Raw genomic sequence first — 124,816 nt, forward strand, 5'->3', positions numbered from 1 at the left:
CTAACCTCCAAAAATAACACCTACAAAGTATATTTAATGGCATTTTCACAGTACAAATAATGTATACATATATATTTAGAACTAAGAGGCCAAGGTTTCATTATCTACTTCTAATGACCAGTTAATAAGATTATATTAATGTGAGAATGAATGAATCTGTAGAGATGTTGGCCAATAGTACTGGGCTTGAAGATAGCTCCAGATTTCTAAACAGCTCTGTACATCTTTACTTATCTCATCTCTGCTATAGCCCTGGGGATTTTCAGAAAAACAGCATGTAATGTCAACTCTGTACTTAAACCGTAAGTTTCAAACCCTTGGGAACTATCAAGTTATCAGTCTTTACTACTGAAAACATAACACGATTTAAGTAGAGCTACTTTAAATGGTTCAGATTACATTTAGGTAATATTTTGAGTGAGATGAAGACAGAAAGATTTTCACCCAAATGACTAGTTTAAATTGCCTACATTTGCGTCCCAGATTGTTTTTTGTGAAGTCAACCAAGTGTATAAAAAAGCTTCCTTTCCAAAAAGGAAAAGGCCTTTATATTGCTGAGGTCTGGACAAGTGCTAACTGAATATTCTTTCTTCCCAAAAGTAAAACAATCAGAACATTATTTGTAGTCCTTTAAAATTCTTCATAGAGTTTTTTAACAAAGTCAACCAGATAGAGCTTTATGATCCAGTAAGTGTTCTTTTCATTCATTTCATTTATAATACATAATGGAGATTATGTATGAAAGAAGAAATACTTGGAGGCAATAATGTGTACAACTTTGTACGTTTATGCTTATAAGCTAACTGTCTTTTTGAATCTTTAGTATAGATTTAATTGCCAAAGCCAATTCAATTACCCATGGAAGCATTTGTGTTTCGTCTTGGAAACTTGCTTACCCTTTAGCCTCACAGTTTGGACTGGTTCTCAGGGTTTACGTAGCCTCTTCTGCTTTTCTAATTGTGTAGTGAAAAGAGAGACATGTTGAGCCCCAAAAGGACATTCATTTCAAAATGCTCAAATAATTTCCCTGCTTCTGTCAGAAAAGGAGGAGGAGAAAAAGGAAGAGGAAGAAAGGGAGGGTAGGAAATGAGAATGAAGCCAATTGAATGTTAGTTTTGGAAAGAAAAGCCTATACCACATGCCCATGAGAGACTTTAATGTCTTTTAACTAAAGCAGTGTTCCAAGGCAAAATTTAGAATAGTGTGCCTCCCATTCTGCAGGCTCTAAACCAAATAACTGTATAAAAATATCTTGTGATAATACTTTAATGATTTAGTAATAAGCTTCATTTCAATTATTTTCAAGTACCACAAGAGAAAAATAAAGGCTAACCTTTAGGCCTTTCCATGTAAAGCTCCAGTCTGTACTGGAATGAAAAAATTAGAATTTTCCTGTACCCTGGAATACCATGAGAAGGCCAGCGATACAGAAAGATAGAAAAAGTTTCTTTGCCATGACACATCATCACAGTTAGAAAGACGTTGACAAAGTGTGAACACTATGTTGTCCTGGAGAAAACACTGGCCCTGATTAAAATTATTAAATTTTCCCATAGTAATTATCTTAGAAAGCTGTGTTTTTGTGTGACCTATATATCTGTATATAGTGATCCATAGACTATATGACTACATACTTTTGGGTAACTGGAAACCACCAACATCATTTATTATGAGGCCATATAAAAAGTATAAAATGATGAGTTCAAAATAAAGTGTTTCATATTAGGCATAGCTGTATATTACATAGTTTAAGAAAGTGAGTTATTTATAGTCAGAGGCCTCCTTTTACCATCTTTTCTTCCATTGCAGTTTGAACTGCAACTGGTAGATGGCGCTAACAGGGTGTGATTTGTTGTCTGGGATGAAAATGTTCTAGTCTTTCCTCAAAATTTCAAAAGCATGTTCCATATTTGCAGTATCTGTTGAGGGAAGGTTCTTCAGTGTTGCACATATCAAGAATCAGTTTTCCAAGTAATTCTCAGAAATGTCATTGTTGTATTTTGTGAAGTGCTTTTGGTTGACTGTTGTTGCAAATAATTAAGATGTCTAAATCTGAAGTTTCTGATTTCCAACACTTCTCCAACACTTAGGCATATTTTCCAATTTTTCTTTTTTTTTTTCTTTTTGTTTTTCGCCCCAATATCTGCATCTTAATAGTGGATCATATAGGCCATAGAGGGTTTTTAGGAAATAAGGTCTTTATTTCTTGTCTGTAGCTATAACTGTAAACTGTTCCAATTCAACTTTTAAATTCCATAACATCTAAACCTTTAAAATCATGCAGGGCCAAATAATTATAAATTATGTTGTACAGTATTCATTTTTATCACCTTTCAGCCACATAACTGGTTAAATCTGTATTGTTCACTTGTTTGACAGTTCAATGAATAATTTTAAAATATAAGAGCAAGGATTATGAGTTTGTAGGAAAAGCAAGTAATTCGGGGGCGGGGGCAGGGGGGAAGAAGAACAAAACAAGGAAATACACCTTTCGGGTCCAGTTTCCTTAGCAGTAGAGTGTTAGAATCAGCCATTTTCAAGGTTCAGTCAACACAAGTTCAAAACATCTGACCACTGGAAAAATAGGGATTTTCCACATCTACATATTATGGGTTATTTCATAACAACAACAATAACAAAACACTCTTACAAGTTTATTTCCTAGATTTGCTTTGTTACTAGAAATTAAAATGTAGTTATCTGAAGGAGCTATTCACTGTTATTTTATATTCTATATTTAAAATACATATTTTAAAGTAATGTACATATATAATAATTGGCAAAATGTCTTTGTCTAAAGGATTGCAAAATTAACAGGGCTTGCTTGTCACCTAAGGATGTCCATTTCCTAATGGTTATACTAAAAAAAATCCCATAAAGACCCTCTTAAATATATAGTTTTTGACATTCCATGTTAAAAGCAGATAAGGAATTTTTTTTCTTTTTTTGTTTAAGTGTTGGCTTCAAAGATTTTGTTTTTTGGGGGGGGTGAATTTTAATAAAATTGAAGTATAGTTGATTTATAATGTTGTTTGTTTCAGATATATAGCACAGCAATTTAGTTATATATATGGTGTATATATGTATATATATATATGCATATCTTTTTTCAGAGGCTTTTGCCTTATAGGTTATTATAAAATATTGAGTATAGATCCCTGTGCTATGCAGTAGGTCCTTGCTGGTTACCTATTTTATTTAAATAAGGAATAATCTTGAAGATGACAACTCTTTTCTCTGTGAGGATCACATAGTATTTAATAATAGGCCATGTATAAATGGGGCACTCAAGAATCCTTCTAAATTTGGGACATTAAAATCTATAATTTTAATATAACATTTTAACATTTTTTATTTTAAAAGTAGTTTAACATCTTAATTTTTAAAATTCAATTCCAGGAGATCTCTAAGTATTTATTTCTTGCCAAAAATATGAAAATACAAAAAGGGACAATGTAAACGTATTTTTATCATCTAAACTAAATAATGTTATTAAAATATTTTCATTCTTTCTGTAGATTACCTTTATTTCCAACTTTAACCCAAATGCTCAAAATGTATTATTCCATGTATAGGTGCAACTGAGTTAAATATGTCATCCTTAACATCTGCTACGTTGAAAGAAATGTTTTGTAGTGTGAAATGGTTCATATTCACTGCTAAGAATCATATGAAAGTTAAAATTATGGAAAATACTTAATGGAAAAGATAACTGGAAATATGTCACTGAATAAATGAAATTAAAAGGGGAAAATGCAGTCATTTAGAAACTGCAAGTAACTATCATTGTCAGGAAAAGAGCTTGTTATTACTATATGCATGTAGTTACAGTTAGGTTATAGCTAGATTGTTACTTTGCCAATCACAGGCTGCTGCTGCTACTGCTATAGCAGTCGTGCCCGACTCTGTGCGACCCCATAGATGGCAGCCCACCAGGCACCACCATCCCTGGGATTCTTCAGGCAAGAACGCTGGAATGGGTTGCCATTTCTTCTCCAATTCATGAAAGTGAAAAGTGAAAGTGAAGTTGCTCAGTCGTGTCCAACTCTCAGCGACCCCATGGACTGCAGCCTGCCAGGCTCCTCCGTCCATGGGATTTTCCAGGCAAGAGTACTGGAGTGGGGTGCCATTGCCTTCTCCGAATCATAGGCTGGTCTATGTTAAATACCTCCAATTTAGAAGATAATCTTGTACATATGGTCTATTAAAATAAAAGGCTTTTATTTTCACCTAATTGATTCAGGGAAATCTTTTTTGCGATTCAGTGTATGAAACACAATATTAAAATATAAAAAAAATTTTAAATGTTATGCAAAATGTCAAAATGTCTTTGAAACAAACTTATGTACTAAGATATTATATATTCAGATATTCAAAATTGAAAATCCCAAACTGTTGACTAGAATTTAACAAGAAGTAGAAATTCTCCTTAGTACTTCTAAGTGCCTGACTATATACCTTCAACTAGATCAATATTGGTAGTACTGGTGGTTTTCGTTGCTAAGTCGTGTCTGGCTCTTGTGACCCCATGGACTGTAGTCTTCCAGGCTCCTCTGTCCATGGGATTTCCCAGGCAAGACTACTGGAGTGGGATGTTCTTTTCTTCTCTAGCGGAACTTCCCAACCCAGGGATCAAAGCCAGGTCTCCTGCATCGCAAATGGATTCTTTACCACTGAGCCACCAGGGAAGTCTGTTTTTCTTCATCCATTCAGTCCTTCTTAAAATCAACTCAGTCTTTATGAGTGTCTTAATTTAAAATACACACTGATAAAAAAAATTATTAAATAAAGTAATAGTAAATTAAATAATTTAATCTATTTTTGTGATAATATCCACGCATGCATGCTAAGTCTCCAGTCGTGTCCGACTCTTTGCAGCACCGTGGACTGTAGCCCGCTAGGCTCCTCTGTCCACAGGATTCCCAGGCAAGAATACTGGAGTGGGTTGCCATGCCCTCCTCCAGGGGATGTTCCCAACCCAGGGGTCGAACCTCGTCTCTTATGTCTCCTGCATTGGTAAGCAGGTTCTTTACCACTAGCACCACCTGGGAAGCACCGGGTGATATTATCTGTGATAATATAGAGAGTTTAAAATATCATGTAGTAGTTATTATAGATGTGAAATTGACTTTGTATGATTAGCAATAAAATGCCTCTTATTTCTCCGTGCCTGAGACTGGACTCAAAAATATCCTAATTATTAATAAATGAAAGTTTCTCTATAGATATTTCTACACAGAAGTTATGACATATATTAGGTATTAGATAAATACTAGATATAAGTATAGATATCTATAACTATATACATTTGTCTCTATATAGAGAAAATGTATATCTAAGTGTGTTTATATATATATACATATATATGTATATATATAAAGATCTCTGCATATACATATACATGAAATTAAAAGATGCTTGCTCCTTGGAAGAAAAGTTATGACCAACCTAGACAGCATATTAAAAAGCAGAGAGATTACTTTGCCAACAAAGGTCCATCTAGTCAAACCTATGGTTTTTCCAGTGGTCATGTATGGATGTGAGAGTTGGACTATAAAGAAAGCTGAGCGCTGAAGAACTGATGCTTTTGAACTGTGGTGTTGGAGAAGACTCTTGAGAGTCCCTTGAACTACAAGGAGATCCAACCAGTCCATCCTAAGGGAGATCAGTCCTGAATAATTATCAGAAGGACTGATGCTGAAGCTGAAACTCCAATACTTTGGCCACCTGATGCAAAGAACTGACTCACTGGAAAAGACCCCAATGCTGGGAAAGATTGAGGGCAGGAGGAGAAGGGGATGACAGAGGATGAGATGGTTGGATGGCATCACAGACTCAATGGACATGAGTTTGAGTAAACTCTGGGAGTTGGTGATGGACAGGGAGGCCTGGCGTGCTGCAATTCATAGGGTTGCAGAGTCGGACATGACTGAGCAACTGAACTGAACTGATATACATATCTATTTGTTTATATAGATAGGTAGAAAGACAGAGGGGGCAGACAATCTTTCATTTCTTTTAAAAATTAGGGTATAAGTTACCCATGTTTTGAAAGTAAAAAACCTTCCCCTACCTTACCCTAAGACATCTAACTGGAGAAATCATTAAATCTCTAGCGGTAATTAAGTAATAAAACTTATTCTGTAACATCTTCAAGAAAAGGACAAAAGGAAAAACTTCAGCATACACAGTTTAATTCCAGATAATTGCCAATTTAAGAAATTTATGATCCTTATATTCTCATTAGCTTGCAAATTTGAATACATCCTTATAGTGCTTAATGGATATTTATTGAGCAAATGAATAAAAACCAGTGTTGTCAGGGCTGGTTGCATTTCTAACCTGACCCACAGTATTTGTTTAGCCTATATATTGTACATAGAGAATAACCTTGTACCAAATCACAAAAAATATTAAACACAAGGAGAACTCAGTCACAATCCTGTCCTGAGATGCCACAGTCACACCCCAGCCATGCAACTGAAATGGGTGTGTGTGTTAATCATGTCCAACTCTTTGCAACCCCATGGACTGTATAGCCCACCAGGCTCTTCTGTCCATGGAATTCTCTAGGCGAGAATACTGGAGTGGGTTGCCATAGTTGCAATATTTTGCATTTCATGAACCGTTTGTGGTTCCAAGTGTGGGACAAGGGGTCTGAAAGGACCAAGGAAGTGGCAATACGGCTTGGAAGGAAAGCTGTCTTAGGAGACTGTGTAAAAGGCTCTCCATTTATATCTCCTTGTGATTCCTTTCTCTTTTTCCCTGTTTGTCTTCCCCATTAATAATGTAGAGATATACAAACACAGAGCAATAATAGTTGTAAAATGTGCAGGAAACTTGAGATTCCTGTGGAGGAGCCTGTGTACTCAGAGCCACTCAAATGGGCAGTGAATCTGATCACTTCCTTACAGCCCTTGAAGCATCCCCTCTGAAGGAGAATGACATCTGTATTCTCAGGAGGGGTGGAAAGCAAGGGTATGCTTTCCTCGCCATCATGGTCTTTTCATGGTCAATCCTGACATGTAAAATCCTGCCCTTACTCAGAATTGAGGTGAAGAAATGTAACCAGCCCAGAAGTCAGATGAAGTGAGAAATGTGCCTAGCCCAGAATTTATATGAAGTAGGAAACACGACAAGGACAAAAGGGAAAACAATACAGGCATTGTAGTTCGCGTGTGTATGTTTGTGTAAGTGTATTAGATAGTCTAGGTAACTCAGATTTTGAGGTGATGAAATAGAAAGCAATCAAGTATAATAGAGTAGAAGGATCTGGAAATCCCCTGGAATATCACTTCGGAAGGGGAAAAGATTTTCCAACTCCCTAGGCTGGAAGGAATACTCTTAATTCTTTATGACATGTAGATTTAAGGGACATATTTAAATTGGATTGATGCAAATTGAGAGTGTGTCTCTACTTTTCATTGTACATTTATTTCCTTAAAAATTGCATTCCTTTGTTTTCAGGCACATTAGATCTTTTCCCAGTAGGATCACAGAGTTTCAAAATGAGCTTCCAAAAATAACACAAAAATTGTAACACAACATGTCATTATGACACGATGAATCTATGCATTGGCAGATCCATGATATAACAATGGTTAAACATCATGACTTGAAAAATTAATGATATTCTCCGTGTGGCACATTTTAGTTTTACTTCTAAAAGTTTCTGTTTCCATATTTACTTTTCCACACTTGCAACCCTAGCTTTGAAACCAATTTCCAAAGTGATTTTAGTGAAAAATTCATCAAATTAGTTCTTACAGTTAATCTCAGAAATATAGAATCCCTATATGCACTGAAAGTGTGAGATTTATTCCCCTGAAATAATTTCTGAAATTTAGTTTAAGCGACACTTATCCCATATTACCAATTTTTCAATCCATGCCAATTTATATCTAAGAAATTTTATATCTTCTTAGATACACGTCTAACACCAGCCCATTCTTATTTTGAAATTATTGTAATCCAGATCTTCGTCAGTGTTGCAACAGTAATAAGTGAAAATTAAAAAGTTATCACGATGTTACAGTGTAAATGAAAGAAATATTAAGATAGCATTATGTGCTTCAAGTGGAAATTTTTTACAGATCTACAGTCTTTTTGTTACCATAGTTAAAACTATACACTCTGTGCGTGTGTGTGTGTGTGTGTGTGTGTGTGTGTAGTAATGGCTGATTCACTGCTTCAAATTTCTCTCATAGTACAATGGCTCCCCTAAGAGGGTTATAATATTCCATTGACCGGTTTGTGGATTCATTTGCTGTGAGTTATTTCTGGCCAGTGGAAAGCACGCAGTTAACTTTTGGGTATTTTTTAAGCAGACATTCTATGATTTTACCAGAGCTTGTTTCTGTAGGAATAAATCTGTGTACTATTTGTCTAGTCAAAAACAGACCATGCTGACATGGAATCAGTGGGGGATTGCAAAATGGATCAGAAATTGAGAGGAAAGAGAAAGGGGAAATCTGCTTGTTTTAATAACATACCTAAGAGAAAAAACAAAATTTGTTCTTTTATACCCCCCAAAAGAACAAGTTATTGAAATAGTGTGTGCATGGAGCTATATCCAAGAAAAACTTGATTGATTTAACTTCTTTACACACATTTAACTCTCTTCTCTATATCACATAAGTTTTTGTCAGTGATTTCTGTTCCCCTCATTTCTGGGTATTTTTCATCACTTTTAACACCATCTTGTTGTGCCTGATTTAGGAAGAGGTGTAAATATGTAATTCTCAAAGTGCTGGAAAAAAGTTCTCTATTTACTTTATCATATATGTGAAAAAATAGCATACATATGCATATACATACGCACACACCCACCACTGCTTTTGACTTTTCAACAATTGATTTTAATAGTGCACAATAAAAAGGATATTATTTGTCTGTTGAGGAAAAGACATTTAATATTTCACAATAACAGACAATCACTTTTAAAATCCCTTTAAGCCACGCATCTTTTTGTGGTAACTGTGCATTCATTTTCACTGTTAAAGGTAGAATAATTAACTTCTAAAGCAAGCTTCTATGCTTAGAATATGTTTTAGCGGTAATGTTTGAAATGGGGATATAGTGGTTGCCATATAAACTGTTAAAATTAGAGGTTGAATGAACATGTAAGATGTTTATCATCCTTGCTTTTCCTTTCTGCCATCATTTATATAAAGCAATGATGTAGGTTTTTCAAATAGGAACTATACCAATCCTGTTTACAGATGGCATTTCTTTTGGCTTAGGTTTAATATTATGAATGAGGTTTGGCTTATGAATTAATCTAATAAATGATTTCTATTACTACCCAAGTGGATAGTGAAATCAGTGTTCACTATTTCTTCAGGAAAATATAATTTTGTAAGATTTAATTTAAAATATAATAGGGAAATGTTTTCAATGTCCCTGCTGATTTCTGTAGAAGTATTATGTTACTTATTTGTCACATGCCTTTTAAGGAATAGTCATTTCATAAATGCTATGCTTATAATTATTTATTATTTTGCCTTAATAGCTACTCCCAAAGGTTAACTTTACAATATATTTGTAAATCAATATGATGAAATTTTAAATGATGTTATCACAAATACACAGATCACAATACACATTAAAACCTTAAAACCTTAATACAGCTGAACGTCCACATGCAGAAAAATGAATCTAGACATAGATCTTACCTGCTTTGCAAAAAGTAGCCTAAAATTGGTTAGAGAACTAAATGTATGAAATGTAAATTTAAAAAATTCCTGGAAGATAACAGGAGAATATCTTGATGGCCTTGAGTATGTTGATGACTGTTTAGTTTCAGTTCCAAATGCATGATTCAGGAAACAAAGACTTCAGAAGTTGGACTTCATTATAATTTAAAGAAAAAAAATATTCTTCTCTGTGAATGAAAATGTCAAAAGAGTAAGATAAGACAAACTAAGAAAATATTTGCCAAAGACATATCTGATAAAATAGTGTGATCTGAAATATACAAAGAACTCTTAAAACTCTAAGAAAGTAAACAAGCCAACTAAAAAATAGGTCAGAAACCTGAGCCAACATCTCCCCAAAGAAGATACCACTAGTGCCACCTGGGAAGTCCAAAGAAGCCTGCAGTTTTCCCAATGGCTCATCAGGTAAAGGAACCCACCTGCAATGCAGCAGACACAGAAGATCCAGGTTCGATCCCTGGGTCAGGAAGATGCCCTGGAGAAGGAAATGACAACCCACTCCAGTATTCTTGTCAGGAAAATTCTGTGGTCAGAGGAGCCTGGTAGGCTATAGCCCAAAGGATTGCTAAGAGTCAGACACGACTGAGCAACTAAGCATGCATGCATCGCAGGCCCTAACATTTTATATATAAAGAAGATGGCAAATAAGCATGTGAAAAGGCCCTCCACATTATATCATTTGAAACTGAAAGTTAGAACAATGAGTTACAACTATATAACAGAATGGCAAAATCCAAACTCTGCCAACAGCAAATACTGACAAGAATGTGAAGCAACCATTGCGAACTGGTTTAGCCATTTTGGAAGACTAAACATGGTACCATATGATCCAACAATCACACTACTTGATATTTACTGAAATGAATTGGAAAATTATGTCTGTACAAAAACCTGCACACAAATGTTTATAGCAGTTTTATTTATAATTGCCAAAACTCAGAAGTAACCAATATGCCCTTCATTGGTGAGTGGATACATAAACTGTGCTTTGTCCAGACATTGGAATATTTTTCATTGCCCAAAAGAAATGAGCTACCAAAACATGAAAAGACATGGAAGAAATTTAAATGCATATTAAGTGGAAGAAGCCAATCTGAAAAGATGCTGTGCTGTATAACTCCAACTATATGACATTCTAGAAAGGACAGACTATGAAGACAGAAGAAATTGCCAGGGTTATGTGAAGGGAGGGATGGGCAGGCATAGCACAGAGGATTTTTAGGAGAGTGAAACTATTCTAGAGATACTGTAATGGTGTACAGATGTCACTACACATTTGTAAAAGCCCATAGTATGTACAACACCAGGAGTGAGTCCTAAGGTGAATTATGGACTTTGGGTGATGATGCGTCAATGTATGTTCACCAGTTATAATAAATGTGCCACTCTAGTGGGGCATGTTGATAGTGGGGGAAGCTCCGTGTGTGAAAGCAAGGGTTAAATGGGAGCTCTGTAATTTTCTGCTTAATTTTTCTGTAAACCTAAAAAAGTCCATTTAAAAAGCAAAATGAAACTGTAGTGGTACGTTTTCTTTAAGGAACTAAGTAAGTTGAAATTATATCAGAAAACAAATGTAACTATAAATTAGCTTCATTTCCAGGTCTCAAAGTACTTTAAGGACATTACCTCATAACTCTTTTGTCTTTGAAAATTTCTCAGTACTTCACAGGAATTTTTATTACTTATCAACATATAATTATTAAAGTAGACTTTAATGTTTAATTTTATTTTATAGAATTTTATATGAATTCATTTTATATAAACAGACAATTATCTGATAGGACTAATTGCTGATATGAGCAATGGTCAGGAAATGGATATAAGAGATCTTAGAAATTCACAAATTATCTGAATTTTTAATTTTATCCACTAATTTTAACCTTCTACTAAAATTATTAACAGAGCCAATAACTAAGATATGGCGAATCCTGTTTGACTTGTAATGCTTTCTTTCTTTGCCCCTTTTCATTTTGGAAACTGCTATTAATAATCAAAAACAAAAAGCCCAAAAGTAGATAAGAAAATAGGCATAAAAGAAAATCAGTTAGTTTGGATTTCTCAAAACTAGGCAATTTACATGTAGCTGAAATTAACACAAAAGTTGAAAGGTTGCAGGCCTCGGAACTGTCTAGTACTGAGATATATGAGATGAATCTGATCTAAATGTGGTTAAGCCTACTTAGCTTTTCATAACAATTTTCCTTGCATATATTGACTTTTAAAATTCACCATTTGATTTAGTTCCTTATTATATTAATTTATTTTTACAGAAGGGGTATAGAGGGTTATTCAGCATATAAACCCTATGAAGCAACCAATTCTGTTTCAGCAACCTATAATCACTAATGCATCTGTATCTACTCATAGACTTTCAAATAGAATTCAGACTCTATGACTAATACTCATGGAAGTTGGACGGATGACTAGGAAAACCACATCTACTGTGAGAAACAGGAACAACTAGTGTTCAGTATATTTCAGTTAAATTACTGTACAAATATCCTAGTGGATTTATGAATGGACATTGCCAAAGGGTAACCCATAAATTAACCTGAGAATCTTCATTTAATGTGAGGAATCATTTTAACCCATAGGATGGAAAAATAATATTTTTTTTCCTTCTTACTAATGATGAAGTTTATGATGGTAAAATTTATATTACTAATACCCAATATGTAATATTCTAGGAACCATTCCATTTGTAATTCTTTAAGAATCTTGTTGCTGAATGAAAAGGGAACTGTTACAACCACAATTTTCCTGCAGCTCTGCAATATGAATGGTCTTTTTCTAAGTGGCATTTCCATCACATGGATTGAATTTTAAACTATTTTCTCAATGGCCAATCAGACATTGTAAAATAGTTATGCTACTGACTTGTTATGTGTTCAATGTCAAGCCACTTTTTTCCATTGACAGTTTGAGAAGATTGTAAAACCATTAAAATTTTTAAACTTGTGGCTCAAAGGGTTTTCTGCAGTTAGACTGCTTTTAATTTTCACATTCTATTTAGTGAACACCTGCCTTTGCTTGAATATTGAACCAAAGTAAGACTTATTAGAGGCTTTTTTTTTTTGGTATATTTATTTTGGAGCTAAGATAAAAATACAAACATATATATTAAATATTTAAATAAAGAAAAAAATGAAAGGGAACTATTTATAGTTAGCCTTTGCATAAAGGCTAAAACCTTATTTTTAAAAATTTTGCATTTAGTAACTTTTAGTAATGAGTATGATTGAAGGAAAGAATGACACGTTCATGTCATTTGAGATTATTGGTTATTCTTGTGGAGTAATTTAAAAAGCTACTATCAGTATGCTCATTTCTGAGCACCCCTTTGAATTATGTTTCCTAAAAGGCTGACACTCAGTTGCTTACTTGTGTACACCAGCATCTCCAATAGAGTCCAGCACACAGTAGAAGGTTCAGCTAATCACTGCTAAGTTGAATTGAAATGATTGTCTTTCAAAACTCAGCCTGTTTTTTCATCAACTGATGTTGAGTACTGACTTTGTATCAGACACTTTCTCAGGTGCTTGAGTTGCAAAGGTGAAAATCTAGTCCTATCCACAAAAGCTCACAGCCAAGAAGAGAAAAACAAATTTGTAATAATTATCACAGAGGGCAAGTGATATGCTAGAGCAGGATTCTCAACCATGACTTCACATTAGAATCACTGAGAAGTTTTAAAATATTTCCCATGCCCAGGCTCCCTCCCAAAACAACTGAATCAGGATATTTGAGTATTTGAGCATGTTCTCCAGCCATCAGTATTTTGAAATTATCCTCCAGGTAATCTGAATGTGCAAGAGATTGTGAAATACTGTGCTGAGGTAATCAAGATCATAAGAAAGGTGTTCTTAAGTCAGCCTGGTAGAATTAGGAAATGTATCCAGAAAAGTTGGGACTTGACTTAACCTTTAAAGAATGCAAAAGTGGGAAAGTACCTAATGGGAAGGAAGAGCATAACGTTTAGGAAACCTGAGGTAGTTTGTTGTGATTAGCATTTAGACTACGTATAGGCAAACCGGGACTATAACATCTAAAAGTTAGATATGTTATATGAAGAAAATACGATTGATTGACTCTTTAATAGTCATTATACTCCAGATAGTGATATGCGAAGGCTAAGTTGCTTCAGTCATGTCCAGCTCATTGTGACCCAATGGACTGTACCCTCCAGGCTCCTCTGTCAGTGGTATTCTCCAGGCAAGAATACTGGAGTAACGTGTTGCCATACCCTCCTCCAGGGGATCTTCCCAACCCAGGGATCAAACTCACTTCTCTTAAGTCAACAGCTTTGGCAGGCAGGTTCTTTACCACTAGTGCCACCTGGGAAGCCTAGATAGTGGTACACCTATCAGTAATTTCAGTCTTTCTCTAATAATTGGCCTAGGAGTAATGGGTCTAAACAGGAAATCACAGAGAAACTTCCTTGCTCCATGGAAAAGTGAGTGAGTGAGTGAAGTCACTCAGTCGTGTCCAACTCTTTGCGACCCCATGAACTGTAGCACACCAGGCTCCTCCATCCACGGGATTTTCCAGGCAAGAATACTGGAGTGGGTTGCCATTTCCTTCTCCATGGAAAAGAGAAACCCTTTTTCTCCAAGCAGGGTGAGACTTGTGTTCTATAGGTACCATTGGAATCTCTCTTGCAAACATGAGAGGAGTCAGATTGAGAATAATTAACTGACTCAGGTAGAGCCAGAAACCCTGAGAAGCAGGGCTTGACCTCTGAGGTACCTGCTAGCCCAAGGCGCCCCTTCCTCTAAACTCCACGTGCTTTGAAATGCAAAATAGCCTTCTTGTTAAGCCACTTGGAGTCTAGCTTTCTAGCAGCAAACTCATTGTATCAGTCAATCAGGGCAAAAGATTTTTTATTTTGAAGACAAGAAGTATTGTGCCAAAAAAAAAAAAAAAAGAAGTATTGTGGCAATTTAGAAGGGGATTTTAAAAAAGAAAATAAAATGTCAGGCATTTTGCATGTGCTTTATGTATGTATAAAAAGAATCTTATAAACAAATCTGGATTTTATTCTTCAGGCTATAAGTATGTAGGTTGGTTTGATGATGCCTATACTAGAATCAAAAGAACATGGAAGTTATTTTACAAAACTGTGCAACAGAGATGATTATGGAAGAAAAGGAATATTTAGAAGACAGGATTTAAGACTGATAAGGCTTGACAACTGGTAGAGTTTTATGGCTAAGAGACATGGAAGATTCTAGAATAAACTATTTCTTAGAAATATTTGACTGTCTAAATGAGAAAGGCTTGAGATGAGTATGAAACACTGCCTAGTTGGTCCTGGTTTTCATCATGAACTTAACTTTGGCAGAGCAAATACTACAGGAATAAAGTTATTCAAGTTTTCTAGTTACTCTGTGTATAAAATAAGGATCAACAATTCTAAATTGTAAATCGGAGTATTTCATGCAGCCAATAAAATGCATTGTATAAATCTCATTGGAATTTCAAGGAGAGTAGACCCTGAAATTTTTCTGTTGAGCATGTATGGTAAATAGAAGTGAAATGCCTTTTACTTATTTTTACTTGTTATAAGTATGTGAACTCTGATAGAGAATCCAGCTATATAGTTCATCTTAGATACATTTTTATTTCAAAGGGTGTAAAAATATTGTGTATATTTTTCAATAACCTCAGTCCCCAACTTTTATTTCTCATGCAATTTTCATTTAAATAGGAATTCTCCCTCATAGGAACTTTCATTACCTTTAGTTAATGAAATACAGATAGCATTACATCATTGGTATATTTCTTCTCATAAATTAGTTTTCATAGTTTTATATTCCATATCTTTATATTGCACATATCTCACACAATTAAATATTGACTTTTATTTAGCATTACCAACACAGTGGAATTAGATGGTGTTTTTGAAATCCAGCCCAAGACCTTGTATCTATCATGTTACTACACTTTTGAATTTAATACCATTTGAGTAGCAGAGCTAAAATTGGTACATCTGAAAGAATGTGCCTAAAAGCCAAGTTAAAAAAAAAAATTTGTAAATTATGTGTATTTCCATCTCTTCAAGAACTGTTAATCAGGGACTTCAAATTTACTAAAATAACACTTGGAATACAATATTTCAATTAATTTTCAAGTTAAATTATGCACTCAACACAAGGCAGCTTATAAATCAAATCAGATATTTCAAAGAACTGTTACAAAGGAAAAAGTATGCAAAGGATGCTTATTGCATGCTTAATGCTTGAGGGGCAATAGGAGGTACAGAAAAATGGCTGACGATTACTGAGGACTTACTCTCTGCCTGCCTGGTATTTCTTTGTTTACCTGACGAAGACTACTTCATTAAATTCTCACTCCCATGATACTTCTGATACTTTTTCATTTTCCAGATGAAGACTCTGAGGTGCAGAGTGATAAAATATCATGCCCAAGGTCATAGAACAGAATTTAGTAAAGCCAGGCTACAGTTCTAGGGTCTTAAACCCTTGGCTCCCAAATGTATTAATCTGCTGCTTCCCATAGGAATCTATGGAGATAAGGTTAACTGAAACAACTATTGGGAAACACTTTCAGTCCCATAATATCAATTACAAAAGCTGAAAGTACTTAGAGAAAGTAGAAAATCAATGAAGACTTATCATAAATGCACAGATTGCAGTTTGAAAGTATTAGACATTAGCACAGTCCTTGTCTCCAAAAACCCTGCAAACTTGGGCAAAGTATTAACATCTCTGGTAAACTCCTTGAGAATAAATATGGCACACTTTGTTTTATCATGCCTTACTTCCTTGTACTTTGCTGATACTGTTGTTTTCTACAAATTGAAGACTTGTGGCAACCCTGCATCAAGCAAGTCTGTTGGTGCCATTCTTCCAACAGCATTCTCTCCCTTTGTGTCATTGTGTCACATTTTGGTAATTCTCATAATATCTCAAGCTTTTCCATCATTATTATATTGCTTATGGTGATCTATCACCAACGATCTTTAATGTTGCGATTGCCATTGGGAGTGCCATGAACTATGCCCAAATGACTACAAACTTAATAAGTATACGTGTCTGACTGCTTCACCACTGGCTGTTCCCGGTCTTTCTCCCTCCCCTCAGGCCTACATATTCCCTGAGACACAACAGTATTGAAATTAGGCCAACTGGTAACCCTAAAAGGGCCTCTAACTGTTCAAGTGAAAGGAAGAACCATGTCTCTCGCATTAAGTCAAAAGCCAGAAATGATTAAGCTTAGTGAGGAAGATATGTCAAAAGTCATTATAGATTGACAGCTAGACCTCTTGCACCAAACAATTAGCCAGGTTGCAAATGCAAAGAGAAAGTCATTGAAAGAAATGAAAAGTGCTACTCCAGTGAACACATGAATGATTAAGAGAGTGAAACAGCCTTATTGCCTGTATAGATTAAGTTTTAGGCTTCTCTGGTGGTTCAGTGGTAAAGAATCTGCCTGCCAATGCATTAGAAGCGAGTTCAATCCCTAGGTTGGGAAGCTCCCCTGGAGTTGGAAATATTCCAGTATTCTTTCTTGGGAAATGCTATGGACTGAGGAGCCTGGTGGGCTACAGTCCATAGGGTCACAAAGAGTTGGATACAACTTAGCGACTAAACAACAAGAGAAAGTTTTAGTGGTCTGGATAGAAAATAAAACCAGCTAAAACATTCCCTTTAGGCCAAGCCTGATACAGAGAAGGACTCTAACTCTCTTCAATTCTATGAGGGTAGAGAGTAAGCTTCAGAAGAAAAGTGTGAAGCATCACTTTCACTTTTCACTTTCATGCACTGGAGAAGGAAATGGCAACCCACTCCAGTGTTCTTGCCTGGAGAATCCCAGGGACGGGGGAGCCTGGTGGGCTGCTGTCTATGGGGTCGCAGAGAGTCGGAAACGACTGAAGCAACTTAGCAGCAGCAGCAGCAGCAGAGGTTCATTCATGAGGTTTAAGGAAAGAAGCCATCTCCATAGTCTCAAAGTGCAAGGTGAAACAACATGTGCTGATGTAGACGCCGCAGCAAATTATCCAGAAGGTCTAGTTAGGATAACTAATGAAGGTAGCCTACAGTAAACAACAGATTTTTCAAGGTACACTAAACAAACAGTTGTCTGTTAAAAGAAGATGCCCTCTGAGACTTCCATAGCTAGAGAGAAGTCAACACCTGACTTCAAAGTGTCAAACAATGAACTGACTTTCTTATTAGGGCCTAATGCAGTGGGTAACTTTTAAGTAGAAGCCAGTACACATTTACCATTCTGAAAGTCCTAGGACTCTTCAGGGTTATGCTAAATCTACTCTCTGCCTGTGCTCTATAAATGGAACAACAAAACCTGGATGACAGGACATGTATTTAAAACTTGGTTTACTAAATATTTATAAGCCCACAATTGAGACCTACTGCTCAGGGGAAAAACAAAATTCTTTCAAAATATTGTCAGTATTGTCAGCGTGCCTGGTCACCCGACAGCTCTAAGGGAGATGTATAATGAGATTAATGTTGTTTTTATGCCTGCTAACACAACATCCATTCTGCAGCCCATGGATCAAGAAGTGATTTTGACTTTCATGTCTTATTATTTAAGAAATACATTTTTTAAAGGAATTTCATACATAATTCCTTTCCTCTGATGGATTCTGGCAGAGTAAATTGAAAACCTTCCAGAAAGCATTCACCATTCTAGATGTCATTAAGGCCATTCATGATTCATGTGAAGGGGTCCAAATATCAACATCAACAGGAGTTTAAAAGAAGCTGATTCCAACCATCATGGATGACTTTAAGACTTCAGTGGAGGAAGTAACTGAAGATGTGGTGGAATTAACAAGAGAACTTGAATTAGAAGTGGAACCTAAAGATGTGACTGAATTTCTGTCTATATTATTCAATCTATCTGTTTTCAAAAACATGCTTAAATTAAACCATATATAAAATGTGATTTAGAAATATTGCTATTTTTCCACTCTCCACTTTTACAGAATGCTTTCATTTGCTATTAGATTGATTGGTATCCTTCCAAAATTCATGTCTACCTGGTACCTTAAAATATGATCTTATTTGAAAATAGGTTATTTACAGATGTTATTGGTTAAAATGAGGTCATACTAGATTAGAGTGAGCTCTGAATCCAGTATGACTGGTCTCCTTATAAGAAAAAAAGAGACACAGTGAACAAAGCTGCATAATGATGGAGGCTTGAGTGATGTATCTGCAACCTAAGACCATCAACGGTTGCTGGCTCCTACCAGAAGGTAGGAAGAAGCAACAAAGGATCCTTCCCTAGTGCTTTCAAAGGGCCTGTGACTTCTGATTTCAGTAGTAGATTTCAGACTGCTAGTCTTCAGAACTCTGGGAGAATAAATTTCTGCTGTTTTACACCACTTAATTTGTTGTAGTTTGTTATAACAGCCCTAGGAATGCATTTACATGAATATTTTTGCACTTTTAATATACGTTTGAACCCAGTGCATTTATACATACAGGGACTACTTTTCTAATCTTTCAAGAGAGTTTTCAAAAGTACATGATACTCACTTTCTATGCTTTTGAGACATAGAACTGTTAAAAACTGCAAAATTGTTTTTCATGAAATTTTGTCTTTTTATGTACCGCAAAACATTTGCAAAATATTAAAACATTATTTTGCTTTTCCTAAAAATGCATATTCTTGATCTCACAACTTAATCATTCCCTACTTGTAAGTAATTTCTAAACGACTTCTTTACAGCAACCTAATTAGATATCTAATATTTGTAATTTTGAGATCATTTCCCAGAAGAAACTTAAATCTGTGTTAAATATCTTTTCCTACTTTTTGGATGATTTCTGTAAGCATTTAAATTATTATCATTTACTTTATTGTTGATTGAAGCTGTAGATTAATATGTCTTTCAAGAGAGTGGTTTGTAGTTCAAAATAAAGTAAGAAAGAAAGTGACCTATATGTGCTATGCAAGAATTCAAAGATCCAAAATGTGTCTTCCCGTTTCCTCTAAGATAATATTGAGAAAATATGCTAGCTTCAGTTTAAGCAAACAGGAGAGCTGAGCTTAAGTTTATTGAACCTAATGGTCAATTCTTGATCATTTCATAGAGTGATGAAGTGTAATTTTAGATTGACAAAACAAGTTATAAATTTGTGTGAAAGTGTGAGTCTTCAGAATTCTGACCTGAAGTCCAAAGTACTTTCTTCTGATAATGTCTAAAAATGGCATGTTTAACACTTGCAGAGGTCCTAATGAGAGAGTTGCTTAGTTGTCTTTGCTTACCAAGTTCTTATTGGTCAGAATGTTGATACTCATATTTTGATTACATTATTACATATTTTGTTGTTGTTTAATTGCTAAGTCGTGTCCAACTCTTCGCAAGCCCATGGACTGTAGTCTCTATCAGGCTCCTCTGTCCATGGAATTCGTCAGGCAAGAATACTGGAGTGGGTTGCCATTTCCTCCTCCAGGGGATCTTCCCCACCTAGGGACTGAATCCACATCTATTGGGCCTCCTGCATTGGCAGGAGGGTTCTTTATCACTAGGGCAACCTGGGAAGCCCCATAAGCAGAATTGCTAAGTCACTTCAGTCGTGTCCGACTCTGTGCGACCCCATAGACGGCAGCCCACCAGGCTCCCCCGTTCCTGGGATTCTCCAGGCAAGAACACTGGAGTGGGTTGCCGTTTCCTTCTCCACATAAGCAGAATACTGTACATCAAATTTCAGCATCCTTAAGCAGTAAGGTTGAAAGAAAAATTTACATGGAAAAGGTAAACCAAAGCCTCCAAACAGTATTTCTTATTATTTATTAATTTTTATTATTCTTTAATAAATATTCTGTAATATAAAAGTGTTAATTTATTAAAACTCCACAATCCCATCCCAAATTTAGAAAAGATACGACTTTTAAAATATATTTTACAAGCAGCATACTTCTATCTTTCTCTTCATTTAAATAAACTCCTTACTTGTAGTCACCCTCTGTGACTTCCAAGAAGTATTATTTTTTACTTAACTTTACCATTTCCAACTAATGCTTAATTAATTACCCACTCAATCAATATTGACATGTAGTGAGTAATGACAACATAATCAGCTTCTTTCCTCCTACTTTAACATCTCAAAAATTGTTTCTTTGTGAGGGGAAAAAAAAACACTGCCACTACTTTTGCCTGTCTTTTAGATAATTGCACTATTTTCTTTTTTCTGAGTGATTTACAAATTTTTGAAAAATGCTGCATTCCCTTCTTTCCTTTGCATTCAAGATCCAGGGATATTCTGCAGAAACATTCACTGTGCTATTAACTGTATTCTTCTCTGAATCTTTTCTCAAATATTATCTTCCACAGTAACTCTGCTGCTGCTGCTGCTGCTGCTGCTGCTAAGTCGCTTCAGTCATGTCCGACTCTGTGCAACCCCGTAGATGGCAGCCTATCAGGCTCTGCCCATACCTGGGATTCTCCAGGCAAGAGCACTGGAGTGGGTTGCCATTTCCTTCTCCAATGCATGAAAGGGAAACGTGAAAGTGAAGTTGCTCAGTCATGTCTGACCCTTTGCGACCCCATGGACTGCAGCCTACCAGGCTTCTCCGTCCATGGGATTTTCCAGTAACTCTACTCTATTTGAAACTAGCCATCACCCATTCATAAAATCTTTCTTTTCTCTTGGCTTTCCAAATATCTGTTGTGTTTGCTACAAACCTCTCTAATATTTCATCTGATAAGCCTTCCATATGGCTTTGAGTTGTTTTCTTTCTCTCCGTGAGACTATCAAGGCTGAATGGGTATTTTTGTATTGTTACCTCCTATGCTGTCAGAAAACCATTCATCATCAGAGTATCAGTGAACACTTGGCAGCTAAGCCTCACTTTTATACTTATCTTTAATGCATACTCCTGTTCATCTAATAAAAGGATCTATTCAGAAAGCAATAATCAGCTCAAATACCTTGTATTTAATATAAACCTCACTACCCTCCTCTCTAAATGAAATGCTTTTTAGATGTTTCTGATTTTGTCAATTACAACAACATTCTCCTAGTCCCAAAAGTATGGACACCATGATTATTAATAACTACTTTCTTGATCCTAAAAAGTAATCAGTTGACTATTCTTACTGATCTAACTTGCTGTCCAAACAACATATAAGCATTCCCCTAAATGAAATGTCAAACTTCTCTAAAATTTATGCTGTTTTATCTTCCTATAGAAACTTTGCATAGGTGTATGTTCAGCCGTGTCCATCTCTTTGCAACCCCGTGAACTGTAGCCCGCCAGGCTCCTCTGTCCATGGGATTATCTTGGCAAGAATCCTGGGGTGGGTTGCCATTTCCTCTTTCAGGGAATCTTGCCAACCCAGGGATCTAACTTGCGTCTCCTGTGGCTCCTGCATTGGCAGGCGATTTCTTTACCAGCGAACCACTAGGGAAGCCCATTAGAACCTTTGCAGTTCTAATACATAAAGCCTTTTTTTTTTTTTAACATTCATAAACTATAGAAGAATATCTGTTTTTTAATGTATTCTTGTGTTATTATTTAGCTTGTTCCTGTGTATAAATCTTGTCTTACTAAAAATACAACAAATTTCTTAGGACAGGAATCTGACTATACTTGTAAAATATTACCTTTCTGATGAGCACTTCTTTGGGGCTGTTTGGGTTTTTTCATGTCTGGCTTAGCTGAATTATTGAATTGCTAACAATTTTCTAGTAAAGCTAGAAGAGTGTTTAAAATGGAAATGTTTTAGTTCACAATGAGCAATTATTTGCATATAACATATTTAAAATGAAAAAGGAGAGCAAATGGGAAAAGGTGAAGCAGAAGAAAAACATCTCTAACGTTTTACTTAACCCTAACTGATTGTCACTCCTTTCAGTCCAGAATCAAAGCAACCAAATGTGGCAAATGTAAGGATCATTGCATCCTTTAGTGCCTACTGAAATAAGCACTAATTCCTGTTTTTAAATGATAGAAATTTATTTTTATTTCAAGTCAGAGCATGGGATGGCTGGATGGCCTCACCAATGCAATGGACATGAACTTGGGCAAACTCTGGGATATGGTGAGAGACAGGGAGGCCTGGCGTGCTGCAGTCTTCCAGGTCGCAACAAATCAGACACAACTGGGCAACTGAACAACAACAACATTTGTTGAGCCTTTATGTATTTGTATATTTTTTCATCTGTATTTTTCCACTATAGAATTAAATTATTAAAATTAAGTGGATGGTTTTCATTTTCACTAAACATAATGGTAGAATGTATGGGCTTCCCAGGTGAATCAGCGGTAAAGAATCTGCCTGCCAGCGTAGGAGACACTGGAGACATCACTTCGATCCCTGGGTCAGGACAATCCTCTGGAGGAAAATATGGCAGTATTCTTACCAGGAAAATCTCGTGAACAGAGAAGCCTGGCAGGCTACAATCCATGGGCTCCCAAAGAGTCGGACATTACTGAGTGATTGAGCATAGCACAGTGGTAGAATATGCATGCTTTGTAAGTACATTCTGTCTGAGTTAAATTAGTAATACTTGTCTTCGTAAACATAGAAAATGATTTTTTTTATTTTGATTAACTATTCTTGCTTAATATTTACATGTTTTGATTAAAAGTGTAGTTTCTTTTTATAGCACATGGTTAATGTTATTTACTGGTTATATCATCGCCAAAGTCTATGATGCTAAGAAAACATTTGTAGCCATCTAAAAATGGGCTTCCCAGGTGGCACTAGTGGTAAAGAATGTGCCTGCCAATGCAGGAGACGTAAGAGATGCAGGTTTGATCCCTGGGTTGGGAAGATCCCCTGGAGGAGGGCATGGCAATCCACTCCAGTATTCTTGCCTGAAGAATCCCAAGGACAGAGGAGCCTGGCGGGCTGCAGTCCACAGGGTCACAAAGGGTTAGACATGACTGAGGCAACTTAGCATGCATTCATAAAACACATAAATTTCTAAAAATGCTAGCATCTTTTTGGTCTAGTCTGAATTTTGTAGCTCATTCTATGAATGTTCATATTAACATGTGTAAAGTAGAGGGGAAAATATTTTTATTAAGAAACACTTTGAAAATCTTGGGTACATTCACATAAGCATGTATACACACGTACTTTTAAGAGTAGAAGTCTTGCAAAATGAGATTTTAAATTAGGTAATTAAATTAGATACACCTGTGAAAATACTGAGTGACTACATGACTGTATATGTAACACATCGGTAAAAATCACTGTTTTCACTGTCGTTATTTTGATGAATAAATGTAACTTATAATGATAATATAAAAATAAAGGAGGAGAGCTAAAATTTCATGACAGACTAATAAAGTCCAAATATTATACAAATCTTTCCTATGCTCAATCTCTTTTAATCTAATACAAGTGATCTCTTTAGGAAGGACACTGAAGTTCAGAGGTTAACTTTCAGTCATTTGACAGTAAACAGTGGAGCAGACATTGAATTCTTGGTTTGTCTGATTCTGCAGCCCATGTAGAACATGCACGTAAATGTCACACTTGTTTAAGTTTTCAGTAAAGACTTATTATCTGATAGCAACATAGTCTTAAGTTTTGAAAAATAAACAAATGGTGTATATTCATATTCTTGACACCTCATTTGGAAATGCTGAGCTGCTGGCAAATTTTATAGTGTAAATTTATTGCACTCACCTTTGGATCCAAGCCATATCTGACCTATTAAAAATGAAATATATAGACTATTTTAGAGCCAAATATTCCCATCCTTGTGTCAGGTGTATTTTTAAAAATATTCCTATTACCTACAGCTGAAAGTGTATAAAATATAATAAAATTTTTTATTAGAACAAAAAAAGTCAAAAACAGGAATACACTATGAGATTTATCAGATATAAAATATAAAATAATATGTTTTTCTCTACCACACTTTGAAGCCAATGGAATCTTGAGCTTCTTTTATTCCTTAAAACTGCAATTTTTGCCAAACTTCTTGGATTTTTCATTATTTTACAGTAAAATATACACAGAAATCATGGGTCAAACTCTCCCTTTTACATTGCAAAATTATTTTATGAGAAAATGGTTGCTTACATATGGTTTATTTTAGTATGAAGATATTCTTTTAAAGTATAATGATGTTGATGCTATAGTAGATGATATGACTTTAAGATGTATTTATCACCAGTAGAAATTATTTGCTATTCATTTTCCCTAAAGGTAAATCATAATAGTGTCTTGGTAATATGTATTTTGCAAGAAGAATTTTATGAACAATTGCTTTTAGTTAGCATTTGTTAGACAAAAAAAAAATCTTTAAAAATTTAAGAGGAAAATAAAATAATATAATTTCTCACATATATTTTGCTATGAATTAGGGCAGTCCATATTTCTCAATCATCAGATTAGTTCTTTCAAGATTGTAAGTATGTGTTAACTGAAACCACTTAGAAATTATGAGTCACATTACAAATAGCCAAATTAACTCTGTTATTTAATCAAACATAAACACATTTTGCTTTGAATTTTTCTCCAACTGACAAGCATGGTCATGAAAAATTAGCATTATAGAGGTAAAATATGCAGTAATAGCATTAGGGAAGAAGACAATTAGGGATGCTTAAATGTGAAATGCTGAGTTGGATGAAGCACAAACTGGGATCGAGATTGCCATGAGAAATATCAATAACCTCAGATATGCAGATGACACCACCCTTATGGCAGAAAGTGAAGAACTAAAGAGCCTCTTGATGAAAGTGAAATAGGAGAGTGAAAACGTTGGCTTAAAACTCAACATTAAAAAATCAAATATCATGGCATTTGGTCCCATCACTTCATGGCAAATAGGGGAAACAATGGAAACAGTGAGAGACTTTATTTTTGGGGGCTCCAGAATCACTGCAGATGGTGACTGCAGCCATGAAATTAAAAGATGCTTGCTCCTTGGAAGAAAAGCTATGACCAACCTAGTTCAGTTCAGTTCAGTCGCTCAGTCATGTCTGACTCTCTGCGACCCCATAGACTGCAGCACGCCAGGCCTCCCTGTGACAGCATATTAAAAAGCAGAGACATTACTTTGCCAACAAAGTTCTGCCTAGTCAAAGCTATGGTTTTCCCAGTAGTCATGTATGGATGTGAGAGTTGGACTGTAAAGAAAACTGAGCACTGAAGAATTGATGCTTTTGAACTGTGGTGTTGAAGAAGACTCTTGAGAGTCCCTTGGACTGCAAGAAGATCCAACCAGTCCATCCTAAAGGAAAACAGTCCTGAATATTCATAGGAAGGACTGCTGCTGAAACCGAAACTCCATTATTTCCGCTACCTGATGCAAAGAACTGAGTCATTGGAAAAGCCCCTGATGCTGGGAATGATTGAAGGCTGGAGGTAAAGGGGACGACAGAGGATGGATGGTTGGATGGCATCATCGACTCGTAAGCTCCGGGAGTTGGTGATGGACAGGGAAGCCTGTTGTGCTGCAGTCCATAGGGTGGCAAAGAGTCAGACACGACTGAACTTAACTGATACCAATGGTAATTAAGCAATATGTTGCAACTGCTTCAGTAATGTACTTTCATTATTCCAGATAAAATTCCTTTATACACACATCATATGGCTCATGTTGTTGTATATATATGCCCTTGTAAATGAGTTTGGCTACCATGGCAATGTTACATGATATCACAGTTCTTCAGGGACTGTGGTCACATTTAAGCCCTCAGCATAAACAAGTGCCAGCTGAGGAATCATGTTGCTTTGACTGGCATTTGTGGCCTGACTGGATGAAGCTCTCACGGGCTCTGGAGAGAATGTCATGATGAGTAATGAACATTTCAATTGATGTTTTCTCATTTTTCCATCAGTACATTTAAGGCTAAAGAATGATATTGGGTCTATGATCTTAAGGAAATTCTTAAAACAATTTTCTCACCAAAATATATGTTATTTTCTTTATATATGTTATACTTCAATAAAAATTTTTGCACAATATAAAAGCATGCTATCGTTTGTAAAGGAATTTAATCTAGCATTTGAGGATTCATATATTTGTTAATATCATGTATATTCATATGTATTCCTCCTCAGTTAAACAAAATATAACTAAAAATGAGATAGATCTCTTCAGATCTTTGCATGTATGAGTGCTTAGTCATGTCCAACTCTTTGAGATCCCACAGACCATATCCTGCCAGGCAACCCTGTCCATGGGATTTTCCAGATAAGAATACTGGAACAAATTACCATTCCCTTCTCCAGGGGATCTTCCGGGCCCAGGGATTAAACCCATGTCTCTTGGATTTGTGGGTGGATTTTTTTATCACAAAGCCCCTGTAATGAGAGCTTAAAGTTGATAATAATCCAATAATAGCAAATATCAGTGCTGTTTTAAAATGTTGTATTAGATTTGTTAACTATATGGGATTTAAATTTTGTCACAGTCCATTAGTAAATTACAACTAATTTAACTTAAGACCTTATGGGTCATTCACAAGTCATCAATACCTTTGTATTCTTCTTTAAACAGAAGATTAAACTAGATGAGTTCTAAATTCTCTTCCAGCCCTAATTTTTGTTGTTTATTTTACATTTCAAAGAATTTCCAGCCTGGCTTAAACTCTGACGATGCCAGGGTTATTTTAATAATAAAGACACCAATAACAGTATCTAAGTCATATGCTAGAGAGGGAGCAGGTAGGGAGAGGAAGGAGAGGAAAAGGGAGAGAGGGGGTGTTTCCTCACTGCACATGGATATTAAGCTGTGTTTTCTTGCGCCATACATTCACTACCAAGTAACGAAAGAAAACTCCTTTGGTTACATGTTAGAAATTTGAATGTGCTATTTTTACAGTTAGTTAAACAACATATTTCCCAAAATGATATCAGCTGGAGAATAGGCAGCGGTTTGAGCTCTACAGTGTGTCTGAAAATCTCGACACTGGAGCTCTGTGAACTTCTGCCTTAACACTATGGCAGTTCATGCATCTTAGACAATGGGAGGTGTCATGTGATATTCTGAACTTTTCCTCGTCATACCTTAATATGAGAACACCTTCTACTGTTCTGACCCCCACTAAAGATTAAACATTGCCATTGCCAAAAAAAGAGAAAAAAAAAAATTCCCTAACTCAATCTCTGTTTTCACACGTTGGAGAAGAATCGGTTTCAAATTTACTATAACTCAAACCATTAAGGACTATATTTGTCCAAGGCAACACCTTGGCTTATACTCCAGACATTGCCATGCAGCCAGGGTGATCTCTCAGTCTTCGGTGTAATGCATTCCATATGCTTCACTGTACTGTAGAGGCAGACAACTGAACCTTTTCACATTTGAATTAATTCAGATTAGCAGCTCTAAATTGGAGATAAAACAGTTTTAGAGTGATGGATGCTATTTAGAAAGAGGAACAGTAGTTTCTAAGGAATGACATAGCAAAGAGAATCATTGTATTTGACACAAGCTTCTAGCCAGTCAATAATTATATAATTATTTCTATGCATTTCTTGAATAAAAATGTTTATTCAAACCACAGAGACTTTTTCTTCGTTCCTGGTGGTCTAGTGGTTAGGATTCGGCACTCCCAAACCACAGAGACTTTTTTTGCTTCATCAGACATCTTTTAATTGTATAGAAATAATAATGTTTTCTTGATTATAAAAGTGACATACCTTCATTAAGCAAAATTACTAAACAACTTTGAAACATTTGAAGAAATAATACAAATACCTACTAATCTCACCAATCAGAAATAATTCATTAAACTGCTGTCGTTTTGAGTATACCTATTGATACTAGAGTAGGAAGTTAAGAGATACCTGGAGTAACAGGAAGATTTGGCCTTGGAGTATAAAATGAAGCAGGGCAAAGGCTAATAGAGTTTTGCCAAGAAAACACACTGGTCATAGCAAACACCCTCTTCCAGCAACACAAGAGAAGACTCTACACATGGACATCAACAGATGGTCAATACCGAAATCAGATTGATTATATTCTTTGCAGCCAAAGAAGGAGAAGCTCTATACAGTCAGCACAAACAAGACCAGGAGCTGACTGTGGCTCAGATCATGAACTCCTTATTGCCAAATTCAGACTTAAATTGAAAAAAGTAGGGAAAACCACTAGACCATTCAGGTATGACCTAAATCAAATCCCTTTCAATTAAACAGTGGAAGTGAGAAATAGACTCAAGGGATTAGATCTGATAACGTGCCTGAAAAACTATGGACAGAGGTTCTTGACATTGTACAGGAAGCAGTAATCAAGACAATCCCCAAGAAAAAGAAATGCCAAAAGGCAAATGGTCGTTTGAGGAGGCCTTACACATAGCTGAGAAAGTAAGTGAAAGGCAAAGGAGAAAAGGAAAGATATACCCATTTTAATGCAGAGTTTCAAAGAATAACAAGGAGGGATAGGAAAGACTTCCTAAGTGATGAATGCAAAGAAATAGAAGGAAACAACAGAATGGAAAGGCTAGAGATCTCTTCCAAGAAAATTAGAGATACCAAGGGAACATTTCATGAAAAGATGGGCACAATAAAGAACAGAAATGGTATGAACCTAACAGAAGATCTTAAGAAGAGGTGGCAAGAATACACAGAACTACACAAAATTATCTTCATGACCCAAGTAACCACAATGGTGTGCTCACTCATCTAGAGCCAGACATCCTGGAATGTGAAGTCAAGTGGCCCTTAGGAAGCATCACTAAGAACAGAGCTAGTAGAGGTGACAGAATTACAGTTGAGCTATTGCAGATCCTAAGGGATAATGCAATGGACTGTAATGAGTGAATTTAACTCAGATGACCATTATATCTACTACTGAGGGCAGGAATCCCTTAGAAGAAATGGAGTAGCCATCATGGTCAACAAAGGAGTCCGAAATGGAGTACTTGGATGCAATCTCAAAAACGACACAACGAACTCTGTTCGTTTCCAAGACAAACCATTCAATATCACAGTAATCCAAGTCTATGCTCCAACTAGTAATGCTGAAGAAGCTGAACGGTTCTATGAAGACCTACAAGCCCTTTTAGAACTAACACCCAAAAAAGATATCCTTTTCATTATAGGGGTCTGGAATGCAAAAGTAGGAAGTCAAGAAACACCTGGAGTAACAGGCAAATTTGGCCTTGGAATACAGAATGAAGCAGGGCAAAGACTAATATAATTTTGCCAAGAAAACACACTGGTCATAGCAAACACCCTCTTCCAACAACACAAGAGAAGAGTCTACACATGGACATCACCAGATGGTCAACAACGAAATCAGATTGATTATATTCTTTGTAGGCAAAGATGGAGAAGCTCTATACAGTCAACAAAAACAAGACCAGGAGCTGACTGCGGCTCAGATCATGAACTCTTTATTTCCAAATTCAGACTTAAATTGAAGAAAGTAGGGAAAACCATTAGACCATTCAGGTATGACCTAAATCAAACCCCTTATGATTATACAGTGGAAGTGAGAAATAGATTTAAGGCCTAGATCTGATAGATAGAGTGCCTGATGAACTATGGAATGAGTTCGTGACATTGTACAGGAGACAGGGATCAAGACCATTCCCATGGAAAAGAAATGCAAAAAAGCAAAATGGCTGTCTGGGGAGGCCTTACAAATAGCTGTGAAGAGAAGAGAGGTGAAAAGTAAAGGAGAAAAGGAAAAATATACGCATCTAAATGCAGAGTTCCAAAGAATAGCAAGAAAAGGTAAGAAAGTCTTCCTCAGTGATCAATGCAAAGAAATAGAGGAAAAGAACAGAATGGGAAAGACTAGAGATCTCTTCAAGAAAATTAGAGATACCAAGGGAACATTTCATGCAAAGATGGGCATAATAAAGGACAGAAATGGTCTGGACCTAACAGAAGCAGAAGATATTAAGGAGAGGTGGCAAGATACACAAAAGAACTGTACAAAAAAGATCTTCACAACCAAGATAATCACGATGGTGTGATCACTCACTTAGAGCCAGACATCCTGGAATGTGAAGTCAAGTGGCCCTTAGGAAGCATCACTATGAACAAAGCTAGCGGAGGTGATGGAATTCCAGTGGAGCTATTTCAAATCCTGAAAGATGATGCTGTGAAAGTGCTGCACTCAATACGCCAGCAAATTTGGAAAACTCAGCAGTGGCCACAGGACCGGAAAAGGTCAGTTTTCATTCCAATCTCAAAGAAAGGCAATGCCAAAGAATGCTCAGACTACTGCACAACTGCACTCATCTCACACGTTAGTAAAGTCATCTCAAAATTCTCCAAGGCAGGCTTCAACAATATGTGAACCGTGAACTTTCAGGTATCCAAGCTGGTTTTAGAAAAGGCAGAAGAACCAGAAGTCAAATTGCCAACATCCACTGGATCATCAAAAAAGCAAGAGAGTTCCAGGAAAACATTTATTTCTGCTTTCTTGACTATGCCAAAGCCTTTGACTGTGTGGATCACAATACACTTTGGAAAACCCTGAAAGAGATGGGAATACCAGACCACCTGACCTGCCTTTTGAGAAACCTATATGCAGGTCAGGAAGCAACAGTTAGAACTGGACATGGAACAACAGATTGGTTCCAAAAAGGAAAAGGAGTACGTCAAGGCTGTATATTGTCACCCTGCTTATTTAACTTATGTGGAGAGTACATCATGTGAAATGCCAGGCTGGAAGAAGCACAAGCTGGAATCAAGATATCCGGGAGAAATATCAATAACCTCAGATATGCAGATGACACCACCCTTATGGCAGAAAGTGAAGAAGAATGAAAGAGCCTCTTGATGAAAGTGAAAGAGGATGAAACTGAAAGAAGAGAGTGAAAAATTTGGCTTAAAACTCACCATTAAAAAAACGTAGATCATGGCATCCATTTCCATCACTTCATGGCAAAGAGATGGGAAAACAATGGAAATAGTGACAGACAATTTTTGGGGGGCTCCAAAATCACTGCAAATGGTGACTGCAGCCATGAAATTAAAAGATGCTTGCTCCTTGGAAGAAAAGCTATGATCAAGCTAAACAGCATATTAAAAAGCAGAGACATTACTTTGCTAACAAAGGTCCATCTACTCAAAGCTATGTTTTTTCCAGTAGTCATGTATAGATGTGAGAGTTGGACTATAAAGAAAGCTGAGCACTGAAGAATTAATGCTTTTGAACTGTGGTGTTGGAGAAGACTTGAGAGTCCCTTGGACTGCAAAGGAGACCCAACCCGTCCATCCTAAAGGAGATCAGTCCTGAATATTCATTTGAAGGACTGATGCTGAAGCTGAAGCTCTAATACCTTGGACACCTGATGTGAAGAACTGACTCCTTGGAAAAGTCCCTGATGCTGGGAATGATTGAAGGCAGGAGAAGGGGATGATGAAGGATGAGATGGCTGGATAGCATCACAGACTCGATGGACATAGTTTTAGCAAGCTCCAGGAGTTGGTGTTGGACAGGGAAGCCTTGCATGCTGCAGTCCATGGAGTCACAAATAGTCGGACATGACTGAGCAACTGAATTGATGACTGACTGAATGATACCAATTATATGTGAATTTATAATATACATAGGGAGTGAAAGAAAATAATATACATAACAAATACATAAAATATACAAAACAAAAGATGCATGTTGTGATTGTTTTTGGATTGTTTGCCATGTCTGTAGCCTTTTTTTCTTAGAATTATACCTGATTTTCTGTATTCTTTCTTGTTACTTTAGAACATGATTTTTAACAGTTCAACTATATTTTTCATAATGATTTAACATAAAGCATTTGATCAATTTCATTATTAGATATACATTTTTCATATAATGAATATCACTTCAGATAATTTCACACAAATTTTTGATATTTGTGATGACTTTGAATATATAATTATCTGACATTTTCACATCAAAAGTTAACATTTGATGCTGATTTTGTCTCGGTAATCTGTTTTAATTATACTCTTACCCATAGTGTATGTGTCATTATTTTCCTAAATCCTTTGTCACAATAACTTGTTTTTAAACTTTGTCAATTTGGTAGGAGGAAAATAATATATCCTTTAACCTGTATTTTGATTACAAGTAGCTTGCATTATTTTCTATTTCTTGATCACATGTATTTTTTCTTTGATAATTTAAAATTTCGTGTTATTTGCCCCGTTTTCAGTCTGGCAATCTGTTTTTCTGGCACTGAATTCTATACAGATTAGATCATTTTTGGATTCTGCTCAATAACATTGTGCTGCTCAGATCTTATGGAAATATACCTCATATAGCTTTTTTCTTCTAAAAACGGGGTTATTACATTAAAATCTTCTCCACTAAAATATTTCTACAGTTGCAAAGTTTGACAATCTATATATATATATTTTTTAATAGAAAATCTGAAGGGCTGATTACTAGACACTTGAAGACAAAAATAGAAGAAAATAATATGACTCAAAGGTTTACTCTAGAAGTATGCCTATCGAATACATCAGTGGATCAGGAAAACACAGGTATGGCATTTCAGAGGTCATTTTACCAGGTGGACTGTACACATGAGAGAGATTAGTGGTTTTCAGATTGTGTACCTAGCTCCTTTCCTTCTCTGTAGGTTGTACCCATAAACCTGTGGCAGGTAGGTGAGGAAAAGGCAGAATCGTAGGCATGTGCTACCAGAGTCCCTTTATCTGAGTCCGTCATGACTGCTCTGCTTCTTACTGTTCACTTCAGAGAGTTGGTTCTATAATGAATTTCTTTTGTTAAACAAAAGAAGGTCCTTCTGTTATTTAGGATTCTGAAACAACTGCTCTAGGAAGTTTTCCTTTCTTTGTGTTAATTTATTTTGTTAATATCAAGCTTGACTGTAAATCAACAGTAAACCTTTCCAGAACTACAAAGAGATTCAATTAAAAAATAATAGAAATTGTAGTCATATAATAAAACTAGGTTCATGTATCTCTAATACAGCTATCTGACATTTTTCAGGAATAGATATAATAGAAAGTCCTGATCATTACCTGTGTAATAATTAGCTTACTTTTAGTATACTTTATATACACTTAATATATAAATGAAGTGTAATTCATGCATAAATGTTAAATCTTAAATTCTATAATGTTATTTGTTTGGGGGAGGATTTTGCTTCACCGTTAAAATCTCTATTTATTTGGAGTTCAAGGGGTTGCATGTTTTAACACATTTGAAGGTAGGATTTGTCCAGTTGTTATTATTTCACTAAAAATATGCTATTAAAGAGAAATTAATTATCTTTAAAGCAAAGTCTGGATGCAGTAAAACCTAAAATAAAATGTGCCAAGTACTACATATAAGTGTATTCTAAAGTACTATAGTTAAGCAATATTATATAGCTTCTTCCTTAGAACTTAATAGTTCTTTTGGCCATATTGAAGAGTTTTTTGTCACTCAGCCCTATTTCTAGGTTTTATATGCCAGGAGGTTTTTTAAAATCATATTTTGAAGCAAGTGAAAAGTGAAATGCATGCAAAGTAAATGTATGATCATTTCTGTATAAAATGTTGAGAATAAAGTTACATTTTTTTTTGTTAGTATATCATTTACTCATTCAACAAACATGCATGGAATCTTGTCCTAGGTCAAGATGTTTCAAGATATTAGAGTGTTAATTGAGGGGGAAATGGAATGAATGAATATATATATATATATGTATATACAAATATATATATAGGTGAATACTTTTAAAGATTTTTATAAGGACTTCTTTTTAGACAGAATAAGATCTTTAGGATAGACAATAATAAAAAATATCACTATGATAACAGTATCTTTCCCTGATGTATTAGACTTAGTATTAAGTCTAGACTTACATGGACTTGCTAGTTTGCCAACATGAAACTATAGAAATCAACATCTTTCTCTAAAAATGAGAAAACCTAGACACGAGAAGTTAATTAACCTGACCACAATCAAAATGCCAGTTAGCGACAAATACAAGACACAGCCCAAAATGTCATCTTCAAGTCTACGCAATGAACCATTACAGAATGGACAGTACTGATTGAAAACAAAACATAGTATCTGACAGGGAATGACTCTAATTCACATGCAGAGATTGGTGCCCCAGCACAAGTGCAGACGCTTGAAGACAAATTCCGCCAAGAATTTGAACCACTCTCTCATTGTGTGTGGACACAACTGTTGTTCTAATTCCCATGACAGTTAGGTATGCACTTCTGCTCTGGAACAAAGAAACAGAGCAAAACCTATAAAAACCAAAACACAATTGAAACTGGGCTGAGCATTTTCATCAGTTAATTTTCTTTGCCGTTAGAGATGCAACAGTTATACTTTCCTGATTTGATACAACAACTACAATCCTAAAGCCCAAAGACACAGTGAAACTTACAGATCTAAGCATTTGCTGAGTATATTTATTGAGCACTTTGTGCCAGACACTGTACTTGAAACACATTACCATAAGACTCCAGAAAGACTCAGGAATATACAGTTAGTAGTGCGAATTAGGCATGTAAGGAACAAATCTGAAGTCTACCAAAGCCTGATGTGGCAGACACATTTACTGTTCACCAGTCTACCATGTGCTCCAGAATTTTTTCCATGCCCCTGGCAGGTCTGTTAGGCTTTGCTCTGGCCTACAAGCTGTGAGTAAAAATGACACATATCACCTTGGATCCAAGTATATAAGACCAGGTGTGTGACCCTCCACTTCCATCTTCCCCTGCTGTGGAGTTTTGTTTTGGAGGAACATGTTGAGATGTCTAATTCACGAAGTCAGTATCTGCCTGGAGAGCCAACCATCTTGCATCAGAATTTGCAGGAATAAGAACTAAACTTTGGCCCAGGGAATAGGATGTAGAGGTTAACTCACCATGACGGCATTGTCTAGTCCATCATCAATAATATACCTGGCTCTTTTTATTTTCCTGCAAAGGCTCTTGTTAAACAAACTCTTTCAAGCATATGAATAGTTAAGTCATGGCGATGCTCCTGATGCACAGAGGAATAATTGAATATCTTCAAATAGGATGTTTTGCCACTCCAGGAATTTCCTGTGTTTCCTTGAGATCTTGTTCTGGAGATTTCCAGGTGTGGTACCACATTGTGAAGCTCCTAATCATGGGGTCAAGAGGATCAACTTACAGAGAGATTTCAGGTCTTACATCATTTTGACAGATATGTGTATATATTTGTAATTTGGTACCTATTTGTGAGAGAGAGAATAAAAGAAAAAAAAAGTTAAATTACATTCTCTAGATCAGCACTGTCCAAGAGAAATCTTACTTAAGCCATATTAGTCATTTTAGATACTCTAGTAGCTATGTTAAAAAAGGAAAAAGAGAATTGATTATAATAATATACTTTATTTAGACCAGTATATCCAGCAAATATCATTTTAACATGTAATTTTAACATGTAATCAGTATGAAAGTTTATTCATTTCACGTGAAGTTTTTGAAATCTGATGTGCATTTTAATCTTGAAGTACATCTCTATTTAGACTAGACACATTTCAAATGCTCAATAACCACAGGAAGCTATATTTAACAGTGCAGCTCTAGATTCAGCTTAAATTTATTCCATGTGTATCAAGCTTATGTTAGACACTGTATTAGGCACACTCACAACATCGTTGAGTACACTCATTGTAGTATTCTTTTGAGTTAACGAATGCACTGACAAGAGTCAGAAAATGACAGACTTAAGATTCACACCCATTCTCCTTCTGGCTTTTGGAGATGTGCTGATGCTCTTAGCAAGTATATTACAATGAAGAGCTCCATGTCATCCAAGTAAGAACAGTGAAGCCCCCCAATAAGGTAACAGCATTAGTGATGGAGAGAAGGGTGAAGTTCATGAACATTAAAGAAGTATAGTCAGACTACTCTACCTGATGACAGGTGAGAATGGAGGGGCTTATCAAGCATGGGTTCCTGCTTCTGATTTGAGAAACTGGATTGGCAATGATCTGTTCAAAGACAGACTGATATGGGACTTGTTAACCTGAAGTTGGAAGAAAAGTTATGACCAACCTAGATAGTATATTCAAAAGCAGAGACATTACTTTGACGACTAAGGTCTGTCTAGTCAAGGCTATGGTTTTTCCAGTGGTCATGTATGGATGTGAGAGTTGGACTGTGAAGAAAGCTGAGTGCCGAATTGATGCTTTTGAACTGTGGTGTTGGAGAAGACTCTTGAGAGTCCTTTGGACTGCAAGGAGATCCAACCAGTCCATTCTGAAGGAGATCAGCCCTGGGATTTCTTTGGAAGGAATGATGCTAAAGCTGAAACTCCAGTACTTTGGCCACCTCATGCGAAGAGGTGACTCATTGGAAAAGACTCTGATGCTGGGAGGGATTGGGGGCAGGAGGGAAAGGGGATGATGGAGGATGAGATGGCTGGATGACATCACCAACTCGATGGACGTGAGTCTGAGTGAACTCCAGGAGTTGGTGATGGACAGGGAGGCCTGGCGTGCTGCGATTCATGGGGTTGCAAAGAGTCGGACACGACTGAGTGACTGAGCTGAACTGAACTGAACCTGAAGTTGAAATTTAGCAATTATGACCACTGCAATTGCTACTACAGTGCAAAGATACTAACCCATTTTTTTTTGTTTTAGTCATGACTAGGTTATGTTGTTTAGTCGCTAAGTCATGTCCAGCTCTTTGTGACCCTGTAGACTGCAGTACGCCAGACTTCCCTTCCTTCACTATCTCCCAGAGTTTGCTCAGATTCATGTGCACTGAGTCGGTGATGTTTTCTAACCATCTCATCCTCTGCCATCCCCTTCTCCTTTTGCCTTCAATCTTTCTCAGCATCAGGGTCTTTTCCTATGAGTGGGCTCTTCACATCAGGTGGTCAAAGTATTGGAGCTTCACCATCAGCATCAGTCCTTCCAATGAATATTCAAGTTGATTTCCTTTAGGACTGACTGGTTTGATTTCCTTGCAGTCGAAGGGTTAGATTTGGTTCCATTTGGTCACAAATGCCTCATGATAGTGATTGCTAACTATTTAATAAAAATAATATCTTCATAACAGAACTATTTACATGGATTAACAAATCTTTCATATTATTACAGAAAGAGGAACACCAACAGCTAATTCAACAACCTCAGATTTACAGCACGTAATGTTTACAAGCCTCTATGTGCTTCTTTATATATTTTTAAAAGATACTCATTCAGCTTTGTCACCATACATGCAACAGTGGAGATTTTTGTGGAGTTTCATAGTTATGTGCTTATCTTCAAAACTGAATAATTCCAAGTGATGCCACTTGGGCCTGAGCCATCTGCCTTGGCAGGGTCTATTGGATGATGGGTAGGCCGTGTACTTTAGAAAATCTGATCTTAATAATCCAAAGCAACTCAGCTTTTTACTCTGATCAAATCACATCATTAACTGCATCATACAGGATACAGGAGGTGACTAAGAACAAAACTTGGAGGAAACCAAGCATCTCATAAGTAACTGACAGGGACTACTGGCCCACAGATGGTAACTGTTTGAAAAAAATAAGAAAGCAACAGTTATCCTAGAAAGTCAGAGTTGAGCTATATTTATTTCTCTATATTTACTATATCAGGGAAATCTTCATAAAGTTGCTTGCAGCAAGTGGATGTGTTACTGTATTTGATAATGGGTCAAATTTATTTAAATTGACTATATCTTCATGGACACTTACTCTAACCTGTACATGGAATCCTCTTAAGTTACTGCAGAAATGCTGCTGCAGATTGCTACAGGTGCTCTGGATTAAAGAAAAGAACTGTTTAGGTTTCCCACTGCTCACACAGCCCACTTTCAAGATCCCTAGTAAGATTTACTGTATTTTATCAGAAAGTTTTCCAAGATTGTTTTGACTTTTTCAATCATGACTATTTTCCTATCCACTATTACTCATGCCTTCAAGAATTAACCTTTAGAAATCTGACCAAAGCAATACTTGCAATTCTGAGGTTATAAGCCAAGGTTCATGCAAAATGAATTCCAAGCAGGGAGCATTATCTTGTATAGCTGCTCTGTGCTGAAGAGTTTTCAACTGGTAGTTAGACACTCATGCAGTATGCAAAAAGCTTTACTTTGACCACCAGTTTCCTTGATGGTAAATCAACTGTTAGCTGATGGTAGAAGGAATTGTCCTAACCTGAGCCCTGGGGCTCAGAGATGATATTCCGTCTGAGTTGTAGTTTGTGCTTTATTCTACTGGGTTCCCTTGTACTTTGAAGTGTTTAGGATGCAGTTAGCCCAGTACATTATTTTGCCCGGCCCCTCAGTCACTAAAAGCTGTTGAAAGCCAGCTTATTCCCTTCCAATACACTATTACCCCAACTTAGCAAAAATATCATTTAAAAAATAAATAGAATTTAGCAAACGATGGACTACAATGAGTTTCGGGTTACAGAGTTTTAAGCTGAGAAGGCACCAATTATTCAGAACCTCAGACATTCAGTAGCTTGCACATTTCTAAGGCATTGACTAAGTTGCTACCAACATTTCACATTATGCTTGTGCAATTACTTGAAACTCTTTCTCAAGTGGTATTTTATTATTATTACTTTTGTCAAAAATCTAAGTGGCATCTATTTGTTTAAACATAAACCTTTCTGATTACTCATTTTTAAAATTCCAGTTAAACTAAAACATGTACCTGGGATCCTTTTACCGTTATTATAAGTGTATGTGGCTTATGAATTACAAACATAGAATTATTTTCTATATATTTATGCATATCTTATTTCTCCCTCTTTTCCCCTGCTAAATACTATCTCTGGTTTTCCCTTGACTTTGTCCTCCAATCATCCTTCTAATTTCTTAGGTCAACTAAGGCATTAGCAGATAGTCATCATTTACTCATTTTCATTCTTGTCTTGATCCATTTTCGTATGTTCACTACATCGTATAAAAATACTCCAAGTCGTTTCTTAAAATCTTTTATGAATCTAAACTGAATCAAAGTACTAATATTAAACCCTTAAAAATATGTTGTTGTAAGACAACAACATATTTTTATTTGGCCTTCACTTTCCATTATGTTTGGTAAGCAAAGAATTTTCCTTTTTAATATAAACAAAAATGTTGATATCAAAGGCAGCTAGTCTTTCTCTGCCAAGTCTGAATTATATAAAATTGGAGTGTACAGTTAAATATTTTAGGGAAGCTATACCAGCACAACTAAAACACAGAGTTTTTTAGTGATACAAAGCATAAACCCAGGCTCACAATGAAAGCAATACTTTAAGACTAAAACATGCTACAAATTGATGCATGAAAGACGAAAACACATAAGAATAACCCACCATGGCGCCAAAATTATATTAGTCATGTTAAACTCTTCAAGTCGGAAAACCTGAAACAGAAGACTTAAAGGTTTACCTAAAATTTGCCTGTTTAGTTTCGTTTGAATTTTTGTTCCCCAAGATTTCTGAACTTGTTCTAAATTCAGTCCACTTAAAACTATAGCATTGCTTTTTATGACATGGGAGAAATAAATGGTTTATTTTCCTTAAAATGTGGATAGATAGAGATTTAATGCTTATGAGTTTGATGGTATAGAATATATAATATAATATATAGCATTTCATTGTGGAACTGTCTCCCATTCCTGTGCCTCTACATCAGTAGTTAGATATGTGAAGGAGGCAGTGTTCAACTATAAAAATTTAAGATGCATCCTTTATCAATAAAAATAACGAACAACTGGAGTGCAGATGAAAATGTAGGCATTGAATGGAATTATTCCTCATAGGCATCATTTTAGAGTAACTTTGTTGAATAATATTTGATTTAAGGTGGGCAAAGAGAAGTTTTTGAAACTTGAGAGGCAGTCATTGTCCCCCCTGCAAATAAGATAATTAGAATGTCATGAAGTATATATGGAAAGCAACTGGCATCAGGGAAGATTACATATATTTTGAATTTTTACTCAGATCTTATAAATTTACTATTATCAGTCCATCTACATTCCATGCTACTTTTCAGCACATTTTTTACTATGTGGTACTTGAAGAAAACCATCAAATTCTAAAAGAAATCATAAATCTAAATGTAGGAAGAGAGAGAAAATAGAAAAACAAAATACGTTGAACGTTATCATACTCTCAGAGTAATGAATAGGTACTCATATCTCCTAGTATACGTAGAAACATAACAGATTTTATTGTGAAATCACTAATTACTATTGTGTAAAAACAGTAACTTATTTTAAAAATCAGTAAAATACAGAGAATCACTAAATAACATGCAGTAGCCATGCACTTACATTTTATAGTGCATAATTCCTGGAGAAAGGCAGTTCTTAAGTTTTTTAAAACTGGAGTGCATCATAAATCACATAAACTACCATTGGGTACTTAGCATATTTTAATATATTTTAAAAATTCTTTATTTCAAAAGAACTAATTCTTTATTTCTTGGAGAAATATAACAGAAATAATATTTATATTCTCAACAAAACTTTCAGAGACATATTCTGGTTTCAATGTAATTTTCCGTACTTAAATGCATATATCATGACTATATGTTACCAAGGTAATTTTATCCAGAAGGTAAAATTCAAAATAAAGTTTTATAATATCTGTAGCTAAGGATCATTTTTTAAGTTTTTTTATTCCCATCATACTTCATGTCACAAACATACAAAAATGGCAACTCAAAAGAATCATCGTGAGTCTTAAAATATAAAAATAAATTTTTCAGATTGCTTAAGTTCTCTCCTCATTCTTAATTTAAAAATATCTCTGCCTTTATTATTGAATACCATTTCATTTAGCAGAAGAAATAATAGATATACACATTTATGAAATTTAAACAGCATGGCACATGTCTAAAATAATTTTGATCATGTTTCCTGCAAAAGATGAGCAGGTTACATTTTTCATACATTTAACCTCTTGTTGAAAGCTTTATATCAAAATCTTGTATAAAATATTAAATGTTTTTCAGAGAAATTCAAGTAATTGTAAATATAGGATAAATACTATACTGTACATAGTTTTAAATGAAAGCTATTGAAATTCTCTACTAAGTTTGGTGATTTTTACCATTCTCCCTATAAGTAGCCATTAGAGGTAAAAAGCATCTTTCAATGTTGGTTTTTATAGATGTAGACATTGATACATGTATTATAGGAAATGCTAAAGATTTTTCATGTTATTATCACATTAAAAAAATTCTCTATGGCCTAAAAAATAAGTTAATATTTTTTGTTATTCCAAATGTTCTAAGATTGAAAAATTTGAAGAAAAAAAAAAAGCTTTATGGAATAATTAACATATATTTAGAAATTCAGATAAAATAGACCAGTCATATTTGATTCTGGAATACATCCAGACCTTCTTTTCCACTTTTTTTTTTCCTTTGAACCACACTTTTTCTCTTTCAAATAACATTTTCCTTATACTTTTTATTAGATATCAGGACTTCATGTTAACTGATAGATATTTTGAGTCTTCACTTAACAAGACCTTTTCTGCTAGGTTTCTTTTAATTGTGTGCCTTTCAAAGAGACTTCTCTCATTTTTAACCTTTTCTAATTTTTCTTTACCAGACTTTTAGTCTTACACTCAGCTGACTGACTGAGGCAGGTTGTGGAGAAATTTCTGGACATGTTGTCAACATCTGACACAGTGAGTGAGAAAAAACCCCAGCACAGTCATAGGGCAGGTTCAAGAAGTGGCAGCTCCTGGAGATGAAAACTTATGTGTGTTTGCTGGTTGCCTGAAACACACTGGTTAAATTCAAATCCATTCATTTCTCAATTGTGTCTCTCCCTCTAGACCACTGTAATGCAAACCAAAAGGACCTTTATGGATGTTTTTTATTGATGTGTGCAGATCAAGTGTATCTTTAATTAGTCCTGTCTGACATTTTCCACAATACGTTTAGTAGACAGTATTATATAAATATTTCTAGTGACTGTCTATGGAGGTGCTTGCCTAAATTTTTCTTGGATAAAGTCTTTAATGCTTTCATCCAAAATCCATAGAGGAGCTACACGAGTTTGGGAAGTTTAGTGTTGCTCTTTGTACTTTAACTTTTAATATCAGAGCACATATTGAAACCATAAACACAATGAAAATTCAAAAAATATTCCGACGATATTAGAAGAAATACATCCCTTCCTTTTTTATCCTTTAAGAGCCAAGGGCGTGGGGAGTGGCAGGAAGAAACATTCTTAAGATCTAAGCCCTGGACGCCATCCTGCGAGCGCTTAAAACCCTTAGAAACGTGCAACGTGAAGAACACCCCCTTTCGAAGTCTAAAACAATATTAGATTCCCAAAACATATCGGCAAAGAAAGCCTTACCGTCAAACGCTTGCAGCAGGTTCCAGCTCAAACCCAGACTGAAAAGTTGAGCAGCTGGTGAACAAAAGTTTTAACCTTTTTTTTTTTTTTAACGAAGTCTGCAAAACTAATTTCCCTCAAAATAGGGCTCAATTTCCGTTAAAGAAAGCAGCGCTAACAAATCTCAGAATTCCTGATCACTCCCACCCCATCTCACCTCTGAGCATTGGAAAACAATTCGAACTTTCACACGGATATAAAGGTTTATTGCAAAGCCACTATTCTCCAGGATACTTGAAAGAAAAAGGAGATGGTCAGGCTGAAGCCTGAGGGACGGGACTAGGGAAAAAGTTCTACCCTGGTGACATTTCTCAAAGATTAATCAATACATTTTCCTAATTCAAACCAGATGCCTGGCCCAGTTTGCTGTCCCCAATAATCCCATTAACAACTTCCAAGACCTGACCCCCCGTCCTCTGGACACCTGAGACAATGAAAGTAAGACGGCGACGCTCCTGGTGGCAAATTTGGGGTCCCGGGAGGGATAGGTGAGCGCCGATATTCTCCTGATGCGACAAGTCCTAGGCAAGGCTCAACTGTTCCCGCAGCTCATTATGCTCGGCCAGCGTGCGTGCCTTGTGCAAACGACTTGGCCCCTAGCAGACAGTGTCACCCTTTAAGCATGTGGCAGTATCAAAGCCCAGGCGTCGCTCGCATTAATTCACCGGTGGCAAGTTTTCTAAGTCATTTTCTAGGATGCAAAATTGTAACCAGGGAGATCCGAACTTTAAGGGATACCAAAGTGTAGTATTTGTTTGGTAAATGGAACCATGGCGGCGTGGGAGTGAAAGGGGTGCAACTAGCTGATTGATTTTTTTGAGCGGAAGAGAGATGGATTTCTGGAGGGAAACGAGGTGACAGGGGGCTGGCTCCTGAGGGAGAGTACTGGAAATGTACATGCAATATACACATCGCTTGTGACTAGGGTGAAATCGCTTTAGAATACTCCTGATCCAGCAAAAGTTTTTCTGGGCGGACAAGTGGCAAGGAAATGGAGTGGGACCTGGAAATCGAGAGCGGTGTGGGGGAGGACATTTGAGGTAAGCAGGGGAAGAGACCCCACCTGGGACCGCAGGTGAGGATGCCAGAAGCAGAGCGTCTGCGACCGTCACGGCCCCATGCTTTCTTCCACCCTATCAAGTCTCGTTCCTTGCGGCCCTTTCTCGCCCGTGGGGAACTTTTCCTGCATCCTCGAATCTGGCGTCTCAGCGCTCTAACAACCCACCCACAGACACCAGCTGTATAAAAAAGCTAGAAACGCCACTGAGCCCATGACACGAGTTGATGCGAATTTGGAAAACCTTAATCTGAGTGCGCGCCAAACTAGCTCTGATTCTTTTCCTTAATCCTCCACCTTTCGTGCTTCTCCACATTTAGGCACACCCTAAGTTTTTCTGCAGGTGACAGTGCCCAAGTGGCATTGACAAGACACCTTTCAGGAGAGAAATGAGCAGGTGGGACACTGGGTGTGGGGTTGGAGCTGGCGGGCGCCACGGCGCGCCCCGGCCGGTGGAGCGGGAAGGGCAGCCGCTGCCCGCCGGGGCTCGGGTTTAGGCGCCCGGCTTGCCGCTTGCAGTCCAGGCTGTTGGCAGCGGCGGGAGGGCGTGGACGCGCTGCATGCGTCCAGCCGGCGATAGGAAGTGGAACTGGGAGCGCATTGCGCGAACTGAGCGGGAGTTTTGGAGGGAGTTTGCATGTGGTCAGCGCTGGGCTCCTAAGCCAGCCCCCAGCTCACATTACACTCTATTTATAACCTCTCAGAGCCGTTTCCCCCTGAAAGCAGTTCTCTGGGACCACCTTCTTTTGGCTTCAACCTCTCCTGCTCTTGACATCTGAGTAGCTCAGAGGGAAGCTTCTCCAGGTCCGAGTGTTTATATGTAAAGGAGACTGGCCGCTAGGGCTCAGGACCGGGATTATCCGAGCTCTGACGAAACGCGGGCGGCTATTGCTTTGGGAGGGGGAAAAGTCACACGGTTTCCAGTGAAAAGTGACAGAGGGTGGTGGCGTTTGGAACCGTCGTGAAGTCTTCTGCCTGGAACCCGAGACTTGCATGCTATGGAACACCCGCTCTTTGGCTGCCTGCGCAGCCCTCACGCCACCGCGCAAGGCTTGCACCCGTTCTCCCAATCCTCTCTCGCCCTCCATGGAAGATCTGACCACATGTCCTACCCCGAGCTCTCCACTTCTTCCTCGTCTTGCATAATCGCGGGATACCCCAACGAGGAGGGCATGTTTGCCAGCCAGCATCACAGGGGGCACCACCACCACCACCACCATCACCACCACCACCACCAGCAGCAGCAGCACCAAGCTCTGCAAACCAACTGGCACCTCCCGCAGATGTCCTCCCCGCCGAGCGCGGCTCGGCACAGCCTCTGCCTCCAGCCGGACTCGGGAGGGCCCCCGGAGCTGGGAAGCAGCCCGCCGGTCCTGTGTTCCAACTCTTCCAGCTTGGGCTCCAGCACCCCGACCGGGGCCGCGTGCCCGCCAGGGGACTACGGCCGCCAGGCGCTGTCACCCGCGGAGGCGGAGAAGAGAAGTGGCAGCAAGAGGAAAAGCGATAGCTCAGGTAAGGGCACGCCGGGCACCCTCGGCGAAAGGGGGCGGGGAGATGGGAAGATTCTCCTACTAGAGTGAGGCGGCGGGCGTTATGGGACAGGTCTTTTCCTCTCTGGCTCCTCGCCGCCAAATTCGGCGAGGCTGCTTTGGTCCTTTTATTTGGGGGCACGTGTTTCTCCGAGGGCAGCACTGCAGCCAACTGCGTTAAGCTCTCCAAGATTCAAACTAGTTTACCAGAGGGTTGAGAAAAAAAGGACAAGTGACAAGTATGTGAAATCGATTGCGAAGCGTGACCTTCCATCTGAGCGATGGGGAGGGGGATGCACCCTGGGATGCAGCGTCCGCTGGGCGTGCGTGCGGGTGCCTTTCCTTGACTTTTCCCGACTCTGAATGGCTCGATTTTTCCCATCGTTAACTGGATTTCCAAATTATTGCACAACATTTGGAACTTGCAGTGGAACTTGGCAGAGCACATGAGAAAAAGTTTTAGTTTAGTTTTTTTTTTTTTATTCTGATTTCAGAGTTCTTTAAATAGCACCCTATTCCAAATGGTAAAATTTGTCTTTCTTGGGGGAAGAAGATATTGTCTAGGAATTCAGAGGATTTTAAGCAATGTGTCAGAGAATGGCAACTAAATATACGCTCAGAGCCTTGACGAAAGACGATTCTTTATTGTAGTTGTATTCATGTAATGCTAACCAAAAAGAAAATCTGAGTTTCAGAAGTGGAAAGTAAAATCCTCCTCCAGTTGAGTACTATCCGAAACAAGGATTGGGAAACTTAACAGCAACCGGGGTAGCGCTGCTACAAGTGGGTGTGCGTAGGAGGCGCTGATCTACGCGAGGATATCTTGAACCGCGTATCGAAAGGGGAATCTTAACCAAACGCGAATGCTTGAAGGCAGCGGCAGCCAACTAAACTTTAGCAATCCAGAGAAGCTAAAGCTTTGCAGTCAACTGTCAAAGCCCTTACCTGTCTCTGTCCTAAAGAAATTGTTAAAAGATTCTTTAGAAGGAGGTTATAAGCTTTCTTCAGTAGCTACGACGCAACCTGCGTCCCATCTTTTTGTAAGCTGTCGTTTATTTAATATAATATTTACGTATTTTCTTTCTTTGCGGCATTGGTTTTAAGAGCCCTGGAAGATAATTCCAGGTACTGATTTGAAAGACTGGATAATGTCTATCCTTTATAATAATTTAGATTAGATTTCACATGAATGACAGTGATTGAGCCGCATATTTCATGTTCTTTTGCAGCAATGGTATCAATTATTCTTCAGTGAGTACGGAATGGGTTCTTCTATCTCAAATTTAGAATCTCACGTTTACATTCCAAGGTCAGGGTGAACTTCTAATGCTCCATCACAAAATAGTTGATATCCAAAAAGGTTGCCAGCAGTATCATTCATTTTTAATGGTTTTTACTAACCCTAAGTGAGACACTCTTCAGACAGAGTGAAAAAGTTAATATAGCAAGAAGGCTTCCATCTTCATTAGAAAACAAGTCATTTTTAGAATGCAGTCATCCTTTTATAGGATCAGCATTTGATATCAATGTAACTTTTCTGGGATAAGATCTGAGTACAGGTTAGCCAGGGACGCTTTTGCAATTTACCAGAGGCTCTTACTGTTCCTTGTACTTTCTGCAGTGAGAAGCCTATATCATGGATTGTTTCATATGCTTCTTCAACTGAACAAACGCACCTAAGTTTCTTAGGACAAGCTGAATTTTCATATAGGCCTCTGTTACTTTGATCAAGGAGAAATCAAGAAAGTGAGATCCAAGAACTGACTCCCTTCAGTTATTTTAATAGTGACTTTCTTAAGAAAATTGGTTATATTAATACTGCTACTGTCCTTTGGTGGAAAATAACCATATAACAAAATAAGTTTATCTTTTCATGTTGAAGTTGATCATTAAAGTCCTGGAAAAACAAAAGTTTTCATCAGATACATAAAATATTAATAGATTACATCTTGAATGGGAAATACAGTTAATCATCACCAAGGGTAGAATCATTTGGAAGTTAGAATGAATTTTTTCTTTGATGGGATATTTTGAAACAACTCTTCACTATCTAAAAGGAAATATATTTTTAATTTCTTGTTGAATATATGTACAATCTTTGAAAATAAAGTTCAAATAGCCAGATTTACTATTTTAGATGATATTTGTTATATTCTTTAAGTGAATTTAAATTCAAGGTATCATTTTTTATTGGAATGATGTTGTATTTGGTCTTTTATAATTTATGCTCACAGCTATTTCATTTCATATTATTATAAGGGTATCTTGATCTAGCAGAAATTAAAGCAAAGTAGAAAGTCAATGTAATTCTGATATATTATTAGCACATATATCTCTAATTGCTTAGAGCACAGTTTTAATGTTTCAATATTTCCAAAAAAGTTGAATTAACATAATGTTGACACTCTTCAAATTTTAAAATTATATTTGACAAAACTCACACCATGCATTACAGAGGCCATTTTTATGTTGTCAGACAATGTATAATCAGTATGTATTTCTAGTTGAGAGTAAACGTAGTACATAAATCCAGGACAAAATCGGAACCAAAATTCTGTGTGCTTGCATCTCACGGATTGTATGTATGTGTGTATTGACTATGTGAAATTCTAGTGGAATTTTAAGCACTGGAAAATATTGAAAAACAACCCCAATTTTTATTCATGATAATGATGCTGAAACTATAATAGTTAACATTTTTCAGTGTGCATTTGTATGTGTTTCACCTCTCAGAAACACATGAACACGCGCATACACAAACTCAAGAAGCTTAAGGGTCTAGAAGCAAATATTTGTGGACTTTAGAATTCCACTGCACTTTATCAACAATTGAAAACAACAACGTTTAATAGAAAATCACACTATCTTTTATATATGTTAAGCATATTTGCAACTTTGAACCTGCTATGCTTTCTGGCATTATTATCAAAGCCAACATCTGCCACATCTTCAAAAGAACTCTTAGAAATCAAAACTTTACAACTGTACTTAAAGCAATCTGTACAAAACAGGTGATTCTGAAAAAAAAGTCTAATAAATACTGTGAATTACTTCACTTCAGTTACCTTTGATTGTTCACCAAGCAACATAGTAATAAGTATAAACTGCCTACTTTTCAGTTAGTAGATCAAAATAAATTAATCTAGTTTTAGTTTTTAATGCAGGTAATATAAAGTGTAAATGTGTGAGTATCTTCTGTTCAAATTTATTGAATGAATATAAGTGCATATTTTATAAAAAATCAAAATTATATCAAAAAGGAGTGATTTGGGGGTGTCAATTTTACAAGACTTTGAATCATATTGGATTCTTATAAAACTGTAAGTATTTTATTATAGCTACAAGATCATAAAATATGTGTTGTCAAATTATATCTGTCTGGCACTGCAGATTGATAGGCAAGGATTAGGATAATATGCTGGAAATGAAATACAGAATAATATCTTACTTGCCCTACCTCTGGTATTATATTGTACTTTTTTTTAGAAATTCTATCATCATGTTTTCTGAAAGAAAAGAAGTTACATTATTATTCATTTCTGTGTGACTGGATCATGACTTTCAGCATTTGCTTTAGAATTTAAAATGCAGTCTTATTGGATGCGGATGGTTATAGGCCAGTATTTGTATTGAACAAATTAAATGCCTCAAATCTATGAAAGTTAAAAAGTAACCATTTTCAGTCATTTTCTTAGAGTAGTAGATTGATTTTAGATGTGAATATTTAAAACAATGTCCTGACATAAAAGAATTCTGAGTACCATTGACCTACATGAGTGTTTGCAAAATGATTACACTCAAAAGTCAAGAGCATTAATTCCTTCAGAATTAAGGTGCTTTATTGTGGAAACTCAGCAATGATGGAAGGAAGAATGCAAATAAATCCTGAAAAAGTTTCCATTTCTCTGTAAATACCTTTATTTATAGTTATTTGAAAGGAACAGCATCAAACATAATGCATGGCACTGCTAAAACTTTGATTTGAGTTAAAAGCCCTCTATCATGCATTTTAAGTTTTAATCTTTGTTCACAGTAATCTTCAATGGAAACCATTATGTTGGTACACTGTAAGCTGATCGCCACTAATAAACCAAAAAATTTATTTTAAGCATTACCTTGTTTGTCTGTGTTTCAAAACATAGATCCTTCATCACAGGATTGGAATTTATCACGTTATTTATTGTAAGGCCTAATTAATTTTAAACAAAAATAAAATAACGAAAGGGACAACCCCTTACCTTAGATTCAGAGAAATTTGGCAAACTATTGCTATATTTAGTAAAAGAATTAACTTTTAAAAAAATAAATAACCTATGGGTGAATTAATGACTAACTTCTGTTAAAAAAAAAAAAATCTCCACATGTAAACCTAGTTATGTATTTGGTCTGGTAACGATGCCAGTTTTATTCATTTACTACATTTAAATATATATATGCTGGGCAATTTCATTAATTTACTGGATTAAAAATGGCAGCCAGAAGCACACAGAAAATGTGATGGCTTTTTAGATTTTCATTTCAAATAAAAAAACTATATAATACAATAATGTAGTTTTAGACCATGTTCACTTCAGTAGTTTATTCTTAAAATTTCAGACCATGTTTTTTTTCCAAGAATTGCTGTGATTATTACAAACATTTATGAGTGATAAATGATAAGGGTGAAAAATATTACAAAGTAAAATACACACAGGAATTCCTTAACTAATATTTGTTGAGTTAATAGTTGTGGATGATTTATTTCTCATTTTCTTGTAATTTTGCCATGTTGTTTTCTATAATAAAAATTTTGTGAGGAAAATATATTAGAAAATATATAAAGTAAGACTATCAGCAGTAGAATTTTCCCCCTTGATTATAGTCATAAAATAAGAAGGATTAAATATCGAGTAACCAGCTAAATTACATATCCTGGATTATTGCATTGGTGACTGATTTCAATGGTTAAATTAGAAAAAATGGTATAAAACACAAACCAAGGCCAAAGTGCACAAAGTAGAAATTGTATTTTTATTCAAACGGCAAAACACATTTTATCATTGTGACTTCTTTTATGTGTTTTAGTCATTAATATGATTTACTTATCAATAATAAGCTTTTGTTAAGGTTGTAAAGAAAATCAAACACTAACACTTCCTATTTTTGTTATGATACTTTTATGATTTTTTTTCTCCGAATAGTTGTATCAAACTGAAACCCTCGTGTAGAGATGAAGTGACACAATAATAAAGAAATATGAATTGCAACACTGCCTTATTCTCCACACTACTTCTAAATCATAGTCATCAGTGAAGTTCATAATCCTATTGCAAAAAACCTTTTAGAATGTTTTATTGCTCTGGTGAAGTAAAACTTAAAATAGTAAAGGTCATTTTGGGTCTCAGACTTCAATTTGCATTACCTGTGTAGAGGTAGAATTAATTTAAATTGGAGCACCTTTTCTCTGATGAGTTTTTACTTACATTATAGTAGGGTAAGGAATTTGTTTTCTCTTTAAGAAATTGTGTTAGATAGTATTTTAGGATACAAATAATAAATAATATATCTATTAATCTGTATAAAATTCAGATGTTGCTTTTTGTTCAGATGTTTCAGATGTTTTCATACTTCAGAGTAAATGTTTCTCTTTAAAATCTTTAAAAATATTTTTTTATTAAATTAACTAAAGATTACCTGGGGAAAATATACATTCATTTGGGATTAAATGGGTCAATTATTAATACTCCTCTATATTTGGAATTTGAATTATATAATTAAAATCCATTTATTCATGAAAAACTTTTTATACTGTCGCATTTTCCACAGCAATATAATGTTTCTGAATGTATTACATTACTGTCTGCAAATTTGATACTGTGTATTAGAATATTGATTTTTTAGGGCTCTGAAATTATTGTATGATATATTTTTTGATCTCTTCCATGCACCTATGAAAAAGAAAAATCAGGTGAAATATGTATTAATGTGTATACATTTTTGGAAGGGGTTTATATGAAGAAAATTCTTTCAAAAATAATTACTGTCTTATCCTATATAGATTTAAAAATTAAGAAATTGGAACTTCAGCTTATCTAATACCATAGTTATGGTACTTTTCAAAGTTAGCATTTCCTTAAAATTTTTTAATTCTAAAATACTTGTATTTTTTGGTGACTTAATTCTTACAGCCTTGGAGTTTTTACTTTTACAGCAGATGTAAGTTTAGTAGGTAATAACTCGTGGTATTGAAAAACATTAGGGTTTTGTTTAAAGACAAATTCAGAAATCATTGCTCTTAGAATCAATTCAATTAGAATATTTCAAATGTATTTAAACATCCTAGCGTTGTGGGTTTTGTTTTTTTTTTTTTTTTTTTGGTACGTCTTCTTTCTAAGATGTTTTAGGTATGTTTCTTGAAGCTGGATAGCCTATATTAGTTGAAATTGTAAATATAAGATGTTTCGTTTTTATAGTTTTTAGTCCCTACTGTATTTTAGTAGAAAGGTTAATGGCATAAAAGACAGGGAAGATGCTGAACTCGCACATGGTGGCTACACTTAAAGCACATTTTAAAATAATCTATTTATATAAATGTATGTATATACACTAATAGAATCTCAAATTTAATTTCTTCATACCAGATCATCTGAACGAAAGTATCCATATTAAAGAGTATAATGTGATGTTAAATGTTGCAGTTACAAGATAAAATATTAAACTTGGAGCATATATACGGCTATGTGGAGAGTCCTAAAGACTGAACCTGATAATCAATGATACTCATAAAATCAAATCTGCCAACTCCCTGCAGTTTTTCTTTTGTCTTTCTCTTCCTCTGGCTCTTTATTTTGCCTACAGTTCAAGAGATTTCCATAATGCTACAAGAAAAAAAATTAAAAATCCTAGTTATCTTACATGACTGTGGGCAAGAAAATGATTAAGATGAAGTCATCTCTCTCTCAGACTGTGTGGAAACCTAGTGGAGGGTCCAGCTTCGGTTGGTGGATGCCAGTAGAATTTTAAAGGCTGAGAATTTTGCTCTTTGAAAATACAGCTTTAATGCTCTGCCAGAAGTGACACCCAAATAAAAACTTATTTTTGTAAATGATAGTTATTTGCAAGTGTACTGGCGAAATACATTCAGTGTCTGTAGAGGCGGCTTCTTACAACTTTCTGGACTGCATAGAAAACTTTTCGATTCTTAGCCTCCTGAAAAAGTAGCAAATTAAACTGAAGTATATTATTAGTTAAAAAAAAAAGGTGTAAAATGGGCAGTGACTCTCATCAAAGAAATAATGAATACCAAGTAAATTTTACAGATGATTGATTTTATTGTGGTAGTGAGAACACACAGTTCAGGAAAATAGAATTGTGCCATCAAAAACTTAGTGGGAGCTAAATTGATGAAAAGTAGCTTTGATTTTTTTAGGATGCCAGTAATTTATTGAATGGCTTTCACCTTTTAAGAACCATACTAAGAGAGATTTACTCCTAATTGCATGGATTGACATTAAGTGATATCTCTCTTCTTTAATATTTTTCAAAAATAAAATGAATTTTCAGGTATTTTTCTGCCTGACAATGAAAGTCTCCCCAACTACATGCTATGTTTACTTCAGATTTTTTTTTTCTCCTTATTTGTGGTATAAACGGGTGTGGATATATTAAACTAGAGAGCATCTAGATGTAAATTGCTAAGAAAGACCAAAATGGCATGAAAACCAGCTGTTAGACACCTAAATTTAGGGGCTGCTGCCACATGCATTTCCAAGATTATGATCTTTTGAATGTACGCCTTCAAAATTCAAGGAATCCTGCATGCCTTTTCTTCCCGAATTATCCTTTGTTCCTAGAAGAAGAGCACCACATTTTTTCTTGGATACCCAAATATTTGGGAAAATAAGAAGGAGCAGCACCTTTTTTAAATTTTTTTTACAGTTTTAGTCAGTAGTTGATAGATCACAAAGCATTTATGTAATTTCTTTGTCATCCTCTTAGGAAAATTGGGGGCACACTCATAGGGATGATTGAAGAGAGTTTGATGCTTAATGTCTGATGGTGGGCAGTGTGTTGGGAAGCAACAGGATGGAGAACTACCCAGAGTCTGCCCACAACTGGAAAATATCAGCACCTCTAAACATGATAGGGCAAAGAGAGGGAGCTTTTACACTGGAATCCAGTGAGAGCGGCAGAGCAGAAGCCTTCCAGCAAAGTTAGGACCTTAGTGGAATTTGCAGCCCATCTCAAATGTCTTGCAGTAGCCTCCCTTCATGCATTCCAATCTGCTTCTGTTGCATCCCTTTGTCCCGGTGTATTCAGAAGATGGGGCTTCCCTGTTGGCTCAGCCGGTAAAGAATCTGCCTCCAGTGCAGGAGACATGGGTTTGATCCCTGGGTCAGGAAGAGCTCCTAGAGAAGGGAATGGCAATTCCCTTCTAGGCAGTTCCAGTATTCTTGCCTGGGAGATTGCATGGACAGAGGTAAGGCTGGCAGGCTACAGTCAATGGGGTCACAAAAAGATGGACACAACTGAGCAACTAAACCACCACCACAATCAAGATAGACAAGCAGATCACTCAGATCTTGGTGGATAAAATCCTTAGATATCAACCTAAAGGAACGCAGGCCACAGAAGAGAAATGTCGAGTTGTTTTGTCTCTGTCTCTTGCTAACTATGATTTAACTTCTCTGTAGTGTTCAGTTCAGTCGCTCAGTCGTGTCCGACTCTTTGCGATCCCATGAAACACAGCATGCCAGGCCTCCCTGTCCATCACCAACTCCTGGAGTTCACTCAGACTCATGTCCATCGAGTCAGTGATGCCATCCAGCCATTTCATCCTCTGTCGTCCCCTTCTCCTCCTGCCCGCAATCCCTCCCAGCATCAGAGTCTTTTCCAATGAGTCAACTCTTCGCATGAGGTGGCCGAAGTACTGGAGCTTCAGCTTTAGCATCATTCCTTCCAAAGAAATCCCAGGGTTGATCTCCTTCAGAATGGACTGGTTGGATCTCCTTGCAGTCCAAGGGACTCTCAAGAGTCTTCTCCAACACCACAGTTCAAAAGCATCAATTCTTTGGTGCTCAGCTTTCTTCACAGTCCAACTCTCACATCCATACATGACTACTGGAAAAACCATAGCCTTGACTAGACGGACCTTAGTCGGCAGAGTAATGTCTCTGCTTTTGAATATGCTATCTAGGTTGGTCATAACTTTTCTTCCAAGGAGTAAGCATCTTTTAATTTCATGGCTGCAGTCACCATCTCCAGTGATTTTGGAGCCCCAAAAAATAAAGTCTGACACTATTTCCACTGTTTCTCCATCTATTTCCCGAGTCTCTGTAGTGTAGTTTCCTAAAAATTAGAGTGAGTCAATAAACATAAAGTACTTAAAACAGTGTCTGGCTCAGTAAGTATTGTTGTTTCTGTCTTCTATCAATGTAGGTACAATTCTGTTGTGGGTATTCACCGTCAAAAAACAATCTCTGTCTTATGTTGCCTGTTTATTTGTGTTTTACTAGTAATGTTGCTGTAGGAAATGTTACTTGCCTGAAAGATTATTTTAAATAATCTTCAACTATCCTTAGAATTGTATATCCATCGCATGCCATTTTCCTGAAAGGCAGAGTGAGTTTTAAACCAACCTTTATGAGAAACTCAAGAGGCCTTCACTAATAACCCCTAAGATTCTCATTCCATTGCCTTTTTTGACTGGATATCTCTTAACCTTTCTCAAATGTCTTCTACATTCTCCATCAAACACTTGTTTTCAAGAGGAAGGTACAAAGAGGTATTTAGTCAAGAGGGAACAGAACTTAAACCAAAAGGTTTTTTAAATATGACAATGAAATGTCAGGTGTCTGTTGCCATTGTTAACTAGGAAGTTGGACAGAACATTTTTCTGCTGAGCTATAAAGTTCATTGCTTTGAGAACTTAACATATTGTTAATATTACATATTAACATTATGTAATAATGTAATATTGTAATTACATAATATTGTAATTATGTAGTAATAAAAATATGTTAATATTGTTAATAAGCCCATTGTTACTTTGAGTGGTTCCATTCGGAGACCCTCATAAATGACAAACATGCAAATACTTAAAAAAAAACACCTAAAGCTGTATTATATCTCACATTAAATACAAAAGGACAGTTTTATAATGGTGGTAAGTTCTTTTTTCAAAGCAAATATTTATTTGTTTGTGAATTTACTTATATTTAATTAATTGTTGAGAACTGTTGCTTAGGTTGAGGCAAGTGAATGCAAAACTCGCCCCAAGTTGTAAGTTGTGGGGGATTAGCTAGTTTCATTCTATGCAGCTTACTCACCTCTTCTAGGCCTGAGTTTAATGTGGGGAAATTCAGAAATATATTTCAGAGAAATTTTATATTATTATATATGATGGTCTGTGGCAGTTGCTTCTGAATAAATAGTGGAATCAGATACTGTATTAAAATTCTAAATGTCCAGAGCTAACTCTCCAAGTTGTTAGACTGACAGCAGTTTAATTCCTAAAATGAGAGTTTCAAAGGACTAGTGATTGCTTCTCTTCTAGATCATGGAAGGGCAGAGAGCAGGTACATGGAGAAGAACAAAACATTAAATGTTCAGTAATACACAGAGGTGACAAGAAAGGGCTGACTGCATCAGCTATTTCGCCCCTTTTGGCTTTCAGGGTAGGCTTGATTTGTCAGTCTTCTTACTGACTTATAATCTATAATGCTTCAACAGATGATTAGAATTATCAAGGCACTGGAAGAGACCCGAGCCACCACCCAGTTCAATGAGTGTATTTTTTGATGAGAGAGTGCACCCAGAGAAGTGAAGTAATGTCTGTCAGTTCAGCCAAGTAGTGCCAGTTGAACTTCCATATCCTGACTTCAGCCTAGTGCCCTTAAAAGGAAAATCTATCCTATTTTGAAACCTTAAGTTTTTAGTTTTCCCAATAAAAGTAAATTACAGCATCATTTAAAATGTTGGCTACTGCTTTTGAGCTAATAAAAGTGTATTTGACAAAATGCTTTACCTGGGTATAAGCTGCCTGTCTCTGAATCTGAATTTATGATTACCTCGGTCATTTTTCACTGTTTTATGAATATGAACACTGTTTTTCTTTTTTAGCTTCTTAGTTTTCTGATGGCATAGTTCTTGCTATGAGTTACCATTATCCTTGTATATTTTTGATACTTCATACAATGAACCATAGCATACTAAAGTTTAATACGTGGACTCATTGGAAAAGACTTTGATGCTGGGAGGGATTGGGGGCAGGAGGAAAAGGGGACGACCGAGGATGAGATGGCTGGATGGCATCACTGACTCGATGGACGCGAGTCTGAGTGAACTCCGGGTGTTGGTAATGGACGGGGGAGGCGGGGGGGGGGGGGGGGGGGGGCCTGGCGTCCTGCGATTCATGGGGTCGCAAAGAGTTGGACACGACTGAGCAACTGAATTGAACTGAACTGAATGTGCCGATGAACTTTGTTATATGATGTTTATAAGTAATAGGTATGTATGTAAATGGAATCATATTTTGGGTAGCCATTTGTGAACTGAAGACTCTGTTTCCTGTTTAAAAATGTTTACTGTGCTAGTAATAGATTTTATTTAGCTGGACTTTACCTATATTTGCATTTTGTATTGAAAGTCATAAATAACTACAAGTAGACACCACATGACTTTCCCTTGTCTCAAGTCTTAAATCTAACTTCATTTTAAAATAAGTATTGATCTTATTTTTTAATTGAATGCAACCTTTTTGCCCAGAATATGCTAAGAAATGTTAATAATTGGCTATTTTTTGCCTTTGCTAAGCAGGCATACCTTCCCTGTTTCTCCTCTGATTCTGCCCACACTCATCTTCCCCACAATCTGTAAACACCAGACCCATCTGCTCATCCCCAGTGCAGAGAACCACATAACCTCTGGAACACTCTAACACTGAACTTGCCTGGTAATTCCAGATCCTTGGTTCTTACTAGACCCTCAAAAACAAAATTAAACATAAAATACACAGTTGCTTCTTCTAAGAAATTTTTTTACCCTTTTTTGTCTACATACAACTCTGTTTCCAAAATAAAATAAATAATTACTCTCCTACCTAGTTTGATGATTTTCCACTCTTTTTCCAGCAGACTTAACTTCAAAACTCAGTCATGCTGCTTTTTCCTGCACAGCTAAGCCCAAATCCATTCTACTGCTTACCATTCCATATTTTCTTCATATTCCTACTTTGATGTTTCTTGCACTTAATTTTGTTCCCCTGCCCCCAGGATTTCTGATGCACCTCTCTCTTCTCAATGTATTTACTTCTGTTCATTCTTCCCTAATGAAATGCTTTATTCAACAAATAATAATATTCGGACTTTGTCATTCCTCTTCTTGAAATTCTGCATTAAACTGAAAGTATTCTATACTTAACAGTACGAATGTTTAATTATAGGCTTTGATGAGTATGCATGGAGTGGCCAGTAGTTGCCAATGATACAACACTAGATTTTACTTGCACTGCTTCTTGTATGCAGTCACGTTTTGTTTAATATCATATATATCTAATATAAATTATGTATTACCTACAATTAAATGTAACATAATCTCATACACATAATATATACATAATCAGATAGATACACTTAGATCAGTTTTTTTCTGTCAAAGTCATCTTTCATTTAGTCTTCGAAATACAGTCTTTAGTTGCTTTAAGACTATCTTCTGATAATTCCTAATGTGAGTACCTAAATACATATAGTCATAGTTTCATTCAAGAATCTTTCCCACAAGATTTTCTGCATCTTCTATTTGTCAAGACATGCTAATATTACTTACCATCCAATGTTTATTTTGTTTGCTTAGGATTTAGGGATATATATTAATTGGATTCCATCTAACAGTCTCCCAACCCAGTCATTTAAGGCTTTATTGACCAGCTGGGCCAATTGGTCTGATACTGATTTTGCTTTTGTTTTTTTAAAACCAGTATTTCCTCAATAAACTTGTTTATGTCTGCCTCTTTTTAGAAGTTTATTATTTTGAGAAAATTGCATAATCACATATAGTTATAAGAAATAATAAAGAAGGATCTCAATGTGCTTTACTTAGTATTCCCCAGGGTTAATATTATAATACAATAATATAACCAGAAATTGATCTTGATAAAATTTGCTAATCTTACTCGGATTTCACTAGTTCTATTGTGCTCCTGTGTATATTTATGCATGTGCGTGTGTATTTAGCTCTGTGCTGCCTGCCAGATTTATTTTTAATTTTGATCCTATAGCCTGGAAAATCCCATGGATGGAGGAGCCTGGTAGGCTGCAGTCCATGGCGTCGCAAAGAGTCAGACACGACTGAGCGACTTCATTTTGACTTTTCACTTTCATGCATTGGAGAAGGACATGGCAACCCACTCCAGTGTTCTTGCCTAGAGAATCCCAGGGACGGGGGAGCCTGGTGGGCTGCTGTCTATGGGGTCGCACAGAGTCATACATGACTGAAGTGACTTAGCAGCAGCAGCAGCCACCTATAAGGTCTTTTTTCTATACATAGTTACTATTTTCATTAAAATACAGCTTATGACAACTTCCCAGGTCAATACTACTCTGAAGTTAATGGTTGCATTTCTCTTACCACATTAATGTCTGTATACTGCATAGCAGCATAGTTGAATTTTGCCTCATGGTTCTCTTTGCTGTTCCTGTTGCACATGTCTCTAGTCTGTGATTTGCATTACATGTATCCACAAAGAAAAAGTCTGCCTTCTTTATCTTTTAATGTGGCATTTTGCGTTAGGATAGGTGCACAGAAGTGCTTGGTAAATCCCAATTGTAGCATAGAAAATGCTTCATTAACGTTGAATGAATTGTCTGTATGAGGAGTTTTCTGAAATTCTCGGTTCCAGGACTCTAGTAGTTGGCAAATTCAGAAGATTATTGGCCAGTCCATAAGGGAGTTAAATGAATATCGACTTCAAGTAATTATCTGTATTTGTTTCTGAATGATTTTTATGGATGCTTTCTAAAGTGAAATACCTTTGATGACATGGCATATATTTGCCGTTTGTGAACTGATGGGGCATAGAAACATACATTTGTTAGAAACTTTATAAATCATCAAAAATCGTCCACCTTTTAAGAGGTAAGATGCATTTATTTTTGATAATTCAGTGATTATCAAGTCAATTTCCTGTTAACTAATATATAGGAATTTCTCATTCCATTATTTGCGAGTAAGATGTGAGATTCTCTGAACCTTCTGTGCAGCTATGCTATGAATTGTTGAGCTTTTGCACATTAAATACAGCCAAGTAATCATAGTACTTAAAATATCTGTTTAACAAAGCCAAAAAATTAAATTGAACTTGAAATTATCAGGCAACTGGGGAAAATATGGAGTATTAATCCATATATTGTAGCATTGAATAGTGGCACAGATAGTTGGTGATTTGAAAAAGAAGATAGATTATTTTCTAATTTTTCAAGTAGACTGAATTTTAAAAAACAAATGTAAGGTCCCTTTTCTGAGCACCCTGATATAGTGATGCTGATTCAATCTATGATGCCTCAGTCTGTATCGTTCTGCTTTGAGTATAACTGGTTAACCAGATCACACAATGGTATGTGATTAGAGAATTTGGATCCAAGACACTGACAAGTGACCACACATGAGGTGGCCTGGCTATTAAGGAAAAGGACAGTGACAGAGGAATGGGAAAGCTAAATAAAAATCATCTCACTTGTTTTGAGTTTAGTCATGTATCACATGAACTGTCTCATGGAAAGAAAGTTTGCAACAAGACTACTTGTCCAAGTAAATTAGCATTTATTTCTATAAAAAAGTAAAATTAATCCATATTGCAAAACATTGTAATAATTTTTTAAGAATCTATTATCCATGACTCTGACACTGATTCTATTTTAATAATTCATTCAACTCAAAAAGAAAAATAACTCTCAGATTTTACATGCTTCTGGACCTTTTTGATAACTTGGTATCATAAGCTTAACTTAGGGCTTCCCAGGTGGCACGATTGGTAAAGAACCAACCTGCCAATGCAGGAGATGTAAGAGACAGGGTTTGATCCCTGGCTCGGGAAGATCCCCTGCAGGAGGGCGTGGTAACCCACTCCAGTGTTCTTGCCTGGAGAATCCCATGGACAGAGAAACCTGGTGGGCTGCAGTCCATAGGGTGGCAAAGAGCTGGACGTGACTGAAGGAACTTAGCACACACACATGCATAAGGTTAATTTATTCAGACCAGTAACTCTCAATTCTCATGTTACATTGGAATGGTCTGGGAACTCTCAAAAAATTCTAATACTTCATAGATTATGATTATGTTACTCTCGAGTAGATCTGGAATTAAAAAACTTTTATAATAGAAAATCATAAAAGAGTAGAGATAATAATATAATGAACACTCAGGTGCCCATCATGTTCAATATATGTCAACACATGGCACACCTTAACTCATTTATGCCATTCCATTCCTCCTTACCTTGTCCCAATTACTTTGAAACATATTTCAGGTAGCTTGTTATTTCATCTGAACACTGATGCTTTTAAAAAGCTCTCAAGTGATTCTAACTTATAGCCAAGACTGAGAACTACCAATGGAACATTCTTGTTTCTAGGTTGAAAATTTTATGAGAAGCAGAGACTCTGTATTCTAAATCTTATCCTTTCCTTCACATGGAGAGCATTGTTAGACAGGGTTGCTCAATAAAAGATTATAAAATTACTAGAAATGCCCATTTGTATATCTGTGTTTATCACCAATAATCATATTACTCTCCTGTGCTGTGTAGTATGGTAGTACTAGCCATATAAGACTATTTAAACTTCGATTAATTAAAATTAATTAAATTTAAACAACAGTTCCTTTATATTAGTAAACACATTCCAAATACTCACTAGCCATATGTGGACACTGGCTAATGTATTGAACAGTGCAGATATAGAATACTTTGATCTGTTAAAAAGTCTAATTGAACAGTGCATCTAGACAGCTTTACTACTCTGTTCAGCTACTGAAAGAGTAATCAATTCAATTGTTCAGTGGTAAATTAAAATGAAGTAAATGAAGAATTAAAGAAGCAAATTACAACATATGATGAATGTAAATGTAAAAAATAATAGAATTTTGGAAGTGGGAAGACAAACAATGAAAGCATATTAAAAAATGTAAGGTCAACTAGGGAGATTCTTCAGAAGGCCTCTTGAGGAATAGGGAGGAGAACATTTTTCTGGGAAAGGGTGGGGAACATGCCAGGAATTAGGCTAGATTTTCCAGGGGGAAAGTACGAAAACTTAATAGAATCAGACAGTGGCAATTAATGACAAAGAGTTATTGACTTTCAAAGCCTCTCACAAGATCTGATCGTTTACAGTCCCTGGTATGAATTCCAGAATTTCCAGTCAGGTAGCTGACAAACTGAAAGAGCATATTAGACAAGACTTTTGGGGGGAAGAAAATGAGGATAAAGTATTCATCTTGGCGTTTGAAAAGAGCAAATGCAAGGAAAAATTGAAGTATAAGGAGACTCACAGCTGTCCTGTGAACCATCTGGGTCTGCTTGGCTGCAGCCATACATTACACAATGAAGCTGCCAACCGCAGAGTTCTGAATATGTGGAAAGCAGGACTATTCATCAGTGGATTCGTTTTTAACAGAGATTGATTGGTAACTAATTGATACTTGAACTGCTAGTGATCAGTGGGAGAAAAGGCAATATTAACACTACATATTAAGCCAAGATACCACGGGATAATTTCACGTTAGAATTTATGAGTTGAGAGTGTATGCTCATGTAGGAAAGTATAGAAAAACATTAGCAATTGTGTTCAGACCATCTTAGAAACGCGAAAAAAAAAAAACCAAACACACACATTACAGTACTGGGCCAAGCATATGTAAGTGTCCAGGCAACTCTCATTGTTTTTTGAGAGGTTTTGGAACAGAATCAGGCCAGACCAAATGTAATTTGTAATAAAGTTTTATTGGCAGTGTAGAAGACGAGTAAGGAAAACATTTTAGTAATTTTCAGTGAGTGAAATTTATGAGTTTACTTTTATATTGAAAATTTGCTCATAAGATGTTGGTGGCCATTGGTGTGCAAATGTGTAGATGTGGTAATCTCTATTACTAATAGCATTTTTTTTTTACTTTTTTTCCCCAGTTTAAAAAACAGTATGCTTTTACCATGGACACAGTAATGATGGGTTGTATTTTTTATAAAAACCAGTTAGAATAAATAGTCTGTACAGGCAAAGCATCTCTGTTTTTTTTTTTTTAATAAAACATCTCTAATTAAAGTATGCCAGTTAAATGCAATAAGGTAGTTGAATGGATGTTAGTACCCAGTAGAAATAGGTGATTTCCAAGTTGGATGGTTTTACCTTGAAAATTCAGGTTGTGAGAAAGTCAAAATAAACCTACGGAAAATTTAAATATGTTATTCAAAGTGGATGGAATAAAGAGGCTCCACAATTTAACTATGTCCTAAAGAGAATGAGAGAGAGACTGCTTTAAATAAGAGTCACAGAAAAAGGGATTTTCTTCACGAGGTAGTTGTGCCTCACTTCTGTGTCTCGTATCTGTCTCAGTTCAGTTCAGTTCAGTTGCTCAGTCGTCTCCAACTCTTTGCGACCCCATGAATTGCAGCACACCAGGCCTCCCTATCCATCATCAACTCCCAGAGTTCACTCAGATTCATGTCCATCGAGTCAGTGATGCCATCCAGCCGTCTCATCCTCTGTCGTCCCCTTCTCCTCCTGCCCCCAATCCCTCTCAGCATCAGACTCTTTACCAATGAGTCAACTCTTCGCATGAGGTAGCCAAAGTACTGGAGTTTCAGCTTTAGCATTATTCCTTCCAAAGAAATCCCAGGGCTGATCTCCTTCAGAATGGACTGGTTGGATCTCCTTGCAGTCCAAGGGACTCTCAAGAGTCTTCTCCAACACCACTGTTCAAAAGCATCAATTCTTTGGCGCTCAGCTTTTTTCACAGTCCAACATGACCACTGGAAAAACTATAGCCTTGACTAGACGGACCATTGTTGGCAAAGTAATATCTCTGTTTTTTAATATGCTATCTAGGTTGGTCATAACTTTCCTTCCAAGGAGTAAGCATCTTTTAATTTCATGAATCAAATCACCATCTGCAGTGATTTTGGAGCCCCCAAAAATAAAGTCTGATACTGTTTCCACTGTTTCCCCATCTATTTCCCATGAAGTGATGGGACCAGATGCCATGATCTTTGTTTTCTGAATGTTGAGCTTTAAGCCAGCTTTTTCACTCTCCTCTTTCACTTTCATCAAGAAGCTTTTTAGTTCCTCTTCACTTTCTGCCATAAGGATGGTGTCATCTGCATATCTGAGGTTATTGATATTTCTCCCGGCAATTGATTCCAGCTTGTGTTTCTTGCAGTCCAGCGTTTCTCATGATGTACTCTGCATATAAGTTAAATAAGCAGGGTGACAATATACAGCCTTGACATACTCCTTTTCCTATTTGGAACCAGTCTGTTATTCCATGTCCAGTTCTAACTGTTGCTTCCTGACCTGCATATAGGTTTCTCAAAAGGCAGGTCAGGTGGTCTGGTATTCCCATCTCTTTCAGAATTTTCCACAGTTTATTGTGATCAGACATAAATACTCTCATATTTTCTCTACCCTTCTTATAATACTAAAAACAAAATGCAAAAAATTCTCATTTTACCTTTTCTAATATAATTACAATTCATTTTCGAGTGCCTGTTAAGGAAGCTGTATTAGTATTTTAGATAAAGCTGAATTCCTTTAAAAAAAAAAATGACTCAGAGTCATTTTCACATTCATCAGGATGACTGAATAAATGGTGGTGGTGTTGTTTAGTCACTAAGTCATGTCCTACTTTTTTGCCACCTCATGAACTGTAGCCTGCTGGGTTCCTCTGTTCATGGGATTCTCCAGGCATAATACTAGAGTGAGTTGCTATTTTCACCTCCAGGGGGTCTTCCTGACTCTGGGATAGAACCTGGTTCTCCTGCATTGGCAGGCAGATTCTTTACTGCAGAGCCATAGGGACCCCAAAAGTGTGAGATGCATCCCTGTGAACCATCAATCTTTCAGTTAACAGCTGAACATGATAACCGATTGCACCACAGAGACACAAAATAAATGGTAATTAGTATCAAATTATAGCCTGTCCTCCCCCTGGTCCCAGAAATACACAGGACACACACAATGCCTTAGGTATTTCAGTAGCCTCATAATTCACAAACTCAGACATAATTCGCTAAATGGGTACTCTGTGCTAGGGACTTAGTTCTGTGCTGTGGGTACACTCAGATGAATAGAACACCTTGAGGTTTCTGGAAGGTTCCACAACATAGCATGGAAGGCAATGATGGAAACAACCAGATGCAACAATATGATAGGAGAAATAATAGTGTAGCAAAGATGATGAAAATATTTGGAGAAGTCCGGGAAGGTTTCTGAAAATGTATGCACCTCCCTTGTTCCTCTCCCTTCTTACTTCTCCCTTCTGAAGTTATGAGCATATGAAAATCTATTAAACAATGACCTGGATCAGATCGTCCTGGGAGAAAAATATGAATAATGAGCTATGAAAAGCAAAGCAGGTTTTGGGCCCCTGGGATCATGCACAAAACCTGCCCCTAGGACATTCTTAACCAAATCCTTAATTTTTATGATTCAATGATTCCTTTGTTTTATGCACCAAGAGGTAGTAACTGATTGTAGATAGCTAAATTTTATAATTCAAAAATTTTATTCCCAGGACGTTGTTTGATAAAATCACAGTGAAAGGTATAAGATTTTGCTAGCTGGCTGACTATATATTTGGGAGTATATTTGGCAGGATATTAATGTTATCTTAATAAGGCAAGAAAGGATTAAGTCCATGGAGGACATTGTAGAATACATTTTTAGGCAGGACTGTGATACTGTTGTCCCATATTTCAAAGGCTCACTTTAGTAGAATATTGTGAACATGTGAAATGACTTTTAGTCCTTCCTTGGTTTTCCTTCTTTGGGCTTCTTGGCATTTCTCTCCGTCTTTATCTTGAAAGCTCTAAAGACTTCCCTGCAGACCGTATTCAGTAACTTCACAGAATGTTAGGCTTGGAAGGGATTATAGAATTTATCAAAACCGTCCTTTCAGTCTTGTTGTTGTTTGGTTGTTTAATTGTGTCTGACTCTTTGTGACCCCATGGACTGCAGCATGCCAGGCTTCCCTATCCTTCACCATCACTCAGAGTTTGTTCAAACTCATGTCCATTGAGTCGATGATGCCATCCAACCATCTCATCCTCTGTTGTCACCTTCTTCTCCTGCCCTTAACCTTTCCCAGCTTTGGGGTCTTTTCCAAAGAGTCAGCTGTTTGCATCAGGTGGCCAAAGTATTGTAGTTTCAGCTTCAGCATCAGTCCTTTCATTGAATATTTAGGGTTGATTTCCTTTAAGATTGACTGGTTCGATCTCCTTGCTGTCCAAGAGACTCTCCAGGGTCTCCTCCAGCACCACAGTTTGAAAGCATTGATTCTTCAGTGCTCAGCCTTCGTTATGTTCTGACTCTCACATTCATACATGACGAGTGGAAAAGCCACAGCTTTGACTATACAGACCTTTGTGAGCAAAGATGAGAAAATTGAGGCTCAGAAAGTGGCACCCCTAAAATAATGTATGCAGAGCTGGGGCTAACAACTTCCAACTCAGTAACTTTTTCTTATTGCTATAATCTTCTCCAGACTGGCAATATTATCATTTAATTACCACTGTCTATTTTTGTTTTGAATAAATACTATGTGTTAGTCAGCTGATTTCTTTTACTTGAATCTAGAAGGAATAGAATTTCCATCAATGGGATCCCAGTATCAGCCTTACTTGACATTTATTTCCTGGTAAAATTTGTCATTCATGGAAGAGGAACAACTTGGGCCATTCTGAAGTTGATGCCTATTCTTCATATTTACCCTGAAACTTTAAGTATTAGTATATATTTTATCAGTGGTTAATGTAAGAATTAAATCTATAGTGTTGTTATACTTGAATTGACTTCCTGATCTGGCATTTGAGGGTTTCCCAGTGTTTCAAGGGGAGAAGGCAGTGGCAACCCACTGCAGTACTCTTGCCTGGAAAATCCCATGGACGGAGGAGCCTGGCAGGCTGCAGTCCATGGGGTTGCTAATAGTCGGGCACGACTGAGCAACCTCACTTTCACTTTTCACTTTCATGCATTAGAGAAGGAAATGGCAGCTGACTCCAGTGTTCTTGCCTGGAGAATCCCAGGGACAGAGGAGCCTAGTGGGCTGCCCTCTATGGGGTCGCACAGAGTCGGACACGACGGAAGCGACTCAGCAGCAGCAGCAGTGGTTCAAGTGCTCTTTCTCAGTTCCAGACGTCTTATTTGAATCCTTTTATTTCATCACATTTTGCTTTAATATTCCTTTAGTTATCTTCCAAAACATTCATTGTTACCAATTCATCAGGGTGCTTTTTTCCCCTCTTAGTTTAGGGTAATATTAGCTTTCTTTGCTCATTTTCTTTTCTCTAAGTTATTCTGGAAATGTATGTGGAAGAAGTCATATCAATTCACAAATTTGACTATTATTGAATCACATGGGTTTGATTTGCCAAAATGTATGACATTGTCTTCAACATTCAGAGTGTACTTAGAAGAAAGCCTGAACTGTAAGAAAAGGATTTTTTGTGTGTGATGTCCACTTAACTAATAAATCTGTCATCACTGACTGGTCTCCATTTCCTTCGAAATAAACAAATCACTATTAAGTTCTTTGAAGCAGGAGACTGCCAGGAAACACGAAAGTCACTTTTGCTTCATCCTCCAAGATAAAGTATTTAATAAGTGGAAATGAGATGCAACAGAAGGAGCCATGGGGTCTTCACACCTGCTAGAAAGTCCAGCAGGTCTCCACAGAGCAGGAATTCAAACAAACTTCAGACCTGATGTTCAGCAGAAGTGCAGAGATGAAGCCAAGAATAAACTCTGTAAGGCCCTTGAAAACTTCATAAGTTGAAAGCATGAACTGTGGAATCCTAGGAAATTAGAAGAGGAAAATTGAGGAATCTGGAGGTCCATGACCCTCAACTGAATTAGCCCTATTGTTATTTTTTCTTTAGACTATTTCATTTTCTACTTTAAATCAAATGGCAATTGATCCTTTTGTAAGAATGTATATTAGAAAGTCAGGGTCTTGGTTAAAGAGTAAACATCAAGCATCCATCACTGAGGGCTTTTCTGTTTGTTTGCTTGTGTATTTAATTTCAGAGAAATCCAGGCCTGTATTTTATTCTTGTTTATCTCAGTCAAAATGAATGCGTTTCTTTAAAGTAAATGCACATGGAGTCTAACAAGGAAATCACTAGGAAAATATGAAGTCACGTGAGAGGCAGAACAAAAGAAGCAAAATTTTAGAGCTCCTTAGAGAGATTAAAAAGCAAATAAAATACAAAGGAGATTAGAAAACCCAAGTGTATTTACAGATTAAATTTAAAAGGGTTATACGTTGCTATTTCCCTTAAATTTTGTGTTCATTATTTATAGTCAAGAAATTAGTCTCAGGAACAGCAAATTTCTCTCTTTTAAAAAAGAGTATTTATGTATTTGGCTGCATAGGGTCTTAGCTGTATCACATGTGATCTTTGCTGAGAGCTGCCCTCTCCAGTATTCTTGCCTGGAGAATCCCAGGGACGGAGGAGCCTGGTAGGCTGCAGTCCATGGGATCGCTAAGAGTCGGATATGACTGAAGCGACTTAGCAGCAGCAGCCGCCAGGTCTTTCATTGCAGCAGGGGCTCTCTTGCTGTGGCACATGGGTTTAGTAGTTAGGACGTGGACTCAGTCGCCTGCAGCATGTGGGATATTAGATCCCCAACCGGGGATCAAACCCTCGTCCTCTTCATGGCAAAGTGAATTCATAACCATTGGGCCACCAAGGAAGTCCCAGTAACAGCACATTTCTTTTAATTTGTGTCATTTATGAGCACAAATTGAGCACAATTTGAGCTCTGTGAGCACAAATTGCTGTGGTTGATATTTGTTTTAGCAATTATAATACTGAAAGAGAAAAAAAGAAGAAGCAAGACACACTTGATCCAGATTACATTTTTTTGTTTGAACTAAAAACTTTTATTTCAAGGTTGAGAAACCTCTTAACTCAGGTAGGAGATAGATAGGTAGATGCATACATACATATAAATACATATACACAGATTTCAAATAGATAAGGGCCAATAGTGTAATTGGGCATGTCAAGACAGTGAGTTGCTTTGTGTGTGCCAATAGCCTAGTGACTGAAATTGTGCCATTGCTCAGGCTTCTCACTCTTCTCATTGCCTTCCTTCCACTGATCTGTGACTAATTTAAGGATGCCCACGGAGAAGGCAATGGCACCCCACTCCAGTACTCTTGCCTGGAAAATCCCATGGACTGGGGAGCCTGGTAGGCTGCAGTGCATGGGGTAGCGAAGAGTTGGACACGACTGAGCAACTTCTCTTTCACTTTTCACTTTCATGCACTGGAGAAGGAAATGGCAACCCACTCCAGTGTTCTTGCCTGGAGAATCCCAGGGACGGGGGAGCCTGGTGGGCTGCCATCTCTGGGGTCACACAGAGTCGGACACGACTGAAGCGACTTAGCAGCAGCAGCACACTGTGCAGTTATTTATAGTGGCTCTGTCTCCAGAAAACGTGCACATTTATTTTACCTTTCAGAAATAAATTTAGTGCTATGCCAATCAGGTATTTTTAAGGTTACTGTAGACATTTCTCTTGATTGACATCAAGCAGATTTGGCACCAAGATGAGAGTTCTTCTTTCATTTCATTGTTTTTATTTTTTATTTTTTTTTTTAATTTTAAAATCTTTAATTCTTACATGCGTTCCCAAACATGAACCCCCCTCCCACCTCCCTCCCCATAACATCTCTCTGGGTCATCCCCATGCACCAGCTCCAAGCATGCTGTATCCTGCATCAGACATAGACTGGCGATTCAATTCTTACATGATAGTATACATGTTAGAATGTCATTCTTATCACCTTGTTATCAATAAATTTAAAATTACATTGGTTTTCAGAGAGTCCTGATACTTTTAAACAAAATACAGTTTCTAGCTATGAAAGAGTGCCATACCACTATGCTCTGTGCAACCTCATTTATTGAGAATTGCAATAGGAAAGTTGATTTTCTATCCACAAGTTTAGCTTTTGGTTATTTATAAATGTGGAAATGAACACTGCGTGAGTATATCCAAGGCTTGAGTAATTTATATTTCTCAAATTATTTGATAAGAAGGTATAGAGGCCTTTTAATTCTAGGGCTTCTACTCATGCGGTATTGATAATACCTTTTAGAAGATAATACCTTCACCTCCAGAAGGTGAAGAATTCATTGTCTGTTAGGCTATTACTTTCTAATTATAGGAATCATTGATTGGTTTAATGGAACTGTGTTTTTATATTTTCATATGCAGGACATTAAATCATAAATCTCTTGGAGTTATTTCATTCTTTATAAATCTCAGGATGAAATACAAATAAATGACCAAAAATACTCAGTCCCTGCGCTGTGTGGATATTAAATAGGATGTGGAAAAATGTTGAAGGAATGGGGGCTTGCTCCAATTGTTTTAAGCCAAAAATACCAAAATTTGGCTTATAAGACTATGGAAACTAAAAGTCTGCTTATTCCTATAGGGAATTAATGCATTACTCAACCTTGAAAAATTATATTGCCTGGCAACTACAAAATATGTTTAATTTCCAATCCTATCTTTACTCCTTTATTTTGAATCCAGTATCATTCTCCAGTTCTGTTCTGCTGACAGTTAAACTCTCATTGGAATATTGTACAGCTGATATTCTCCTCATGCTGTAGGAACGATCTAATATATCCACCTTACCGATTATAGAGTTGATTCAAGATTTCTTTCCATGGCTGCTTAATTGCTTTTAATTTAAGAAACTGGAGAACTGAAGAACACTAAAAGTCAAGCCTTTCCTTAAGGAATGAGTATTATGTATTAATATGGCACTCTTTCTTGAAGAACTCAAAGTTGCTAGATATAGAATTTTCTAAATAATAGCCTTTGGTTGACTTTATTTTTCCTTTTCAAAAATAATCCAAAAGGCAAATAGTAGTAGTGGTGTTGATTTTCCGTTCCAGATTTCCTTAGTCAACACCAAACAAGAGGCTACTGAAGTTTAGTGTGGAGGCAGTCATGCTATCCATTTTAATTCCAGGGTATAAGGACTGTTTTCCCTAAAATAAATATGAAATGGTTAACTATGCAAAATTCTAACTACAAGATTATTTGATTTTACTGCATTGAATGTGACTCTTTCCATTGCATAGTGCTATCTCATGTTACATGATTAAATATAATTACGGTGGTAGTAGCACCTATATCTGCTACCCCAGCCAGTCATTATCTGTTACTGTAAAATTTGTCAGTTAGCTGAAGCGGATAGAGTGCTAATGATGCCAAAACCACAGGCTCAGGTTTTGTGACATTAGCTTCTTTTAGAGAACAACTTTTGTGGCTATAGAGCACTGCCCTAATCGTTGGCAGCCATATAGTAAATGCATTCTGTGTTACACAGGGAACCATGTGTGTTTGCTCAGCTATAAATGGAAAACCCATTCAAGGAAGCCACTTTGAAATGGTTGATCATATTTTTAGGATGATTGATACATCTCCCTGAGTTGTTTAGTCGTTTGGTCATTTATAATGTGCATATTGAGTGCCTCCCATTGGCAAAGTGCTGTACTTAAAAAAAAAAAAAGAAAAATGGGGCTTCCAAGGTGGCTCAGTGGTAAAAAATCTGTCTACCAGTGCAGGGGATTCAAGAGACAGGGGTTTGATCCTTGGGTCAGGAAGATCCTGTGGAGAAGGAAATGGCAACCCACTCCACTATTCTTGCCTGGGAAATCCTATGGACAGAGGAACCTGTTGGGCTACAGTCCATGGGGTCACAAAGAGTTGGATACAACTGAACAATTGAGCACGTGGCTGATTTTAAAGGGAAAAGTCTAAAGCCCAGGTCCCATATATATTATGTAGGTGCCTATTTGACCGAGTCAATTTAATGAATGTGTTAATGTACTCATCAATTAAGAGTAAAATTGAAATAATTTGAATATTCTTCTGTCAAATCATGCTAATAGCTTAGCTCTAAAATCTTAGCTACAGATTATGAAAGTCTGATAAGGAAAGAAGATAAACCACTTACTATAGGAGAATCATTCCTATATTAGTTAACAAAGGCTATCAATTTTACATTCTGATCAACTGCTTATATATTCCTTAACCTAATTTCTTAGCTTAAAAATGCTGTTTTTTTTCACCAGTAACTAAAAATAATTCCTTTCCAGTTTATCCCAATGTTTCCTTACTCATTTTTAAGATGCAAGTATGAATGTTGATTTAAGTATTCTTCAGTGAGTACTGACAATGTATCAGGCACGGTACTAGAACTTTAAAATGGGATTCAGTTCAGTCGCTCAGTTATGTCCAGCTCTTTGCAACTCCATGAATTGCAGCATGCCAGGCCTCCCTGTCCATCACCAACTCCTGAAGTTCACTCAAACTCATGTCCATCGAGTCAGTGATGCCATCCAGCCATCTCATCCTCTGTCGTCCCTTTCTCCTCCTGCCCCCAATCCCTCCCAGCATCAGAGTCTTTTCCAATGAGTCACCACTTCACATGAGGTGGCCCAAAGTATTGGAGTTTCAGCTTTAGCATCAGTCCTTCCAAAGAACACCCAGGACTGATCTCCTTTAGAATGGACTGGTTGGGTCTCCTTGCAGTCCAGGGGATTCTCTCAAGAGTCTTCTCCAACATCACAGTTCAGAAGCATCAGTTCTTCAGTGCTCAGCTTTCTTCACAGTCCAACTCTCACATTCATACATGAACAATGGAAAAACCATAGCCTTGACTAGATGGACCTTTGTTGGCAAAGTAATGTCTCTGCTTTTGAATATGCTATCTAGGTTGATCATAACTTTTTTCCCAAGGAGTAAGCATCTTTTAATTTCATGAATCCAATCACTATCTGCAGTGATTTTGGAGCCCTAAAAAATAAGATCTGACACTGTTTCCACTGTTTCCCCATCTATTTGCCATGAAGTGATGGGACCAGATGCCATGATCTTTGTTTTCTGAATGTTGAGCTTTAAGCCAACTTTTTCACTCTCCTCTTTCACTTTCATCAGGAGGCTTTTTAGTTCCTCTTCACTTTCTGCCATAAGGATGGTATCATCTGCATATCTGAGATTATTGATATTTCTCCTGCAATCTTGATTCCAGCTTTTGCTTCTTCCAGCCCAGCGTTTCTCATGATGCACTTGCATAAAAGTTAAATAAGCAGGGTGACAATATACAGCCTTGACATACTCCTTTTCCTACTTGGAACCAGTCTGTTGTTCCATGTCCAGTTCTCTGTTGCTTCCTGACCTGCATATAGGTTTCTCAAAAGGCAGGTCAGATGGTCTGGCATTCCCATCTCTTTCAGAGTTTTCCACAGTTGATTGTGATCCATACAGTCAAAGGCTTTGGCATAGTCAATAAAGCAGAAATATATGTTTTTCTGGAACTCTCTTGCTTTTTCAGTGATCCAGCAGATGTTGGCAATTTGATCTCTGGTTCCTCTGTCTTTTCTAAAACCAGCTTGAATATCTGGAAGTTCACAGTTCATGTATTGCTGAAGACTGGGTTGGAGAATTTTGAGCATTACTTTACTGGCATGTGAGATGAGTGCAATTGTGCGGTAGTTTGAACATTTTTTGGCATTGCCTTTCTTTGGGATTGGAATGAAAACTGACCTTTTCTGGTCCTGAGGCCACCGCTGAGTTTTCCAAATTTGCTGGCATATTGAACGCAGCACTTTCACAGCATCATCTTTCAGGATTTGAAATAGCTCAACTGGAATTCCATCACCTCCACTAGCTTTGTTCTTAGTGATGCTTCCTAAGGCCCACTTGACTTCACATTCCAGGATGTCTGGCTCTAGGTGAGTGATCACACCATCGTGATTGTCTGGGTCATGAAGATCTCTTTTGTACAGTTCTCCTGTGTATTCTTGCCTCTTCTTAATATCTTCTGCTTCTGTTAGGTCCATACCATTTCTGTCCTTTATCAAGCCCATCTTTGCATGAAGTGTTCCCTTGGTAGCTCTAATTTTCTTGAAGAGATCTCTAGTCTTTCTCATTCTGTTCTTTTCCTCTATTTCTTTGCATTGATCGCTGAGGAAGGCTTTTTTATCTCTCCTTGCTATTTTTTGGAACTCTGCATTCAGATGCTTATATCTTTCCTTTTCTCCATTGCTTTTTGCTTCTCTTCTTTTCACAGCTATTTGTAAGGCCTCCCCAGACAGCCATTTTGCTTTTTTGCATTTCTTTTCCATGGGGATGGTCTTGATCCCTGTCTCCTGTACAGTGGAATTAGTTGTTTTCAAACCAGGCTCATTTTTGTCCTCAAGGAGTCAGTTGGCAATACAGAGAGAAATATAGCTGTCACAACTTGAAGGAAGGTGAAATGTTATTGGTATCTCTTAGCAGCCGAGGATACTACTAAACATCTCCCAATGCATAGGACAGTGCCCACAACAAAGAATTACCTGGTCCAAAGGTCACTACTGCCTAAGTTGAGAAATCCTTGGGGCAAAAGGGTAGGGTCAGAAGGAGGAGGAGAATCTAAAGAATAAGGTCAGGTTCTTGCTCAAAAGGCACAGCAACCTAATCCTGCCCTGATTACAACCCTCAAATTAATATAATACACTTCCAGCCCACAGTGTCTTGCCAATGTTTTTTCACCAGCATTTCAGCATTCTGCATGTGCTAGGCTTCAGTCCCAGAAGAGCATTACTTTCCGAAGGAAAGGGTATTCTGTGCTCTTGTTTGTTTGTAAACTTTGGTTCTTGCTGTTTTCTTTGAAATAGTCGTATTTCTACATGTACAGAAATTCCACTCATTCTTTAGGACTCACCCTAGAAGTCACTTCCTCCTTCAAGTCATCCTTAACTCAGCCTAGAAACAGTGTTTACTCCCTTCCTCTCAATAGTCTTGTACCGTATTGCACACCCTTTATTTTTGAGTGAATTATTTGCATTAAAATTATGTATTAACCCATATCTCCTAACCTTAATGGCAGAAATTGAGCCATGAGCTTCAAGTGTACACAGCATAGCATCTGACACAGAGCTTCTATTTTAAGTATTTGATGAAAGTGTAAAATAAATACCTGAATCAACTGTAGAAAGAGAATGAAAGACCTAAACTGCACAAAACTTCTAAAAATAAATAAACTTGATTTGCTTTACTCCGAATTAAAAATTCTGAGTCTAGACATTATTCATCCTTTGACAGCTAACAGACATAAGTATGAAATCTGCATTCCACGCAGGAGAGTAAGAGCTCTTTTCCTTTTCTCCTACTACTAATCCCTATACTTGAAAATAAACACATGGAAATTGCTGGCAGAAAAGACGGCAATGTTATGGCTTCTATACCACTCACATTTAAAAATAACGTTGCATACATCATTTCTAAATAAGTTCATAGATTAAAAGTAAATTTTGGGGCTTCTTTCCAGAAAGATACACTAGATGTACTTTTGTCAATTCCTTCCATTAAGTACAGCTGAAAATACTGGACTCTAGATAAAAACAAACCTCAGAAGATTCTGAAAGGTCGAGAAAGGAAGGCAGAATGGCTAGAGACTTTGACACCAAGAAATGACATGATATTCAGGTCCCTGAGTTGGCATTTGCCTTCTATGTCCCACGTATGGAGTTGAAGAAGACAACAATCTCAAAACCCCAACAAACACAAACAAACAAAAAAGCTCTGACAAAAGTCTGCCGTCTCTGGGCAAAGGTTCAGAAAAGGGGTAGCCTCACAGGGCAAAATACTTCATTACAGCAACTGCTTTACTCAAGCGAAAAAACCTTTGCTCTGTGAAAGCCCCTATTAAAAGGGTCGGCACTTAAAGAGGAGGTATTGATGAATTTCACCTAGTTGGATAAATCTACAGAGAATGATGGTGAATGAAACAGTCAATCCCAAAGGTTATATATTGTATTATTTCAATTATATAATATACTTGAAAGGCAAATTTATAGAAATAGAGGAGATTTGTTGTTTATTCACTAAGTCGTCGTCTCCAACTCTTTGCAACCCCATGGAATGCAGCTCGCGCTGCTTCCCTGCCCTTCACCATCTCCTGGAGCTTGCTCAAACTCATCTCCATCTCTAGATGCTTCACCATCTCCTGGAGCTTGCTCAAACTCATGTCCATTGAGTTAGTGATGCCATCTAACCATCTCCTCTGTCTCCCCCTTCTCCTCCTGCCCTCAGTCTTTCTCAGCATCAGGGTCTTTTTCAGTAAGTCAGCTCTTCGCAGCAGTTGGCCAGATTATTGGTTGCTAGAAATAAAGAGGGGACGGAGCCCAGAGAGCATTGGGTGTGGCTGCAAAAGAGTAACATGCGAGATGGAAATATTCTGAATCTTGATTGTTTCAGTGCCAACATCCTGATTGTGATTCTGTGCTCTGCTTTTGCAGGATTACCATTTGGTAAAACTGGGTAAAGACTACGTGGAATTTCCTAGTGTTATTTATGCCTGAATGTGAATCAGTAATCAGTTAATTTAATAAAACATCACAGTGGCTTAGGAGTTCTTTAGGATATCTTATTATATTAAAAAATATGTTTATTTAACTTTTTATACAGGCCATGATACAGTTTATATTCACAGTATATATTTTCTTTTCCAAAGAGGAGGTGTCAGTGCTGCTTTCCAAATAGGAGCTACTTCTTTTGGCTGAGGATAGAAGTTCTGCTTACATGACTGGTGTTTACAAAAGATGTCACAACATAAGTTCTATGCTTTTATGCCACATACATTTTGTTGAAAATATTGTAAATTGCTTAGTGAGAGTATTTGGGGAACATGAGTAATTCCATAGGAGTTTTACAATGAGTGGCAAGGTTCTAAAGAGCCATCCTAAGAATACCCTGTTACAACTAGTTTCACCTACCATAGTTTAAGCAGTTAAAAAGAAAAAAAAAAAAAAAAGCATAACTGCATTTGAAAACAAATTTTCAGAAAAAATCAAAAGAAAATGAATCAATTGCTGAGATGCCTTTATGTTCAAAGTGAAAGCCTGATATCCTATCATCATACTTAATAATAAATGCACCCATGCAGGCACACTTAGTCACTTAGTCGTGTCTGACTTTTTGCAACCGTTTGGACTATAGCCCACCAGGCTCCTGTCCATGGGATTTCCCAGGCAAGAATACTGGAGTGGGTTGCCATTTCCACTTCCAGAGGATCTTCCTGACCCAGGGATTGAGACATCACACTGCTAAACATAGTATTTTGCAAGCTGTTTAGGTCTCTTGTTGGCAGAATCTAAGACTGAAAACCTGCTGAGTTTATCAGTGGATGGATTCTAGATCATTCCTTCTTCCCAAGATATGCTTGTTAGTGTCTAGTGGCCTTATGTTGGGGCAGCAAAATTACCTAGTAATCATGTCAGTTTATTAACAGTGTGGTCCTCTGTAATTGAAAACCTTGAGAATTTTGAAACTGTTTGGCTTTGGAGTTTTTATATGGGAAAGGTTTAAGTCACTAGATGTTGTCGTGTGTTTTTTTTTCCTCCTTATTTTGCATTTCTTTCAGTAGGACCTCTTTTGATATGGGTTCAAAATGGAGTATTTGGACAGGACTGTTTTGTACAATGGCTAAATGCACAGAATCTGGAGGAAGAATCATCAGGATTAAACCCTAGCTTTGGCCTTGTTGGCCATGTGACCTTGCATGTGTTATTGGAGCTCTCTGTGCCTCAGTTTCTTTGTTCCTGAAGGATTAATTAAATCAATAAATGCAGGTGCTTAGAATACAGCCTGGTATTAATAAGCACAACTTAAGGTAGCCATTACTATTATATCAACATCAAGAATGTGTAAAATTACATTATATTCTTAAGGAATTTCTCTTTTTTAGTGATTAGAAATGAAATTTTATTGGAATTTTACCAGAGACAATAACTTACCATCTTTGATCACCAAATTCATGCTAAAATTAATTGATTGGTTTTTGTTCAATGCCTACCACACACTACCATTAATGGGGGTGTATTAAATCATCCCTGATTTTAATTGCTCTGAACAGGAGCATGAAGATTTTCACAGATGTGGGCTCAATCCCTGGGTCAGGAAGATCCCCTGGAGGAGGAAGCAGCAATCCACTCCAGTATCCTTGCTTGGAAAATCCTATGGACAGAGGAGCCTGGTGGGCTACAGTTCATATGGTTCCAACGCATCACACATGAGTGAGCTCACATGCACACACAGAGGACATGTATCTCATATTTCATTTATAAATACCAAAATTAGACATTCAAAACAAATCTTTTACTCCCACTGTTTTAAAACCATTAGTGGTTTTCATTAAGGGAAAACACTCAGCATAAAAATTAAAGTCTCTCACAGGGCCTGGTCTCAAATCCCCTTTCCTCACATACTCATTTCTAGTACTTTGAGAGTGTTCCTAGCACATTCAACGTCCTCCTTCTCAGTCCTTTGTCCACTCTGATCCTAATGTAATTCTCAGTTTCTCTTTAGGCAAACTCTTCCCCGTTTCCAAATCTGGCTCACCTCTGCCTTATATGGGCTCCTGCTTAACTAAAATTAAACAGACTGAATGCTTCTCTTCTCTTTTCAGATCACTGTGGAAATACCTATGCCCTACCCCCTTCACTGTATTGTCTTATTTTTTTCAGAATGATTGATTTTGTATTTCAAAGTTTATAACTACAATAAAGTACAAAGAAGAGTATAATTGGCATCCATGGTTTTTTTGTGTTTTTTTTTTTCCTCTCCGTCTCCCTCGCTCTCTCCACCCTCTGCGGCCCAACCCTCCCCAATGCTGTGAATTCCTCAGGGGCAGGAAGAATTTTTACTCATCTTCCTGTTCTCTACTGTCCCCAGCACAGTTACTGGCACATAGGAAGCATTCAGCAAATGTCCTATGAATAATTGCATTCACAAGAGATGGAACTAGTTTAAAATGTTCTTGAGATAGAATACTGAGATCAGTATCATTTGAACATATGGTCCCTACCTTGACAAAATAAGAACATAGTTTTATAGGCAGAGTAAAAGCAAATTCAGATACTTATCTAGTGTGTTAAGCTAATTGGTTGTTGTGGTAATCAGTGTGAAATGCCAAACCTGACTCAGAGCGTTATTTGCCTTCTCAGAGGAAAATTACACAAAGCATGTGACTAGTGGGTTGTGTGGGATGAAGAAAAACAGAATCACAATCCTTTAAGGATTTTGAACCTGGAATTGAGAAAACTGTTGTGTCACTGACAGTTTAGAAAAGATAGCTAGTTTCGTTTTGAGAACTTAACAGGAATCTGTTGACTCATGTGTGCTTGCTAAGTCGCTTCAGTTGTGCCCCACTCTTTCCAGCCTTGTGGACTGTAGCCTGCCAGACTCCTCTGTCCATGGGATTCTCTAGGCAAGAATACTGGAGTGGGTTGCCATGCCCTCCTCCAGGGGATCTTCCCAACCCAGGCATCAAAACCATGTCTCCCACATTGCAGGCAGACTCTTTACTGTCTGAGCTGTCGGGGAAGCCCATAGTCTCTATGGTGGTGTCTCAATTTGAAAGCCTTTTCTTTTACTTTTCCATGACATAGCAGGCTCTCTGCTGAACTAAAGCCTGCCCTGCGTTCCAGATGGCTCATCCGCAGCATGGTGTCCTGCTCTGTCTTTCCTTGTCCTGTGAGCCCATGAGCTCGGCACCTGTACCTCTGCTAGATCCCCTTCTTTCCCACTGTGATAGAACTTTTTTTGTTGTTTTTTCTTTCAAAAACACATTACTAACCCAGCCTGTCACTCAAGGAACCACATGTCCTCAACCTATTTTTTGAGGGTGATTTTGTCATCTAGTCCACATGTACGTATACTCTGGGTACTTCCTCTAGTTTGTACTCACTGTCAGTCTCTAACCTTACTTTTTACTCTTAATTTCCCTGTTACCTGGAAAGGTGTCTTCTGCCACCTCCCACTGTAGAAGCCCTGCTGTATTTTAAAATACTAGCATAAATATAATCTGTTCATGAAACTTTCATGATTCTTCAATTTCATGTGATTTTGTTTCTTGTTTGATTAACCATGGGTGTTTGTATCTCTGTTCTGGCACTAAGCCTGTTCTTTGATGTTTTGAATCGTTTTTAAATTTTTAAAAATATCCCTTTTCTTAATATCTTCACCCAACACACACACACACACACACACACACACACACACACAAGTGACTGATTCATTTTGAGGGTCTGATTTTGGTATTTATAGATGAAATATGACATATACTTCCTCTATGTGTGTGTGCTTAGTTGCTCAGTAACGTAATGAAGTTACATGATATATTACTTACCAGTTAGTACGTCTTCAATAAATATTGTTTGAGTGGAATTTATATGGTAATTGACAGCTTGAAGATGGAGAACTGTTAAGATATGAAAATTCATAATGGAAGATAGCAGATGAAGCATAGACTTTTGGAGAATTCTTTGTTTTGGGAGGAGAGAATAAGGGGAACAGAGATGAGGAAGCCCAGACAGGGTGACTTTCTTTGGTTATCCAGGGAGTTGTCGGAGGGCCTCCCTAGAACCCAGGTCAGCTGAGGCTTAGCTAGAGAACAACTCGATTTCATGTAAATCGGCTCTTATTAATCATTCCCAGAGTGAGACATTTCTGCTCCTGTTTTATAGCTGTGCTAGCAAGTGGGTGCCAGAGGAAAAGGGAATTCCCTGGGTAACTGGGCTGCAACCTCAAACCTCTTCACTTCCTTTGGATGATTAATTATGCCACAAGCTTCTTAACAAAGGACCCTTGATTCATATCCTAAAGCACTAGGGCATTAAGGCTGTAGCACTTTCTTAGCATCCTAGTTCAGTTAAATTCTTCTCAAAGCTGGTTCCTATTTCTGGCAGCAACTCTTCAGTTCTGGAACTTTAGTTGCAGCCAAAATAAACTATTGTCTCAGGTCTATATTTTTCCTGAAGCACCATGGCATTTTTATGGAATGTGGAGACAGTTTTATGTATGACTTTAATGGTAACAATAAAGGACACAGATCCCCTTCTCTGGCCCGCTATCCTTCCTGCTCTAGTACAGCCGTGATTACACAGCCTCCAAAAGAGGGCTATCTTAAAACTTCCAAAGGAAATCTATCATTTATCTTCTGTGTGATCACATTTATTTTCTGTGATCTTCACTTTCCTACTTTTATTTTTTTCCTCATTTACAGAAGCATCAAATTATTTTTTTTTATGTGTAGTTGGTTACATTTTTAAAGAAAAGAAATCCCCCGCTACATTATATGGTTCTTAATTGTCTTGTTATTTAATTAAATAATGCTATTTAAGTCAACTTTTAAAGTAGCTGTACTTTGTAAACATTTATTATTCATGCTGCTAATGATAATTCAGAAAAGAAAATATTATATTGTCTTGAAGGCTTTTTAGATATGAAAGACAAAGCTTGCCTAGTCTTGATATTTTTTCCAAATCTGTATTAACTTAATTAAAAAACACATGTCATAAGGATGGATTTGAATCCTTTGGGAATATCTCTAGCATGATAGGATCAACATGTTAACATTCAACATTTCCAAGGCCATATTTTCCCACTTCAATGAATGGATAAAGGAAATTCTTCTGAGATTATTATGTTTCCATTATTTGAGTTTGTCTTGTGAACCCTCCAAAACATGATTTGTAAATTGAGGAATTTAAAACTAAAAGAAAGTTCTGAAGTCAAGTCTTTGAAAGAAGATGAGCTAATGTAGGCATACTAATCCTCGAAAAAGTGATTGTTCTTTTCAGTTAACTAAAATTTAAAAGTCGTCTTGTTTTGTTAATGGTCATCTTTTAAAATGAGAAATTACGTTCTAGCCATTTCAGGAAAATAGCAATAATAAACTTTCCATGGTTTGTAGTTCTTTTTTGCTATTAAAAGCAATTATAATGTTTAAATCTTGTAGAGTTGCCACTAGAATATAATGACTGTTCACAGCAGCTTTAGTTTCATGTTCCATAAAATTGAGCTTCCTGTCTTTACATTTTAGAAGCTAGATCATGATCCTTGAGCTTTTGCTGTGTTAATGCATACAATTGCTGAGGAAAGGAAATAGTGTAACACGAGAAGACAAAGAAATTGAACCATCAAAGTAGACTTTTCCATAATAAGCAGAATCTTGGTGCTTGTTGAACTTAGCGATAGCATTTGCTAAAACATATCTTTGAGCCATATGTCTGGAAATGTCTTACCACTTTAATGTGCAAAGCACAGAGGCCTCAGCAAGATACTGTTATGATGAGTTCATGAGGCAAATCTGAATTATTGGTAAAATCGGGCAATGAAACTATTCTTCTAAAACTCATTTCATGTATATTCAAGTTATCATAGGTTTAAGGAAATTGTATGATGGTTTATTTTTCTCAGCAGAGACTTTACTTAAGCTAGTAAAACCTTTCTTCTTATAGAACTATTGTAATACCTAAAACAAGAACTTTTTCTATTAGACTTATTTATGAACATTAGACAATTTTAGCTTTAGCTAGGGTTTGTTTCACATAATAAATATATTTGTTACATTTGTTTCTTGGTTGTGTATACTTGTCTATGTAAATACAGAGAATGTGTAGTTAAAACTGCATGTAAGTTGTGTTTAGTGTGGCAAATACATTTTGAGATATGCACATCATATTCAGTACAGTTCCTTGACGATAATGAGCTATTAATAAAGAGAAAACACTTATTAAAATCAATTATTATCCTAGAAAGGAAGACCAGTACAGAGTCAGTAAGACACTTACTAAGCCACAAATATGGATATTAGGGCTCCCAGGTGGCGTTAGTGGTAAAGAATCTGCCAGTGCAGGAGGCGCCGAGAGGCAGGTTCGATTCCTGCCCCTGGATGAGGAATGGCAACCAACTCAGTATTCTTGCCCGGAAAATGCCATGGACAGAGGAGCCTGGCCAGCTACAGTCCGGGGGTCTCAAAGAGTCGAACATGACTGAGCAGACAGACAGACAGACAATCTCGTTGTTAATTTTAGGTCAGTGTGATTTATTTAAGTGAAAAATGCTAGTGCTTTGCTCAAATTGATGTTTAACTGTAATTATGAATTATGGAGCGTTCTCTTTTCATTCGAAAAAACTTAGGTTCCATGGAGTATTTTCTTTTAATAAGTCAGTGCTTTATAGCTAATTAAGCACACTAGGAGCTCTGTAATATAATGAGCAATTAAATTATAAACACTTCAGTACAGTATTTCTAACAGCCTAGATCTTTCATATCATGGGTTTTACTGAGTTTGACATACTTCAAACTCAAGTGGAAAACTTTTCTGTGTTGCAAAGATAGTCTCTTCTTCAGTTGCGAAATAGTGTATTCCAGAGTTGATAGAAGGAAATGTACAGGTATTTGAATGAGACAGTAATAGAAAATCAGTATCACTTTATTTAGTGTCTGCTACTGCTGCTAAGTCACTTCAGTTGTGTCCGACTCTGTGCAACCCCACCAGGCTGTGCAGCCCACCAGGCTCCCCTGTCCCTGGGATTTTCCAGGCAAGAACACTGGAGTGGGTTGCCATTTCCTTCTCCAATGCAGGAAAGTGAAAAGTGAAGTCGCTAGGGAGGAAAAAATACAATTATATTGTAAAAATATATTTGCAAAGTGCTATAGAAATTTTCTCCCAGGTAGAACGTTCTATTTATTTATGGGGATGTTTATAAAGTACTTTCATGTATATTATCTCACGTGTTCATTTAATAAATCTGTGAGGCTGGCAGTAAATTGAAAATAAAAGGATTACAACTATCAAATAAATGAACAGGGTTTCTTTCACACCACTGAGATTTTCACATCAAATGTACTGCCATTTCCATTTCCAAAGCTATTGCCAGAAAACTTGGTGTTTCGTGTAGATTAATTGACATTTATTGTGTGGCTACTCACATGGAGCTTAATTATAAGCACATTCTTTTTAATTTACAGTATTTTTTTGTAAAAAGCAGTCATTATGGAATAAGTGTAATTTGATGTTGTAATTAAATATACGCTTAAAAATAGGAAAATTTTCCCTTAGTACTGCCGCAAGAACATATCCATAAGCACACACTTAATATATGTGGAGCAAAATGCACAGGACACAAAAATACACATACCTATGTCTCAGAATACTGCAAAGCTTATTGATTTTCCTTCTGTTTGCTATTTGTAAGCCAACTCTTTCTAGAAACTAGGTACACTGTATGGTTTACTTACATTTTCTGCTACTTAAAATAGCATGATAACCAAGAAAGCAGTGAAGAAATGGTTTTTTTTTTCCCTTTCTTGACAGTCCTGACATTTTAGATACTCTCTTGTCTTCCAAACAATTGTTTATATTTTTCTTTGTTTTAGGTCACAAGTTGCTTAAGTAATTTCAATGTGGAAATATTTTCAAGAGAAAATATCAACATCCATCTTAAAATGAAGTTATTATTTCAATGGCAGTAAATTTGGAGGTTTTTTAGTTTTCAGTACTTTTAGTTGTCTGTGCTTGTAGTTTCCATTACTCGGGTGTTGAAAATGGTCTTTTTCTTCTTTACATCTTTCATTCTGTGCTTTAGATGTGGCACAGCTATTGTTTCATTTAAACAACAAAACACTCAGATGTGGTGGTCATTGCTGCATACCTCAATAATCTATGATTAGCATCAGCTCACTGTGTGTTGCACAGGATGAAAAATTCATAGCAACTTCTAGCTCTTTCTCTGTCACAGTGACATGAGCTTAGCCTTTGTGATTTACCTGTCTTGATGAATTGCCAGATCACCAGAGCCAGAAGAATTATGTTAGATTAGACTAAGAGTAGATAAACCTACGCTTTCTTTTCTAGAAGGTTCCAACTATAGATGGTTGCTGCTGCTGCTGCTAAGTCACTTCAGTCATGTCCAACTCTGTGCGACCCCAGAGACGGCAGCCCACTAGGCTCCCCCGTCCCCGGGATTCTCCAGGCAAGAACACTGGAGTGGGTTGCCATTTCCTTGTCCAATGCATGAAGGTGAAGTCGCTCAGTCGTGTCTGACTCTTATCCGTGCCCTTATGACAGCCTCTAAATACCAGAATCTAGCTTTATGGAATAGTGAGGTGTCACAACAGTGTGCTAGAGAGCCAGTTAGTAGTAGCTCTAGAAAGGCAATGTTAAATTTTCAGGAAGTTTCAGAGCTAGTTGACATCACCCTATGGTAAGAATATATACAACATGAAAGTGGTAAATTGGATAAAATTCATTTGCAATCATTCAAAAAGAGGATTCAAATATTGCATAAGTAATTGAAATTTTAAAAATCTAGACATGCTTCACATATCTGCCAAAATTTGCTTATGCAGAAAATGATGACTAAATAAAACAAAATAGTTTAAATATCTAGAGTATAAATATATATGTATGCACACACACAAACATATATACACTTTTTGGGGGGCTTACTTTGAAAATATGAGGTCTTCCCTCATAGCTTAGTTGGTAGATCATCTGCCTGCAATGCAGGAGACCTGGGTTTGATCCCTGGGTTGGGAAGATCCCCTGGAGAAGGAAATGGCAACCCACACCAGTGTTTTTGCCCGGAGAATCCCATGGACAGAGGAGCCTGACAGGTCCACGGGACTGCAAGGGTTAGACATGACTTAGCGACTAAACCACCACCACTCTGAAAAAAAAAAAAAAAGAAAAGACAATGACATTTAATTACACTTAGGAAAAATGTACGCTTTAATTTTGACTACAGTTTTTAGTAGCAAAACTGTAAAAACAAAGTATGAAAGAAATAAAATCATACAGACTTGCAAAACCCATTTATTTTTAAAAAGGAAACATAATTAAACCTTGTTGATTGGCCAAAGAAATTATGAGCACAGCTGGGTCTTTTAAAATGTATGCTGGTTGAAAGAGCTAGAAAATATTATTACCTTCTTTTGAAATCAATATCATTTTTAAAAAACAAATCAAGATGTATTTAACTAGAAGTTAGGTGGGAAGTGACAGCTAAGTGATTCAAATAAAATTAAAAGACTAATAAATGTGATTTAGTAAAAATTTCAGTTAAATCTCATGATACATTTTAAGTTTAATAATGTTATTAATAATAGGTGTATATTATTGGATTCATAATCCATCTCAGATACACACACTGTAAATTTGCTCATTTTCCTCTGTACAGCAGTCATATGTGAATTCTGTAAATGGGGACTCTGAATTTCAAAAGACTTACGACCACACAGGTTGTAACTAGCTATAGTGGATTTCTAACTCAGATTGGCTGGTTTCAAAGCTCCTGCTACTTTCTCTCAGTCATTCTTCCTTCCTAAATATATAAAATTTATAAATAATACGTAAAACTGTAAAATGTACATACCTTTAATTATAATCACAATTCTGTTTAATCAATGCAAAAGTTTTAAAAATGTATACGATTAAGACTTTTTTCCACTGATTGAAAATTATTGCAAGAAAGCAGAGGATACACTTTATATGTGTGTGGGTGTTGGAAAATTACATTTTAGGAGTAAATTTTATACTCCTCTTGTACAACACAGGTGTTGACCCACAAGTATTAAGTACAACAAACATGTTTATACTTAAAGCCCCTTTCCCTCCACATAGTAGTGAAATACTGAATGCTATTTAATACCTAACTTTCATTTCAAAAATTATGAGCTCTGCTCTGTGACATGTGAGAAAATTATTAAATTCTGAGTTTTGACAGAAAGCCTTAACTCAGTGTAAAATTACAAGCCATGAATTGTCCGCAGGACCCAGATGAAATCTTTACTTTGTCACAGAATTTACCTTATATCATTTATATGCTGTCTTTGTAGACATTCAAAGTAAGTGTAGAAAATTTTGCAAATCTAATATAAAAAGTAATTATGATCATTTTTATTTTTCAGACTTCAGTGAAAGTGAATTTCCTAGTGAAATTCTTAACTGTGTTACCTTCACGTTAGTCTTGAAAATATTCTGAATGCATAGATAATTGCATTTAAGTTCTTAAGTTTCTATATAAGTGTAATTTCATTTAGGACTTCTAAAAAGTATTTTTGGGGCTTCCCCAGTGGATCAGCTGGTAAAAAAAAAAAAAACAAAAACAGAAAACAAAAAACTGCTTGCAATGTAGGAGACACAGGAGACGCAAGTTTGATCCCTCTGTCGGGAAGATCCCCTGGACGGGGAAATGGCAACCCACTTCAGTATTTCTTGCTGGAAAAATCCCATGGACAGAGGATCCTGGCAGGCTAAGGTCCAAAGGGTTACAAAGAATCAGATGAAACTTAGCACACACACACATACACACAGTAAAATTTTAGAAGCTCCTTATGTAGTTAGCAATTCTTAAGGCTTGACAAAATGTTTTATGCCACAGGTGGGAATAAAGGAAGGCTTCATGGGTAGATGTTTATCACAAGTTAATATGCAAATATACATATGTATCTTTCTAAAATTGCTCCCCCCCCCATGAAAGGGACAAATAATAATATTATCCAGGTATTTCTCACAAGTTACTCTTAACAAAAGCACAGATTATGCCTTCCAAAATACCAACTTTTGACAGCAAACATCAAACTGCCATGATAGTATACCCAAAATGATTACTTTTAATTACCTGTGGATTTATCTTAAGCCGCTTTCATCCCCAACTTGTCTGTAATCTACCTTAGGATAAGCACTATGTCATATTGTTCTATGTCCGAGCACATTACATAATGAACTTTCCATGTTTATGTCTAACAAACCACACTCTCATCATATAGTATTTGGCTATGGATGCCTGATTCAGCGGAGAAGGCAATGGCACCCCACTCTAGTACTCTTGCCTGGAAAATCCCATGGATGGAGGAGCCTGGTAGGCTATGGGGTCGCTAAGAGTCGGACATGACTGAGCGACTTCCCTTTCACTTTTCATTTTCATGCATTGGACAAGGAAATGGCAACCCACTCCAGTGTTCTTGCCTGGAGAATCCCAGGGACGGGGGAGCCTCGTAGGCTGCCGTCTATGGGGTCGCACAGAGTCGAACACAACTGAAGTGACTTAGCAGTAGCAGTAACAGCCTGATTCAGAGATGGATTATAGCATAAATTGGTATGCAAATGCCACTTTATTATTGAGCCTCAGAGCTCAACAAGATTGTTAATTTCTAATACTCCTTTCTTCACAAACCAGCAGAACCCAGACCTGACCATCATTCCTGCCTTCTTTTGTCCAAAATGTGTAACTCTATAATCAGTGTCTCTGATGCCAATCTCTTCCTTCATCTCTCAGAATAACGTTTATATAGTAAATGGACTCTCATCTTTTTTTCTTATTCATTGCAGCTATTCTGGTTTCACTGGTCTCTGTCAGCAACCAACTTTGTGTACATATTCTTTATTGCATAACCCAGTACTTCACATGTTACCATCAGAAACTCTTTTAAATTGTTTCATCTTTTTGGTTAGAGCTCATGTTTCAGATATTTTTCAAAGTAAATTTTGTTGCAGGTTTTCCCAGCTCAAAATACATATTAGATAGTAAATACTGGTAATAATTATGGGGAGAAAGATGATGATATATGAGTTGTATATGTTGGGAACCTTCAGCAGCACTTCCTTGTCTTTTTAATATTATTATGTTCAAACATACTCGCATCAGAATTTTTCATTGTATTTTGGAAAATTATTAAATCACAAGTTGACTTAATCACAGAGCACTGATTTTATTTTTATTCTATTTTTTATTTCTTTAGAAAGCATGTACTACTCTAGTGCAAACAGAATTCTGCCTGTTGAGTGTATATAAGTAATGTTCCTTGAATGTAAGTCCTAAATTCTTAGCCTTATCCCAATTGTGAAAATTCCTTTATGGAAGCAGTCACAAATTGACTTAATACAGATTGGTTACCCTGAGATGGTTTTCCTTCTTGCCAAGACAGCTGCAGTAGAGAAATACATCACAAAGCATTGAACTCTACCAGCAGCAATCAAGAGGAAACCAACTGCTGCTTGGTGCCTGGGCTAGAATCCTGAGTTGATTGGGATTTTCTAATCTTTATTATTTTATTACTGTTATCTGTTACTTAATATTTTATATCTGTTTTTCATACTTGGAAATTAAAGCAAATCAATTTATAAGTCATTTGCTATTAATATTCCCATATAATTATTTCTACAATTACTATTATTGTTAAAAAATACGTGATTTACTTCTCAAACTTTCTATATGAAGAAAGTTGTGAGTGGACAATATAATGGGTTCATAATGTTGTTCAGTAAACACATGATCTTATTTTTTAACCCATTTAAGAATGTTAGTTATACATTTTATGTACTCAGATATCAAGGCAGAAAATGACTCTTCTTTACCTAAAACTATATACCTGGCTACTAGGATTCTTTGTAGGAGAAGAAGCACACACAGTTATACACATACACACACACACACACACACACACACACACACACACAATTTGACTCCAGTTTTTAACCTTCAGAGGAGACAAAAATTCATAGTTATCCCACTGGGCCTTGTGAAGTGTCACCTCAACAGTTTCATTGGAAATATCACAATTAAATCTGCAGCTTCATTTGTAGACTAGCCAAAAATAATACACAGATCCCTTTAAAGATTTGTCCATTTTTCAATGTAAAATAAAACTCTGCTAGTTACTGTGTAAAACCTAAACTTCCTAGGTTTTAGGTAGACTTTTGTTTCTAGAACTAAATTTTCATATGCTTGAAAAAAATGTCTAACTCCTAATTCTATCGAATCTATCATTTTCAGTTGCTGAGGTTCTTAGAGCCCAGTCCCCACTAATAATCGCTAGAGCTTGCAGTGCCTAGAGTATGCAGTTACGGTGCTAAATGATTTACTTAATTTAATCCTGTTCACTTTAATTCTGTGTTAAATACGAGGAAAAGGCAAGTTCATGGTTGAATAAGCAGACAAATGGCAGAAACTGTGCTCTTAACATCTGCTCATTTGGCATCTTGCGTCATAAATATTCTGCGTAGTTTTCACAGCCATGTTTGTTCTAAGTTGATTCAGTGGTTCAGTTGCGTTTGACTCTTTGTGACTCTATAGACTGTAGGCCACCAGGCTTCTCTGTCCATGGGATCCTGCAGGCAAGAGTTCTGGAGTGCCTTGTCCTCCTCCAGAGGATCTTCCCGACTCAGGGATTGAACCCGTGTCTCTTACATCTCCTACACTGGTAGGCAGAGTCTTTACCACTAGTGACACCTGGGAAGGGATAGCTATATTTAATACCACAATTAAATAATGATGTTTCTTGAATCCTTGTTCTTGTGAAGAGGCCATGCAATAGGTAAGGATATTTAGGGATCTGAAAGAATGCTTTCGTGTCTCTTTCTATAGCTGAAAGACACTTGAGCCCTAAAAACATCACCTAATAGTATGTGATCTCTGATGAGGACATTTAGTCATTCTGAGTCTTTTTATTTCTCCTCTATAACTACAGCAAGTGGAACTAAAAGATTTGTGGGAATCTGTTCAAGTTCTAAAATACATGCATTTTAATTCAAGGTTTATTAATTAAGCCAACTTCATTAATTTAATGATATATATTTACTAAAATAATGAATTTATCATAGCTCTTATGGGCTTTAATGTATCATTGAAACATGGCATTAAGAAAAACACTTCATGAGCAGTCTAGTCATTGGCTGGGAAGAGATAAGGCTTGACTGTGGTATAAAGGTGGTGTTGTTTATACATAAGGCATTTACAGTAACTTCTGATTCAAGTTGGTCATCCCTAGAGAGAGATGCATAACTTGCATTTATGAATATGTTATCTCACAGATACAGAGAACATATTGGTGTTTGCCAGAGGGAAGTCATAGGTCTGGGGTCCACGGAATGGGTGAAGGAGATCAACAAGTACAAACTTCTGGTTATAAAATAAACAAGTCCTGGGGATTTAAAATATGGGAATAAAGTCAATAATATTGTATTAAAATTGTGTGGTTACAGAAAATAACTAGAACCATTGTAGGAATCATTCCACAGTATATATATACATATGCTGAATCACCATGTTGTACATCTGAAACTGCTATAATATTATGTCTATTTTCCTCAGTAAAAATACATGTAATAAAAATAAAATATAATAGATATCTCAGCAATAACTCATTTCAGTTCCCACTTTTTGTGCCTGTCAATATATGAATCCAGTTTTACCTTACAACTTATTCTAAATGGAGTCCCTTTGTTTTTAAGTAATGAAATGTGAACAGTTGATTTTATTTTAAATTCACTACTTTGCCTTTTCAATTATTTATTTACTGTGTAGCCCTTTCTGACAGTAAGGTGCAATCAAATGGTTCTTCCTTTGTGGCATAAATACAGGGTGAAATATCAAAGAACTAATAAACTTTGATGAAACTAATATGATTGACATTGTAAATTCCAAATATATATAATAAAGACAGTATTTTTGCTAAAAATTTCAAAAGAATCCAAAGACATACTAAATGGAAATATAATGCAACTTATCTTGAGTCAAATTTAACATAAATTTAGTTCTCACACCAAATTGAAGAGCTTTCCAGGTTGTGCTAGTGGTAAAGAGCCCACTTGCAAATGCAAGAGACACGGGTTCGATACTTGAGTCAGGAAGATCCTCTGGAGGAGGGCATGGCAACCCACTCCAGTATTCTTGCCTGGAGAATTCCAAGGATAGAGGAGCCTGGCGGGCTATAGTCCATGAGGTCGCAAAGCGTCAGACACGACTGAAGTGACTTAGCATGCACCAAATTCAGGTATTTAACACAAAAACAAAATCAGCACATGTCTTCAGGGTAAGTGTAATTTTCTCCAATTTTGCGATACACTTCTAGGCTTAGTTACAGAAGCCCAGAATTAATTTTGTGCCTCTAGCTACACCCTAGAACAAGGGAACGCAACAGAATCAGGCTCATGCACCTACTTGGATTGCACTTGATAGCAATGGCTTTCACAAGAATCAACATTGTACCTTCAATGGGAGCAGGAGCCTTAGGGAAGAGTTTTTGACATACAGCTTTCCATTATATTTTCCCCCATCCTATTAGTTTAAAAGTGCACCGCTCCTCTGGGATCCCAAGAAATGATCTTGTTTCTTAAATACAATGCTTACCACATTCTGCCACTATTTATTTCTTCTGAAAGGGAAAGTGAAAGTCACTCAGTTGTAGCCTGCAAGGCTCCTCTGTCTATGGAATTCTACAGGCAAGAATACTGGAGTGGGTAGCCGTTCCCTTCTGCAGGGGATCTTCCCAACCCAGGGATCAAACCCAAGTCTCCTGCATTGCAGGCAGATTCTTTACTGTCTGAGCTAACAGGGAAACCCTTATTTCCCTTACTAGAATATAAATGTTTGATGTCAACTATTGTTCTCATGGACGGAGGAGCCTGGTGGGCTGCAGTCCATGGGGTCACACAGAGTCAGACATGACTGAAGCGACTTAGCAGCAGCAGCAGCAGCATTATTCTCATTTATTTAGTAATTGAGGGTGAGCAAGCAGGTGCAAACCTCCAGATCCACTCCCCATTCACCTCCTATTCGGCTCTTATGTCAGCAAATGACTTGGAGTTACATGGTCTTACTGTGTCCCTGAGAGGATGAGGAAGGAAAGAAGTGCTTTTCAGAAATCAGAAATCTAGGTAACTTGATGGTGGCTGGAAGAATTGTGACATCTCTAATTTACATCTGTCAATGGGGCAAAAAGCACTGAGATCCCTTTCTATATTGGACAGCACCATACAATTTTTGCAATGAGGGCCCAGAAAACTCAGCACCAATTCTGCTACAGCTTGATAAATCCCTCGGACATACAACAACAGAACTTCCATAAAGTTTATTTTATATTATAGAAGACAAGTCTGTATCTTCTAAGGGTGTAAGGGGTTGTACTTACACTGTTGTTTTGAGCCCTTTTCTTTGGCAACTCACTGTATATTTTTTGGCAAGTGACTTTAATATATTTTTATAGCAGTAACTCTTATAAATTATTGAGCTTTTTATTTATCTTCATGTCTGCTTTGCATCTCTGGATTCTAGACTCTAGGTAATTTAACAGTAAGATATTTGCCTTAATTCATCTTCATATTCCCAATGCTAAGCACCTAATTTTGAATCTCTTCTGGATCTTTGATTTTCACGCTGAAATCATGGATTGTGATTTCCATGATAACCCTAAGGGGCCTTCATCTGTTATAAAAATTTGAATGACCCTCAGCTTTAAAAAAAAAAAAAAAGAGAAAGTGCCACTAAATATTGCTTTATATTAACTACTTTTTCAAAGCACACATCTTTCACGTAATTGATGGCAGATGAAGACAAGTAATATTAACTCCAATTTATTTCTATAATGCCATGGTTATACACATTCAGATAAAAAAGTACCAAATCAGTGTTAGGATTTTAAAATTTAAAACCCAAGAGATTAAATGGTATACCAAGTGAAGGAACAGACTGCACATAGTTCATAATTCCTACCCTTAGCACTACTGAGATTTTGGACTGGATAATTCTTACTATATTTATATGCAGGGAAATATGAACCCATTCAAGATAAATGGGTGGTGATGGCTGTCCTGGGCATTGTAAGATGTTTAGCAGCATCCCTGGCTTCTACTCACCAGATGCTAGAGCAAGCCCCAGCTCCACTTTAGTGTTGTCGAATATTGCACAGGACTCCCAGTTTAATTTAAAATCCAGATAAACAATGAATAGCATTTTAGTTGAAGTATACCCCAAGTATTGCATGGGACCAAAAGAAGTGAAAACTGTCACTATTTCAGATGACCTGACACTGTATATGGAAAACCCCCAAGGACTCTACCAAAGTACTGTTGGAACTAACAAATAAATTCAGGGAAGTTGCAGGACACAAAATTAATATACGAAACATATGTTGCATTTCTAAGTTAAATTTTGTTGGAGTATAGTTACTTTACAATGTTGTATTAGTGTCTGCTCTATGGCAAATATAGCCTCTTTTTTAGGATTTCCTTCTCATTTAGGTTGGGCTTCCCAGGTGGCTCAGCAATAAAGAATCCACCTACAATGCGGGAGCCACAGGAGACATGGGTTCGATCCCTGGGTCGGGAAGATCCCCTGGAGAAGGGCACAACAACCCACTCCAGTATTCTTGCCTGGAGATTCCCATGAACAGAGGAGCCTGATGGGCTACAGTCCATGGGGTCGCAAAGAGTCGGACACGACTGAAGCGACTTAGCGCAGCACGGCACTCGTTTAGGCTACAGCAGAGCAGTGATATACACTAGTAACAAGTTATCGGAAAGAGAACTCAAGAGAACAAACAATCTCATTTACAATCATATCAAAAAGAATAAAATATTTAAGAATAAATTTAATCAAAAAGGTGAAAGACCTGCACATGAAAAACTTAGGATATTGATGAGAGAAATTGAAGAAAACACAAATAAATGGAAAGGCATTCGTATTCATGGATTAGAAGTAAGACTGTTCAAATGCCCATATCTGATTTAAATTGGCTAAAATTCCTTTAACTGCTACTGAGCGACTTCACTTTCACTTTTCGCTCTCATGCATTGGAGGAGGAAATGGCAACCCACTCCAGTGATCTTGCCTGGAGAATCCCAGCGACTGGGGAGCCTGGTGGGCTGCCATCCATGGGGTCGCACAGAGTCGGACACGACTGAAGCGACTTAGCAGCAGCAGCAGCTGTTATCTTAAAATTATGGAGGAAGAAGGAAGCAAAGAGAAGGACTTAGTTGTAGTATCTGCCAGTTTATTCTAGGAATGCAATGCAATGCTAAGGTAAGATTATTACCTACTGTAAGAAATCATCTACATATAAGGTATGGATGACTTTAGAGACCCAAATATCCTATTTTTAAGGAAATTGTGAGATATTTGTTTTCATATTATTTATATCCATATTCATAGTAAGTTATTAAATAGGTAACAATTTAAGAATAATTCTATGGTATTATCAGTCTCTCTTTTTCTCTCATTCTAAAATGTAATCTAAAAGTGTACAGATTTTAAAAAGTATCTCAGGTCTTCATATTCTTTCCCTTTATGCAATTACATCATGTAATTTTGCATGATTGTGTAATGTTGTCAATTGTAATACTTGCTTATGTGGGTAGCTACTGCTAAATATTGACATGGTCATATATACTGAATTTTGATTCTTCTCACTTTCAGAATTAGTTGTACAAAACATGCCCCAAATGTGTTGGAAAAAAGTCAAATCTGTAAACTAAAATTTACTCTAATATAATAGTAACTATTCTATATCATAAAAGTTTCAGCTATATATCGTTAATCTTTCAATTATCTCCTAGCAAGTAAAAGCCTAAATGCCTTTAACAGAAATAAGTAGAATGTTCTTTAAAAATTATCTGTTCAAAACATACAATTGGCAACACAAATGTTAGAAAAATAAATATATCTTCTGTTTCATAATGTGAGATTTATCTGACTTATTTCATTCCTGAAAGCGTAACTAGACAACCCCATGAATAATCAAGGAGGCAATGAGCAGGGAGACTGGATGATGAAAGAGTATATCCACCAGTTGATAATCACTGGCCCAGCCCATAGGATGACTTTTGCATGTTAAATACAACTATTACTATTATCAAAACTAAACTGTTATCAAAAATAGAAATTTCTTTTTTTTTAATCTTTGATAATTAGGCTTGGTAAAGAATCCACTTACAATGCAGGAGACCTGGGTTCCATCCCTGGGTTGGGAAGATCCCCTGGAGAAGGGAAGGATCACCCACTCCAGTATTCGGGCCTGGAGAATTCCTTGGACTATACAGTTCATGTGGTTATAAAGAGTCTGACACGACTGAGTGACTTTCACTTTCACTTCTTTATAAGTAAAGAGAAACTGTTATAATGGCTATAGATTTTTCATATCAGTGCTGTAAGAAATAGTGGATAGTTTCAATGCTAATTTCTATTCTAGATTTAGCACAGTAATTTTCAACCTCCCCCCTTTTTTTTTTTCACTTAATGTATAAGAGACACATTCATTAGTAATAGAAGCTTAGCATGGCTGTGGTTCTCAGATCTGGAGAGTGAATCAGCTAGAGGATTAAAAAACCCCTGGGGAAGATCGCTTACCCTGAAAAAAAAACCCCTGGAAAGTTTGAAATGCCCACTCATTAAAAATCTTGAGTAGCAAGTTGGATAAGTTTCTCACAAGACAGGCGATTTCCCGTTTAAATGTGAAAATTACTAGCATCAATAGGATTATTCTATTAAGTTCCCTACCTCTATCCACAATTCTTATGCCTCTGTAAATATAATTATTAGCTTCCAATATCTGCTATTTGTGGAGCTTTGTTAATAGCAGAGCATCTCTCATTTTGAATAGCCTACAAAACATTAATACAAAAAGTTGCAAAGAACTATCGACTATGGCTTAACATTCATTCTTTCTTCAGAATATGAAATAAGGATTCATTTTAGTCTGAGCTATAAGAGCATTCCTTTACATTTTGATATTTTTACAGACATTGGTAAATTATGTTCTTCATTTAAACGAGTTAATAAGTTTACTCAGGGTAGCCAAAAATATACTCAATCAGACTTTTATTATTTCTCTTTTGCTAAGAGGTATTCTGTGCCACTAGTGAACAGACCTAGCCCTTACATTACTTGTCTTCCATAAAACATTATTATCTTTTGGCATCCTCTTGCACTAGGGGAAATAAAAAGTCACATGTGGAGAAGTTCTAAATGCTAGACAGAAACGATCCTTGGAGGGCAATTTTTATCCTCCACGGAAGTATAGCAGACTTCGTCCATTAGCATAGTCCCAGGGAGCAAAAGGTTAGAGAACTGGGACTGCCAGCTCTACCTGAACACATAAGTCAACATTTCCTCCAAGTGACGAGGGAGTGTGAGAGTGCACCCACATGTGCATTAAAGTATCTGAGACGAGAAATAACAATTGTAATATTTTACATTGCAATGTACTGTACAGATGGTGACATTTTGTTTGTGGTTGTAGGGAAGAAAGGAAGGCAGTTTCCAGACTCCCCTCCCTCAACACCTACCATTTGGCGTAGGATATGGGAGAGGCTGAAGAAAACGGAGGGAGTTTTGCCTCAGTTGAAACAGCTGGGAAACAGATGGAAGCTAAATTGCCATTTGCCAAAAGCCTCATCCAAGGCTCCCACCCATTTTCCACCAAGGAAGAGTTAGTCAGGTGAAGGCAGAAGGAGCTGAAGGGTCAGCAAATGATGGACTTTGGAAAGTGCAGGCAAGAAACGTCCAAAAAGATGTTTGAAATCCAAGATTTTAGAAGTCCAGAAATGCAATCCCAAGGAGCATGTTTTTAATAGGAAGGAAAAAGTGGGAGCATCATGGGTGGAAACCACAACAGAATCATAGATCCAAGAGTGTAAGTGCCCACAGAATTAATTGACATTGGTCCTATTCTACTTAAATTGCATTGACAGTCTCTTTAAGGTAATGAAGTCAAGATGCACATACCCACTCTTTGTCATGTAAATTACAATGTAATTATTCCTGGGTGATCATTGTAAATGTAACTGTGCACAATTCACGTGGTTTTAGTCATTGGATTTCACTTTGTGAGCTGCTTAGATTTGGAATTCAGGCACTTGGTTAAGTTTCTTTTGGATATAAATGTTGAATTATAGCCAGACTTTTGTTCAAATTCAGTCATGGGATGTATAAACCATCTTCTTGTATATTTCTAGTTCCAGGGGGCATGCATATAGATAGATACACTGCATGTAACCCTTCTTCCAAGTACTGGCCCAAGTTTTGTATGTTTGTGTGTGTCTGTGGTATTTTTGAAGTACTGTTGAATACTGAGGAAGTTAAAAGAAATTGGTTTCAAAAATAAACACCACTTAATAGGCTTTCCTCAATGTGAGTTTGTTCATTCATGCTTATATAAGGGAATGTGTTAACCATGAATCATTCAAATTGAATTGCTCATGAGAAAAAATGCTCTGGCTTTGCTGTCAGTTTCCAGACTTACATTACTGAAGGGAGTAAAGCATTGTCCCCTCATAAAGAATAATTAGCCACAGATTTCAAACTGAATGTGGCTCCAAATTGGCGAAAATACTTTTGATTCACGTGAGAACATGCATCCTTGTGAGAGGGACCTATCTGAATATTCTGGGCTGTGACTGAGTTTGCTTCTGCCAGAACAGCCCATGGAAAAGTTAAGGGGGAAAAAAAAGAAAGCAATCATCGGAAAGTTTTGTTCACACGTTACCAGAGTAGCAAAATGCACGGAAGATGTGGAAGTTTGCAAATCTGTAGCTAAAAGAGTGGATAATGGACAGCAGGTTCCACTTAGAGCCAGGTAAATTGGCATTGCGTAAACACAGCCGACCTGAGAGCTCACACATCACGTAATAACTAACTCATCCGGTCCCAGTAGCTTATAGTAAAATACAGTCAGCCTGTGTCTGACATGTCGCAAACCACTTTTCACACCGGATAAAGCCTGCCTGCCCTGCTAAGGTAGGGAGCCAGTCAATATAGGGTTACATGACAAGCCCAGAAATGCGATCTATGAGTCTGAAGAATTCCCGACAGCGCCACCGTACCATTCAGTGAAGCACGCCCATGATCCGCAGAGAAAAAATAATGGCCCTGCATGCCAAAGTTTTGACCTATTGCCACTGCTGCTTACTTGTGTGTGTGTGTTAGTCGCTCAGTCATATCAGACTCTTTGCGACCCCATGGACTGTAGCCTGCCAGGCTCCTCGGTCCATGGAATTTTCCAGGCAAGAATATTGGAATGGGTTGCCATTTTCTTCTCCAGGGGATCTTTCCAACCCAGGGCTGCTACTTAGACCTAGAAAACTTTGCATTTGGCCAGCTTTGATCCTGGTAAGAATCAAATCAAAACTGTTTCGCTTAGGCCACCTTGTCTAGTGGATTTCCATTATGCAGGCCCCTCTTAACTTCAGTTAGACTTCCCTCAGCCAGACAGGAAAAGAGCACTAAAAAAACCCCAACATCTTTGCCCATAGCATATTTAAGTATCATTAGATGAAGAAGCAAATATTGCTTTAAAAGACCCTTCATAAAGCTGTTCAGTTCAGTTCAGTCAGTCAGTCCTGTCCGATTCTTTGCAACCCCATGGACTGCAGCATGCCAGGCCTCCCTGTCCATCACCAACTCTGAGTTTACTCAGACTCATGTCCATTGAGTCGGTGATGTCATCGAACCATCTCATCCTCTGTTGTCCCCTTCTCCTGCCTTCAGTCTTTCCCAGCATCAGGGTCTTTTCCAATGAGTCAGTTCTTCACATCAGGTGGCAAAGTATTGGAGTTTCAGCTTCAGCATCAGTCCTTCCAATGAATATTCAGGACTGATTTCCTTTAGGAAATCATAAAGCTTTACCTTACTACATTTGTCAGTTTTTTTAAAAATGTCCCTTTTTAGGTAATCTGATGGTAATATGATTGATCCATTATTTTTTCTATATCATTTATCTCATTTGGCTTCATAGAAGAGTTCATTGTATCCCTGTGTGATTAAGGCATTAGTATTTATATGTAGATGCTCAAAAATAACTAGAAAACTGAATTTTCGAGAGTATACAGACATGCTACTTAATCTTGATTATGTTTATATTTCACTGAGGATAAATTTGACATGAATTATTAGAGCTGGTATGATTATATATTACTTGGTATATGTAGAATTTTTTTCACTATAGATATGCATGAGTATTAAGAATATCTTCTAACCTACATATCAGGGATATTATATGGACAAGTAAGATTTGATTTTGTTGTTTAGTCACTTGGTCATGTTCAGCTCTTTTGCAACCCCATGAATTGTAGCCTGCCAGGCTTTTCTGACCTTGCAGTTTCCCAGGCAAGAATACTGGACTGGGTTGCTCCTTCTCCAAGGGATCTTTCTGACCCAGGGATCGAACCCCCATCTTCTGCATTGCAGGAAGATTCTTTACTGCTGAGCCACAGGGGAAGTCTGATAAAGAAAATAGTCTACGTTAATTATGCCTTGAACTCTTAGGGAAAAAAATGCCATGATATACTGTAAATTATCATTTTTATAAGACATTATAAGATGTTGTGTTTGGCTAGCTATGTTAGATGTTATGCATCTTATGTTTATCTCATATATAGTGAAAAATCATTTAAAATTCTTTTCATATTTTGAGTTAAATGAGCAAAATTTTATTTATAGATTCCACTTTGCCCTAAGAATTTTGCAAGAATAGAGCATTGTTATTGCCTTTAAGGAGATTGCACTTCAATAAAAATTTAAAAGGCAGTAAATTCACACAGACACACTCATACACACACACACATTTAAGTATACACACTTATGTATGCTTAGTCCGAGCTTGAACTGACTTTTGTAGTCTAGTTGCTAAATTTGAATTTCTCAAATAATCACATACTGAGTCACCACTATTTTTAGGATCATCTGTTCAATTAAACTTAGAAGTCAAGAATTTATGTTGAAAAACTTATTAGAAGAAATCTTGTGTCTGAATAGTTTTAGATAAAAACTTGTTTAATAGAGAGGCTTTGTTTTTTCTTGTTATTAATACTATAATAGCATATTAAGTGAAAGTGTTAGTCACTTAGTCATGTCTGACTCTGCAACTCCATTGACTGGGGCCTGCCAGGCTCCTCTGTCCTTGGAATTCTCTAGGCAAGTATTGGAGTGGGTTGTCATTCCCTTCTCCAGTGGGTCTTCCCAACCTAGGGACTGAACCAGTGTTTTCTGCATTGAAGGCAGATTCTTTACCATCTGTGCCACCAGGGAAGCATATTAAGAACAGTTAATTTTTTTTGTGTGTATTGATATTTCAAAAGAAGAAAACTAGACACAGCCCCAATTAGGCTGTGAGTCACCTCAGGGCACATAGGAAAAAAATGCAATTTATCTCACCCTGTCAAGATAAATCTTACTGTCTTTGGTTTCTCTCTATTTTTACTGTGTTTAATAGAGTACCTGGAAAAGTAGTTATTCAGTAAATGTTTCTGTTCTAAATGAAATGATTGAATGTGTTTGAGTGAATGAACTAAATCTAATTCTTTTACTTTTTTTCACCAGACTCCCAGGAAGGAAATTACAAGTCAGAAGTCAACAGCAAACCCAGAAAGGAAAGAACAGCTTTTACCAAAGAGCAAATCAGAGAACTTGAAGCAGAATTTGCCCATCATAATTATCTGACCAGACTGAGGCGATATGAGATAGCAGTGAATCTGGATCTCACTGAAAGACAGGTAATGTTGGACATTGTCATTATATATTTTTAGTTGCTTTGGGTCAACAGTCTTCTCTCACCATTTAAAAAATATCTAGATCAGTTCAATTCAGTCTGTCAGTAGTGCAAGACTCTTTGTGACCCCATGGACTGCAGCACGCAAGGCCTCCCTGTCCATCACCAACTTCTGGAGTTTACTCAAACTCATGTCCACCCAGTTGGTGATGCCATCCAACCATCCCATCCTCTGCTGTCCCCTTCTCCTCCTGCCTTCAGTCTTTCCCAACTTCAGGGTCTTTTCACATGGGTCAGTTCTTCCATCAGGTGGCCAAAGTATTGGAATTTCAGCTTCAGCTTCAGCTTCAGTCCTTCTAATGAATATTCAGGACCGATCTCCTTTAGGATTGACTGGTTGGATCTCCTTGCAGTCCAAGACTCTCAAGAGTGTTCTCCAACTGCTACTGCTGCTGCTGCTAAGTGGCTTCAGTCATGTCTGACCCTATGCAACCCCTTAGACGGCAGCCTACCAGGCTCCCCCATCCCTGGGATTCTCCAGGCAAGAACACTGGAGTAGGTTGCTATGTCCTTCTCCAATGCATGAAAGTGAAAAGTGAAAGTGAACTCATTCAGTTGTGTCTGACTCTTCCAGGCAAGAGTACTGGAGTGGGGTGCCTTTGCCTTCTCTGGTCTTCTGCAACACCACAGCTCAAAAGCATCAGTTCTTCGTTGCTCAGCTTTCTTTAGGATCCAACTCTAACATCCATACAGGAGTACTGGAAAAACCATAGCTTTGACTATGCGGACCTTTGTTGGCAAAGTAATGTCTCTGCTTTTTAATATGCTGTCTAGGTTGGTCATAGCTTTTCTTCCGAGGATCCAGCATCTTTCAATTCTATGGCTGCAGTCACCATCTGCAGTGATTTTGGAGCCCAAGAAGATAAATTCTCTCACTGTTTCCATTGTTTCCCCATCCATTTGCCGTGAAGGGATGGGACTGGATACCATGATCTTTGATTTTGTAATGTTGAGTTTTAAGTCAGCTTTTTCACTCTCCCCTTTCACTTTCATCAAGAGGTTGTTTAGTTCCTTTTCACTTTCTGCCATAGGCGTGGTGTCATCTGCATATCTGGGGTTTTGATATTTCTCCTGGCCATCTTGATTCCAGCTTGTGCTTCATACAGCCCAGAATTTCTTATGATGCATAGAAGTTAAATAAACAAGGTGATGATATATAGTCTTGACGTACTCCTTTCCCAATTTGGAACCAGTCTGTTGTTCTATGCCCGGTTCTTACTGTTGCTTCTTGACCTGCATATAGATTTCTCAGGAGACAGGGTCTGGTAGTCCCATCTCTTGAAGAATTTTCCAGTTTGTTGTGATCCACACAGACGAAGGCTTTGGTTTAGTCAATAAAGCAGAAGTGAATGTTTTTTCTAGAATTTGATCTAATGGGTGTTGGCAATTTGATCTCTGGTTCCTCTGCCTTTTCTAAATCCATCTTGAACATCTGGAAGTTCCTGGTTCACATACTGTTCTTGGAGAATTTTGAGCATTAGTTTCCTAGCATGTGAGATGAATGCAATTGTGCAGTAGTTTGAGCATTCTTTGGCATTGCCTTTCTTTGGGATTGGAATGAACACTGACCTTTCCCAGTCCTGTGGTCACTGCTGAGTTACCAAACTTGCTGGCACTTTAAGAGCATCATCTTTTAGGATTTGAAATAGCTCAGCTGAAATTCCATCACCTTGACTAGCTTTGTTCATAGTGATGCTTCCTAAGGCCCACTTCACTTCCATTTTAGGATGTCTGGCTCTAGGTGAGTGATCACACCATGGTGTGGTTATCATGATCTGTAATTCTAGATATCTGGATCTGTGATTCTCAGATATCATTGGGAAGATCAATTTTCTCTTTTGCCCAGCATAATGATATAATTAAGGAAGAATAAAATAAAGTGAAGTGAAGTCACTCAGTCGTGTCTGACTCTTTGCAATCCCATGTCCGTGGGATTCTCCAGGCAGGAATATTGGAGTGGGTTGCCATTTCCTTCTCCAGAGGATCTTCCCAACACAGGGATCACACCCAGGTCTCCCGTACTGCAGGCAGACTTTTTACTGTCTGAGCCACCAAGGGCTCCCTGAAGAATAAAATAGTCATATTGATTTATTTTACTTTACAATATTGTATTGGTTTTGCCACACATTGACATAAATCTGCCACGGGGGTACATGTGTTCCCCGTCCTGAACCCCTCTCCCACCTCCCTCCCCATCCCATCCCTCTGGGTTTGTTTATTCAGTTTATGGAATCATCCTTTGTTCTGTGATTGTATCTTATATTTTTTGTTTCTAAAGTATTATTTCTTTTATATAATGATGGCATATGGAGAGGACTTTTGTTTATTTTTTATATTCATTTATTTTTAATTGATTTATGATTGCTTTACAATATTGGTTTGATTTCTGTCATATATCAACATGTATTAACCATAGGTGTACATACGTCCCCTCCCTTTTTAACCTCCCTTCCACCTCCCACCCTGTCCCACTCTCTAGGTTGTTACAGAGCCCCCGTTTGTGTTCCCTGAGTCTTACAGCAAATTCCCATTGGCTGTTTATTTACATATGCCAGTGTATATGCTTCCATGTTACTCTCTCCATTCATCTTGTTTATTTTTAAAATCTCCTTATTTCACATAATAGAAATTTGGAAACCCCATGTTAGTTTCTTTTACTGCTCAGGATAGGGTTTATGTCACAGTAATACATTAACCCTCAAATCTGAATGACATAAGAATAAAGTTTATTGTTTGTTCACTCTCCCTACTAACTTTGCAAGTCCAGCTTTCCAAATAATCACTCAGGACCCAGTCTGACCTTCTAGCATCCTGACATGTGGTGTCCGTGGTAACTGCAAGAGGTAAGAAAGAGCTGGAGGTTCAGGCATTGACCTCTAAATGTTTTCACCTGGAAATGACCCATGTCACTTTCATTTTCACTCTAATGTCTGGAAATATTCAATGGTACCACTTAAATTTAAGGGAGCTGAGACATGGTTGGCACAAGGGCACATACATCATTGGTAAATATCTACCCTACTGCTCAAAATATTTTTGAAATTGTATTTGTCTCAGAAATTAAAAATTCTGGTACCTACTCATTTAGAGAAACTTTGAAATGATTAGCGATTTGTGAACACCAGTTAATAAGACATAAATAATATTTTAATTAATTACATTTTAGATCCTTTCTTGGATTTTATTTGAATGGCAGATGATTTGCTCGAATAGTTTCCCTGAGCACTCTTTTATATATGGGTTCTGATTTTCCCTAGAAGAATCTAGCCTACTGATGGTTAATAGTTGCTAATCTTTAGAAAAACATTCCTGAAAGGCAAACGCAAACATCTTTATGGACAGTGCAGTTATGATTGGCACTCTTAGGAGCAGAGTCTCATTTCCTCTTTCACTGTGTGCACCTCCTCCAGGGATCCCATTGGAACCAAAGAAATATCAACAGGGTGTGGACAAATGAATACTATCTTAGGAGAGCAAGTTATTTTATCCAACTTCTTAAATCATTTGCTTTCCTTCTGTTAATTTCTATATTTCAGCTTTTAGTAGGATCATTTTGGGTAGTGAAAATATACAGAGGAACACTTTTATGTGGTTCTATTTATTGGCAGTTTATATTTTATTAAATATTATGACTAGTACCTAAGTTATGGAGCACAACATTTTCCTTCCCTTGAACTTCACATACAAAGTTCTCTCCATAAGTGTACAACATTTGGCATGATGGAAAGCAGGATCCAAAATCTACATCATCAGACATCTGCTTTTTTGCTCTCTTTTTTTTTTTTAACCGGGAACAGAAAAAATATGATGGAGGGATGGAATTACACATTAATGTTTTTGTAAAGAGAATGTGAATTCTAGGAAATGTAACTGTATTTAAAGTGATACATAAAGGAAATAAGAAACTAGAGTTTGCTTGTAATCTACAGAAATGTGGGATTTATAACTCTGCTCTTAATTAAGAGAAAAGTCAAAATCTGTGCTTTCTTTGCTGGAGAGGTCCTATGGTTCCCTGTCATTATCTGATCATAGAGTAGAGGTTTCACTTTTGGCCAAGAATGATTTCTTTTTAGGAGGAATTCTGTAAATTTTGTTTGGAAATTTCGAAGGCATTTTGAGTATTTCTTCTTTCTTCCTGACTTGCCATTCTTGGAAAAGAATTATAAGCAATTATATGAAAAATTATATTATATGTATATGTACACACACACTATATACACAGGGCTTCCGTGCTGACTCAGATGGTAAAGAATCTGCCTGCAATGGAGGAAACCCAGGTTGGATCCCTGGGTGGGGAATATCCCCTGGATATAGGAATGGCTGCCCACTCCAGTATTCTTGCCTGAAGAATTTTATGAACAGAGGAGCCTGGTGGGCTACAGTCCATGGGGTCTCAAAGAGTCAAACACGACTGAGTGACTAAAACTTTCACTTCACTTTTCATACTGTACACACACACATACCCAGTTTTAATCTTTTTTTAAGAGTCTCTTTAAAATTCTGTATCACTTAGACTTTGCTGTGTAACAAACCTCTTAAAAGTCTTAATGGCTTTAAATAATAACCAGCGCTTAATTTCCTCAAAGTTTAGAGGATCAAAAATTTTTATCTGAGCTCAGTTGGACAGTTCTACTTCTGGCCTTACCTAGAGACCTTGTGCAACTCTGTTCAGCTGGTGGGTGACTAAGAACTGGTTGTTCTAGGCAGCCTCACCTGGGACAGCTTGTCTCTATCTCTGTTGCATGCGTGATTTCATCTTCTACTAGGCTCCCTGACATTCTTCAAATAGTGGTAGAAGTATTCCCAGGAGTATTTAGAGAAAAAACACCAGTGTGTGTAGGTGTTCAAAGCCTCTGCTCAGATCATGTTTCCTAATGTCCCATTGTCTAAAGCAAATCATATGACCAAGCTCTGTAACAGAGCACCACCTACGGGAGTGGATACATGGAAGGAAGGCAAAAATTTTTGGAGGTCATTAGGGAAACAATCCAAATATAGCCTCATAAAGGGAAAAATTACAACAACAAAAGTAAATCCTGAGGTAATTAGGTTTTCAAATAATTGCAAATTTGGTATTATTCAGAAGTTTTTTTATCCTATATCTCTATTAATTAGTTTGTCAAGTTAATAAACGATATAATGGATATATGTGGAACCTAAATTCCAAATCAAAATTATGTCTTTAGTTTTTGTTACTAAGAAAAATTCAGTTGTTATGAGAAAAAATCAGAACAAAAACCCTGTATTTGCCAGATGGAATTGTGTATTCTTAGACAAGTAACAATCTCCCCAAGGCATAAAGTGGAAATTAAAACTACCTTCTCTTTCTTTTACTCAGGTTTATATGTTACAATGAATGTGAAAGAACTTTTAGCATAAACTATAAAACAAATCTATTACTCAGAGGGGGAAAACTTCTTTGCTATGAAAGGCTTAGTGAGTTAATCCTTTTGTAATACAAATACCTCTCATCCCAGGGAGATATTTTCAGTTAATTTTCTCATGGTTGGGCTTTTAAAATTATAAACACAGAGTTATCAATTGAAGCCTTTTCATTCATCTTCTTTTAATTGAGATGCAGCTATTCCATTTCTTTGATTTTGCATTAATGTCATTCATACTTATCTATGTAATCTATGTCTTGACTTAAAATATTAAATAGCATCCCTTTATAGGGTTTCCACCTGTAAAATATTCTAACTCTAGATTTGTAATTTTTCAATTCCATTTTACTGAAAGATATATTTTTTCCATACTTTAAATTAACGTGGGATTTATTAAAGTAACTTAAATGTATATACCAAAGAATATTATATCTACTCCCGTATTGTTCAGTGTTTCCCTAAACTTTAATAGGATGTTTAATCTCCTAAACTATTTTTTCTCTATTTTTTAAAAGCCTTTCAAGATTCAAATACAGAGAAAGAACAGATATATTGTATATAATGTGAAGGGAAAAAGCAGCAAATATTGAATCATTTCCACGAGCAGCAAAATTATTTCACAGAAATAACTTTATCCTAAATGAAACTTAATTTATAAACAGAAGCAGTTTTAAATGTACTTTTATTTAGAAAACTTACATAGTTGCCTATAAAGTATGTATAACTGATATGTTATTTGTAGATACTGCTCCTTTGTTTATATCACCCAAGCAACATCAGTTCAGTCATTCAGTGGTGTCTGACTCTTTGCAACCCCATGAACTACAGCATGCCAGGCCTCCCTGTCCATCACCAACTCCCGGAGCTTGCTCAAACTCATGTCCCAGTCAATATACCTGCCACATATTCTACAATGGGCTACACATGTGATTTAAATATTTGAAATAATGATTAGATTTCCTTTTAGAAAAAAATAATATATGCTAAATCCTTGACTATTACTCGGGACTCAAATTTTCAAATCTGGAGGAACAACTCTGAAATCTCCAAAGAAACTGGACTTTTATGTTTGTGTCTCCCACACGGCAATGCCTGTACAGGTAGGGGACATCTGTTATCCCCTTTGAATTCCATCTGGCCAAAGAGGAAGAAGAAGGGTAAAGAGAAAAGAGGCTTATCGTGCAAAGTAATTCCATGTTAGCACTTAAATAAAATTGTTTTATGTTCAGTAAAAGTGGAGACACTGGGACGAAGTTAAGTTTTAAATATTTTAATTATGTGCTTAGTCACTCAGTCGTGTCTGACTCTTTTCGACCCCATGGATTGTAGCCTGTCAGACTCCACTGTCTATGGGGATTCTCCAGGCAAGAATACTGCAGTGGGGGTTTCCATGCCCTCCTCCAGGGGATTTTCCCAATCCAGGGATTGAATCCAGGTCTCCTGCATTGCAGGTGGATTCTTTTAATGTCTGAGCCACCAGGAAAGCCCAACACTGTTTTGTGTAACATTTACCACTGTAGTAACCCTCCAGCTTCTAATTTACACCTTCACAGGTACAACATATTCTTCTATACTGTTCTCAATCAACAGCTAATAATCCTTAATTGGCAGAGTCACTTGGAATACTTTGAAGAGCCAGTCAGTCTAAAGACCCTCCTGTCCCAAGGTATTTTTAAGTTTGACAAGCTTATTCTGGCTTTTTCATCCATCCAGACGCACTTGGAAAAAACTCATGCCAAAGTTTTAATATCTCACAGTGGGATGAAGAGGGAAGGCAGTTGCATAAAACCATAGGAGTGTCAAAAATGGACATATTTATAGAGTCAACACTGCCAGATATAGAAAGAATGAGAGCTTCTTCCATGTCACAAAATTATTTTCTGTGCGATGTTGCAGATTTGTAAGCTAACTGACCAGAATAAACAGACTGAATTAATGATTCCGCTGCCAAGATAAATGGAAAAATCCCACCTAGTTGGATCACATTCCATTAGTGGAAATGAGAGGGATTATGTTTTGTTTGTTACTCATAAATCATTAAATGGCTCATTGCCAAGTGTTTTCCAAATAGACATCAATTTTTTGGATGACTATGAAGGAGAATTTTTCCTGGGCCAAGTAAATACTGGTTTTGTCTTGTACTGAGCATTTTACACAACAACCCTTCTCCTTTTTAGGTTAATTTCTATACATTTATATGAGTACTTTTAGTTATTTACCTAAGAATTTACATCTGCAAGGTCAGACATATTGTCTATTCAAGGTAACCATGTGTAGTCCGTGATTTTAGATATTTCCTTGTATCTTTAGAGTAGTTTTTAACAGTCATCTAGAGTAACAGTTAGATGTTTCTTTTGCTTACACCATGGTATGACTGCTATTTTGAGTGATTAAATATGACTGGGCTTGGACCAGAAAAGTGGGGGTATAGAACAGAGTGAATGAGTTGATGGTGGAATATAAAATAAGCTTTAATTTTGGGAATTTGCTCAATAAGGAAACAATTAACTTATAGTTAATCAGCAAATCAACAGTAACATGTTGAAACATATCATGTGTTGCAACACAGATCATCATTTAAAGTGTAATGTTAAAGAAAAACATCTTCTGCTGTGAAAGATTACTCCTTTTTCACATTATCCTTGCAGTCATATAATCTTTTTTTTCATATAATATAAGGTAAAGCCTTACTAAGAAGTTCCTGAAAATTTTGAGGAGCCGATTCAACTTTTATGTTGATATGTTCAACTTTAAAGAGATGTTCTGTTATCTAAATATGTATATACAGCATTGTATATGTTCTATGACATCTATACAAGAATAAACACAAGTCTAATAAAGGACAGTTTCTAGAGAATTTGGCTATAGGAGACTTGCTACAAGTTAATCTCCCTATTTCTATGACTTGTCATGAAAAACCTCAGAAACATAGTCAATTTAGGATTTTAACTTCATTTCTCTTTAGTACTTATAAATTTTATGCAAGACTGATGTTTTTCAATTAAAAAATTTTTTCTAGTTATTGAAATTACTGAATACATTTGTGTCAATATATATTCTTATGACAGTAGCAATTGGCATTACAAGTTGTTAGGATAATTTTGGAGACAGCCCCTAAATCTAATAAAAGTGCAATGAGGGTTTACATATATTCTGATACTAAACTTGCTCGTCAAGAAATAATCAGAATATTTAATTAGATTGAATCTTAAGAATTGCTAGTGTTGTACTGTTCTTATAAGAATGATGAGTTTATGTGTTTCAATCAAATATTTATATTTGACATATTTCACAGAATTAGACAGTAGCTAGGGAAGAGGTCATTTCTTAAAATAGTATGCACTGGTTGTGATGTGTTGCTATTGTTAAACCTTAAGCCAGAGATTAGACAAGATGTTGAGAACAAAGGCCATCATTTTAGTTGATCTTAGTAGTTTAAACAAGGTAAGTACCAGCAGTGGATCAGAATACATAAATTCCATGTATTCAAGATTGCTATTTAGGAAATTTTGAACACAGTAATGGAGAAAAGTGCCTAATTTAGTTTTGATATTTCCACTCAGATTTGCTGAAGTCTTTTGTTCATGATCTACTGAGGTAACAAGATTTCACTTAAAATAAGTAAAACTCATATCCATTTTTTTAATCTTGTGTAGAAATAGGATTAGGAGTAGTAAAATTTCACTGTAAATTTTTACTCATAAATGGGTCATTTGAGTTTAATTTCATCATGTTTGACAGAAAGAGGTATAATTGTTAGCATTTAGTATTGCTACGACATTTCTAAAGGGTCAAAATAAAAGTAATCAGTCCTCTAATAATTCTGCTCATCGTGTGAATTATTAGTCTGGCTGCATTTTGGGCAAGGAGAATGTAATACGTTCGACTGTCTTGTAATAGTACTCATTGCATTACTGTTTATTATGGAGAATTTCATTTGTTTCCTAAAAAAAAGTTTATTTCTTGTTCAACATGTTATTTGCCCATGACTACCAATGGCTAATGTGTATTCAGTTTGTCCAAAAACATGTGAAATAGTAAATGTTAGTGAACCTGGTTCTCAGGCATTCTAAGGACCAAAAAAAAAAAAAAAAAAAAAAAAAAGAGCCTTTGAAATCGAAAATTATAGAGGCCAGGAGGTGATTTCCTGGTCATAAACATTGTTTTAAAATAGAGGAGGAAGGTGAGAGGCAGCCCTCTAAGCAGGAATTCAGTCTCTAGTCATGGAATATGTTCTAACCCCCTTCACCCTCCAATCCCACCCCCCAGAAACACACACACACACACACACACACACACACACGCATGCACACTACCTCCCAACCCCATGTTGCACTGCTGTCGAACAGGAGAGCCCACTGGCAGCTCCTGTGAACTTCTTGAAAACAGCCAAGGGATTCCTTCTCTTAACCAGATATAAATCTATTCAGGCAGGAAGAGTAAGGAAGCTTTCTTTTCCCCCATTTTTCATCCCTACCTTAGAGAGCAATCTGGGCTCTGATTCTTCAGCTCATCTACTGACTTTGCCATTGAATTACTTGGATATATCTTACTAGAGTCTGTTTACATTAGGTTTACTACATCAGCGGCCATGATCAATTTAATCACACAGGTGTGATGAAATTTCCAAATTGTATTTATACAGTTACTCCTTTGCATGCTTTCACATGTTAAAGATGTGAATAAATATTTGTTAGACAGTGTCTACAGTATTTCAAGTGTTCATATACAAATAGAAACAGTTGGAATATTAAATCTACAAATTCCAGATGTTTAGAGACATCTAGATATGTCACTGAAATATTTATTTTCATCCAGATGTTATGTGTTATGATTGTTTCTTCAAAAGACAGACATTTATGGTATTCTATAAATATAGGTTGTAGCATCATGCAGATTCTACTTTCTATCAGCATTTCGCCTCAGGCCATTTTAGGAAATTGTATGACAATCCAGATACATATTTCATTTGTGTTCTCCTGATGTATTGTGAACCCTCAAATGAACTTATACATAGAAGGCCATATGTGAATGACTGAATAAATTAAAGAGATAAAATGAATGTTTAACAAATATCAAGAATGATTCTGACTTACAGTATTTTTATTAAAGGGAAAAATTAGATTTCTAGATTTTGAAATACATCATTTAAGCAAATTAGTGACAATAAGATTCTCTGAGCTGTTTTCTTTACTGATACGTGAATAAATGTTTTTATATTTATTTATATAGTAGTTTGATCATGCAGGCAATGTGAATACAAAATACTTTGTTAACTAAGGGATAAAAAGTGAGATTTCATAATAATCAGATATTCTGAACAGTAAGGTTTATAACTGAGCACCTTAAATGTTTACAACTAATATTATAGGCTGTTATTTCATTTTCATTTTTTATTATGAAGATTTTGTTGAAAAAATATTATCTTCATGCAGTCATTGAGAGTCTACAAGTCTAGTTTATACTATTTCGATTTCATGAAAAATAGTATTTTTTCATTACTCAGATTCTTGTGGGAGAAATTTTTATCTGAGTTGTTCATCATACTGTGTAACAAAATATACTTTATATGGGATCTTCTTGAGCCAAACTTTAGAAAAGGAATAATAAAAAAATTAATTAACCAGCATTTCCAAAGAAATTGCAGATATGACATAAATTGACTTTAAGCCCAAATAAAACAATAAAGGTTTGCAAAATTTATATATCATACTCCAAGATGGGCAGATTTATTTTAGTTGTATGCAAAATATTTGATGATACAGTGTTCCAGCTCCTAAGGTACTACTCTAGGTTACTAGGACGAAAAAAGCAGAGGCACACAGGATGCCAGTAGCAATAACATCATGAGATTCCCAGAGGAAGGAAATCATTTTCTATAATAATTGTGAGGCAACAAAGCAGTGTGCGACATTCAGTGTAGGGGTAGAGTTCATGCCATCTTATGGACCATTTGGGGAATCTCTTATTAGGGGATTAGCAATGACACCAACTACAACTGCAAGCAATTTAAGGATATTCTGTAAAAGATGAAACTAATCTTTCTGCATCTCAGTATATGCCAAAGGCCTCACATACAGTCAGTAAACTGCCCTTGAGGGCTGGAATTATTTCTTATTTATCTGTATACATTCCTTGGTCTAACCCCTCTTACCTATTACTAAGCATGCAATAATACTGAGTGTATGAATGAGTGAATAAATAGAGATTCCAAGTCACCAAGAAAGCATGAGATTAGTTTAACTGTACTTAGTTTGTAAATACAGATTTTTATATGAAACAAACTTGTAAACTTTAATCAAAATAATTTTCTTATTTTAAAAATTGTCAAGCATTTGAATGATTATTCTTTAGCTGTCTTACAAAAGTATTTTTTCAATCTAGTCAACAAAACTGGATTATTAAGTGATAGTAAATTAAACTATGAAGCTTCTTTATTTATAAAACCATGGTGTTGTTATTCTAATGGCAATATTGACATAGTTTGAAATTACTTTTATAGATTTGTTTTTAATATTGTGATTCTTGTGGAAAAATATATGCTTTTGCCCCAGATCTTCCTCTCCTTATTTTAATTTGTCCCAATATTTCATAGTATGTTTGAAAATACATCTGGACACACTCACTATTGAATTTCTGTACTTTTTCTTCACAGTTTATAAGGAGCACTCATCATTGCATGCATTGCTGTCTTGTTTCATTACTAAATTCATGGAGTTCCCATATGAAATATGTAGCCTGATCCCTTGAGAAAATACGTAAAGGTGTTAGAATTATTAGATTTATTATATAATCATCAAATGCTTTCACCTACATGCACATATCTATAAACCACATATATGTATGATGTGTGTGTGTGCTCAGTTAGGCTTGTTCGACTCTTTTGTGACCCCATGGATTGTAGCCCAGCAGGCTCCTATACACATGGGACTCTCCAGGCAAACATCCTGGAGTGGACAGCCATTCCACTAGTGCAAGATCCTCCTCCAGGGGATCTTCCTAATCCAGAGATTGAACCCATGACTCTTGCGTCTCTCACACTGGCAGAATTCTTTCCCATTGAGCCCCTTGGGAAGCCCTTTATGATTGGTTACGTAACTACTATTGAGGCAACTAATGAAATCTTGCATTAGTCTGTTTAAGAAAATGAAATGGCAGAATTTCACATGGTAGACACAGGAAACATCACAGAATAGCCTATGCTGTTTCTATAATCCATACCATCTTCTTACATTTTTCTCATGTAGAATTGCACATAACAGGTTTTATACTGGTATTACAGAATTACTGCACCCCTTCTCCTAAAAAAGGAAATAAGTGTAAATTTAACAAAATCTATTCCTCCCATTTTCTGCCAAGATTATTTTGGCTGGATGTTTCACTCTTCAGTGACAATGATGATGATGTGTTTCTTCCATCTGGATTTGTCCACGGAGAAAATGTCTCTATGGAGAATCTTGAAAGGCTCATTATTCCAACAGTACAAATATGAAAATTGAGGCAGAGAGAAGTATAATTTTCTCAAATTCACACAGAAGTGAAGCCAGAAGTAGAGCCCAATTCATGTGGAAAAGATCTAATGAAACATGCGATGTCAAGCTTACAGTGGTAATTAAATTGAGTAGTATAATTACCTAAATTACAGTACAGGAAGATAGTGTCATATTTACAAACCTAATTATATTCAGTAGAATTACCTGAATGGTACTAATCATATGGATGGCATTCACATACTTTATATGCTTTACTCCTCTAACCTGAAGGCTTAAAAAGTATGAGCTTGAAATATAACAGGAACAAAACAAAATAAGATCAATTTGAAGCCAAACCAACCCCAGGTTTAAATTCTGGCACCACATTTACCTTATTTTTGTGTTCTTAGCCAAGTCGTTTAACCTTTAAGTCTCAACTTCCTCATCTATAAAAATTCGTGTTTGGAAAATGCATGTGTAGCACCTATCGGTATAGTTGCTTAGCCCTAAGTAGACATGTGATTAAAAATCACAACTTATCATTTGGTTATTAAGTAACAATAATACAAGAATACTAATCCACTTGTTTTTAATCAATCTATTTTAGTACAAATTCTGAGTTTCTACATTTTCTTATTTTTTTATAATTAAGTGGATAATATATGTATAAGGTAAGGTGAAGTCGCTCAGTCGTGTCCGATTCTTTGCGACCCCGTGGACTGTAGCCTACCAGGCTCCTCCGTCCATGGGATTCTCCAGGCAAGAATACTGGAGTGGGTTGCCATTTCCTTCTCCAGGGGATCTTCCCGACCCAGGGATCGAACTCAGGTCTCCCGCATTGGAGGCAAACACTTTAACCTCTGAGCAACCAGGGAATGTATAATACAAGATTTCAATTATAGTCTGATAGAACAATGAAAATGCAGAGTTGAGAAATGACATGGTTTAAAGATTGTTTTCGTGCCAGCAGCTGAGAAAACTGTATTAATTTTGATGGAGTATTGTGATTTATTGTGATTTGAAGACCACTGAAATAAATACATCTTTAGAAATATAGTATCTTTCTCTTTAGCTTCTCTTAGTACTTTGAATTTACAGAAATTGAGATTGTTTATAAAATGAAAATGGAGAATATTCAAAATATTCCTGGAGTAGAATAAAACAGAACTGTGTCAAATATGAAGACTTCCTATGAAATTATAATAATTAAGATGATGGTTTTGTCAAAAGGAGAGAACAACCGAGTACATCAATAGAGCTATGCATGCGTGGAAACTTGACATATGACAGTGTTGAAAATAATACTTTCTAGGAAAAGGGTGGACTATTTGTTAAATGGTCTTGGAACAACTTATTATACAACTGGAATAAAGTAAATTTAGAAATTTTTTTGCTGTATATACTAAAATCAATAGTCAGAGTTAAGCACTTACTTCGATTTGAAATGCAAACCTTAAAACTTTTTAAAAGAAGACATAGAGTATCTTAATGGTCTCAGAAGAAAGATTTTTAATTAAGACATGAAAAAGATAGTCATAACAGAAACATTTGATAAATTTGAATATAATAAATTTTAGAGTTTCTGATCATCAAAAGATACCCAAGGAAAGGAAGAGGACACGCTGTAAACTGATAGCTTGTAATAACAGCCATATAACCCCAAAGCATTAAGTTAGCGTCTGGAGCATATTTTATGAGGCCATAAGGAATGCAACTGAACAACAAAATAAGGAATGAAATTAAATCAAAAAACATTCACTGTAACCCACAGATGTGGAGGCATTTCACAAAAGAAGAGATACAAATGGACCATAAACACTTAAAGATGCTTTACCTTGTTAGTAATAAGGAAATGGAAAATTGGAACATGGTGAGATAACATTTATGTTCATTATATTGGAAAAAAACTAATTATAAATCCAAATAGTGACACTAAGATGTGGATCAATAAGAACTCTTACACTTTGGACTGTGAAAATTAATGTAACTTTAGAAAATAATTTTTCTATATTATCACATTAAATTCAACATTCATATACCCTGTGGCCCACTGATGGCAACTCCTGGATGTATACTCAGAGAAGTTCTATCACACATTTATCACAGCGTATCTACAAGAATATTTATAACAACATCAATTATAAAAGAAAAAACAAAATAATTCAAGTGTCTATGAACAGGGGAATGGGTGGGTACACAGTGATATATTCACAGAGTGAAATCACACACAATCATAAAAAAAGAACACCATGTCTTGAATCAACATGGATTAGGCAAGAAACCTAGAGTTAATGGTATGTATAGTGTAGATAAACAACAGGTCCTACTGTATAGTACAGGGAACTATATTCAATATCATGTGATAAACTATAATGGAAAAGAATATGAAAAAGAATGTGTAACTGAGTCACTTTGCTATATAGCAGCAAAAATACAACATTGTAAAACAGCTATCAGTCAGTCAGTTCAGTTGCTTAGTCATGTCCGACTCTTTGCGACCCCATGAATCGCAGCACGCCAGGCCTCCCTGTCCATCACCAACTCCCAGAGTTCACTCAGACTCACGTCCATCGAGTCAGTGATGCCATCCAGCCATCTCATCCTCTGTCGTCCCCTTCTCCTCCTGCCCTCAGTCTTTTCCAGAATCAGGGTCTGTACTTCAATAAAAAAAAAGAAACCAAATAAAATGGGACAATATTAAAAAAAGAAAAAAAAACATGTCTTATGGTTAAAAGCATTCCATTTTGATAAACCTAAGACAAGAAGAATTAAACAGTACTTTTTAGGGTCCATGTGTGGTGAAAAAAGCTGTTGTCTCTGTTTGTTTCAAATAAAGGCTTGTGCTCTGTGTGATCAGTTGTGTCAGACTGTTTGCAACCCTTTTCACTGTGGCCCGCCAGGCTCCTGTGTCCGTGGGATTTCCCAGTCAGGAATACTGGAGTGGGTTGCCATTTCCTCCTCCAGGGGATCTTGCTGACCCAGGGATCAAACCCACGTTCCTGTCTCCTGCATTGCAGGCAGATTCTCTACCCACTGAGCCATCGAGGAAGCCCAAATAAAGGCTTAGGGATGATAAACACAAAGTTCAGGCTTGTAACTTTGAGTGGAGTAGGCAGAGAAATGCAGTGTAAAAGGAACACTTAGCTTACTTAGCTTAATAAGAATATACAAAGATGAGAAGTGCAATAGGAGAGGAACTCATTTCTTCCTAAACAAGAAAATGAAATGATGCCATTATTACGGTTGTGGCCGTGGATGGCCATTTAATGCATACGTACAATTTTTGTTTAATTATATGCATGCTTGCTAAATCACTGAAGATCTTCCCAACCCAGGGATCAAACCCGGGTCTCCTGCACTGCAGATGCTTTACCATCTGAGCCACCAGGGAAGACTGTCATATATTCAGTTCAGTTCAGTTCAGTCGCTCAGTCGTGTCCAACTCTTTGCGACCCCATAAATCGCAGCACACCAAGCCTCCCTGTCCATCACCAACTCCCGGAATTCACCCAAACTCATGTCCATTGAGTCGGTGATGCCATCCAGCCATCTCATCCTCTGTCGTCCCCTTCTCCTCCTGCCCCCAATCCCTCCCAGCATCAGGGTCTTTTCCAATGAGTCAACTTTTCGCATGAGGTGGCTAAAGTACTGGAGTTTCAGCTTCAGCATCAGTCCTCCCAAAGAACACGCAGGGCTGATCTCCTTTCCAATGGACTGGTTGGATCTCCCTGCAGTCCAAGGGACTCTCAAGAGTCTTTTCCAACACCACAGTTCAAAAGCATCAATTCTTTGGCACTCAGCTTTCTTCCCAGTCCAAGTCTCACATCCATACATGACCACTGGAAAAACCATAGCCTTGACTAGACGGACCTTTGTTGGCAAAGTAATGTCTCTGCTTTTCAATATGCTATCTAGGTTGGTCTTAACTTTCCTTCCAAGGAGTAAGCGTCTTTTAATTTCATGGCTGCAGTCACCATCTGCAGTGATTTTGGAACCCCCCAAAATAAAGTCTGACACTGTTTCTACTGTTTCCCCATCTATTTCCCATGAAGTGATGGGACCAGATGCCATATATTAGGTAACTTCAATTAAGATTTTAGAAGGAAAATACATCTCTACAAAGCTGATGTGATTAACATAATATACAAACTCAGTATTAGCATTTAACAAGTATTAGTGAAAATTTTGGACAGCAAGATCAAACCAGTCAATCCTAAAGGAATTCAACCCTGAATATTCATTGGAAGGCCTGATGCTGAAGCTGAAACTCCAATACTTTGGCCACCTGATGCGAAGAACTGACTCATTTGAAAAGACCCTGATGCTGGACAAGATTGAGGGCAGGAGGAGAAGGGGACAACAGGATGAGATGGTTGGGGGGAATCATTGACTCAGTGGACATGAGTTTGAGCAAGCTCTGGGAGATGTTGAAGGACAGGGAAGCCTGGTGTGCTGCAGTCCATGTGGTCACAGAGTCAAACACAACTGAGCAATTAAACAACAGTACCAGGGAAAATTTTTGATCTTGTTTTGAGGAAATCAGAACCACATATTTGTAATGTAAAATCAAAGTATCAAGGGAGGAGCAAAAGCATAGTTCAAAAGAAGATGGACTCACTCTGGGGTGAAATGGCCAAATAAAGCTCTGTGAGTGAAGCAGTGGACTGCGGGGGCGCAGAATGGCATGCTAGATGGAGCTTCATCAGTAGCTCCCTGAGTATATTTTAGATTGGTCCAGGGACTGACAGCAGGGGGAGGGGGTAAAGTGGGTGTTGTTTGACCAAAACAATTACTGAATGGTAGTTCTAATGCACAGAAGCTCTTTATAAACTAAACACCTTTGAACAACCTAAAATGATACAGCACTTTCCCATCTATTCTTTTACATGGTGTGTCATAAAATGGGCTTCCCAGGTGGGCTAGTGGTAAAGAACCTGCGTGCTAGTGCAGGAGATGTAAATGATGGGGTTTTGATCACACACTTCAGTACTCTTGCCTGGAGGATCCCGTGGACAGAGGAGCTTGCAGGGCTCCGGTCCTGTGGGTCACACAGAGTTGGACACGACTGAAGCTGCTTTGTTGTTGTTCAGTCACTCAGTCGTGTCCCAATCTTTGCGACCCCATAGGCTGCAGCTGGCCAGGCTTCCCTGTCCTTCACCATTTCCAGAGCTTGCTCAAACTCACTCAATTGAATCAGTGATGCCGTCCAACCATCTTGTCTTCTGTTGTTCCCTTCTCCTCCTGCCTTCAGTCTTTCCAAGCATCAGGGTCTTTTGAAGCGACTTAGCAGATGTCATAAAATACACAATACAGGACTTGGTACTTTCTGAATGTTTTAAAATTATTATGAACATGGGCCTTGATTAAATTCAATGGTGACTTATTTTCATATTACTTCACAGTGTATTTGTAAAAGCTTTTGAAAAGCCTTTTTTTTCCATTGATGACCGAAATGGAAGAAAAAATTTTGTCCATTTCCCTTTCTTTCTTTCACTTGTTCCCTCTCTTTGTTAAAGGTGAAAGTGTGGTTCCAGAACAGGCGAATGAAGTGGAAGAGGGTAAAAGGAGGACAGCAAGGCGCTGCCGCTCGAGAAAAGGAACTGGTCAATGTGAAAAAGGGAACACTCCTCCCTTCAGAGCTCTCGGGAATCGGTGCAGCCACCCTCCAGCAAACAGGGGACTCGCTAGCAAACGAAGACAGCCACGACAGTGACCACAGCTCTGAGCATGCACACTTATGATACAGACAGAGGGGACCAGCTCCATTCTCAGGAAAGAAATGTGGTGATGGCAAGCCTTACTCGAACATCGTTTACACAGAGAAAGGACTATGACCTTGATTTTTAATATTATTAAGTTCAGGCATCCCCAGTCTGTTTTTCATGATTTATAGAGGGTTTACACTAAGTGCCACTTACGAAAGATGCTTCCACAGAGAAGATGGAGGTGAATATTCCAGAGGTGTTGGTCGTGTGTATGACAGTGAGCAGCCTTTGTGTTTGCTTTTGCTTGCACTGAAAATTAAATTGCTATCAAGAGCAAACTATGAAGCATTTGTATTGAAGGTGCCTCCAGAGTGAAGATGCAGAAGATGAATTGGCTTTGAACATTGCAGATGTCCGAGGTCATGGGTGTGACAGTGGGCAGGTATTTGCTCTCGCTTGCACTGACAATTACATTACTATTCAAGAATAAACCATGAACCATTTTTATCTCAAACAGCCACAGTGCCTGAAATCATTCTTAAGTGGGTTAAAAAAATGTATTTTAACTCTGTATATATTACCCTTAAGTCATTTTCCTGTCTTCACTACGTTTAGCAATGCATTCATATTAGCTGATAAAAATAGCCACCCACGATGACAAACAGAACCAGCTTCTTGTATTTTTATACATGTTGTCATCCCAGAAACAATCAGCACATGCTTACTTGTGTTCAAGTAGAGAAAAATACATTAGAGTCTGATAGGGAATATTCTTGTACCACAGACAAAACAAATCTTATGTTGCATTTTCTATCAACTGCTGCTAATACATTATTATAAAACTTACCTAGCTCCTCAATTCTTCCTATCTATAGCTTGGAAAAAAAAATTTAGGATCATAGGCAAATCAGTTACTTGCAGAAAGAGCTTTTGTATGACAGACATTGTCTGATTTTATTTCTATAAAATGTTACCTGTTGTGAATATGATTTAATTAACAAGAAAAAGGGTTTCCCCCCGATTGGCGATGATAATAGACAACTTGCAAAACAAAATTGATTCCTCAAGTCGGTAGAAAGTAAAATTCTGAATGTCTTCAAATTAAGTTCAGTGAAAACACATTTTTTTCATATATGATGTATTCATGCAGAACAACAATTTTTGTATTTTGTAAAAAAAAAATGTTAAATAAATGATCCTTTGTAAATAATCTTGGTCTTCCTACTGTCATTTCCTGTGTTTACAAGCATTAATGTAAATACTTAAGAAACTCCCCAATTCATGTGCACTTGTGTAAAAGCAGATGATCATAATTAGTGAATCATCTACATTTTTATTTCTGAAATTTTTTATTATGAAAAAATCCTTGTGTAATAGAAAAGCATCTGAGAATAGGCATATGGTAAGCCATTTCCCTGAATTGAAGAGTATGCCAAATAGATTTGTGTTTTATGAAATAAAAGGAGAAAAGTAATATTATTCACCACAATGAGAGAAACCAGTCATATATTTTTAAGCTTATGTATAATGGACATGAATTCATCCAATGATTGTTTTTACACAAAAATACCCAGAGTTTTTCATGTGAAAATAAGCTCCATAACCTAATCCGAATTCTCAGCCCTAGAGGAAATTACCAATGTAAGAAGTCCAGGGCTATACTGACTTAATGTGCTTGGCATCATGCGGATTGTGCATACATTGGATACCTACATCCTACTTAATAACTTTATGGCACTGCTCTTCATGTGTCCCATATCTTAACCACAAATATTTGGAAATATCCAGCAGTTCCTCCTACCCCCGATTAATTAGAAATAAAAATAAAGAACACTAATCTGTAGAAATTTTCCAAAACCTTATTATTTGATTTCATCTGCTTTAGAAATGTGAGACTGATAAAAAATACATTTGGTCGATTTTAATTTGCTTAGTCTAGTATGATATATACAAAGCATTCAAGAAATAAAATGATTTGATTATATCACATTTTTCCCTTTGCATAATAAATTTTATCATAGCAGTTGACAATATTTCTAAATTAACTGGAGAGGGCAGGGCTCAGATTAACATCTTCCAGGCAGAAAACAAACACTCTTCTATCAATTACTTGAATGAATACACATTACATTTGTACCAATGACATCTACTTGAGGGGACTGACTTTCTTATTGTAGAATTTAAATGCAAAGCATCTTGACAAATTGGAGAAGTGGAAAGATAAAAATTAAATTGAGTTCTGTAGGGACAAAGTGGAGAATAATTCATTTCAGCAGGAAAATAATTTCCAGAAATAAGAGGAAAGTACAGCTTAGGAGTAGCTAAAAGGAAAGTTAAGGACTATGGCCAAATAGAAACTACAATTTAGCATGATAAATGAAATAGGAAAAAGTAATTCTGAATTGATATGACATTTAGGAAATGTGAAGCATTTGTATTGTGGACCATGCCTTTATTAGGGAGTTGTGAGCTGTTCTAAAATGATGTAATGAAATTTGACTACAGAGAACATTAAGAATCACCAGACAGGATAGGCCACTGGCTGACCAAAAGGGGGCATCATTTTTATTCACAGTGTATTAAAATGATACACCACATAAGATGCTTGAACACTTGAGCAAAATAACGGCACACTGATAGGTAAGCAAGCAAGCTAGATTAATTTTAATCGGAAAAACTCTGTCTTTTTAGAATATTTTGTATTATCTTAAAAGAGGTGCCTGTTTGCTAGACAATAACTCAACATCCTTGCTGTAAGGGAACTTAAGACATTCTCACATAGTATCAGGATTAATTTATTCCAGAAATGACAGCATTTAAAAGAACTTTACTTGTTTTAATTCTCACTACGATCCTGGCTTTCCATGGTATCTTTTCACATAATGCCCTTTCCATATAATTCGGTGGCAGACTTTGTAACTCCGTAGAAATTTATAATGGCATGAAAGTACCTTTCTCTGAAAATAGTATGGAGTCATAGTTAGAGTGATTTTTCCCACAAGATTTAGAGGGACAAACACTACAAAGCTTTTCCAAAAACTGATACACGTATTTTTACCCTATTACTAATATGACCCCAATTACTTCCTACTTCCCATACTCACGTATGGTTGTTAGCCTATATGTTCCTCTGCAGAGGCTTGAGAACCAAGCTTGCCTTTTTAAAACAAACAAACAAACAAACAAACAAACTAAACTCACTTAAAATAACCCCAACCACAGTTTTAACAGACATCCCTGGTGGCTCAGATGGTAAAGCGTCTGTCTACGATGCGGGAGACCCAGGTTCGATCCCTGGGTTGGGAAGATCCCTTGGAGAAGGAAATGGCAATCCACTCCAGTACTATTGCCTGGAAAATCCCATGGACAGAGGAGCCTGGTAGGCTACAGTCCATGGGGACTCGCAAAGAGTCGGACACGACTGAGTGACTTCGCGTTCACGTTCACAGTTTTAATATACTCCTGAAGGACATTACATAAAGTAAGTGTGGGAATGACTTGTGAAATGTTCAGTTTGACAACAGACCACCACAGGTCAGATTGATTAAATGAAATGGTGCTTAATTGTGACCACACTCTTATCTGGTAGCCTCATGAAGACTCTAGCAGAACCCTTACTGTTACCCTGATTACTAAAATGTATTAGTGACATGAAACTGTGCAGGCCTCTTTAACTGGATTTAGGCTTACTTAGCAATGTTTAAATCATGTGTAGATGTTTCCTGAGGAGAAATGCTGTGCATGTGTTCTCAGAATATACATAGGTAACAGAAAGTTTTTATTACACAAATTTTAGAAAGTATTTATCAGTAAAAATGTATATTTTGAGTAACAGTTGAAACATAGCATACACTCTGCTCTGTAAACTGTTTGGTTTGGTTTTAATAATATAAGCTTATTTAATACCTAAATAGTATTCCCTTAAGTGGATGCATATGCAATATTTAATAAATACCTTATAGTGAATATTTACTGCCCCCCTCCCCAGTATTCCCTACATAATATTGAAATGAACTACTTTTTACATTCCTCTTTGCAAAATCTGATTTTTCCCATGAAGTGATTTTATAAGAAGTAGGTTATTTGGGACAAGGAAGTGTGCTTGTTGTTAGGAATTTTTATACAGATTGCTGATTTCCCACCTAAAAATATCCACTTACATACCTACTACACTTATTTCACTATATTTATGTCAATAATAACCATCATAGTTATTATTACTTTTAAGCTGAAGGAAAAGCATGTTTTAATTTGCTTTTAATTTCTAACAATGTTGAACATCTTATTGTGTTTATTGACAATTATATTTTTAAAATCATTGCTTGGATCCCTAGTACTTTTTAATTGGTCTGTTTATTTTGTAATGAATTGATAAGATTTCACATATTAAATGTACTAATTCTCTGTCATATATTAGATGCCTATAAAATTATGAAATGAAAAATTCTCAATTTTACTATTTCAGTTGCAAAACAGTAATTAGTATAAAAAAAAGCCTCATTTCTTATAAAAAAACATATACCAAATGAATGTATATTTTATTTTATTCACAGTCAGTGAAAGTGAAAGTGAAGTCACTCAGTCATGTTCTACTCTTTGCAATCCCGTGGACTGTAGCCTACCAGGTTCCTCCGTCCGTGGGATTTTCCAGGCAAGAGTACTGAAATGGGTTGCCATTTTCTTCTGCAGAGGATCTTCCCAACCCAGGGATCGAACCCAGGTCTCCCGCATTGTAGGCAGAGACTTTACTGTCTGAGCCACCAGGAAAGTCAAAATTTTCACCTTTATTAAAAATTAAACATTTTAATTAAAAATTAAACATTAAAAATTTAACTAAAATTTTAAATTAAAAATCACAGTCAATATTTTTGCCTTTATTAAAGCATCATTTTAAATACAAATAGTTACACTGTTCCATGTAATAAGAGACTGTGCATATGATATCTTGATATTAACAAATATAATAATTATTAAAAAATTTTTAGACTTTGGGCTTAAGGAAATTAGCAATAACAAAAACAAATCTCATCATTTCCATTAAAACATTTTCTCCCTCTACTGGCAGTAATATGCTTATGAAAATATACAAAACACCATTTTTCTCTCTGAGACAATAGGAAAATTTAAACTCTACATAGTGACAAGTGTTTTCTAGTGAGAAATACTTTAGAAATAAAAGTTCTTCTAGAAGTTACCAGTCATGTCTTCTAAGCGAGTCACATAGCCATTGATAAAACACTGGATGATACGATTGCAAAGATTAAAAAATACCTTTAAGAAGTATGAATG

General features: G+C 36.7%; 1 protein-coding gene across 1 annotated transcript; it reads left to right on the forward strand.

Moving 5' to 3' along the window:
- MEOX2 (mesenchyme homeobox 2) lies at positions 44,715-120,737 on the forward strand. The gene is made up of 3 exons (XM_005678989.3): positions 44,715-45,521; positions 100,738-100,910; positions 119,339-120,737. Exons 1-3 carry the CDS (start codon positions 45,008-45,010, stop codon positions 119,561-119,563), a joined length of 912 nt encoding a protein of 303 aa, XP_005679046.2. The 5' UTR covers positions 44,715-45,007; the 3' UTR covers positions 119,564-120,737.

Source organism: Capra hircus, chromosome 4 (genome assembly GCF_001704415.2).
Source record: "Capra hircus breed San Clemente chromosome 4, ASM170441v1, whole genome shotgun sequence".
NCBI classification, from domain to species: Eukaryota; Metazoa; Chordata; class Mammalia; order Artiodactyla; family Bovidae; genus Capra; species Capra hircus.

Coding starts and splice junctions, on each gene's coding strand:
- MEOX2 (XM_005678989.3), top strand. CDS start 45,008: ATGGAACACCCGCTCTTTGGCTGCCTGCGCAGCCCTCACGCCACCGCG. Junction 45,522..100,737: donor GAGGAAAAGCGATAGCTCAG/GTAAGGGCACGC, acceptor TTTTTTCACCAG/ACTCCCAGGAAGGAAATTAC. Junction 100,911..119,338: donor TGGATCTCACTGAAAGACAG/GTAATGTTGGAC, acceptor TCTTTGTTAAAG/GTGAAAGTGTGGTTCCAGAA.